Source organism: Megascapheus bottae, chromosome 13, assembly GCF_031878675.1.
Source record: "Megascapheus bottae isolate mThoBot1 chromosome 13, mThoBot2.hap1, whole genome shotgun sequence".
Classification (NCBI taxonomy): Eukaryota; Metazoa; Chordata; class Mammalia; order Rodentia; family Geomyidae; genus Megascapheus; species Megascapheus bottae.
In genome coordinates, this window is record NC_143521.1 from 52,024,291 (window position 1) to 52,166,641 (window position 142,351).

The following is a 142,351-nucleotide window of genomic DNA, read 5'->3' on the forward strand; positions in this document are numbered from 1 at the left end:
CCTAGCCGAGCATGGATGGCTCACGTCTGTAATGCTAGCTACTCAGGAGGCTGAGATCTGAGGACTGTGGTCCAAAGCCAGCCTCAGTAGGAAAGTTGGTGAGACTTTTTCTCTAATTAACTGCCAAAATGAAGCTGTGGCTCAAGTGGCAGAATGCTACTCAGGGACAATGGCCAGGCTTTGAGTTCAAGTTCCAGGACTGGTAAAAGAAAGAAAGAGGGAGGGAAAGAAGGAAAGAAAGAGAAGGAAGGAAAGAAAGAAAGAAAGAAAGAAAGAAAGAAAGAAAGAAAGAAAGAAAGAAAGAGAGAGGGAGGGATTGAGGGAGGGAGGGAGGGAGGGGAGGGGAAGGGAGGGAAGGGAAGGGAAGGAAGAAAGGAAGGAAAGAAGGAAGGAAGGAAGAAAGGAAGGAAGGAAGGAAGGAAAGGAAAGGAAGAATAGTCTAGTCCTCAGAATGCCTCCCCGCAGGTCTCTCAACTGCAGCGGGCTCTGGAGCAGTGTGCCAACGAACACCGTGAAGACCTGCAGGCACTCAAGCAGCTGTCGGACCACGAAAGGGAGAAGCTGCAGCGTGAGCTCCAGGATAACCTGCGGCAGAGCCAGGCCACTAAGACACAACTGGAAGCTGCCCACCAGCGAGCCCTGCGCATGCTTGAGAAGGCCAAAGCCCAGGAACTCAAGGTATGGGTACAACCCAAAGTTGGGGTTTGCTGGGCACACACTCCCTTCATGGAGATATTTTTCTTTCTTTTTTAAAATCTGCAGTCCTCACAATAACTGCACAAGGTTCTCATTATGCTTCTACCTTTTGCCACAAAAAGAAAGAAGCGCCGAGAATCTAGTGCCTTGCTGACGGTCACACATGCTCTTCATAACAGATGGGTGACTTGATTTCATCACGTGAGGCATGGGAAGAGGGAGGCCTCGGAGCAGCAAATTAAGAAAACCCAGCTCAGCAGCAGATACCTTCCAAACTGTGCTTGACCACTGTTGTAAAGTTTTGGTATTATCACTCAGCCACAGAGACTTTGGGTTTGAGGTGATCTGATAAAGGGACTTGTGACATGGACATCTGCTGTTGTTTTGTAACTATTTGGGGACATTCTTTTAAAAAAATTGTTTTGTACCAGGTCTATTTTTTTTAAGTTCATACTCATCTGGGGTAAGATTGGGGATACTATCCATATTATATATTCTACTTACTCAGAAAATGGAGAGGGACAGGCAGGGGTTGGTGGGGAAAGAAGAACATGCATATTTCCTTGACTGAATACAGTGTTCAATCTTGTAGGATATCACACCCCCTGGGTTTTTTGTTTGTTTGTTTTCTGGGAGCTTTTTCCTTCTGGGTTGTACATCCCTGTCCATTATAGGGTGGTAGAGGAAGCCCTGAGGTTCCTAGCTTGAGGAAAGGAGGGGGTCCTTGAAGAATCTGTAACCAAGTTTAGCAGGTCTTCATCATCCTGTCTCAAGGGGATGGTTGCTAAATGGGACCAAAGAAATTATGATGGACAGTAGCAGACATTCGATCACTGCTAGTACAGCACTGTGATTAAGACTGAACTGCCAGAGCTGGGCCCCAGTGGTTCACACCTGAAATCCTAGCTACCCAGGAGGCTGCGAGCTAAGGATCGCGGTTTGAGGCCCGCCCAGACAAGAAAGTCGGTGAGACTCTTATCTCCAATTAACCGTCAGGAAACCAGAAGTGGTACTGAGGCTTAAAATAGTAGAGCACTGGCCTTGAGCAAAAGAGCTTAGAGACAGTGCCCGGGTATTGAGTTCAAGCCCACAACTGACAGACAGACAGAGAGAGAGAGAGAGAGAGAGAGAGAGAGAGAGAGAGAGAGAGAGAGACCTGCTAGAGTTCCTGTCCTGAATCTGCCCCTTCAGAGGAAGTGTGAGAGCTCAGATAAGCCACCTATCTCCAGTGTGCCTCAGTTTCCTCACTTATAAAATGACAAATAATAGTGTGAATCTTATTGTATGGTAGCAATCAAGAAATAATACACATGAAGAGCTCAGGCTAGGAGATGGCTCTGGTCTGCTCCTTACTTGTTTATTCTGAGGGTATGTATAAGCAGTTGTTGGGAGCTACCCAGTGTTAAGCAGCCAGTCTCTGTCCTCAAGAGGCACAGTTCCATGTGCCACTTGCACTGCTGCTATAATTCTGTGTGTTGGACCCATGAGTCAATTGTCCAGGGTCACTGGGGCCACGGGAAAAGAGACAATACAGTATGGAGCATGGAGAGAGATGTGGAACCCTTACAGCCATGAGACTAGAGGATCTGATGAGGATACAACTGCAGCCCATTGTGAAACCCCAACTGTGGTGCCCTGGGTATTTTCTTAGCCAGGGACTTCTGTACAAGCACGGTGGCAGCTAGACTGATCTTTGGCCATTCTTAGATACACAAATACAAAGCTACATGCCTAGAGAGATTTTGCAAACTTTCATAATCCTTCACTTCCATTTCTTCATATCTATTTTACTGGGGATGAAAATGTCACCCATCAGAGTTGTCTAAGCCAGGTAAGTACAAAGAAGCGTGGGGAGTTTGACATGCAATAGCTGAGTTTCCTGTGGGCACAGTAAACCCACACGTGTACAGCCAATAAGGATAGGTGGCCAGCAAACAAGTTGAGCCAGAGGAGCCTGGCTTGGCTTCAGGGCTGTTGAGTGCCCCCTGGTGGGCTTGTGAAGCTCTATTGTCAAGGGAAGGTAAAGGGAATGGAGGGGAAGGACAGAGAGGGAGGGGAGGGGATGGAAAGAGAGGGAATGGGTAAGGAAGACAAGGGGAGAAGAGAGGGGAGAAGAGCAGAGGGACTGCATTAGTTTGATATTGTTTCAGCAATAAGTCACCATGAACTTAAGTGTCTTAACAGTACAAATTAACTAGCTGACAGTTCTAGAGATTCAAAATTCTAAAGTCAAGGTCCTTGGCAGGACTCAGTTTCTCCCAAAGGCTCTCAGGAAGAATTTCTTTCCTTGACTTTTCCAATTTTAAGAGGCAGTCCAAATTTCTTGGCTCCTGGCCCCTTCCATATTTCAAAGCCAACAGTAGAGCAACTCTTCCTCTTCTGCTCTCTCCTCTGCTTCCACTATCAGACTGTCTGCAACTAAACTCCGTGTCCCTCTTAGAATGAATTTTGTGTCTGACGTTGACCCAGATAATTCAGAGTAATCTCAACATCCTGTCGTATCTGCATTCTTTTTTTTGAAAGGCAACATGTTTGGTTTCCAGAAATTTGGACATGAACATCCTACTGGTTATTTTTTAACTTTCTAGCAGATAGTCCTGTCCCCCCCCCGCCCCCCCTCCACACACACTTGTCTTGGAGAAGATGTAAGATGCTCACTTCAGGGCTCCTGAGGACATTAAATCTGCACTGGCAGATTTAATCTATATCTTTCTTTCTTACACCAAATTCCCAATGAGAGAATTCTGACTGGCCCATCTTAGCACATGTGTCCACTCTGGACCATCAGCTGTGGATGAGAGTGAGTTTATTATGGTATAAAATGACTGCTGCAGAGGCCAGCAGTTTGGCCTAGTGGTAGAGTGCTTGCCTAGCATTTAGGAAACCCTGGGTTCAATTCCTTGGTTATCACATACAAAGAAAAAGGTGGAAATGGTGCTGGGGCTCAAGTGTTAGAGCACTAGTCTTGAGAAACCTCAAGGATAGTGCCCAGGCCCTGAGTTCAAGCCCCAGAACTAGGGGGAAAAAGGATAGCATGGCTGCTATGGGAAGGCCCTTGCTAGACCATCCCCTGTAGCCTGATAAGCCTGATAAGGAAATGACAAAGGCCTCCTTTTAAGCCTGCTTTCTGCTGCTTCTGCTCACAGGCCACAGAGGAACGCTTGAAGAAGGAATCCAGTCACAGCCTCCAGATCCAACACCAGACCCACCGGCTAGAGCTAAAGGCCTTGGAGGACAAGGCCAGGCAAGAGCTGCAGGAGGAGCGGGAGAGGATGCAAGCCCAGCAGGCCCTGCTGCTGGGTAAAACTCCCCCTGTACACCTGGGGGCCTGGGTTCCTGCAGGGCCCACCGATGGTACCCGTTAGCAAGGGGCGTAGGGCCCAGGGCTCTGGAGGCCAGAGTAAGAGTTCTGGCTCTGTTCCCAACTAGCTGTGAGACTAGCTGAACCTCCTGTTTCTGTTCTATCAAATGGAGCTGCCATTGTTTCCACCTTGTAGGGTTATAGTGTAGGTGTAGTAGGATACTAGCATGCAGCATTAGCCCAGTGTCTACATATGCAATAACTATTGTTCTTACTCCATCTAGCACAAGTCTGAGCCTTCCTAAGAGCCTCATGGGATTGCATCAACTTACTGTCTTCTGCCAACTAGGGAAACTGAGACCACCAAGCACCTACTTCTTGCTTTTTCCTCTGCCCACTCCATTTTTCCCTAACATGAAACTCAGTACCTCTTGCATTTCCACATCAAAAAATAACTTGCACAAAGCATTCTGGAACCTAAGTGAGCCAGTTAAAATCTCTCAAGTTAGACTGCCTGGGTTCCAAGCCTATGCGGCCTTGGACAAATGTGCCAAACAAGCATGATAAAAGCGTTGACTGCTTAGGGCTCTGATGAGGATTCCCCTGAGTAAATTTCTCCTGCAAGGCTCTGGATATAGTCCAGATCCCCTCGAGTTAACACTCTCATATCTGCAAGTCGAAGGATTTGGCCCTCTATGAGGTAGGGCTCAGGTCAGACCCCACAACCACCCTAACCAACTAGTAGTGTCCCAGGAGGTGATTCAGAGACACTTTGAATCCCCATGTCACCAGTAAATAGCTGTGAGACTGAGCAACTGACCTCTCAGATGCTTGTTGTAAAATAGAGCTGCAATGGAGGATAACACCCACCAGATTAGATGGTTGCAGGGCTCAAATGAGAACATTTAACTTGGAAGTTTGGATACAACTGTGCCTTCTTGGAATACATTTAGCAAACTCATTCCCTAGCCTTCAGCAGCTGCCAACCATACCCCAGGGTGACCTGCAGGGCAGACTTCTACCTTGACTACGGCCTTGGTCTTTCTTTTCCAGAGTCCCTAAGGCAAGAACTGTCAGAGCAGCGAGCTGCCTGCTCGGAGCACCAGAAAGACCTGGAGGTACTGCAGGCTGAGCTAAGGGCTCTGGGCAGCCTCAGGAGACAGCAGGTTATCAACCTGTGTCCAGAAAACAGCGAGGATGGCTCTGAGATCACAAAGGTAAGTGCCCCGTCCCTACCCTCACCACCCTCCTCCGGACTAGCACTAGGACCGCAGTGAGCGGTCACATAACAGATGAGCTCCAATGGCCTGAGTTGTAGGACCCGGGGACTCCCCGGGCATCCTTGCTGCTTCCGCCCAGGCAGTGCGTGGTAGGACAGGAAGACGAGTCCTGAGCGGGATGGGCACTCCTGGTGCGGGGGAGAGCAGATGGGAGACCCCCCCCTCGGGGGCCTGGCTCCACTGCATGCCATCTCTGTCCCCTTGTGCCGTGTCTGCCCCGGCTGTTCCTGAAAGGACGCAGAAGGCCTGGACCTGACCGGCTCCTCACCGGACACCACCCCAGGCCAGGGGCGCAGCGGGGCACATCAGCTCCGCCAGGAGAACGCCCAGCTCCAGGAGTTGCTGCTGCGGCTGCGCGCCGAGGCGGAGGCGCACCGGCAGGAGGCGCTGCAGCTCCGCGACCAGCGCAGGTGCCGGAGGGAGGGGTGGGGGGGCTGGGGCGGAGGCGGCCCAGGCTCCTCCTGCTGTGTCCTTGACTGTCCTTGACACTCCCCCCGCCACACTGTGGCTCAGGAATATTGAGGCGGATGGAGAGCATGCGGGATGGTTGGCAGGAGACGTGCTGCCGGCTCACCGTGGGCATCGAATTCCCTATGGTTCCTCCCTGTTGGAAGATTTATTTCTTTTGGTGGATCCTGGGGCTTGAACAAGGCCTGGGCGCTGCCTCTGAGCTCTTCAGCTCAAGGCTACCACCCTACCCTGGAGCCAAGCCCCACTTGCCGTTTTCTAGAGGTTAACTGGAGATAAGAGTCTGGGGTCTTTTTGTTCCCCGGGCTGGCTTTGCACCTTGATCCTCAGATCTCAGCCTCCTGGATAACCAGGATTATAGGTGTGAGCCACCGTGCGGCTCTGTTGGAAGATTTTTTTTTTTTTTGGCCAGTCCTGGGCTTGAGCTCAGGGCCTGAGCACTGTCCTTGGACTTTCTCAAGGCTAGAGTTCTACCACTTGAGCCTTAGCACCATTTCTGGCTTTTTTCTATGTATGTGGGTGGTACTGAGGAATCAAACCCAAGTCTTTGTGTATGCTAAGCAAGCACTCTACCACTAGGCCCAACTCCCGATCCTGTTGGAAGATTTTTAATGTCAATACAAGCACTTTAATACCTGTAAGACTTCTTAGGGTATCTGTTGCTTCTGTAACAAGCTTTGGCAGTTTCTCTTTTTCAAGGGATTCCTGGACGTTTAACTTTCTGAAGGGTCCTGATCTCAAGAATGAAGTTGATTCTTGTTTTTTGTCATTTTAATGTCTGGAAGATCCTGGATTGTGTCCCCCCCCCACACACACTCAGCCCATACTTGTTAGCTATGTGTGTTGAATCCCATTGCATGCGCCCAAAACTGCATATGGGCTTTGGCTATGCCAGTTCATTTATTTCCCCTGTGTAACACTCTATTGAAGAGAAGGAAGCTTTTCGGGAGGACTCACACACTAGCTTCCCATCACCAGTTAGGTGTAGGACAACTGGGTTTTAAATTCTGCCTCTTAAGCGTACCCTTGGGCATGTTTCTTAACCTCCCCTGGCCTAGGGAAGAGCATTGTGTAGCACACAGATTGTTCAGATCATTGAAAGCAAGGGTTTCCTATGGCATGAACCCCTGGTGACCCAAACTCCCAGGCTGAGATGCCCCATTAGAGCTTTGTTAAAAATCGGAACTCTAGTGCTCTAGATATTCTCACACAGCAAGACTGAACGATGGTCGTAGGGGAGGAGCACAAAGGTGCAATGCTTCTGTGCAGCTAATAAAATTCTTTAAGATGAGCTGAACTCAAGGCCCCACCCTGGTTGCAGGAGTCTGAGGGACCCAGGACTCAGTGTGAGGGAATGTCCAAGGTTCTAGTAGCAAGCAGGAGTAGACAGAAACACTGCCATGGGAATACCACTGTTCTGAGTTCTAGGCCCCAGCTGGGGAGAAGGCCCTATCAGCATCGTGTCACTAGAAATAACTCAAGCCCCATTTCGGCTTAGGTCACAGGGCTTCCTCTGAGGGGAGCTGCTGACCTGAGCTCACTGAGAGGAGCAGAATATGGTAGATTCAGTTAATGACGTGATCCAGGCTGAGCCCTTGGAGTCCGGGCCAGTCTGACTGTGTGTCTGTCCACCACAGGTTGCTGGAGGAGGACCAGCAAGCCCAGCGGGCCAGGGAGGCAGAAGCGCTTCGCCAAGAGCACCGGAAGGAGATGCAGGCCATGGTGGCCGATTTTAGTGGTGCGCAGGCCCGACTGCAGGCGCGGCTGGCTGCCCTGGAGGCCGAGTGAGTAAGACCTTGGGCCCTGGGCTGGGATAGATCCTCAGATTTGCCATTTGTGGAGCTATTAACTTGCTCCAGGGTCCGTAGATGTTTCTGGTTTGAAATCCACAAGTTCTGAGTTCCAGGAAGTCCTTTGTTTCTAGGCATGCAAGAACAATTGTATGAGGCTGCAGAGCACTGGGAATCTGGAAGAATGGATTCTTTGGGACACATTCACCCCTTACACTACAAAGCAATCACCAGGACCGGGGATACTTCTAAAAGTCAAGATTCTGTCCATTTGAACATGTATTATCGCCCCGAACCTTCACTATTTTTCAAGATGGAAATCGTTATCCTTCAGCAAAGAAAAGAAGTTCCCCGTGCAAGTGTGCAAGCATTTATCTGTTCATTCAACACATATCTTTTAAGAGCCCACTGTGTGCCATGCAGTATTTTTAGGCTCTAGAGTTATAGCAAAACACAAAGACCTTGCTTTTATAATGCTCATAAATTTTAAATGTTAGATTCGGATAATAAGGAGACAAATGAATGCTACCTCCGCAGCATGTGCTGAAAGTGCTAAAAGAAAAGCAGGACCTGGGTATAGAGGGGCACAAAGGTACATAGGAAGACCTCTCTGAGGAGGTGACATGTCTAAGTGCAAAGAGGTGAAGAAACTGAGTGTCTGTGAGAGCCAGATAAAGGAACAGCAAGTGCAAGGGTCCTGGAACACATAGCTGAAAACACCTAGAAGGCTCATGCAACCAGATGGAGTGAGTGCGCTGTGAGTGATAGGAAGTGAGAATGATGAGGGGAATCCTGCCCTAAAAGGAAAGGCATTCCAATGAGTCCTGAGTGTCTGGGAAGCTGCAAGGCTTTGGGCTGGAACGACTTACCTTTAGCAGGATCACTTCTGGTTACTAAGCAACGATAAAGCTAAGGGAATAGGATGATTGACAGGGAGACTGCTTACAAAGTGATAGCAGTGATCCAGATCCAGACAGGTGAAACCACTTGCCAAGTTATGTAGCCTTAAGTGAACTTGAGAACACATGTCTGACCCATATTGGCTTGTATGCTCACTACTTTTGAGTGCAAAACGAATCAGCCAAAAGCTGCCGTGGAAAGGGTTTACCAGACTGCATGCAGTGTGTGCCCGCTCTGTGCCAGCCAGCCATGGCCGCACTGAGTCCTCTCAACGAGCCATTTTACATCCATTTTAAAAAGGAAGGACTGAAGCTCTTGGGTCAAATGCTATGCCCAAGGTCTCTCCAATAGAAAAATGCACAGCCAGGAATGGAGCCGGAAATCTCATCCCAAACCCTAGCTCCATCGTCGTCGTCGTCGTCATCATCATCATCATCATCTAGTTGTACAAAGCAGGTTACAATTCCATAGGTCAGGTTATGAGCACCATGCTTCTTGGTCAGTTTCACCCCCGTTTCCCTCTCTCATCTCTCAAATGTAGTCCATTTCTCACATAATGTAAATTAAATTGAAATGATCTTTTCTTACCCTTCCTCCCTCCATTCCTGTGTCCTTCCTCCATTCCTCACTCCCCCCCCAAAAAAAATCCACATGTTTTTACTTTCAGGTATTCATTTTAATAAACAGTATATTAGTTGTTTTGAGGAGTTATGCCTTTGGATTCCTCCCCTAAATATGTTATCATTTACTCAGCTTGTGTCTAAATGCACTGAGTCATATGTATATATATATGTATATATATCTATATTATGCCTATTTGTATTTTAGATCTAGCTTCACAAATGAGAGAAAATGTATGGTTTATCTCTCTGAGCCTGGCTTCACTTAACAGGATTTCTTCTAGGTCCATTCATTTCCCTGAAAATGGCATAGTATTATTCTTTCTAATTGATCAGAAAATTCCATATGTTACTACATTTTCTTGATCTTACCCGTTGTAAGGCATCTGGGCTGTTTGTATATCATTGCTATTGTGAGTAGTAGAGGGGAATGAAGACCAGCTCATATTGCACCCTGTGTGCCCAGTAGATGGCGCCAGAAGCCCCCGACTTGGTGGAGAGGGGAACGCTGCTGTTGTACAGCAGGTGGTTGCATTTTCTGCCCAGGTCTTCCAGCAACGTCCTTGGCTCTTGTATCCTTGGTGACATGCAACATCTATGAGCACACATGAGTCACCATTCTAGTGCCAGATATCATTGAGACCTGGTACTTTGCATTTTGCCTCAGCAGCAGCCTAGAGCAGGATGGCTGGACGGAGCAAACACAGCATCCTAGGTTGAGCACTTGGCTTCCCTTTGCCTTGTTGAGTAGCTGCTGTAGTAATTGCCTACCTGCCTGCCCTGAACAGACTGAAAGACTGTGGAGAGAAGCCAGGAAAAGCAGCGTCGAGGCCCGAGGACCTGCAGCTCATAGGCCGTCTTCAGAATCTCCTGAAGGAGAGAGAGGAGATCATCAAGCAGCTCACGGTAAGGCCACAGAATGAGGTAGAGAATGTGCCTACCTGCAAGCTTCTCACTAGATAGCTCATTCCCCGGGCTCAAAGCCTGAAACTTGTCCTTACAGAGAAATTTTCCTTCTGTTCTTTTCCAGCACTATAAAATATTCTAAAATACTCCTTGAAAACTGATATAAGAAAATCAAAGTCGGGCCGGGAGTTTGGCCTAGTGGTTAAAGTGCTTGCCTAGCATGCATGAAGACCTGGGTTCGATTCCTCGGTACCACATACATAGAAAAAAGCCGGAAGTGGTGCTGAGGCTCAAGTGGTAGAGCTCTAGCCTTGAGAAAGTGCAAGGACAGGGCTCAGGCCCTGAGCTCAGGCCCAGGACTGGCAAAAAAAAAAAAAAAAAATCAAAGCCTTTTCTTGATGTTGATACTGGGACTTTTTTTTGCCAGTCGGGGCTTGAGCTCAGGGCCTGAGCACTGTCCTTGGACTTTCTCAAGGCTAGAGCTCTACCACTTGAGGCTCAGCACCACTTCTGGCTTTTTTCTATGTATATGGTACTGAGATATCAAACCTGGGTCTTCGTGCATGCAAGGCAAGCACTCTACCATTAGGCCAAACTCCCAGCCCATTTTGTTTTGTTTTTGGTCATGGGCTTGAATTCAGGGCCTGGGCACCATCCCTGAGCTCTTCAGCTCAAGGCTAGTACTCTACCACATTGAGCCACAGCACCACTTCTGGTTTTCTAGTGATTAATTGGAGATAAGAGTCTCACAGGTTTTCATGCTAGAATGGCTTCTGCACTAGACTTGTGACTTCAGAGGCTAAGCCTGCTTTGCTTTTTCTCTCGCTGAGGAATTTGCTCCCCCTTTCCTACAGAAGAAGAGGTAGGAAGTGAAAGTACTTCCAGCTTCAGAGGCTGGCAGCTTGGTTGGTGGACTTTCTCTCCCTCCCCTGGTTTTGTTACCTTCTGCCTCCTTAGCTTAGCCATCTCCCTTCAAGTCAAACCCATTTCCAGACTTGCTTTAGGAAGAACCGATTCCTCAGGATACGATTGACTCTTCTGACCCGGAAGCATGACCAGTGTTCATGGCTTCCAGTGCCCTGCAGCTAGGCTCAGTTAGATTCTGCTCTTTGGTTCCCAGGAAGAGAGAAGATTTCACTATGCTGCCTTCCCCAGCACAATGTCACACCGGAATCGGTCCTTCTCTTTCAACCCGCATCCAGGGTATTTGACCCCTTCCATGAAGGTAAGTTATTGGATCTCCCCCCATCACACACACACACACACACACACACACACACACACACACACACACACACACACACACACTTTGGTTTCAATGCAGGACACAGATCTATTGATTTCTTTTTGCTTCAAGATATCAGTAGCATACTGATGGACATTCAAATGAATCATCATTGGAAAGGCCCACAGGAAATAAGTAGTCCAAAGTACTAACCAATGGTGGGTGGATTTTGTGTGGTCTGTTCAATGTTTGTTACTATTCTTTTACTATTATCTTCTAGGAATCTTTCTGCTGTCCAGATTATGCAGCACTGTTAGTAATACCTCTGTCGGGGTGATGGGAGATTAGGGAAGTAGTTGGAATCTTCCATTTCCCTTTTTGGAACAGGTTGGTCCTGGCTTTGAAATCTCTTGCTGGAGCCACACTACTCCTTTCTTGGATTTTGGTTTTGTTTTGATTTGGATAAGGTCATGAGTCTGCCTGGGCTGGCTCACACCAGGATTTTCTTACCTATGCCTACCAGTAGCTCATTACCTGAGTGTACCACCACGCACAGCCTTTCTTCTTCTTCTTCTTCTTCTTCTTCTTCTTCTTCTTCTTCTTCTTCTTCTTCTTCTTCTTCTTCTTCTTCTAATGGTACTGGGAAATATACTTACTCTGCAAATGGTAACGTGTTTTGCTGTTGTTTTGAGACTACAGTACCCCAGATTGGTGCTCGTGATCCACAGTCTATCCCTCTTTGTGTAGACAATGTTAACTTTACAAAATGGGTTAGTTACATCCTTCTCAGGATATGACAGAGTCTTCTACATTCTTTAAAACAAAAGTTTTGGATGAAGAGACTGTGAACATATGCTTTTATAAAGACTGAAATACATTCAAAGGGCTAAGGATGTGGCTCAGTGTAGAGTAGTTATTTAGCATGCTTTTGAAGTACTGGGTACTGAAAGCGAAAGATCACTTTTTTCTTTTTTTTTCCTTTTTTTTTTTTTGCCAGTTCTGGGGCTTGAAGTCAGGGCCTGAGCACTGTCCTTGGGCTTTCTCAAGGTTAGAGCTCTACCACTTGAACCACAGCACCACTTCCGGCTTTTTTTCTATGTATGTGGTACCAAGGAATCAATCCTGGGTCTTCGTGCATGCTAGGCAAGCATTCTACCACTAGGCCAAACTCCCAGCCTGGAAGATAACTTTTACAATAGTATGGTTTTAAATTTGGGCTGGGTGGGCCTCATTTATTTTTCAGCCATGTAGTTTGGGAGAAATATTCGCAGACTTTCCCTTGTAATACACAGAAGAAGAAGATGGAGGAGGCGCCCAACAGAGTGGTCAGTGTGCCAAACCTGGCCTCCTATGCAAAGAACTTCCTGAGCGGAGATCTGAGCTCCAGGATCAATGCCCCTCCCATCACTAAGTCTCCCAGCTTGGACCCCAGCCCCAGCTGTAGCCGGCCTTACAAAGCTGCTCAGGCACCAGATGCAAAAACTACTCCAAGGTAAGTGGGGATCCGTGGGTATCATTCCATTTCTCCAAGGGGCTGTGAACGGGCACCCTTCCTGGCACCTGCTGAATGCCTGGCATTTTGGCAGATGGAAAGAATCACAAAAGGAGTCCTGCCTGGCAAAAATGATACTCTAGTAAGACCAATAGATTGGATCAGAAAAGGGAATCTCTTTTTAAAGAAAAAGTGATTATTATAGGAGTGATATGCAGCGAGGTTACAGTTTCACAAGTCAGGTATTGAGTTCACTTCCTTTTGGACAATGTCACCCCTTCCCCCACTCTTGATATTTCCCTCCATCCCCACCTACAAGTTGTACCGTCCATTTTCAACACAGAGTCCAGTGAGTGCCACTGTTGAACTGGGGGAATCTCTTTTCAATATATTACTATGAAGTTTTATTAAAAAGAAAGCAAATCTCAGTATTCTTTGGAAGAGATACTGTCTTGTACCAAATTCTAGAAGGTCTTTCTGTTGTGGAACCATTCAGCCAAGTTCAGTGTAGATGTGACAGAAAGGACTTTGTTTGCCTGGCAGACTATATTCAAATCCATTTTCTCCTGTGTGGCCTTTTTTAGGTTACTTGACCACTATGGTTCTCTGTATATCTCACATTGTAAATGTGGTGTTAAAGTGAAAGAATTAGGCCTGGGAGTTTGGCCTAGTGGTTAAAGTGCTTGCCTAGCATGCATGAAGACCCGGGTTCGATTCCGGAAAGTGGTTCTGAGGCTCAAGTGGTAGAGCTCTACCCTTGAGAAAGTCCAAGGACAGTGCTCAGGCCCTGAGCTCAAGCCCAAGACTGGCAAAAAAAAAAAAAAAAAGTGAAAGAATTAATATTCAGGGCATACTACCAAAAGACCAAGCAAATAAGTGTTCACATAGTCTCACTATCATTTCTGAGGCTATTTCTCTTATTCTGTTCTATTATTTGGAATGTTATGTTTGTTACCTGTGAGTGTTACTGTGCATTCTTAGGCCATTTTCATGACAGGGGAACAGTTTAAATTCTGGATTTTTCGTTTTTCATTTCAAAAAAGTCTCCTTCTAGGGCTGGAAGTTTGGCCTAGTGGTAGAGTGCTTGCCTAGCATGCACAAAGACCCGGGTTCAATTCCTCAGTACCCCACATACATAGCAAAAAGCCGGAAGTGGTGCTGAAGCTCAAGTGGTAGAGCTCTAGCCTTGAGAAAGTCCAAGGACAGTGCTGAGGCCCTGAGCTCAAGCCCAGGACTGGCAAAAAAAAAAAAAAAAAAGGCTCCTTCTAGCTGGATGTGATGGCTCATGCCTGTAATCCTAGCTACTTAGAAGTGAGGCTGAGATCTGAGGATCAAGGTTCCAAGCCAGCCCAGACACAAAAGGACCTGACTCTTAGCTCCAATTAACCTCTAGAAAAACAGGAAGTGAGGTTTGGCTCAAGGGTAGGGCAGTAGCCTTGAGCTGAAGAGCTCAGGGACAGTGCCCAGGCCAAGTTCAAGCCCCAGGACCCACAAAAAAAAAAAAAAAAAAAAAAAAAAAAAAAAAAAAAAAAAAGGCTCCTTCTTGTAAAAATGCTCTTGTTCCCAAGGTCCCAATCTCCACCCACCCGCCCATGACCCTTTGGCATCAGAGACCACTGTGTCAGCTTTTTGCTCTCAGATGAGCCCGCCTTATTGAAAGCTGTGGAAACTGAGGCCTGGAGGCCTTGCACACCCCTCTGTTAGCTCCTGACTCACACTGGTTGAATTATAACAACAACAAATGCTGGCAGAGATGGGGAGGGGGGAGGAACCCTGCTCTACTGCTGGTGGGAATGGAAACTAGTATGACCACTTTGGCCAGCAGTCTGGAGGTTCCTCAGATCTTCCCTAAGAGACAGCCATACTGTTCCTGGGCATCTATCCTGAGCATCATGACCAGGATGTGATAAGGACCCCTGCACAGCCACGTTCATCACTGCACTTTTCACAATAGCCAAAATATGTAAACGACCCAGGCATCCCGCAATAGGTGAGTGGATCAAAAAATGTGGTGCCTATATACAATGGAAGTTTACACAACCACTAGAAAGAATAAAATAATGTCACTTGCAGGTAAATGAATGGAACTAGAACAAATCATGTTAAGTGAGGTAAGCCATTCGTCAAGAGAGACAAATGGTGCATATTCTCCCTGATATACCGGTTAGATTTAAAACACACTGGAATATGACAAATTATGCAGAATTCTGTCTGAATATTCACATACAGTGAAGCCAAAAGAGGATGCATCTTGGAGATAATCACAAAAGTGCAATACCCAAGTACCCCTTCATATGTATATAAAATAATATACACATTGAACTCCAAAGATAGGGAGACAAAGGACTTTTTCTTACTTTGTTTTTTTTTTCAGATGACTTTGTATTTACCTTATATATGGTGTATTCCCATACACATCTGTGGGAGGGCGGGAGGAGAGCACGGAACCAGAGGGAAAGCGTAGCAGGGAAGTGCACTGGACACTGATGAACTCAGGGGTGGAGATGGGAGGGAGGAATGGGAGAAAATGAGAGAACAGATGACACTATATGAAAGGAAATGTACTTACTACCAGACGTATGTAAATGTAACCTGCTGTGGATCACAGCTACAACAACAATACAGGGAATTAGAAAACAAAACTTAAAGACCTTTTTTTTTTTTTTTTTTTTTTTTTTTTTTGCCAGTCCTAGGCTTGAGCTCAGGGCCTGAGCACTGTCCTTGGACTTTCTCAAGGCTAGAGCTCTACCACTTGAGCCTCAGCACCACTTCTGGCTTTTTTTTTCTATGTATGTGGTACCGAGGAATCGAACCTGGGTCTTTATGCATGCTAGGCAAGCACTTTAACCACTAGGCCAAACTCCCGGCCCCTTAAAGACCTTTTAAAATATTTTTATTGTGGGCCGGGAGTTTGGCCTAGTGGTTAAAGTGCTTGCCTAGCATGCATGAAGATCCGGGTTCGATTCCTCAGTATCACATACATAGAAAAAAGCCGGAAGTGGTGCTAAGGCTCAAGTGGTAGAGCTCTAGCCTTGAGAAAGTCCAAGGACAGTGCTCAGGCCCTGAGCTCAAGCCCAGGACTGGCAAAACAAAGCAAAAAAAATATTTTTATTGTAATTAATAGAAGGGTCACATTATATTCGTCAGATAAAGACTTTTTATGGAACTATAACCAAAAAAAAAGGTTGTTTCTTTCCCTGGAAGAATGAATACTCTTCAAAACCACATAAGGAACTTCTTTTTGTTTGTAGGCCACAAGAGGGGGAAACGGCCCAAGCCAAGGAGGCCCAGCAGAAGCAGGGCTCTGTGCACCAGGAATGGTTTACCAAGTACTTTTCTTTCTAAGCCAATCTGTGGCATACATTACTGGATGATAGGAAAGCATTTAAAATGTTGGAATGAAGGAAAACCAACCAACCAAATAACTCACTCATAATCATTTCTATATGATAGCTAAAACAAAGTTTTGGCACTAACACTTCAAGTTCATTGTGATACACGTTCACGTAAGTATTGCTATTAGAGACAAGACACCCAGAGGACAATGTTACTAACTTCACAAATGGCTTCCATGTTGTATTGCTAAGTGTCTGTAACGCTGCACTCCATCCACTTTGTGGTATACTAGCCTTAGTGATTCCCAGTCTGCTTTAAAAGTGGTTTCCATTTTCCTTAGGATACTAGTCATCTCTACTTGAAAGCTGTTTCTACATAAAATAACGTACTTCCAATATGCACATCTAACCTCAACAGAAAGAGGAGTAGAACAAAATTCAGAAAAACCCTGAAAAGCCAGTCCAAATAAAAATGCAGACCTGATAGGAATGTTCTCTAGCTTGCATAGATGGCAGGTCTTGACCTTCAAGGTGTAGGGCAGGCAGAGATTTCAGCAAGATAACACCTACCTCACAGGGGGCTCTGCAAGGACTAAGCAAGATGGTACAACAGGAATTTTCTGCGAACAGTGTTTCCTTGCTCTGCAATGTATCTCAGCCGCAATGACCATTGTGCCAATGTGGGCCTTTCGAAGGTTCCTGCACTGTCTGTTCTTCAGTGAACTGTACCTGTGGCCTCTGGGTTTGGACCACTTGCCTCTCGCTGCGTTGTGTCCCCAGTGCATGGACTCAGATCAGACTAAAGGGGCCTGGAACTGAACTGCTCACGGTGCCGACCTTGCAACCCACGGGGACTTTTCTAACCCTCTGCCAAAACAACACAATCAGGTGAGATTGGTGCAATTCCCAGTGGGAAAAATGTCTTCGCAATCCTTTGGTGCTGGTCCAGCAAGTGACCTATAAACACATGTGATTCTATGCACTGTTGAAGCTTTGCTCTCTGAATAAAAGTAATAACTGGACAATAACAAAATGGCTGTGACTTGGACCACTTGTCCATAAAGTGATAGAAATAAAAGAGAAAGTACACATTAAGTTCAATCATATCTGCAAATACAGAACTGATTACATACTTAACATCTTTTTGTGAGAAATATAATTAAGCTTGAAACTCACAAACTGAAGGCAAACATATTATCTAAACAAGACGCCAGTAAGAGTTTTGACATTTTCTTCTCTTTCATTTTTTATTATTGAGGTAATGTGCAGAGAGGGGTTACCGTTTTTGTCCCTATTTCCTTCCCCTGAGTTTTGACATTTTTTTTGTCCTTTGGTAGTACTAGGAACTAAATCCAGAGCTTTGTCCATGCCAGGATTGCACATCCTTAGCCCTGAGGTAATTTTTAAAAACACAACTCTTTCTCACCCTAATAATTTTTTCCTTCTTTCTTTCTTTTTTTTTTTTTTGCTTGAGCTCAGGGCCTGAGCACTGTCCTTGGACTTTGTCAAGGCTAGAGCTCTCTCTCACTTGCGCCTTAGCACCACTTCTGGCTTTTTTCTATGTATATGGTACTGAGGAATCGAACCTGGGTCTTCGTGTATGCTAGGCAAGCACTCTACCACTAGGCCAAACTCCCGGCCCCATGATGTATATTGTTTTACTACCAATTTTTATGTCCTATTTCTTAGGGTAATATCCAGTATAGCCTAAAGACAGTAGGTTACCAGATTGCCGTGGAGAAATACCTTAAGTAGGATAACTAAGAAACAAAAGAAATGCACTGCACACAGTGGTGGAGGATGAGAAGCTCCAAGTACCATATGCATATATATACCTCAGCTTTTTTTTTGGGGGGGGGGGTCATGAGGCAAGCCTCGTGGGCCTGAGTGCTATTCTTGAACTGTTCAGCTCAAGGCTACCAACCTACCCTTGAGCCACAGCCCCACTTCCTGAAATAAGTCTCTCAGCTTTGTAGTACCCGGACTGGCTTTGAATCACGATCCTCAGATCTCAGCCTCCTGAGTAGCTAGGATTACAGACAGATGTGAGCTAGTCGCCCAGGTCTGCTTCATCTTTTTGTTAGGTATTAGAGTGAGAATAAAGCTGTAATTGCTTAGAAAAGGGACTGTCTCTTATCTTAGCCAGCAGGATAGCTGGCATTTGTAGCCATCATAAGAACCTTGATTTCAGTTTCTGCTTACACAAAATTACTAAATGGTGTGTTTGAAGTGTCATGTTTTATCGTAAGGTTGGTGTTCAGAGATGGCTTATATCCAGCAGAATGACACAGCCCAGCATGGTTACATCAGCTTCTGGCCCTGTCTCCACCCCACACCTGCTAAGGTAAGGGAGGACTAAGTGGAAGACAGGAAGAGCCTTTGGGTTGTAGTGCTGTCACAGGGTCCCAAGGGAGAGCATTTCTGAGAAGGCAGCTCCAGAGCTGATTGTCTGTCACAGGAAAGGGTCCTCGTGTGCCACCATGCTAGGCAGAATTACCACAACCAATGGCCGTTGAAACTGTCCTATAGGAGCAGCTCTCTGAGGGACCCGAATCTGCTCCTCCATAGCTGAAGACCAAATGCTCAGGACTGTTAGCAGTCAGAGATGACATGGACAAAGAAGGGGTGTAAGGAGGTAGGGATGTACTCCTGAGATCCCACAGTAATGAACAGGAAGAGATAGGGCAGCCAGCAGCCAGGGGAAGGGCAGGGGAGGAGACTTGAACAAGGGGCTGGGAATAGGGTGAGACCAGCTCTGAAGACAGAACGAGTCTTGTGTGAGTTCGATCCAGAGACAGATGGTAAAAGGGGCAGAAATCATATGGGTCTGAAGCCCTAGGACTGCAACTGGCCTGAGACCCAGAACACGTAGAATGTCTCTAACAGGACAGGCACTCGAAATGAGACAGCAGCTGGAGAGGAGGGGAAGGAGTGGGAAGATAAGCAAAATCATCGAAAGCCTAGCAGCTGTTTTTTTTTTCTGTATATTTTTTGTTGTCATTAATAGAAGGGTTGCATTATATTCACCAGAGAGAAGGTGCATTGCTTCACAAACATTGATACCCTTTCTCATGTCTTGGTCCCCATTTGTTTTCAACAGCAAGACCATCATTAAAATAGAAAGATGTTCGGGAGGAGGCTGAGATCTGAGGATCAAGGTTCAAAGCCAGCCCAGGCACAAAAGGACCTGAGATTCTTATCTTCAGTTAACCTCTAGAAAACGGGAAGTGGAGCTTGGCTCAAGGGTAGGGCGGTAGCCTTGAGCTGAAGAGCACTGGGACAGCACCCAGGCCTTGTTCAAGCCCCATGACCCACAAAAAAGAAAGAAAGATGTTTACAAACTAACAAGATTGAAAATTTATTTGACAGATAACTTCTGAAGAAATGGCAAATACTTGTATATACACTAATTCAAAACATCTTTTTTAAAAAAATAAAAAATAATTTTTTTTTTTTTGCGTTTGAGCTCGGGGCCTGAGCACTATCCTTGGTCTTTTGCAAGGCTAATGCTCTACCACTGCAGCTACAGCACCCTTTTCTATGTACATGGTACCAAGGAATTGAACCTGAGTCTTCATGCATGCTAGGCATGCACTCTACCACTATGCCAAATTCCCAGCCCTGAGAACATCTTCACTAAGCAGAAAGTACAAAAGTTTGCAATCTTTTCAAGAACTCCATTATTGGCTGGGGATGTGGCTTAGTGGTAGAGTTCTTGGCTGGCATGCATGAAGCCCTGGGTTCACATACACAGGAAAGGCTGGAAGAGTTGCTGTGGCTCAAGTGGTAGAGTACTAGCCTTAAGTAACAGCTCAGGAACAATGCTGAGGCCCTGAGTTCAAGCCCCAGGACTACCTCCCCGTCAAAAAAAAGAATTCCCGATTGAAAGTCTTTTTCTAAATGTACTATATTTAAGGTTTTTTTGTTGGTGGTGGTGGTCATGGGGCGACTCTGGGCCTGGATGTTGACCCTGAGCTCTTCGCTCAAGACTAGCACTCTACCACTGGAGCCACAGTACCGCTTCTGGTTTTCTGGTGGTTAATCAGAGATAAAGAGTCTCACGGACTTTCCTACCAGGGCTGGCTTTGAACCACAATCCTCAGATCTCAGCCTCTCCTGAGTAGCCAGGATTATAGGCGTGAGGCACCGGTGCCTGGCTCATATTTTTTATTTTTGTCAGTCCTGGGGTTTGAACTAAGGTCCTGAGCATTGTCCTTGGGCTTTCCTCAAGGCTAGTATCTATCACTTGAGCCACAGCGCCACTTTGAACTTTTCTATGTATGTGGTACTGAGGAATCTAACCCTGGGCCTTCCAGCATGCTAGGCAAGCACTCTATCATTAAGCCAAACTCCCAGCCTTCATATTTAAGTTTTTAACTAAGGAATCTAAAGCTGCCAATCAAAGCTTGTAATCAGCACGAGAACTAAATTGAAACCTTGTAAGAAAAAACAACTTTAAAAAATTTTGCTTAAGCAGGCATGGTGGCTTATTCCCGTAAACACCGTTACTTGAGAGGCAGTGACCAAGAGAATCATGGTTCAAGGCCAGCTTGGGCAAAAATGATTCGATTACAACCAATCTGGCTTGTATGATAGCTTGTGCTTATGACACCAGTGATGTGAGAGACATAGGTGGGAAAACTGTAAGGTTCCATCTAGTCTCTAGAAAAAAAATGGGAGACCCTATTTATTTGAAAAATAAGAGCAAAAGGTTTGGAGTATGTCTTAGCAAGTAGTATACCAGTGCTTAACAAACATAAGACCTTGAGTTCAACTCTAGTACTACTTAAGGGAATTTTTTGTATGTGCCAGACCCAAGGCTTGAATTAAGGTCCTATCTCTGTATTTTTTTTTTTTTTTTTTTTGCCAGTCCTGGGCTTGGGCTCAGGGCCTGAGCACTGTCCTTGGACTTTCTCAAGGCTAGAGTTCTACCACCTGAGCCTCAGCACCACTTCCAGCTTTTTTCTATGTATGTGGTACTGAGGAATCGAACCCGGGTCTTCGTGCATGCTAGGCAAGCACTCTACCACTAGGCCAAACTCCCGGCCCTATCTCTGTATTTTTGCTCAAGGCTAGCACTCTACTACTTGAGCCACAGCTCTACTTACACTTTTTGGATGTTAATTGGAGATACGTCTCATATATTTTCCTGTCCAGGTTGGCTTTGAACTGTGATCCTCAGATTTTTAGCGTCCTGAGTAACTACTGGCATAAGCCACTAACACCTAATTAAGGAAATTGGTTGGTCTGATAATTATAGGCCCATGTGCCAAACACACATACAAACACACCACAAAAAACGAGCCTGTCATATGTAAGAGCTAAATAAGCTAATTTCTATTGGCTCACACCAGTAATCACAGAGGAAGATCACAGTTACATGCCATCCTGGGCAAGAAAGTTCATGTTGAACCCCTTCTCAAACTGCAGCAGCAAAGCAGGAATGCATCTGAGAGGGGGTTTCAGGCCCCCCGGCCCCTCTGTGCCAGGGCACAGAGCCAGGGACACATTATGCAGAAGACTGTGGAGTGCTTTGGTAAAGGGATGTAATAAACAGACTGCCCCGCTCAGGCTCCATGTGCTCGCAAGCAAAGGTGAGGTCTGAGGGGTGGTGAGGAATGTTCTGCAGGTTACCCCAAGCCCCAGGCCTTTGGGATCAAAACCCATGCACAAGAACCTTCCTTAAGGAAACTGAGTCTGCTCCCCAGAAGTGAAACAGAGCGAGCACAAGCAAACAAACCTCACAATGAAAAGAGTCAGAGTGACCTTTAGCCCGTCCACGTCCACCAGTGTCCCAGCTGTCCCGCTACTGGTCCTCACACTGACACATCAATGCCGAGCACTGCAGCACTGACATATCCTGCTCCTCTGACCCCCCCTTAAAATGACTACGTAGCCAGATGCGGTGGCTCAAGCCTGGAATCCTACTCAGGAGGCTGAGATCTGAGGCTCAAGGTTCAAAGCCAGCCCAGACACAAAAGAACCTAAGACTCTTATCTCCAATTAACCTTTAGAAAATGGGAACCGGGGCTTGACTCAAAGGGTAGGGCAGTAGCCTTGAGCTGAAGAGCTCAGGGACACGCCCAGGCCCAGTTCAAGCTCCATGACCCACAAAAAAAAAAAAAAAAAAAAGACTTCACTTACTCAATAAAAGCCAGCATGCAGTTGTTCCAGCTGCACTATTCTTCTAAACTCAGCATACTCTGACCCTCTCTGACCTAGTCACAAATGTATCTCTAACACATCAATGCACTGGAATGTTGCATTAGATTCCTTTTCCTGACGTAGTTTAAAGTCTTCAAACAACAAATTTACCTACCTTTGTACACTACGGTGGATGGATAGTTACAACAGGCCTATAACCAAATTCCTTTTTCCCCAATCTTCATATTACTTTCCCCTCAGAACAGAATTAATCTGACAAATGTGAAGAAAGACTAAATTGTTGTTGTTTTTAATTTAGTAAGCTGGTGGTACACTTGTAATCTTAGCTACTCAGGAGGCTGAGATCTGAGGATGGATGCTCAAAGCCAGCCCAGAAAATAGTCTATGAGACTTTTTTTTTTTTTGCCAGTCCTGGGCTTGAGCTCAGGGCCTGAGCACTGTCCTTGGACTTTCTCAAGGCTAGAGCTCTACCACTTGAGCCTGAGCACCACTTCCGGCTTTTTTGTATGTATGTGGTACCAAGGAATCGAACCCGGGTCTTCGTGCATGCTAGGCAAGCACTTTAACCACTAGGCCAAACTCCAGGCCCAGTCTATGAGACTCTTATCTCCAATTAACCACCAGAAAAACAGAAGTGGGGCTATAGGCTCAAAGTAGTAGAGTGCTTGAGCAAAAGAGCTCAGAGACAGACCCTAACCCCTGAGTTCAAGCCCCATTACTGATATAAAAATATTAAATTCAATAAGTAAAAACGTCCTTAAAATTTCAGGACTGTTTCCATACTGATTGTGTGAACTTAAATACAAGAAACAAAACACACAAGCTTCTTTTATTTATCAAAATCATAAGCATTTTATAAAATACCAAAGAAATCAAGCTTAGTAGTGGGTGAGACTCAAGACCAGTGGGCTACAAACCAGAGTCTCATGAGAAAGAGAGAGGCAGACAGAGACAGAGACAGAGACAGATTCGAATAGCTCATGACAATATGGGGGAAATTCTATGGGAACATAAACCTGGCATCTTCTAAAATGCTGTGTCCATAAGAGGGACGTTAGGCAAAAGTGTCCGTGCAGAGCTATTAGGTCTGCTTCAGCGGAGCAGGGATACTGGCGGACGCCTGCTCGAGGTAGGCCAGGGAGCCCTGAGGGATGTCAGCGGGCTTCCTGTGCTGCAGGTTGAGGTCCTCGAGCACCTGCTGCCAGTGCCTCAGCTTTGTCAGGTGCTTCTGCACCAGAGTATCCTTCCGCTGCAATTCATTCCTTAGTTCTGAGACATCCTACAGACAACAGTGATGGAATCAGCCAGAGCAAACAAACGAGGTCCTCACTGACTAGGGACACTGGGCAGAAAGCAAATGCAAAGTCAAGGGTCCATGGGGCTTGAGTCCAACGTGTGAGAACCCAAAGCAACTCTTCCACTGAATGATATCTATCGAATATTGTCTTCATTTTTAACTTCTGTTAAATAATAACAAAGTTATACGCCTCAACAACACGTGAGGACAGTCAAGACAAATGAACTTTTGAGCAGTGTGGCAGCATACTGCACAGCCCTTCAAGGCTACATTCTGAGTCCAAGGCCCACCGGGCTTCATGGCAAGACTGTCTCAAAATCAAGTCCTAAAGCAGGACCCAGTTCCTCTGAATAAGCTTTCACCTATGTGAACGACTCCAGGTGTTTTTTGGTTTTGTTTTGGGTTTTTTTTTTGGTTATTCCTGGGGCTTAAACTCAGGGCTCAAGCACTGTCCCTGAGCTGCTTTTCCCCAAGACCAGCACTCTATGATATGAGCCACAGTGCCACTTCTGGCTTTTCCTGTATATGTGGTACCAAGGAATCGAACCCTTAGTGCTATATGCATGTCAGGCGAGCATTCTACCACTAAGCAGACCTTCTCAGCCTTTTTAAAGAAAGCTTTTCCAGGCAAGTTCTCCTCTTCTGCCTGCTGCTCTACCTGAGGCTCTTCTTTCCAACCCAACTGCCTGGCTCTCTACTTACCCAGGGTCATAAACACTGACAACCAGCAGTGCTACAGTACTCACGGGAAAAGGTGTAACCCATCAAAGCATAATCAAAATCCTGACAGCCTTGGTCTTCTTACACGTGGAAGAACAAAGGAAGTTTGTACCTCTTTGATAACTTGCTCTGGTTTCTGGACAGACAGCTGCAATCTTTTTTGTAAGAAAAAGCATTCGGTCTGTCTTGCAATGTCTAGAAATTTCTGGATACATTGATCAACACCTTAAAAAAAAATCAAGAAATTTAATCAAGAAAACAAAACATACAGATCTCACATGAAGCAGCATCTTCTCACAGACATAATCTGGGATTTTTAATCTTTGCTATAGCAATGACTCCTCAACTTCCCATTATAGCTAACAGATAATTCATGCTTCCACTGACGACATGAGATCTGTTGGAGAAAGACAACTTAGGCTTGGCCTCATGAACAAGGGGAGTGGAAACACAACGCACTTCCCTCTATGGTTCCCTCACAGCTGTTCAAGAGCACAACTTGTGGATTTTTTTTAAAGCAGTTCACACTGTTACTTTTTAAAGAATATCTAGGACCCATGTGAAAAGGGGAGTACAAGTGCCTCATGACTGACACAGTATGTCAGAAGTGTATGTACCCCACCTGCTAAAAAGGTTCTCAGCATACACACCACAACGCTGAAAAACACTAAGTACAAAGTCAGCACCAGGAGTGTTACTGAGGGCAAAAGCCTTACCTAAAGAAAGGAGCTTCTTCAAAAGCTAGGTGCATATGGCCACAGAGGATGAGGCTAAAGGTATCCCAGGATAGGGAAACAAGAGGTTTATCTTCGTGACTGTTGTTCTTAATGTACTATGCAAAGCTATTTCTTTTCTTTTTTTTTCCCCTTATGGTTAATCTCATGTGGTTACTGTATCTGACTTTGGTACCTGGTATATTGTATATATGTTTATTTGAAATAGGGAAGGGAAGGAGAAAAACAAGAAGACTGGGAGGGGGACAGGAGAGGGAAACTCGGAGAAATACATGGGAAGGGTATCAGTGTTCTAGAAGTAGTGTATCCACTACCTGATGAAAGTAACTGTAACCCCTCTATACATCACCCCAACAATAAAATACAACAGAGGAAAGAAAGAAAGAGAGAGAGAGAGGAAAAGAAAGAAGGTTCTTACCAGTTCGAATTTCTTCCTGATCGGTTCCATTGACATAGTCCTGACTCACGAGAGAGGCAAAGCAAGCCTGTGTGATCAAGGCATTAAAAGAACATTGTCATCTGTACATCAAAAACTTTACTTGCCAATGAAGGTGTTTGGTAAGCTAAGTTCCAGTCAGCCTCACAAATGAGATAATGACATTTGCAGGCATCAAAACCTAGTCTCCCTCCTACCACCTGCAACTTCCTTACTATTTCATTTCAAATCAGGGCACCATTCAGGCCCTGACACAGACAGGATGCTCTTCCAGGGCTCCCTCCTGCTCCTGCTCTATCCACCTTACTTTTCACACAATGAAATGACATTAGGATCCCTTATTATCGTCCCTTACTAGTGGGGTAAAAATTCTGCATGGTTTGCCACCATATTAAGTACTCGGAAAACTCTAGTTAAGGAGTAACATAAGTTACCAAGCCTGATAGAGGATGTTCTCTCTCAAAGAGTAATGACTGAGATACATATCAGAGTTCAATATGGAGTTCCACGTGCAGGCCACGCTCAGGAAATGCATCTCGGTGGCCCACTGCAGGGCAGTTGGCTGTCAGGGATCAAGGTTTCAAGAGAGCAGAACTCCATCAGCACCGTGTAAACTACACTTGGTGGGCATCAGGCAATTTCAGGTCATCAACCAGATGGCCCTGGAAAGTAACAAATTCTCCAGCAGTCAGTTTCCCTGTTTGACTTAGAAAGACAATCTGAGAAATTCCTCTATCTTTATAACTGCTCAACAAGACTACCATTCTGTGTACAACTTTCCAAAGCATGGGAAACTTATGGCTAACCAAAAGCATCCCCTTCAGAATACCAACCAACATACAAGCCCACAGGCTGAGTAGTTCCCCAGAGATATCAGAGCTATGAAAAAAAGAGAGGAATCCTAATGAGGAATTTTAGTCCCCCTTACTCTTACCAAAACAAAACAAAAAGCAACAACAAAAAACAAAGTACACAGACCTTTATACACAGCTGGACATCCATATGAAGAAATAACATGGCAGTTTACTTAAAAAAAAAAAAAAAAAAGTGTCAGCCATGCACCAGCAGCTCAAGCCTGAAGTCCTAGCTACTCAGGAGGCTGAGATCTGAGGATCTTGGTTCAAACCCACACTGGGCAGGAAATCCAGTGAGATTCTTCAATTGATCACCAGAAAGCCAGAAGTAGCACTGTGGTTCAAGACCCACAGCCAAACAAATCAATCAATCAAGCAACCTGTCTTTATTGTTTTTTTCTGCTAGTCCTGGGGCTTGAATTCAGGGCCTGGACACTGTCCTCGGACACTTTGCTCAATACTAACATTCTGCCACTTGAGCCACAGTGCCACTTCCGGCTTTTTCTGTTTATGTGGTACCAAGAATCGAACCCAGGGCCTTATGAATGCTAGGCCAGCATTCTACGATTAGGTCACACTTCTGGCCTGCCTATATCTATATGTCTGTCTATTTGTCTGTCTATTTGTCTGTCTGTCTATCTATCTATTAATCATCTTTTTTTTTTTTTGCCAGTTATGGGGTTTGAACTCAGGGGGCCTGAGCACTGTCCATGAACTTTTCTCATGGCTACAGCACTACCACTTGAGCCACAGCACTACTTCCAGGTTTTTTCTATTTATGTGGTACCGAGGAATCAAACCTGGGTCTCTGTGCATGCTAAGCAAGCACTCTACCACTAGGCCAAACTACCAGCGGAGCCTCTATCATCTTTTTCTTTTGTGGGTCATGGGGCTTGAACTTGGCCTGAGCACTGTTCCTGAGCTCTTCAGCTCAAGGCTACCACCCTACCCCTGAGCCTGGGCACTGTCCCTGAGCTCTACAACTCAAGGCTACTGCCCTACCCTTGAGCCAAGCCCCACTTTCCGTTTTCTAGAGGTTAGAGATAAGAATCTCAGATTATTTTGTGTCTGAGCTGGCTTTGAACCTTGATCCTCAGATCTCAGTCTCCTGAGCAGCTAGGATTACAGGTGTGAGCCACCAGGCCTGGCCCCCCATCATCTTTTTTAGAAGCATAGATACCTTTTTCTTAAGAGTTTAAAGGCCTGGGTGTTAATCCTAGTTTACACAAACCTAAGTTCTGGCTTTGGTGAAGTTTCTTCTGCTCTGAGGCTCAGTTACTGCAGCCATACAAGGAGACGGGACGAAATATTTCCAATTTTCTTCTCTGTGGCAAGGCTGCAAACATGTCAACAAATTCGTCCCATCAAAGGGCATTTATAGAACATCCAGAAGGAGAAAGCCAGAGAAGGGGTGTCACCCGAATAGAAATGAGTAGATAAGCCGCTGCCAGCGGCCACTGGGAGGTCTTCCTAGACAGGAAAGAGGGCAAAAGCCGGTCCTCCGAGAAAAGCCGTGTGTGAGCGTGGAGCTCGGCACGCAGGGACCAAGGACAGCGGGCTGCGAACCCCCAGGGCTGAGAACGAGGCCAAGTCCAAGTCCACAGGTCTCCAGAGCGTGCAGATCTGGGCAGCGCACGACCTCGGTCCTCCCGGGCCGCCCACAGGCGGCCGGCCAGGACCCCGGAGGGGTCGGCGCACGCGCAGCTCTAGTTTAAGGGATGGCGGCGAACTCCCCCATTTCAGCTTACCTCAAACGAGGACTCCAATTCGTCCACCAACGTCGTGTTAGAGCTTCTCGGAGCCCCCGGTGCTGCCTGAAGAAGCGAGGGCTGGCCCGGGAGGCCTGGTGGGGGTGGCGGGGGTCCGGGTGGCTGTCCGGAGAACATCCCTCCCAGTGGAGCCGCCATAGGTGGTGGTGGGCGGAGGCTGGAAGGAGCTCGCTGCGCCTGCGCAGGGCGGCGCGGGCGTGACGTCGCCACGGCGCCAGGCCACGTGACGCCGCGGTGCAGGCGTGGCGCCTGTTAGGCTCCCGGAAGCCGGAAGCTCAGGATCTCCGTCCCGCCAAGTGTCCCTGGATCGGCGAGCGCAGACTCGGTTCCCCAGGCCCCGGCAGTCGCTGCCGCTGAGCCCGGCTTGGAAACTGGCGAAGAGTAAGTCGTTGTGTTCATCTTTTAACAGCTCCAGCGAAACCATTGCCTGTCACTCCCTTCCGAGTCCACACGCGGGTTTTCTTCAAGACACCTGTCATAATAAGAAAAATGTTCGCTGGGTTTCAGTGGCTCACACCTGTAGGAAGAGGCTGAGACCTGGAAGAGTTCAGTGTAAAGCCACTCAGGAGAGAGAAATCTGAGAGACTCCCACCTCCAATGTGGAGATACTAACGAAGTGCCGGCCCGGAGCTGGGTGGCCCAAGTGTCAGAGCACCAGTTGTGAGCAAGAAAGCCAAGCCAAAGCTCCAGGTCTCGAATTCAAGTCCCAGTACTGACACAAATGAAACCCAAAAGACCAGGAAGGATCTTGCCTATAAGCGGTTTAGATTTCAGCACTACTGTACATTCCTAAAACTCACTGAAGATCCCAGTTTTAGTTCATACAGGTTACAATGCATGTTAATACTTACCCAGTAACATAGATTTTATAAATCAGGTCATAAAAACAGTAATACTCCTGTTAATATATTTTTATTAACACCATAATTTCTGCAACAAAAAGTAGATAAGAATGTTATTGTGAAGGGCTGGGAGTTTGGCCTAGTGGTTAAAGTGCTTGCCTCGCGTGCACGAAGACCCGGGTTCGATTCCTAGGTACCACATACATAGCAAAAAGCTGGAAGTGGTGCTGAGGCTCAAGAAAGTCCAAGGACAGTGCTCAAGCTCTGAGCCCAAGCCCAGCACTGGCAAAAAAAAAAATGTTATTGTGCAAATTAATACCTAATCTAACACTGATATGGGTTGCTTAAGTACACAGTCAGTGGCATTTCTCTTGGATTCTCTCCAGAGAGCACAGATAAAGAGCTTGCTGTATTTTACTATAAAAGAAAAAAAAATCATTTCCTCATTCATGAAGTGGGAAAGAACTGTCTTGAAAAGTTTACCCAGTATGAAAAAAAAAGTTTACCCAGGCAATACACATAGGGATCTAATACAGTAAGGCATGCACTGGGAAGCTTTGCAGTGACACCCCATGATTTGTGTTTAAACACCTGTGATTGTTGTTTCTCCATTCATGGAAAACAACAATTGGAGGCTAGAGCAGTCAGGCAGTCATCCAGGGGTTCAGTTATAGTAAGGTAGAGTATGGGTACAGGTAGACCTAGTGGTGAAATGTAGCCTGATAAATTCTAGTTATAGCTCAGGAAAAGACCAACTGATTGAGAGTTAGTATGTGGTCTGTTGACTGTGACCTTTCTGAAGGTAGGGTGTACACAAATTTCTTTAGGGTTATGATGAAGGGAGCTGTAACCCACAGCTAGAGGCACAAAGGAGCAGCTCCTCTCTCCAAAATAGGCCAGTGGTGTTGGCCTAATATACCACCAACTGATAGAGTATGGTTCTAAAAGTGGGGGGGGGGGGAGCACGCGCAAGCACCATAGCACACTGGTACTTGGACTTGAATTCAGGGTCTTACCCTTGCTTTTTTTTTTTTTCTTTCTTTTTCTCCTAAGGATAGTGCTTTACCTCTTAAGCCCCATCTCCCTTCTGGCTTCTTGCTGGTTAGCTGAGTCTCAAGGATTTTCCTGCCTGGGTTGGCATAAAAATGTGAACCTCACATCAGGATTACAGGCATGAGCCACAAGCAACTGGCTGATCTGATTTCTTTGGGAATTTGTGGATTACTTCTTACTTTGCCTTCCCAAGCATAACTTATGGCGCAGAATAGGCATGGGATGTTTGCTGAATAAATGAGTAGCAAAACATTCCCTACATTTTTCACCTTGGAGGGCAGAAAGCATCTTTGGATTTACTCTGCAGTAATCCTAAAACTTCCTTTAATGGCTAAGCATTCCCAAGATTTCAAGTTGCCCTCAGCCACACTGTGTCCTTTCTCATTTAACCAGTAGGTGAGCAGATACAGTGAACTCCAGAGATGGGCACCTGTCTTTGTGGCACTGGCCATGCACAGCGACCTTTTCTAGCCAGGGTACTGTTCGTCTCTACTTGTTTCCTGTGCTCAGGGCCATGTGCTGGGGGACACAGGTGCTGGACTAGAGTGTATTTCATATTTTAGAGTCCATGAACTGCCATCTTTCCTCTTCTCTTCTGAGGAACAGGGCACCCACTGACATTTCCCCAAATCCCCATAGTGTATTTTGGTTGATGATAGGAGTTAACACATATGGAACTTGAGTGAAAACTTAAAATGTGCCGAACTGTAGCTATACCCATGGCTCTTCCTTCCACTTGTGTTGTCTTCAATGCCAGCAGCTCCCTGGAACTGAGAGGCCTGGGGGCCATACTGGAGATGGACAGTGCAGAGCCTGGGGTTTCAGATGGCTAACCTGGAGCCATCTGTGTACCTAACCACCACCTATTAAAACTACTATGCTCTATGTCACTGTGGGCTTGGATCTGCTGTTGTCAGCCAGACACATGTTCCAGCTGATACACACATGGAGAACAGGCAGAGGGTGAGGGGGTACTGGCAACCAGATATATGACAAATAACAACTGTTTAATCTCAAATCAGATTTGATAAGTACATGATTCAATAAACTATGCTTTTGTATCCCCCACACACGAATAAACAAGGAGCTCTCTTCTTTTATCCCTAAGAGGTCTTTCACAAAGCTTTCTACCAAAGGGCTGGTAAGCCCTTCTGAACTACGTAGGATTCTGGATTTAGTTTCCTTTCTACATTAGTAGTTACACCTGACTCCACTCATTATTTTATTTTATTTTGGCCAGTCCTAGGGCTTGAACTCAGGGCCTGAGCACCATCCTTGGGCTTTCCTCAAAAATCAGTGCTCTATCACTTGGGCCACAGCACCATTTCCAGCTTTTTTCAGTGTATGCAGTACCGAGGAATCAAACCCAGAGCGCTGTGCATGCTAGGCAAGCACCCTACCACTAGGCCAAACTCCTGGACCTTGACTCCATTCATTTTTATGACATAATCTACAACAGGTATCCATGCATGCTCACTACTGGCTTGATTTTCTCTAAGACTAGAAAATATCACAAATAGACATGCCCACTTACATTCCCTCTGCAAATAAGTTTAGATAAAATGTCATTACACATCAAATTTCTGGAAGTTAAAAGTAATTACAATAAGCCTTTTTTTTTATTTTTATTTTTGTGGGTAATGGAGTTGGAACTCGGCCTGGGTGTTGTCCTTGAGCTCTTCAACTCTACGCTACCACCCTACCCTTCCCGTTTTCTGGAGGTTATTTGGAGATAAGAGTCTTAGGTTCTTTTGTGTCTAGGCTGGCTTTGAACCTCAGATCTCAGCCTCCCGAATAGCTAGGATTACAGACGTGAGCCACTGCGCCTGGCTAATAAGCCTCCTTTTCATTTTATCCAATGTTTTGGTCTTTAAAAGAGCACAGATTCTATTCATAAATAATTTGACCCATCTGATACAAAGTAAGCAAGATCTTTGTAATAAATTTTGAATTCTGTTGATTGGCTATAATCTCAGGAAGTTAACGAATATACCTTTTATGGTCTTGTTTCTTACTTGGTTTTTCACTAAATCCTATGTACCAGTTATTGGAAGGAAAGAAAGCACTGCAGTAAATTAGCTCACAAGGCTGCTGGCTGTGCAGACCATGTGGTTTAGCTAAACTCAGCTCTATGCTTTCTGATTCTGTGAACACAACTTCTAACCATGCTCATGCCTCGTTTTCTTCATCTACCACAGGAACTACCGCATCGTGCTGCGGGAAGGATGCGATAGTGTAATGTATGAGAACATGGAGACCAGTGCCTGGCTAGTGTTAAACAGTTAATCATTGTTCTGTGACTTGATTCATTTTGGAAGCCACGTGCCAGGCCACTGTTTTACACATTAGTAAACTCAATCACTGAGTGCCCCCCAAGTAATAATTAGCGTTGAGAAAGTCCTCTATTTCCATACCACAATTTAATTGCGTAGTTCATGTAACAAGACCAAAAGACACATATTATGGTAAAGTTACTCAGTTTGTCATAAAATGTAACTATCAACCAAACTAGACAGCACAAAAAATGCAACTATTGATTACAACTGCATAGTTACTTTTAATTCACTCCTTCATAGCACCACAAATCATGAAGTACATTGTTTTCCCTCAATTAGAAACCTACACTCGGAAAAAGAATCAGGAAGTGATTTTGAAAATGGCCACGTGGAGAGATAGTAGCTTTACTTTCATCACCCTCTGCACAAAATGAAAACAATCACATCAAGGCACACACATCTTTCGTTGTGCTGCACACGTTAGAAATAAGTATCGTTGGTTGCCTTGAAAAGACCTTCATGCAGCTGAAGGCGTTCTCGAGCCCCGTGCTGAAGACGCTCGGGGGGCTGACTCCGCAGGAGCTAATGGCTGTCCTGACTGAAGCGATGCAGGAACTCGATGAGCGTGCGCGTGGGCCTGCCGGTCATGCCCTTGCGCAGGTATGGCACCTCGTCCTTGTTGGTCATCACACCTGCGATGTCCAGATGCGCCCACTTGGGGTGGGTCACGAACTCCTTCAGAAACGCCGCCGCAGTGCAGGCACCTGCAGATCTGGCAAGAAAGGCACACGGCATTGCACTGCTTCCCCCGAGGCCACATGCACCGAGCATGTCAGTGAGATCCTATGTTCTTGCTAGATAGGTTCTGAGACCACAGTACAAAGGGCTTATAAGACCATGTAAGGAGTTAGCCCAGAAGTCAGGGAATTTCTTTTACATGTGGCTTTAAGCCAAACATGAAATAAATTCCCCTATTTTACTTTTCCCTACTTTGTATTTCTCATCACCTCCTTTCTTTTTCCTTCAGGTTTTAATTCAGAGCACTGAGCCACACTCTAGCCCTTTCTGCTTTCATTATTTTTCAAATACCATCTTGTACACTGGGCCTGGACCCCAATCCTCTTGCTTAAGCCTCCCACAGTTTAGCAGACATGCCACCATGCCTAGATTTAATTGGCTAAGATGAAGTCATGTCATCTGTTTGCTGAAATAGCCTCAAACATCAATCCTCCCCATCTTTGCCTCCTAAATGGATAGGAAAACAGGTGTGAGCCACTGAACTTGTTTCTTTGCCTCTTCATTTGCTATGACCTTTAAAATGCAACATTTTTAGAGTCTGCTGGGGAAATACTTTGAGCATTCAACACATCAAAAAGTGTATAAGCTCTGCATCAAAAAGAAACTATAGGCCGGGAGTTTGGCCTAGTGGTAAAGTGCTTGCCTAGCGTGCACGAAGAGCCAGGTTCAATTCCTCGGTAACACATATATAGGGGAAAAAAAAAAAAAACTACAGTCAAATCTTTGTAAAGACTAAAAACAGTCATTTTTGCAACCATGGATGGTTACAAAAACAAAATTTGGCTCTCTTACCTATATTTCCCAATGTTATTAACATCAGCAAGCTGGCAATCCACAACTTGTCTTGTGTAATGCTCAAATAGGGGCATCCTCCACACACGGTCTCCTGTGTCGATGCTGGCCTAAAGAAGACATTGGGTGACAGTTAAAACTAGATGAAGCCTGGCACGGTGGCTCACTCCTGTAATCCTAACTACTCAGGAGACTCAGATCTGAGGATCATGGTTCAAAGCCAGCCCAAAGCCAGCGTGGGCACTGAAATACGTGAGACTCCTATCTCCAATTAACCACCAAAAAACAAAGTGGCGCTGTGGCTCCAGGGGTAGGGCGGTAGCCTTGAGCTGAAGAGCTCAGGGACAACACACAGACTCAGAGTTCAAGCCCCACAACCAAAATAACAACAATAAAAGACTGGATGAAACAGGTTGTGGAAAATTCAGAGTGCTTGAGCTATGAAGGAACGGATCAACTTGTTATACCAATGCATTAGTCTATAAAACAGGCATTATGACTTTCTAATCATAACAAGACATTTCTTATTAGCTGTAAACCATTTGCTAAAGTCTGTTTCAGCTATATAAACAGGTAACCTGTTCTGGAGACAGGTTTTAGGGGCTGGCCCTGCATCACTGAAAACCAGGTCCTGACATAAAATGATTTCATTCATTCATTCATTCACTTACATACCTAATCATTCTATTTTTGTGCACTGAATTTTTAAGCATCTCCAAATAAGCTGAGCTATCAAAAGTCCTGTAGACTATAAGGATAAACACATACATAAACAGATTGTTATTTATACGTCATGGGGCTTGAACTTTGGGCCTGGGTGCTATTCCTGAGCCCTTCAGCTCAAGGCTAGCACTCTACCACTTGAGCCACAGCACAGCTTCCTGGAGATAAGTCTCACAGACTTTTGTGTTCAGGCTGGCCTTGAACCCCAATCTTTAGGTCTCAGCCTCCTGAGTAGCTAGGATTACAGGCATGAGCCGCTGGTGCCCAGCTGAACAGATTTTTTTAACACACTGTGTAGAGTTAAGGTGCCAAAGGTCAGAGGCAAAGTAAAAGGGAAGAAGCAACAATACAAGATGTTTGGCCCTTAAGTCCCTATGAGGTACATTAGTCAAAGGATGTAAGAGACTGCCTTCAGGAAAAGACTGTAAGCTATTAGTTACTGAGGTGCTTTTATATGCACTGAACTTTAATTTCTTTTTATTAAAGTCAAAACAGTGTGGGTGCCATGATGATAGTGGGGAACTGGGTGGTTGGAAGACCAGAGAGGCTCCTGGCCCACCCTGGAAGGAAACGACTGAGTTGTTAGAGGTTTAGAGGGTAAGCTCACCAGTGACAAGAAAGTAGAGATGCAGGGGAAGCCATGGAGGCTAAAAAACTAACTTAACGACCTTAGCCCAGTCTCACAAGTGGATTCATGGATTTTGTTTACTTCCCATAAGAATCTCTGGGTAAGTGGAGGCTGAAAGGAGGAAGGAGCTGGCAGATGGGCAGCCATGTGGGGCCATCACTATAGCCACTGGAGGAAGCCATGGGGACTAAGGTGCAAGAGCATGTATCAGCAACTGAATGCCAGCCCAAGGAGGGCACAAAACCAACAGCCTGCAAGCTGGGAATGAAGCAGGACAGTGAGCGAAGACAAGAGCTGGCTGTCGTTAAGAGGTCAGAGTCACAAACTGCTGTAGGGTGAGGGGGAGGGATGAATTTGGAAGGGCTGGTGTGGAAGGGCTTGAGGGAGGCTCAGAGCTCAGTGGTCTGATGAGTCACTGGACTGGTCGGGCAGGCAAGCTGCATGTACTCTATGTGACTCACAAGACGCTCCCTCACAGCGCCATCCACATACCCTGGGGATTCTCAGCCACAGCCATGTTATTTGTAAGTTGATTCATTTGTAAGGAAACCCAAAGCTCCCTAGAATTAAGATCATTGCTGTGGTCTATTTCCAGCTCAAAGGCAAAGCCACAGCATGACAATTACTTTTAACGCAGGGGATGAACAAGTATATGACTGGAAGACCATAATAACTCATCGTGGGAATTTAGGCTCCACCTGTGATCCTTACCTCAAATAGCTTCTTCCACAGCCAGGATGAATTGGTAAAGACCCCAGTGGCGCCTGACCCCAGGGCTATGTCCATGGCACCTGTAAGACACAAGCCCCTCAGGTCACCATCTGTCTCTGCAGACCAGAAACTATGACCTCTAACCCTGTGTAAGGAATCCCTCATTTTCAAAAACACAAACTTCAGAAATCTCCATTTTTAAGGAAAATCTAAACACACACACACACACACACACACACACACAAAACCAACCAAACAGTATCAAAGCAAGTATTACCCTGTAATCTCATCCCAGGGTAACTACTGTCAACTACTGATATTTCATCCTAGACTTTTAAACATCTTATAGAGAAATAGTTAAGTGGGCATTCTTCCTTTTATGCTCTAAACACATTCCTCTATTCTAGACAAATGTCTGAAAGATGTCTAATGATGAGAACAGAGGGAGGCATGGATCACAATTGTCCTCAGTGATGGCACCGAGGCCTCTCAGTCTGCAGCACTTCTAATCACCCCTATCTGCTACACAGCTTTGATTCCTTTAAGAAAAAAAAGTCTTCCTCTACACTTTCATCTCCAACAAACTACAAAATCATTTCAAAACTCATATTTCTAGGTTGTCTCAAGTTCTTTATTAGGTACCACAACTCAGTAAGCAGCCTTCCTGATTTTGGTATTGGTGCAGAGAAAATGAATGACGGGCCTGGCTCAGTAGTCCCATAAGTCTATCTAGTTCATTCTACCACTGTGCAGACACTGCAGTCTACCACGGGAACACAGTAATGCTCAGGAAGAAAAGAAAGAAACCCTACAAGTTTCCAAATAAAAGAACAGCTTATTTTAAAACTAGTTACAGATACTGTAACAGTCATCTTTAAAACACATACACACACACTCCCACACACACAGCCGGGCGCGGTGGCTCACGCCTGTAATCCTAGCTACTCAGGCGGCCGAGATTTGAGAATCAAGGTTCAAAACCACGAAAGGACCCAAGGCTCATCTCTAAATTAACCCCTAGAAAATGGGAAGTGGGGCTTGGCTCAAAACTAGGGTGGTAGCCTTGAGCTGAAAAGCTCTGGGATCGCGCCCAGGCAGAGTTCAAGCCCCATGACCCACAAACACACACACACACACACACATACCCTCAAAACTCAACTGCCCCAGCAGGTCTCTTCACTGGACTGCCTGTGTCTATCCATCCGATCTTTCTCTGGACCACTGTCCACACTGTGTGCTTGGTGACCACTCCAAGGCACATACTGGACCTCAGCTCTTCGGTGCTTAGCATGCTTCAGTAGCTTCCAGCTGCATCTGGCTCAGTGCAAAACCCCACAACATATCACCAACCACAAGAAGATGGAAAGTGTGTGCTGTGACCTGTTAAGGTGGCGGCGTTGATGATGAGCTTGGGATTAAAGGTGTGAGCGTAGCAGAGAGCATCGGCAAGGATGAGCCTCCCCTCGGCGTCCGTGTTATCCACCTGCAAAGAGGACGAGCAAAGAGAAAGGTAAAGGGTTTCGAAATGAGACCTTAAAATGATGTACTTTACAAATGGGAAACGGGAGAGAGAGGAAAAATTGCCACCAAGTATTAGATACATACTTGACTGGAAAGTAAATGGAATTACCCCCTCCCCTCCAGACCCGAGAACTCTGAACCTGAAGTAAATGAGTTTAGGACTGCGAATGTGGTTTAGGGGTACAGTGCTTGCCCAGTATACATGAAATCTTGGGTTCAACTGCTTGGTATCACATTAACAGAAAAAGCTGGAAATGGTGCTGTGGCTCAAGAGATAAGAAGAGTGCTAGCCTTGAGCCAAAGAAGCTCAAGGACAGTGCCCAGGCCTGGAATGGCCAAAAAAAAAAAAAAAATGTTTTGATTTATTTTCTCTTCTTCTTTTTTTTTTGTCAGTACTGGGGCTTAAACTCGGGGCCTGGGCACTGTCCTTGGACACTCTTTGCTGAGGGCTCGTGCTCTGCCACCAGAGCCATGGCACCACTTCTACCTTTTTCTGTGTATATGGTACCAAGGAATTGAAGCCAGGGCTTCATGCATGCTAGATGAGCACGCTATCACTAGGCTACGCTCCCGGTCCCTACTGGATTTTTTACTGAAAGGATCTAACAAGAAGAGGGAAATGCATAGATTCCTGGAAATAATTAGAGAAAAGAGCTTAAGAAAGATATGTGGCAGCACAAATCCCCAGACTAGAGAACTCTTGCCAACTCCTGCAATCCTTTGTCAATATGCTGCTTTCTTAGTAGAGAGCATGTTCCTAGCAGTCTTCATACAAGTACATGCTGCCCCATGCTCAATTTGTGGAGCAGTGTTTTCCATGGAACATCAACACAGATGAAAGCTAGTTGTGCTACAAGCATATCCAGGCACTAGCCCCTGCTATTCACAGACATGAACCCATGTTTACTGCTACACCATGCTCTACAGGACTGGCTGCAATTTCAGGGTCATTTGTGTATACAGATAGATGGTCATTGGAAAGAACATGACTACAATAGTGAGTGTGAAAAATAATCTTACGTATGCTCATCAAGGAATTCCTACAGGGCTGGGATACAGCTCAAGCAGTAGAGCATTGGCTTATTAAGTTCAAACCCCTGGATCACTGATTTCAAAAACAAAACAAAGTAACAAGAAGGACTTGTGACTCTGCTCAGCCCTGAAGACAGCCCCAGCACAGAGCCGGGGCCATGGCGGAGGTCCCTGAGGAACTTGGGTGCTCTGGATGGAGGGGCCACCACAAACCTGGATGGTCTTCCCGTTCTTGGCTCTCACCACATCCCCAGGCTTGTTGGCCTTGCCACTGGGCATGTTTTCACAAAGAGGGGCCAAACCTATGAAAAAGAACATAAAAGCTCTTCTGAATGAACGCTGGTTAAAACCTGTCTCTAGACCTTTTGTGAGTGGGAGGACAGCACCTCTGCTGTGTGCTAGAAGCCCCAACACGCCATGCCTCCCTCCCCTCTTACCTACGATGTTGATGGGCAAATCAAGCTTTGCAGCAGACACAATGGCCGAGCACACGGTCGCAGCTCCTCCCATGTCGGCCCTCATGAGGTCCATGTTTGCGGAGGGCTTTATGGAGATACCGCCACTGTGGGGGAAAAGCCGTGAGCAAGACCAAGGCCAAAACCACTGCCTTAAAAAGAGCATGCGTTGCCAAGTGTGGAGGGCTTCCCTGAGACTCTTCTGTCTCTGCCTCTCTTTGGCTGAAGTAATGGGAGATGCTTTTCAGTTGTAAGAAACTCTGATGGTTTGGTAAGACTAATGACTGCTAACCGCTCAGCTAAGGGAAGTAACACTTGCCAAGGGAAGACAGTACTAGCTTAGCAACCCACAGCTGTATCCATGTGAACAGGTTCTCCACTAAGGAAAATCAAAGTGTGTGGAGGGCAAATTTCCAGACACTTTAAAGACAGATCTAATTTTGACTCCTGACTCTACTTCTTAGGTGTGAGACAGAATAAATTACTTCATCTTTTTGAATTATGGCTTCCTTACAGTAGAATGGCCATAAGACCCAATGCATACAAAACTTACCTAGTCTCAGCCATTGCCAGTGGCTCATGCCTGTAATTCTAGCTAATGAGGAGGCTGAGAGCTAGGGCTCTCTGTTCCAAGCCCATCCTAGGCAGGAAAGACCAACCAACCATTGAGAACCTAGAAGTGAAACTGAGCTCAAGTGGAAGATGAATGCTAGCCTGGAGGGAAAAAGCCAGGGACAGCACCTAAGGCCCTAAGTTTAAACTGCAGTAACACACACACACACACACACACACACACACACACACACACCTCTGACATGTTACACAAGCATTTTGTAAATGGTAGCCTGATACACTTTAAACTCTGCAAATAAGAGGTGGTTCATTGTAACATTTCTACATGTATACAATGTAGTTTTGGGGTTTTTTTTTTTTGTTTTGTGGCTTGTGGAGCTTGAACTCTGGGACCTTGGCACTGTTCCTAAGCTCTTTAGCTCAAGGGTAGCTCTCTACCACTTGAGCCACAGCACCACTTCTGGTTTTCTGGCGGTTAACTGGAAATAAAAGTTTCACACACTTTCCTGCCTGGGCGGGTTCTGAACCATGATCCTCAGATCTCAGCCTCCTGAGGAGCTAGGATTACAAGCATGAGCCACCAGCACCCAGTTTTACAGTATGCCTTAATCAAACTTCTTTTATCATTCTCCCTTAATGCTTCCCCCTTCTTAAAATAGTTTCCACAGGTTTCATCATTCTAATTTATTTTGTGCAAATAAACTACTTAACCTATAAAAATTTGTAAGACTCAAGACCACAGTGATGATTCAGACTGGGCACCAAGTAACACGTACACACCAAGCGGTCACTGGAATGCACAACACACGCCCTGTGCTGTCAGCAGTAGTTACCTGTCAAAGGTAATGCCCTTCCCGACAAAGACCACAGGCGCATCACCAGTGTTGGGGCTGCCCGTGTAGTGGATTTCCAGGAACACCGGAGGCTCTTCAGACCCTTTGGCTACGCTTAGAAACGAGCCCATCTGCTGTTCCTCAATCCAAGGTTTGGGTCTGCAGGACAGAAAGAGAGGAAAAGAAGATATACTATTACATTTTAGAATTACCTAGGAAAAGCTTATGAGCATTTTTAAAAAGTTTTGTTTTAAACCTTATTAGGCTGGGGGACTGGCAGTTCATGTCTGTAATCTTTGCTCCCAAGGCTAAGATCTGAGGACTGAGGTTCAAAGCCAACTCAGGCAAGAAAGTTCATGAGACTCTTTATTCCAGTTAACCACCCAAAAGCCAAACGTGGAGCTGTGGCCCAAGTGGCAGAGCGCTAGCCTTGAGCAAAACAGCTCAGGAACATCACCCAGGCGAACTCCACGACCAGCTCATTAGTAATATTACTTGTATAAAAATATACTTCTGTATTTTATGGTTTTTAATGGGTTCATTATGTAAAAGCTCTTAAAAATATCACACTGAGCAAGAACTACGGCTCAGTGCTTGCCTAGAATGCACAAGGCTGAGGTGACTCTCAGCCCAGGGGTGGGAACAAGGGAGGGCGTGCAGGCAGGCCACTGTCACTCTGTAACACCCTACTACTTTGTGCATATTCTGGGGCAAGTCACTTACTTATGAGCCTAATTCTTCAACTATGAAAAGTTTGTACATAATAATGCATACAATGTTAGAAAGTAGTGTATAGTCAGTTTTAACAAAGCTATACTACACTGCCTAGAATACCATACCCTATTCCTCCGCTTTCTTAGAACTGATGGAATTTCAGTTTCCAATATTGTCACGCTATTACTCTCAGTTTAACTGCAGTTTGAGATGTCTCTGAAGTGTCTAATGTGGGAAAACAAATTCGTTCTTACTTAACACAGAAGCATTGTGGAGCACAGAATGGAAGCAGTCATTAAGGCAAACCAGAAGTCACTATTCTGTTCTCCTACAAGGTTCGAGGGAGCTTTGTGTTGATTTCTGGGCCATGGTACCTAGGTCTGTGCTCCCAGACCAGCAGCACCAGGTCTCAGGAAGTCTCCACACTTGCCTATCGATTGGTCTTCAGGATTAAACCAGGACTGCCACCAAACTTCAAAGGGACAAAGAATGCACAGAAAAAGTCAAAAGAAACGGGGAGTACTATGAAAGCCACTGCACACAAAGCCAGTCCTCGATGTTTTATAAAGACTTCCGTTCTGAAGAGCCGTCTGCACTTCTTTGATGGAAACTCCCCTACGCTGGCCAGGGTTTTGTGCAGCTACACCTCAGCTTCCTGAGTCATCTTCTTCTCTGCCTAAGCTCTTTTTCCCTCTGATCTTGTCCAAAAGCCTTGTGGTTTCCTTGGAGATCAAAGCACACCTGCCTCCAAACCCAAAGTGCCCTGTACACCTTTTATCTGGGCAAGTGTAAGCTCTGCTCCATAGCCTTTTAACATCTACGTTGGCCCCTGCTCCTGCATAATACTTGCAAAGGAGAAAATGTTCCTTGCTGAAGATCTTCATTGAGGAAAGAGACCAGGGCTTTGTACCTGACTGCTAAGCTCTCAGGAGCTCTAGAAGCGCTATGCCTGCTATAAGTGCACCACCATTGCTTGGCGACACAAAGTACCTGGCATCTCACATAAGCCAAAGCAATGTCTACCAGGACACCTCAATTAAACCTACACGCCACTATCAACTGGACACCTGAGCCATCCAGAGACTTTAACAAGCTCTAGGCCCCATGTTTTGTACACATTACAAACTTTCCTTCTCTCAGCTAGTTCATGCTTCCCTAAGAAAGATGAACCCTAATTACAACTACCGAAGAAGGATTTCAAATGAAGAAGTTACTTTGGCAATGAATAATCCTTTAGGTAAAGCAATTATCTGCTGATTCGTTTTAAGCATAAGCCCCTAAATGGTGAAAACTGGGTTGCCTAGAGGGCTACAAAGACAGCAAGGGAACTTGGAAGGACAGGACCTGAGGCCCACCAGCCCTGCCCCGCTCCCTCACAAGGCCATCCTGCAATCCAGCGAAGGGAATTCCCTTTCCATGCCTTTAGGCATGTGTTACTACTCTTCAATGCACTGCAAGCAAAAAGACAGGAAGAACTGACTGAAATGGCCCATGTGCTTTCCTTACCAAGCTCTTCTGTTACCATATGTAATAAATATATATATATCCTAAATACAAAACTAAAAGGAATAGAAACAAGTCCACACAAAACTCATATTCAATTGCTCCCAGCATTGTATGTACAATACAACTCTGACAGAAGAGATCAGAGAAACAATGAGAAGGTGTGTGCATCACCCAAGCCTGGGGAAGGGAAACGGAAGTGGGCAGGAAAACCTCTCGATGGGTACAAGGTTTCTTCTCAAGTAATCAACATGGTCTTAAAATTGAGTGTTGTCATGGTAGCACAACCATGTCAACACACTAAATATGAGTTTGGTATGCGAATTACATCTCAACAAGAGAACACATACACACATGTACACACACACACGTCATAGCACATTCTCAAAGATAAGGAAAGACACAAAGAACCTCAGGGCCCTATCTCAGCCCGTGGGTAGTTGCTGATGCATCATCTCACCTATCTGGGTTCAAGTTACTGTTCCGAACAAGACAAGGGGCTGCAATTTAGAATCTGAAAGGCTCCTTCTGTCTCTAATATCCTGTTGAGTCTGAGGTAATTTTGAATTACCTGATGTAGACCTCTGTTTTAGGACTAGCATTTCTGAGTTTCTCCTGAATAATTTCAGCAAATTTTGTCGGTGTCATCTCATTGGCTGGAGTCTCCATCAACCGGCGAGCCAAGTTCTGCCCCAAGGCAAAGAGGACGCCTCGCTGCCAGGCTTCATGATCCCCACTGCAGAAGCAAAGAGAGTTACTGTGAACCAGGATGAAAAACCCCAGTCATTCTGCAGCCAGAAGAGGCTCATAACACAGTAACAGCCACAAAGACCCGAGAAGACAAAGACGGCAAGTAACAACTCAGGTGGAAGGAAGAATGCAACGAGCTTGAAAACAGGCCTATTTGTCAGGCCGAGCAGTCGACTTTGGAGTCTTCTGCTGTATACACCAGGGGCTGTGCTGACATGGATGGGCAGGCTCCTGTAAAAAAGGTTTATTTTGTACTCTGCCACAGCAGAGGGATGACACAGGCCAGAGGCTAAGCACTAAAATGAGTGGTCCACAACCAGACATCAAGTTGGAGACTTTCCCGCCTTCTTCTGTCTGGGTCAGAGCTCTAAATCCTAACTCCTAAATGGCAAGATTAGCTTTAGAATAGCAGCATGTGGCCATGTGTTGTATGGTCCTGGCTCTTCTTGTCCACATCAGGAGTTAGTACAGGCAGCTCAGAGATGGATAAAACAACAGCTGGATTAGCTCAAAAGAGTCACTATGTGTCACACACGTGTTCCAGTCTGTCTTTGGATCATCCCAGAAACAATGGTGCTGAGAGTACAATGCTAGAGGTTTTACTCACTGAACTAAGGTCACCCCAAGAAAGTGGAACCAAGGTTCAAAGTCAGCTTACTGCATCCCCAGCTACACCCTCACAGCTGCTCAGCACCACGGGCCACGGGCCACCCACAGCCTCCACAACACGGGAGGTCTAGAGGTGTCATATTATATTTTCAGACAGCAGGGATCTCGCCCCTCAGAGTCCAGTGCAGGGCTGGAATGTACCCGTGCTCAGTGGCCTGCTAAAGAATCTTCCAGCACATTCACAAAGATCCGTGCAGGCATGAGCACGAGGCCCACAGGTGCCCGTTCAGTGGACAGGATTTGGACCAAAACTTGTTCAGATGCGTCTGTCATCATCTCTCCCTCTCTGGTACCAGAGTGGGCCATATGGATGCCATGGGGGAAACATGCATGAGACAGAGCCAGGAGCAGAGCCCTGGACGGTGAGCAGTATCCCGTGGGTAAGGAATTAACTAGGAAGGCTACAGACAGGCCACTCTGTGACACCCCCATCTTAGCTTCTTTCCATCACCTTCCATAGAGCTCTGCCAACACAGATGTCTTCTTCTTCTGCTTAAGCTCGTCATATTCATAGAGACCAAGCACAGCTCCTTCAGCAGCGGCCTGGGCGTCTCCGCAGGGATCCACCTCCACGTGAGATAGCTCCAGGTCTTGAACCTGCCTGCACCCAGCTTCATAAGGACCAAGGAAGCAGAAAACGTTGTCAGTCAAACCGAAGACGAGCAACAGGAAGCAGGGGCAAAGATGATGCCTGGGGTTCAAATCCTAGCTCAGACACTATTCTGAACAGCCTTTTCCTCATCTGTAGAATGAGGATGGGTGTACAAATCATAGGCAGACCTGAGTCAACACACACACGGAGTGAACATCAGCAAACTGCAGAGCAGGAGAGGCCACAGTGAGAGGTAGCTCTTACTATGATCATTTCTGAAACAATGGGGTCTTAGATGAAGCTTCTCAATCATCAAGAGGTGCCCAGGTTAAAAGGGACAGGGAGGGCTGGGAGTTTGGCCTAGTGGTAGAGTGCTTGCCTGCACAAATACCCAGGTTCGATTCTTCTGTGCCATATACATAGAAAAAAGCCGGAAGTGGTGCTGTGGCTCAAGTGGTAGAGCTGTAGCCTTGAGAAAGTCCAAGGTCAGTGCTTATACCCTGAGCTCAAGCCCAGAACTGGCAAATAACAACAACAACAAAAAAAAGCAATCACATTGTAAATTTGTCCATAATACTGAGTAAAACCCAGTAACCTTTATGGTTTACATTCATAAGTTACATTTATAAGTTACAAAATAACAGCTTAGTATGAACTTTCAAAGTAAAATTCACAAGCATCAAGGACTAGTCAAGTTAATTACTGGTGCTCCAGAATGCTTCTTAAAGAACCTTTGGTCAGTCTCTCCTTGGCACTCAGCAGTAAGGGACTCAACTGTGTCCCCTTGATTCCTCCAGGCTAACTGCCTGACAAACAGGAACAGACACAGACCTTTTCATTAGGGGTAAACAAGCACCCCATTCTCTGTTCCTCTTTTATCTGACTGTAAATATGATGACTCCATTTTGCCCAAGTCTGACACACCAAAAACAAAAATAATTCCCACAGCAGTTTCTGGTAGAATATAGCTCTTAACATACATGACTAAGGCTTTATAGGAACTACTGAAGTATTCAAAGTAAAAATCTTACTTTTTATTATAAGGCCAAGCACCTTCCTAAAGAGAAACTGACTTTGCTAAAAATGGGTTATTGCATGAGAACATTCAGGAGGGGTGATGGTGGAGGGCAGACAGAAAAGAAAAGTCTTAAAGTGAGGATCCCCTGGAGCTTTGATCAACATAGATATCAAAAGCAAATAACCAGCCAGGCCTGGTGGCTCACGCCTGGAATCCTAGCTACTCAGAAGGCTGAGATCTGAAGATTGGGGTTCAAAGGCAGCATGGACTGCCTTTGTACTAAAGTCTGTGGGATTCTCATCTCCAGTTAACCACCAGAAAACTGGACTCAAGTGGTAGAGAGCTTTGTCTTGAGCTGACGAGCTCAGGGACACAGTCCAGTCCCAAAGTTCAAGCTCCACGACTAACAAGAGGGGGAAAAAAAAAGCAAATAACCTGCCACAGCAGCTCTGATGTTTTCTTTGCCTTCATCCCAGTTCTCCTGGTCATGGACTCCAGGGGCCCTTTTGCCGAGGCCGACCACCACAACGCTGGGGAAGTCCTGGCGTACAAACACACTGCATGAGCCCCTGAAGTTTGTTAAAGCACTCCTTCCCAGCAGGGGACTGTACATGGTCAGTCACGGAGCCCCCCATGACACTTTACGCTCCACACAGGGGAAAAGTAAGGATAACTCTGTAAATGATTCTACATAACACTGGGCCTTGACCCAAGGAATGTTCAGAGTGAAAAACAGACAACCAGGTTCCTCATCCCAATCTCAAATACTTATGCTTAATGCGGAAATGAAACTCTATGATCTTATACATCCTTCCTAGCCTGACAGGGCAGCCAGTACTGAGCCCACAGGGGGTTTACTAAATAACCATGATCTTCATCTCATACCTGATGCAGACCATAAAAGATTCGGGTTTTGCCTGTCTTCAGAGGTGGCCCAGATCTAGAGCAAGGAGAAATGATGGTTCTACAAATGATAGTTATACAATTCGCTTATACAATACTCTAATAACTGCTTCTGTAGATTTGTTTCTACAGAAAGCTCTCAGGCCAGACTTCTCAGAGACAGCACTTCTCACTGTAACTCAAAACCTTGTAGACTAGATAACATGAGTGTATTCTAAAACAAGGGAAAGCAATGCTATGAATGAGCATCATGTGCTAGCTGAACTGATTACTTTTTTTTTTTTTTCCAGTCCTGAGTATTAAACTTAGGGCCTGGATACCATCTTTGGGCTTTCCTCAAGGCTAGTGCGCTACCACATGAGCCACAGCACCACTTCTGGCTTTTTCTGTGTACATGGTACTGAGAAATCAACCCAGAACTTTTTGTATGCCAGGTAAGCCCCAGGCCACATTCCCAGCCCCTGAACTAATGACTTTTAAATCTTTTCCTTAAAAAAACGCAAACAGAGTAACAACTACAAAGTGGAAGATTTGACAGCAGTGGAGGTTATAATAGGGGCTAATCTGCATGAGAACAGGCAATGCTCCTGTCAAAAGAAGGAACTCCATGTGCCAGTGAGCTAGCAGGAAAGTCCAAGTCTGGATCCATGACTTGTGAAGGCTCTACTGGTGAAGGACTGTTGCAAGAGAGAGGATGTACAATTCTGTCATCCCCCATCAGGTAAATCATTATAATTATTAGACCTCTCGTAGAGTCTGTCTACTAGATTATCAGCCATTTGTAGTGGCTCATGCTAATACTTCTATTTTTAAAAATACAGCCTGAAATCCCATTGTTTCCTACTTTTTATAGACCCCAACTACTCCTAGAGTGGTCAGATCGGCCCTTACCAAATTAGTTTGCATTCTTGCTACATCAGCAGGTGAGCCACTTGTACTTTAACATTTATAAAGCCTTCAAATTCCAAGCAGGCAATAAATGGTAGAACGCTGACTGTTTTTAAACTATTAAGTTACAGGAGACAGACAAGCTGGTGGGAAGGTAGGAGGAACGGATTAGGGAAAAAGAATTTGAGCTGAGCTGAACAACTGTGATACTTCCAAAATCCTATGTCACATTATAATACGTTTGAGATCTATCTGTAAACCATGTGACTTCCCAGAATTGTAGACCTACCCACACTGAAACAGAAAGAGCCTTCTAAAGAATTCTAGTTCACTTTCACTATGGCATCCTGGACAGGGGATTTCCCAGCATCTTACCTACTGACAAGCATTAATAATAATAAAAAAATCTCTTTTGATTTGGGTCCTTTAGGAACCAGAACTCCCAGGTAACACTTACATGTCCAAAGTTTTTCTCAGCTTTCCAGCAACCAATTTATCAAAATTCTCTCCTGCACTTGTGAACTGTGGCACATCATCTTCTTTGTCTTTGGAATAGATTCCTAAAATAAGGCCCTGAGGACAATAGGGAAACATGGGGGTAATCAGAGTTGAGTCCTTAGTGGTCCCAATACTCCAGAAGGAGCAAAGAATTCCACCAAGCTTGGTCTTTCCCACTGAAAGAACAGAGGCCGCACTGGCCATGCTGCCAGCTGGGCTATCTCCCCCAGCTGCGCTTTCAATTCCTCACTAACTATGACCATTTCACACCTTAGCTTGGGTTTTATGTCTGGGAGCTGATGATGTCAAATGGACCTGTCCAAACAAACCTGCTGTAATAAGCCTTCTTTCTCACCTGAGTCCCACGACTACTGCCCTGGTCCCAGCCCTTGTTTTCTTTTTCCTTTTGTCCACTCCCATGTGCATGTGAAATAGCAAGCTCTATTCATATGCTTTTGTCCGGTTAATACATGCAAGTGAATTTGATTCTTAGACATAGCCACAGAACCTAGAGTGATGGAAGTTTTCTTTACTTCTTTGTCACACAACAAAGCTAACACTTATACTGACACTATAGGTTGAGCATCTCTTATCTGAAATGTTCCGGATTTTTCTCAGATTTCAGAATGTGTGAGTTGACACGGAAATGGAGCCCAAGCCAAAAGCATAAAATTCACTTGCTCATGAGAGGTATTATGCAATATTTTACATGTTTTGTGCTTCTTCACTGTGACTTGTCCAAAAAAGGTCACAGAACTTTCCATTGAGCAACATCAAATGAGTGTTCTAAAATTTTGATTTTTCAATCTTTTCAGATTTGCAGACTTGTATTGTTAACCAAGTACCCCCACCAACCTGTAGGCATGGGAGGGAGAGAAGCAGAACATTCCCCCAGATGGGAGAGTACCCCTTTATCTGTTACACAAGCCCAGGACCCTCACATCAAATCAAAAAAATAAACTCTGAGCTCATCGTGTGCTTTTGCAAGGCCATTTACGGCTTTTTTTTATATTTTTTTTTGCCAGTCCTGGGCTTGAGCTCAGGGCCTGAGCACAGTCCTTGGACTTTCTCAAGGCTAGAGCTCTAGCTCTTGAGCCTCAGCACCATTCCGGCTTTTCTGTATGAATGTGGTACGGAGGAATTGAACCCGGGTCTTCGTGCATGCTAGGCAAGCACTTTAACCACCAGGCCAAACTCCCGGCCCCCATTTGCGGCTTTTTAAAAACACTGTCTGCCGTATGTCCACTCGGTGAGGTGGAAAGAACAGGCAATCTTTCCCCCATGTGCCAGATACGGAACCCGAAAGCTAGTGGGGGCAGAGTAGCCCCTTCCCTGGGTGCGGATCCAGCTGTTTGTGTTTTCTGTCGATTCCTGATCCCTCTGCAAAGCCACAAGTACTTACAGACCCAATGCTCGCTCTTTTCCATCCTTCCCACCAAAGACGAGCGAGCTCTGGAGCACCGGTTCACGGCCAGGTTCTCCTGGTGAGGTCCCCCCCCCATCACCCCGGGGCCCGCGGGCAGGGCTGGCGGCGGCGGGCGGCCTCCGGGGAGAGGCCCGGGCCCGCGGCGCCCGCCCCCCGACCCGCGCGGCGCTGCCCGGGCCGCCCCGATCCCCCTGCAAACCGAGCCAACTTGGGTGTCTTTCCGGGGGGACTTGTGTGTTTGCGTCCCCGCCCCACCGCTCCCGGCCGGCCCCGCGGAGCCCCGAGGCCCCCACACTCAGGACTCCCGACGAGGCTCGGGAGCCCCCGCCCCCTCTCACCTTCGTCATGTCTGCGGAGGAGAGACCCCGGCTCCAGAGACGCCGCACGCCCAGACGTCTGACGACGACTCGCCCCGCAGCGGAAAGAGGTTGCCAGATCATCGTCCCTCACACCGCCCTCCGGGAGCACGTGGCGCCCTGGAGGGGGCGGGCGCCCGCCTGGGGGCGGGGCCACGGGGCCGCCACGCCGCACCGCGCATGCCCGGGGACGGAGACAGGTGCGAGGGGGCGTGGCAAGCGGGCACGTGGGGGCGTGGCCGTCGGCGGACCCGCCCCCCCTATGGGCTAGCGTACTGACGTAAGGGGGCGGGACGCGCGTGCTGCTCTCTGCGCGTGCGTCGCGAGTGACTCCTTGAGCGCGCCTAGGGGCGGGGTGGTTAGAAAGCCCGGTCGGCCCCAGGGCGGTGTTGAGGTGAGCCGGAGTCCGGGTTCGAGTCCCGGCACAAGAGGGCAGAGACGTCCAGCAAGCGGGGCGGGGCGGCCTGCGAAGCCCCCGACCCGAGGCGGGAGCCCGGAGGAGCCGCGCGCGTGGTCAGGGTCACTGAACTCACCGGGGGCCGCGCTGCGGCCTCGCGGTTGCTTTTATGCTTTGATTCCTGCGCTCCCCCCCCCCCGCCCCAGTCAAGTAAACCAAACACGGTGTGTGTGTTTTAAAAAAGGATTCTCCGAAAAAGTTGGGTTTTTTTTCTTGTTTTAAATGTTCCCCTGCAAAAAGTTTCAGGCTGAATATAATTCAAGGAAGTCTTCCCAAACCCCTCTTTAATACTACTAGTATATGATCATGATTGTAGCTGGGTCTTTGCTTGTAGAACTCTGCAAAACCCTTTTCGACGTTGAATTCAGGAGCCTGGGAACCACAGAGCCCGTGGGCACTGAGCTGAGGGCTATTCCCGCCCCATTCCTTCCCCCACAGCAGACAAAGGACAGTCCTCTCTGGACAGTAAGTATATAAGGAAGCTAAAGACGCCCAGGAATACATTTTATGTGGATAATTTTATCCTGCCTCCACTCATCTCTCTGGAGTGAAAGAATTCTTTGCCTCCTTCTATGGCAACTGCTGCATTCACATGAGGGTCTGATCTACATTCTGGCAGAAGGTGGGGGGGGAGGGCAGATGTTTTCCAAGGGTCTGTAGCTCAAAGGAACTTAATGCCAAAGAGGTATCTTTTGGGAATTGTATATTCTGCTAGATGTCACGATCTTGTAGAGATGAGAAAAACTATCATTGTAAAATGTTTAAAAAATATTCTTGTCTGGTTTTATGTAGATATGCGTTATTGTTTGGAGTTGGAATATGTCCCAAAAGGCATCAGTAGTGACAACCTTTTTTGTTCTCCACCCCTGTCAGGCAGTATAAGGCCCAGGAAATCCTTTGGCACAAGATGTGACTGATTATGTATCAAATTGGCTGCCCAAGGCCCTGCTGCCTGTAATGATTGATCATTTAGTGTGGCCTTGGACTGATGTTATAAATACCCTAATGATCCTTGGCAGATAGATGTTTCCCCACTGCTTTGCAAGAGGATTGGTTGCCAGATTTTGGAGCTAATTGGAAATGGTGGAAGGAACCCTTAGGAGGTGGGGCCTAGTGGAAGGAAGTTTTCCTCGAGCATATGACTTGGTAAGGAATATTGAGACCTTTTCCACTTCCTGTCTGTTTTCACTTCCTGGTCACCACCAGGTACTCTTGCTGCAATGTACTCCGTGACCACAAGTCCAAAATGAGGGTAAGTGACTATGGACTTTTAGAACTGTGGAATAATGACATCTAGAAATAATCTTTCCATCAATTGATTTTTCTCAAGTGTTTTTGTCACAGTGTTACTGGAGTGTTAGAGCAAAGGTCCCTATTCCAAGTCCTAACAGCCTAGCCCTGTTCCTCTGTCCCAGCATTTTAATTAGAGAGATGAATGAGATGGGCTGTGGTAAAAGGCAGAGAGGAAGGAGAATTAACCAGTGTGGAGGAACAAAAAGGAGTTAAGTGACCACAAGTCTGTCATCAAGGAACTAACAGGAATTTTGAGATTTTGCTGAAAAAGAAATCAGAGGACAGGATTCAGGTTGCCTGGATGACCTAGCCTATAATTTTGGTCAGACCACTGATCTGATTGATCCCTGTCTGGTTGGGGTTTTGCAGAAGAAGTTGTGTGGTCATCACTTGAAAGTCACAATTTGAAATGATTACTTTTCAGGTAATGCCTCATTATCATATATAATTGCTCTCATTTCCAGATTGATCTGTCCTGCAAGGCTCCAGAGAATCAGAGGCAAAACATACAGAGAGAGAGAGAACAAAACAAGTCAGGACAGAATGCTATACTCTTCCAATATGGCAGAAGCATTATTAACACCATATGCTCACACACACACACACACACACACACACACCCCATCCCATTCTCCCTTCTTTACTTGATCAGTTTCCCTTTTCCCCATGGGCTTACCTTCTCTGTGTGTCTGTGGGGGGGGAGGGTAGGTGGGACGTGCATGCCTGCATACTTCCAAAGCAGCTTATCTCAATATGCTAGTCACCTATGTTCTTTTTCCCCCAGGCATCCTGGGAGTGTGGCTTTTGCCCCTGGGTGATCTACACAAAGTGCTCATAAAACATTTGCAGGAACACAAGATTAAGCTGAGTAGCACCGATAATTAAAGAACAGGATTGTGCTAACTTGTGACTTGTAGATAATTAATAGCAGAATGTAATGATTAAGGGTGTGGGACCTCAGGACCAGGAAGAGTGGGTGGCAGAGTGTTGGCTTGGCTTGGTGTGGGTGGGTGGAAGGATTGGGACTGCCTGAAAGGAAAAGTGCATATAAAGAGAGTGATGCTGGATTAAAGAGGATCTTGAAAGGTTGGAAGCGAAGTTTCCTGTGTATGTGGGAGTCGACAGAGAGTCAATGTGGTACTTTGTAGAAGCTAGGAGAAGGAAAAGCTATGTTGTACATCTGGCTGGGATTAGTGTTTAAAGCAGGGAAGGGAAAAGCTAAGCTTCTAGATTAGCTGGTTCTGGTTCTGTAGGAGCTCTTTCACAGCTACATAAACTGCAGATAGTTCTGAGTTGCCGTTCTGCCTTGTTTAATGTGAACATTTTGTCCTGTCTTTGCTAATGAGCATGTTTAAAGTATCCAGGGAGGCAACAGGGCTTTTATGAGGAGGGAAGAAGGGTAGAGGGTTAATAGGAAGGTGGCAAGCTGGGGTGTCACACTACTGCTCATTAGCCATTCAGGGGATGTTTTCCTTCTCTTCAGTCCCAACATCCCTGCAATTACAAATGACCTTCATCTCCTGAGTCTGTCCTGTGATCCTTTAAACACATCCTTTCCACACAGGTTAAATAGTATTCTTTTAATTAAAGAATAAGATTAGTAAAGTCCTTCACCCACATCTTGGTTATTTAAATGCCACTGACTTAGATTCTAAGTCTTCTTTTCCCAGAAGAGTTTTTTTTCTAGTAGTAAATACCTCAGCCATTTAAGATTGATTTTTCTAAAGTTACAATGCAGTGAAATAAAGAATAACATTCAAAGTGCAATTTTGTAAAGTGCAGCTAACCTCCGGTAGGTTGCATACAGCAGAAAGATGTAGCCATTCCTGCCGGCGGCCAGCGGGAGGTGAGGTCAGCAGCACTGGGGGTGGCTTCCTGTGGGCAACATATGCCCCAGCCCATTCCACAGTGGGGTTTGCAAAGCGCAGCTTGGGGCCCAGAGGGAAGATCTGAGGCACAGCTTCCTGCAGCCATGCCCACAGGGCTTCAGCACTGACCTCAGGCTCTCTACTCACATCCAGCCCTCCACACTGCAAAACCCATCTGGAGAGCACTGTTGACTGCGTATTAGGAATCCTCCTTCTGCCCCCTCCAGGAGCTCTGGTTCCAGGAATCCTTCCCACTCCGCTGCACTTCCTTTTTTCTTTTTGCCAGTCCTGGAGCTTGAACTCAGGGCCTGAGCACTGTCCTTGGGCTTTCTCAAGGCTAGAGCACTGCCAGTTGAGCCACAACACCACTTCTGGCTTTTTCTATGTATGTGGTACCAAGGAATCGAACCTGGGTCTTAATGCAGGCTAGGCAAGCACTTTAACCACTAGGCCAAACTCCTGGCCCTCAGCTGTACTTTCAAAATCCAACTAAGGATCCACTGAGCAGCAGAGAAGGCCTCAGGCCTGCCTCCACCTCCCGGTGCAGAAACTGTCCTGTTCCCTGGAGAGCTGGGCCTTCCCAGCTGGGATGATAAATAAAAAAAAGGATGCAAGCCAAGGGCTGGTAGCTCACATGTGTAATCCTAGCTACGCAGGAGGCTGAGATCTGAGGATCACAGTTCAAAGCCAGCCCTGGGCATGAGAGTCCATGAGACTCTGAGCTCCACTTAATCACCAGAAAACCAGAAGTGGCACTGTGGCTCAAGTGGTGGAGTACTAGCCTTGAGCTGAAGTGCTCAGGGATAGGGACCAGGCCCAGAGTTCAAACCCTACTATCGACAAAAAGAATAATGAGGGTACAAGAAGTCCCAGGAAGCCAGCAAATCAGGGAGGTGCCCATGGGCCTTTGCTTCTTGATAAGGAATTGGGCAGCCTCACAAAGGAAACAAATGGGAGGTAGCTGAGGGCAGCCAGAGGAGCAACTGGTATTTCTTAATGGCTAGAAATTATTTTGATGTGTGATTGCATATGTTCGATGAGTAATTACAAGGTACATGCTATTTATGGAGCACACTGATAAATCAGATACCTGTCAGCCCAGTTCTTACAAGTCAAGACAGGCAATTACCGCTGCCGTTGAAGTTACTGCTGCATTTCCTTCTCTCCCCCTTTCTCAACTTCATCAATGTTGAGGCAGAAGGGTGCATTAGGGAAAATGAGACCTAGTGAAGGCCACTCAGAAACAAGGTAGTTAGAAACAAGTGCCATCTTTGCTTCTAAGAGAGGTAACAGGATACATTCCTTACCTCAAGAATTAGCGTCTGGCAGGGAAACGGTGGCTCTCCCCTGCAATCCCAGCTACTCAGGAGGCTACAGGAGTCTGCCCAGCTTAATTCAGTATTGCAATGACTTTAATTTGCAGTTCTAGCCTTAGGCAGTACATCATTCTGGAAAACCGAATGAATGTTCCCATCTCTTGAACAGAAGACACTGATTTTAGACACAGCAAAGAACTAAGGGAAACAGAAGGAAACAGAAAGGTGGTCTGTTGTTTCGAGACAGTTTCCTCCTGAAGATCCAAGAGGGATGTACCTTCCTCATGACAGCTCACACTGGCCCAGGAGGACTTGCTGTGGCTCCCTCTGCCTTTCTTGGAAGGATGTATACACTTAGGATTTGTACCTTTAAGCCTTTAAGAGGCAGAACTGCTAGAAATCCCAGCCCAAAGCCAGGGAACGAAATGCAAACATTGTGTTGACAAAGCATTAAAAACTGAACTTTGTGCTTGCCACAAATAGAGTAGATCACCTAATTTAATGATCACCAGTTCAGAGCAAGGCTTAGCACTGGTGTCCACATTCTTTTCTGCCCTGTTTTATTGAAAGTATTGGCCGTCTAATTCTCCTGGAGAAGTAAATGACCACGATGCGCGTGTGCTTGATTTTATTTGTTCCATTCTTTTGGTTAGTCTGCAATGTTTCTTTCCAATTTAAACATGAGGATTAAATGTTCCCTTTTGCTGGGCACCAGGGCTCACACCTGTAATGCTAACTACCCAGAAAGCTGAGCTCTCAGGGTTGTGGTTCAAGGCCAGCCTGAGCAGAAAAGTCCCCAAGAGACTCATTTCTAATTAACACTCAAAAACCAGAAGTGGAATTGTGCTTCAGTGTCGTAGAGCACTAACCTTGAGCAAAAAGAGCTCAGGGACAGCACCCTGGCCCTGAGTTCAAGTCCCAGAACTGACAAAAAAATGTTTGACTCTGTCCCTGAGCTTCTTTTGATCAAGACGAACACACTCTACCACCTGACCCATAGCTGCACTTCTGGCTTTTTGGGGTGACTTATTGAAGATAAAAGTCTTGTGAACTTTGCTGCCAAGGGTGGCTTCTGATGGTAATTCACAGATCAACTATAAACACACACACACACACACACACACACGCACACACACGCACACACTCATTTCCTTTCTTTTCTTTCCCCCAATAGCTTCCGACTTAGTTTTAAGATGCACTCCAGGACGTCTGAGGTGTGTCTTAGTGGGAAAATGTTTTCCTAGGGTTTGGTCCTCTATGCTACTATTTCACTCGCTAAAAAAAAGACAGACTCCTGTAATTTTTACCATTAGCCAGGTATTGCTACAGTAACTTAAGAAATCAACCAGTTAAAGAAATAAATAAAAATGCCACTAATGTTTTCATCTTAATTATTCAAATTGCTTTGATTTGAATGATTAAATAACATTTTTAAGAAAACAAAGCTTTATTGGGGGTGAAATTGAGTCTAGTCACGTGTGAGGGATTTGATGCCTGAATACTATTGTAGATTTGATGAGTTACCAATTGATAAGTAGTTTAATTTTTAGGACCCTTTGTGGCCACTGTCCATGGGTGTGACTCTGATGATTACTGGTAAGATGCAAGACCCCCAAAACTCCTAAGTTTCTATTCCCCTCCATCCCGCCTGAAAGACAACGATATAAAACACACAGGGAGGGCCCTCCTTATCCAGTTCCACCTTGTGTATTAAAAAATCATAGAATGACTGAATTACAAGAATCCTTCAGAGTCCACTGGTCCATTCAACCTCCAGGAACGTTTATTGCCTGTGGACTGCTGCCCCCTTGTGGTCAAAGCCGTCCATACGACTTCATTTTTCAAATGTTTCATTTCGGATAAAGTTTATTCCCTGGATTGCTTTGTCTATGATTTTTACAACACATGCGTCTGAGGTACTGTCATGTCATGACAATGCTGAAACAGTTAGCTTGTGAATGGAATGACAGCCACAATGTCTCATTGCTTTCCTAGTTTCTGCCTCAAACAACTTATTGCTGATTTCCAATACTCCCATTGTTAAGTGATCTTAAAGAGATGCATGCAATTGCATTATGTACAAACCAGCCCCTTTTCACACCATATGTACACAAAACTTAGAAGCCAATGTGATTAAGTTTCCAGAAATAACAGTCTTCCACCAGTAATACACCTTTGGTAAAAGAACAAAACAAAAAGAAAGGGTTTATGTATTTTTTTTTACTGTTGTACTAAACAGAGTATTCCTACAAGAAGTTTGTCATTTTGAGACAAGAGCTTCATTTGAGCCAAATGTTGTAAAATCACCTTTTGGTATTCCAAAAAGGCATATATGATACAGGCATGATGATAATAATGTATTATATTATACTGTATATGATAAATATACAATACATAATATATTTTATGTAGTGCCATTAGTAGGGCTTGAACTTGAGGCCTTAAACTTGAGCCATGCCTCCAATTCCAGATTTTCACTGGTTAATTGGAGGGAAGAGTCTTACAGATGTGTGTGCTTGGATTGATTGTCTTCAAATTGAGATCCTCATATGTCAGTTTCCTGCATAGTGAGGATGGAATACATGCATGACCCACTAACATATGGCATATACATGTGTGCATATATACATATATGAATGTTACTTTCAAACACTTCAAAGACTTCTGCATATAAAATATTATTTTCATTTAATCCCTCAACGCCTCTGCTAGTGAACAGTGGAGATATTATCATACTGTTTTTATGGTTCATGAAACTGAAACTCAGAATAGCATGGCCATTCCCAGAAGGGGACGAGAACCCTGGTTGCGTCAGTGAAGTGGCTGTCTGTGTACTTTTACTTTGGTGCCCTGCCCGGGAGCACTGGATCCAGAGCATCTCTTAATCCTAATGGTGTCATTGCCTTCTACCCAGTCGTCAAGGCGGAAACCCAGCGGGTCTCCTGGATGCTGCTTCTTCCAGCCCCATTTGGAATCAGTGAGTCCTGCTGACTCCTCTGAGCTTCACATCTGAGCTCTAGGGCCACCACCACCGAGAATTTCCACACCAACACCTTCAGTGACCCTCTCACGACCTATGAGACCTGGTATGGGCAGGTTTGCTGTCCTCCGAACCCTCCCTCACCCCCTCTCACCCCCTTTGGCTGTGGACAGCTGTCTTCTCCCACTGTTCCTAACTGGGACAACATTTTCTCCACTGGCCATAAGGTATTAAGACAGCCCATCTTTATACTCCAGCTTCTAATTCCCCACAGGTGCCCAAGCTCCCTCCCGGCCTGGCCTCTGCCTCCACCTGCCTCTGTCCCTTTACATTTTCTTTTCTTTTGTCTTGTCCTTGACCCCGGGATACTGAACTTATGTCGCCTGGTCTTGTGGTTTCTGTTCTCAAAGCTCTTAAATAGGTTATTCCTTCACCCCCAAGACCATTTTATTCATCCCCTCCCCTGCATCGTCAGAGCAGATAGCTGGAGACTCCTCTCTGGTCCCTCAGGTGACTCATAAGCTCTGACTTCCTGCCAGGCCGGATCTAACTGGCTGCACATGAACCCTAGCACAGAAGCTGGGCGAGTGTGGCCTTTGGGGACATTCTGTTTGAGAGTAACTGAGCCCCAGGGGCCCTGGGTGAGCCATTCTTTCCTGAGGGTGTTATACAGACAGCTGGATCCCTTCCCACTGGTAGCTAGTGATCCTGCGTTTCTGTAGTTGTATATATTTTGACTTGGACTCACACTTGTGAGGCGGCCACTCACCTCCCCCGCTGTTCCTCTGCATTCAAGCCAGTGTGAGGCCTTCACTGAGGGAGGGAGTGCCAGTGTGGAGCTGGTTCTGGTGTGGCTGTGGTGACTTAGGAGACCCCTCCCCCCCAACTGACAACTCATCCCCGAACACCTAGCCAAGCTGACAGAAGTGGCCACACCAGCAGCCGTGGGAAGTTGCCCTGGTCCCGGCCCAGGACTACTGGCGAGTGCTTTTCTGTAAGGAATCCTGCACTGCCCACTGCCCCCTAAGGCTGGGCTGGCAGGGCTTGGCCCGGCCTCCTGGTACACCATTCCAGTGAATGTTTGCGTTTCTAGCCCCAACTAATATCATCTTCATCTTTGTATTCCCCGAGGATCCAGCACCAGCCTGAGGTAGAGTCATACTCCCCAGGCATCTGCTGAAGAGAATGGTGATGTGATCACCAGGAAAAGGAAGCCATTAAATATGGGGCGATGTTTATACTAAGAGGCCTTTGCCAGAGGAGCAAGACGAGGAAATGGTATAGCTCAAGTAAAGATTAGCCCAAGGGGATACTTGCAGGAGCTGAGTAAGACCTTACACTACATTATTGTAGTGATATGTGTATGTACATATATACATATGTGTATCTCCATATATGTGTATATATTTGAGATTTTCTCTAACACAAACTGTGATATGAACTATATGAACTAGGTTGTCATTTCTGTTGGGCAGACTTGTTAGGGGGCGTGTTTGGTTTTTTTTTTTGTCAGGAATTCTATGGGGAGCAATGACACTAATTCCATCCCTTCAGGGAGCCATTCCAAGAGCATGTGAGCTCGAGGCCCGTCTTCCCTTGGCATGAGCCACATTTTCCTGGGGATGAAAACCTTCATTTAGTTGGAGAGGGAACAGTAGGGTAATGACGTGATTGTCCCCTGTTACCCTTTGACTCCAATTCTGCAAAAAGACTCATCTGTAATGATAGCATTGTCTAGAAGAACAAGCCTGGAAATTTCCACTGCAGGGGGCTGGGTTTCATGAGACTCAATGCTCTATGGCTACTGAAACATTGTCTGTTTTGCTTTGTTTTCTTGGGGTACTGGGGATCAGATTGTGCTTGGCAACTGCTTTACCACTGAGCTGTATTTTCAGCATATAGTCATCACAATTTATAAAGTGGAAGACGGGGCCTCACGCCTGTAATCCTAGCTACCCAGAAGGCTGAGATCTGAGGATCATGGTTTGAAGCCAGCCTGGGCAAGAAAGTCCATGAGATTCTTATCTCTAATGAACCACCAAAAATCTAGAAGGGGTGCTGTGGCTCAAGTGGTAGAGCCCTAGCGTTGAGCAAAAACAGCTCAGAGATGGCCTCCACGCACCAAGTTCAAGCCGCAGAAAAAGTCAAGATCAGAGTCCAGCTTTAAATAATTGCAGTGCTGCTTATTGGACATTTTCTAGAATTAAGAAAACATCTCAAACCTACCTCTCAGTGAAGCATATTGAAAGTACCAAACATTGTTTAATTCAGTCATTATGATGCTTCATATTACTTCTAAGAAAGAGGAGTGTCACCTAAGTACCCTGATTTGACATGAGTCCTAGCTGTACAGCAGTTTTGACTTGTTGTATATTCTATTCTATTTTAATTAGAGAAGAATCACATATTAGTCACATTGTGTGGAGGAGACAGAGAATTTATTTTTTATTGATACCTCATTACTTGTGTTAATGATGCTTGAACTCACAGCTACTGGAGAATATAATTTCAGTGTTCATGTCATCAAAAATTATCTTCAGAGAAAAATCTAAAATAGCATCTGATCAACTTTCTGGGCATTGTGACTTAATTGAGTTCACACATAAAGTTAATAAATACATAGAAGCCACAGTCCTAGTCAAAAGACAGCAACACAAAGAGCTGGGTGTCCCCGGCAGGTCAATCAGAGGGAAGCGGTCATTCTGCCTGGGGTTCAAATGTCTTCCCAAGGCTTCCAGGCCTTATGCCAACTCCCCATGCTGGCTCACTGCAGATGGCCCTTCTCTTACATCCTTCACTGGAAACGAGCTACTCATCTTCCACAGTTCCAGTAGAATGTGAGCTATGTCGTCCTTGCTTTAGTACCACATGGCATCCTAAAGATTTAATTCCTCCGTCAGTCCTGTGTGCCTGTGCGATTCTGGCATTTCTCCACTCTGGTGCAGTTGCTTGTATCTCATCAAACAGCGGCCTGGGTGTGCGGTGCCAAGTATGGATTCTGGTTTCAGACATCCCAGACTTCTTTCCTCGTGTCAGTGAGTTCTCCAACTTGCACGCGCCTTAAGGTTTCATCTGTCAAATGGACCTGGGTAGCACTGTGGGGGGGAGTGAGGGTCTCACTCACTGATATATGGAAACGGCAAGCAGAACCCCCCTCACCTGCCACTCGACACTGCCCGGTATTTTCATCCTTGGACTATTCACTGCTCCATGGTTCCTGTGGCATGTAGAAACAGTAGCTGTTTCTCAAATCCATGACTGTCCTCTCAGCCGTGTGGACAGGCCCACAGCCTGTGGACTCTCCCTGAGTATGTGGTGCCTTGTATTAAGAGAGTTCTCTTCTGCACCTCTGAAAACAAGCTTGCAAAGTCATTAGAGCATCCCTTTTCTGCAGATGAGGAAACGAAGAAGCTCACAGTGAGGAGAGACCCACCCGAGGTCCATGCTTACACTGCAGACTGATTCAGGATGGTAGGGGGAAGAATGGCCTTCAGTCCTGGACATCCACTCACACTATAGTCTGATTTAGGGCAGGGTGTGGGAGGAGGGGCTCTCAGTACAGGATATCCTCTGCTGTGACTGTGGCCTCTTCCATTTTGGTCTTGATCTCGGGGAGGGGAATTTGACTGATGGCCACTGCAACCAAGTTAGCTGCATGGGCCGAAGCGCTGGCCACACAGATCCAAAAGGACTCTTCGAAATGTTCTTCCACCATGACGAACTGGAAGAGCTTCTCCTGGAAGTTGGCGATTCGCTCGGTCAGGTCGTAAAATTTTACCTCGGCCATGAAGCTGGCAATGGCTAATGTCACAGCTCCACCTGAGCCAAAAGAGACAGCTGTCCCTCAAGCTGGTGGCCTTCCTGAGGGCTCTAGACAGTGGCTTTGGTTTATTGTTTTCCTAGGGCAGCACAGGTGTGTGTGAGTGTGCGCATGTGTGCATGTGAGTCTGTGTGCATAAGCGTGCGTGTGTGTGTTCCAGTCCTGGGGCTTGGGCTCAGGGCCTGTGCACTGTCACTGGCTTTTTGCTTAAGGTTAGCAGTCTACCATTTGAGTCACAGCTCTACTTCCGCTTGCTGTGATTCACTGGAGATAAGAGTCTCATGGACTTTTCTACCCAGGCTGGCTTCGAGCTGTGATCCTCAGCTCTCAGCCTCCTGAGTAGCTAGGATTATAGACGTGAACCACCAATGCCTGTTTTAATTGCTTTTAAAAAGCGTGTTGCTGTGGATTGTAGAGGGTTTTGTTATTTTAATATAGATGGTTTGTTATGTGTGTAAATATAAATTAATTTATGTGTATCAGAAGTTGTTTTTTTGCCAGTTCTGGGGCTTGAACTCAGGGCCTGGGCACTGTCCTTGGGCTTTCTCAAGGCTAGAGCTCTACCACTTGAGCCACAGCACCATTTCCAGCTTTTCCTGTGCATGTGGTACTGTGGAATCGAACCCCAGGGCTTTGTTTATGCTAGGCATGCACTCTATCACTAGGCCATATTCCTAGTCCCTGGGAAAGTTTTGGGCTTGGAAATAGAGCTCCAGGGCTACAAACAAGACCCACGACCGTAGATGGGCTCACACCTGTAACTCCAGCTTCCCAGGAGGCTGAGATCTGAGGATTATGGTTCAAAGTCAGCTCAGGCAAGAAAGTCCATGAACCTCTTGCCTTCAATTAACCACCAGAAAACAAGAAGTGGCATTGTGGCTCAAAGTGGTAGAGCGTTAGCCTTGAGCGGAAGAGCTCAGGGACAGCGGCCTGAGTTCAAGCTCTGGACCAATCAAGAACAAAAAACACCCCCTAAAAAGGAAGAGGTTCCAGCCAGGGAAGTAAAGGGTGGGGGAGGGGCTTCCACTCAGACCCTTGGTGATTCTGTGGACAGGCCTTTCTGTCCCTTGGGGCTTCTTACCTGACAGGACATTCCATAGGCAGATGCCTCCGGGGCCGTTGACTGCCCGGTAAGGGACCTGGATCATGTTGAGAATGGCAAAGCCCATACTGACCAGAGACAGCGCCAAGGCCACGAGCAGAAGCAGCAGAATGGTCATGTGGAGGCCCGTGTTGAGCTCTTTCACCAGCTGGGGGAAGACTGGGGAGAGAAGACGCCAAGTTCAGGCCCTGAGTGTGCTTCCTGGGCAGGCCTTGGAGAGGAGGACAAGACGGCAAGTCCTGGGTTCTCCAAAATTAGGAGATTCCTTGAGGTGAACCCACTGCCCCTGCAATGGCTGCTGATCAGTCAAGCAGACCGAGCCCGTGGTCACTGGCCTCTCCGCTGTAGGATCCAGTGTGAATGGGGCACATAAACCAGGCACTGGCTGGCCTGGTAGGCCTGTGCCCTAAGAACAAATGGCACCCAGTTCTCAGGGAAATGCAACTTTCCCTGGCAATGTGGACAAACAGATGAGTGAAATGTTCATTTGTGTTTTCTTTTTCTTTCTTTTTATCCCTCCCTCCCTTCCTCTTTCCCTCCCTCTCCCTCTCTCTCTTTCCTTTTTTCCAGTCCTAGGGCTTGAATTCAGGGCCTATGCACTCTCCTTGAGCTTTCTCAAGGCTAGCACTCTACCACTTAAGCCACAGCACCACTTCCAGCTTTTTCTATGTATGTAGTACCTCGGAATCTAACTCAGGGCTTCTAGACAAGCACTCTACCACTAGGCCATACTCCTGGCCCTGCGTTTTGTTTTCTTTTATATTTGGCACTGGTACTAGTTGTAAAAGTCAAATGATACTCTAGAGTACTTCAAGGACTGCGTGGAATAGCCTGTTCTCAGAAAAGGCAGTTGTCTCGGTGCAGTGTAATCCCAGCTCCTCATGAGGCTGAGATGGGAGGATCGCAGTTCAGGCAGAAAAGTCTGTGAGACTCTCATCACCAGTGAACCACTAAAAGCCAGAAGTAAGACTATTGCCCAAGTGATAAGGCACCAGCCTTGAGCACAAAAGCTCAGGGATAGTGCTCAGGCCCAGGACGAGAACACACACACACACACACACACACACACACACACACACACACACACGCACGTACACCCTTATCTCCAAGTTAAACCTAGCCCCTCTTGTGACCCTTGACCTCCTGTCCTGAGTTCAATTGCACTGCTAGCCCATCACTGTCACTCCCCCACACCCCATCTCTTTCCAAGGGCCAAGACTTGATGCTACCGGGCTACCGGGCTCACCCTCTCATCCTCTCCTCTTCCTGTCCTCCCCTGCCCACCATCTTGAAAGGCCAGCATCTCCTGAGCCTGAGAGCTGAGGGTTTTGTTTTTGTTCTTCTCCCTACACGGTATTCCTTCTGCTCCAGACAGCCTGTGTTCACACCCCGAGTTCTGATTTAACTTCCCTTCCAGTTCTGTTTCCATCTGTTATTATCTCCACGTGGTCATCTCAGCGGCTGTGGAAACTGTAGCCGGGAAGATGAGCTTCTTTCCATGGACTAGGGCTTTCTAAGGTATCTTTCTTCCCCTTGCTTCCATTCCACCCCCCCCCCTTAGAGTTTGTTTTTCCTTCTTCCAAATCCTCATGCTCTTCTTATTCCAGCCATGGAAACTTATGCCCCATTTCCTAATTGTCTCCTTATTTCGTCTTGATCCGATCATGTTCTCCTTACTTATGACCAGCAGAGGAATCCTTGCCAAACCCTTGAACCTAGCACGGTTCAAAATGTTTGTGAACACACCTTGTAGGGGGCAGTGTTCGAGGAAGGTATTCTCCAATCTCGTGGTGATATTAAATTCTACAATTGTGTTAGAAGGAAATTTGGAGACATCTGTCAAATAAGCTTACTTCTTGGCATTTATCCAAACATACTCTTATACATGCTCAGGGCTTATTATAAGAGCAAAAGATTAGAGAAACTGCCATATGTGAACCAGTGGGAACCTACTTGAATAAACGTCGGCACAATTACACAGGCAGGTTTTAAAAAAGAGGTAATCATATATCCATGATGATAAGTCTGGGTGTTCCTATCCATAGCTGATGAATAAATAATGGAGAAATAACAATATTAGGGTCATAGAGGAGAGGGATTGGGGAATATCAACAGTGATATGGGGGGGAGAGTACCAAATTCTTAGCCTTCATAGCAGGAAATGTACTGATTATGTATCTATTTTTTCTGATTATATTTTTAATTTTTTTGGTAAAGCAAAGGGTAAATCTCAGCTAATGCTCCAGCTCAGGCTCTCTCAGTTATTTGTCATAAGCATCACTATTTAGAGATTGAAGTCTTTCTTTGGGAGATTCTCAGCATCAATTAATCCCTTTTATTTATGAGGCTGACTCCAGGACAGGCTGACTCCCAGAGCTGCCTTTCACATATGCACCATTTCCAGGAGTTTTGGGGTGCCTATGACTTAGTGGATTTCAGGTGGGAAACTTGAAATCTAGACCGCAGTTTCTCTCCAGCACGGGGTGTGCACAGCAGGTCCTTTCCTTCACTGTGGATGCCATCACACTTACAGATGAGGAAACTGAGACTCGGACATGTTATCTTTCTTGGCGCAGGTCAACTTGAGCTCAGAACTACTGCCTTAACTACTCTGCTACAGGGCTTTTTTACAATTTCATTTTGAAGTGAATTTGACCTCAAGAACTTATTGTCTTCATAACAAAAGATAGAACTGAAGACTTCATGGTGGTACTGTCTTCATAATACAAGTTGCAACTTAGAACTGGATCACCTGCTCCTTCTCCACCCACTTTAAAATGTTTGCATCTCTTAATAGTTAGCTTTCTCTTAGATCTGCTTAATACATTCAAGTCTCAGTATATCTTCTTTGTAGTCTTAGCTTTTTTCTGGAAAATTGGCTTAGTCTGGCCACCATAGCCACTCTGTTTTCTGTCATAATGACATTTTCCCTGGGCATAAAGAGAATCCTTGCCTTTTTGTACTGAGTTATTTTGTGAGACTGGTGCTTGCCACACTTCTTACAAAAAGTCCGGCGGGTTTGGGGAATGTTAACCGTGATAGTGTGAAGCCTGCAGCAGCCCCAAAAGAAAGAGGCCAGCTACAGGACTTTTAAGAGAAAAAAAAATCAGAAAAGCTAATTTAGTAAAGGTTAAAAATTTAAGGACAAATGTGGAATCAGGGAACAGAAAAAAAATCACAACACATCTATAGTATTAGTTGCTTTCGCTGAAATTTTTTTCATGCTTCGACTTCTCTTTTTCAATTTCTTCCTCAGTAAAATGGGCATAATAAGCTGAGTACTGGTACCTCATGCCTATAATTCTAGATGCTTCGAAGGCTGAGATCTGAGGATCAAGGGTCAAAACCAGCCGTAGACTGTTATCTCAGATTAACCAGCAAAAGGCCAGTAGTGGAGGTATCACTCATGTGGGAGTGCGCCAGGTGTGAGCAAAACTAAAAGCAAAGCAAAAGCATGAAGCCTTAAGTTCAAACTGCAGCATGTGAGTGCGTGCATGCGCACGCATGCACACATACACACACACACACACACACGTATAATAAGATCTTCAAGCAATATGAACCACAGGAGATGCTCTGAGGTTTGACCCTGTCACATGCTCAGCTCCTCCTCCACCTACCTCTCTCGATGACCTGCTTCTCTGGGCAGATGTATGTTCTTCTGCTTTACTTGATTTTATTTCGGAAGTTGTAGGTGTAAGAAAAGACCAGAGCCACTTTTAACAACCAGCCCTTGGGTTTTCCCTGGGGTTATGGGTAGAGATTCCTTTGGGACTCTAGGAGGCCTTGGTGATGATAAGAAAGCCTGTTACTGAGGTCATCAAGACTCCTGGCTTGGTTTTAGGGTTTACAAAGCCTGTCGATGCCCTTCTCCGCTGATCTGCACCTCACCCTGTGGGCAGGGTATTTTCTACAGATAAGCAGTGATGGACAGAAGTGGGCAGATCCGTCTCCAGCTTAGGGCAAGAGCCTCCGCTATGTCCCATGGCTGTCCTGCGTTGGCACTGCATGGGAATGAGGGACTTGGTGCTGGCAAATAGAATACTATCATTTCAAGGATGATTCCTTCCAAGATACTATGAGGGGACAGGCTGAGCGCAGCAAGAAACAAAACATGCTCCAACTTCATCTACTGCTAGGGTCATCACCAGAGTCCTTTCATTTCTTTCCCAGTTCTGATGCCTGAGGTTCCAGAGGGTAGGAGGAAGGGTGCTTCTGAGAAGGAAGGGGCAGGAGGTCAAGGGCCATACACTAGCTTTCTCCAGAAAGGCAGACAGCAATCATTCCTTTGCTATGGCTTCTGACTACAGGCAGCTTACATTTCTGGCAGCTGGTGAGAAGGGGGTCTTACCATCATGGGATGCTGTGACCCTGGCACCATTCAGTTTTCACCAGGGGATCTGAACTAGAATCAAGTCTTACATACAACTGTCACGCTCTGTTGGAAAGAGTCGCCCCATACTGTTCTTGCCATTCATCTGACACACACCATCGTCTAGGTTGTGTTTTCCTTTCTGGAAGGCTCACCCTTCCTCCACCCTTTGCCAACTGCTCTGTTTACATCCTGAGTAGCTCTGAACCAACGCTTGAATGCCAGCCAAGGCCAGTGCCCGCTCACGTTCCCCAGTGGTCAGGTGACATGCCCGTGGTCTCCCAGCCAGTAAACGCCCAGGTGCCCCTCACACCCCAGCACCCCGACTCCAGCCTGTTTGCCCTTCCTCAGTGTCCCTGTCTTCTGCAGGTGGTCTGCCCCTGGAAGGCTGGTTGTGGTTGTACCAGTGTCATGTGGCATGGGTTGGCACTGCTGTTTCCTACCTGAGTGATGGCAGATGATTTACAACCCCTTCCCCCCAAAACACCCCTGTGCACCCTCAGAAGAAACGAGAGCACGCGTGCACTACACCCCACGGTGTGTCCCGTGCATGCCCGCCTGGACCGGACTCACCTGAGAACTGGGACTGGCGCCCCCCGAGCCCGCACTGCCGGACCTTACACCCCCGGAACAGCCCGTAGTAAATGTCCCCGAGGAACTTGACGAGCTCCGGGTCGGTGGCGTTGACCAGGTCCACTCCGGTCTGGCAGAGGATCTTCCCGCTGAGCCAGCGGGGCGCGGCCAGCGCCGCCACGAGCAGGACGGAGGAGGAGAAGCTGAGGAAAGACGCCAGCCCGTACCACGCTTGTTTGAACCATCCAGGCATGCTAGGGATTGTGGACCATCCCCCTGGCAATCCGAGGGGTTGGTGAGCTCCCCGCGGGCCTTCTGGATTCTCAGCAATGCCCTGCTCCAAGGCCAGGTCTCCCCAGCACACCAAGGTCTGGAGCCCCTCCGTGCGTCCTGCCCCGGAGCCTGCCTGGGGAGCCTGCGTTCCCTCCACTCCCGCCCGGGCCTGGGCAGAGAGCTCTCCCCGGACTCCCGTGTGTTCTGAAGACAGTAACCCTATATCTCCCACCAGACTAGGGTTTCAGCGGCGGGCCTAATTAGGCTGCAAGTATTTGAATAACCCTAGCGTAGTAGGCTGCGTTAGGCTGTTATGGGCAAGCAAAACCAGGTAGATCTGATGATAAGATGCCATGCACCAGAGAACGCACCAGAGAGAAGGACCCCCCCCCCCCACACACGGGGTGACCAGCACCTGCCAATAGGGCTCAGTATCAAATGACCCTCTCTTCAGAGCGTGCCCTGGCCTTTCTCTCTCTGAAATGTCACTGCTGTCAGAATCCCCAGGGCTATTATTATGAATGACAAATAGGACCCCAGTTCTTTAGGCTTTCATTGAAATGTGTAAACTGGGGCTTTGTGGATGGATCCCTGGCGGAGCCTGCAACATTTGTCTATTTTGTGGTTGCTGGGTCAGCCTGGACCCCCTAAACATTTGCTTCATTTCCCCCCCCCCCCAAAAGTCTTCCATCAGAAAACAGAAGAGCTTTGTTTTCTTGTTTTTCTTTTGAATGTGTTATCAAGTATTAAGTAGTCACAGTAGTCAACAGATCCGGCCTTCCTCCCTCTCTCTCTCCTGAAGGGCCTTCTTCCCTCCCCTCCCCTCCCCTCCCCTCCCCTCCCCTCCCCTCCCCTCCCCTTCCCTTCCCTTCCCTTCCCTTCCCTTCCCTTTCCATCAGTACTGCTGGCACTAAAACCAAAAAAAAGCCCAAAGCAGGGCACCAGTGACACATCTGTAATTCTAGCTACTTAGGAGGTTGAGATGTGAGGAAAGTCATTCCTGTAAAAAACACAAACAAGGGGCTGAGAGTTTGGCCTAGTGGTAGAGTGCCTGCCTAGCATGCACAAAGATCCGGGTTCAATTCCTCGGTACCACATACACATAAAAAAGCTGGAACTGGTGCTGAGGCTCAAGTGGTAGAGCTCTAGTCTTGAGAAAGCCCAAGGACAGTTCTCAGTCCCTGAGCTCAAGCCCAGGACTGGCAAAACAAACAAACAACAACAAAAAACCCCAACAACAACAACAACAAAAAACTGGTTGGAAGGTGTGACTCAAGTGATAGACTGTCACCATGATTGAAAAAGCCCAGCCAGAGCATAAGGCCCTGAGATCAAGTCCAGTACTATGAAGATGAACACACACACACAGAGGAAAACCTCTATGTTAGGTAGAGTTGACATCTCTACCTGGGAGGACTGGATGTGCAGGCATCAAGGCTCCACTTGTGGCTTTGAAGGCAGATCCTGCATGTTCTCAACAGGTGAGGGCTGACAGGTCTAAGACTTCACAGAAATGCATGCCTCTGCAAGACCCCAGCCTGTCGTGCCTTAAGAAACATTGTCTGGCCGGGAGTTTGGCCTAGTGGTTAAAGTGCTTGCCTAGCATGCATGAAGACCCGGGTTCGATTCCTTGGTACCACATACATAGAAAAAAGCCGGAAGTGGTGCTGAGGCTCAAGTGGTAGAGCTCTAGCCTTGAGAAAATCCAAGGACAGTGCTCAGGCCCTGAGCTCAAACCCAGGACTGGCAAAAAAAAAAAAAAGAAAAAAAAAAGAAAAAAAAAAAAGAAACCTTGTCATACTTTTTCGTGGTATTGTTTGAATGGCATCAGTTCATGAAGTATATAACTCGTGAAGTGTATATAGTATACATTTATATCACTGTTTTGGGAACTGTTTTAGTTTTAAAATAATACCCTAGGTTAATTTCCTTCCCCCCACACATAAGAAACCTGAACTTACAATTTCTTTATATGTTCAGTGGTCTCCAAGAGTTAGAAATAGTGATAAAAGCAATCATATAATGGTCAATTTGACGACCAGCTGGCATTTATTGAAATCTTTACTACTTAGCCATACACTACTGATGTACCTTAGTATTACCAGTAAATAATTCTTCCCTAGGGGACAGACGATTATTCTCGTCTTCAGAGCGAGGAAACGGAGGCACGGAGCAGTCCAGGGAGTCGGTAGGCCACGCAGGTATTAAACGGCGTGTCCAGGCTCAGCCCTCCGTCCTCCTTACGGAAAACACACGTTTCCGGCGGTTAGTCCAGTGTCAGCGGTGGACTTTGAGCTCGGGTCACAGCCCAGCCCTGGAGCGCAAACTCGCCCTGTCCAGGTCCCAACTCCTATTGGCTGGATGGCAGGCGGGGCGGGTCTTGTCAGGCGACCCCGCCCACAGAGGGTGTGGCATCGGGCCAGGAGCTCCCTTGGCCGAGTATGGGGCGGGGCCTTGCCGGTGTTCCCGCCCACAGAAGGGCGTGGCATCTGGGAGTGGCAGGGAGCACGCGCGTGCAGGGTATGGGGTGGGGCGGGGCCTCGCCGGTGTTCCCGCCTACAGAGGGGCGTGGCATCCGGGCGTGGCCGGGAGCACGCGTGTGCGGGCCGGCGGGGTGGGGCGCAGCCGTGCTCTGGGGGTCAGGGGCAGGCGCGGCGCTCGGCGAGGTGTTCGGAGCCGAGCGGGATGGCGGCGGCGGCGGGCGAGGCGCGCCGGGTGCTGGTGTACGGCGGCCGGGGCGCGCTGGGCTCGCGTTGCGTGCAGGCCTTCCGGGCCCGCAACTGGGTAAAGCGGCGGGCCGGGCGGCGGCGGGGCCTGGGCCCGGGGGACGGCGAGGAGGGGAGCGCTGGAGGGGGGCAGGTTATGTCACGGGGACGCGGGGGCCTGGCGTCCGGGGAGGAGGGGCTGGCACGGGCGTGCGCCACCCACCCGCGCGGGCTGCGCCCGGCCCGCGGAGCCGGGACGCGGGGTGGATAGAAAGTTCCAGACGGGAGGAAGAGGCCGTGGCGCGCTGGGGTGGTGGAGGCGGTGATCGGGGCCGGGCCGACCCCGCGGCCTGGGGGAGAAGATTCCCTCAAAGCCAGAGAGAAGAGTCTAGAGTTGGCGTTTGGCTCAAGCTCTTGCGCCATCACCCGCCTCGGAGAAGATGAGTGGGGGGGGGATCGCAGGTGGGGGGCCGGGGCGGCACGGGAGGAGTGCCCCACCCCGGACCCCACCACCACCACCGCCCCCGGCTCGGAGCTTCGTTCAGCCCTTCCAGCGCCCCTCACCCGCTGTGGGCAGGCGGGGGTCGGGGTGATGTGGGGACACCAGGGGTTTGTCCTTGACTTGGGCACAGTCTGGTGACCTCTTTGTCCTTTGTTCCCCTGGGGGGTGGGCGGGGAGAGCTGTGCTGAGGACTTGTTTGTTCGTTGTCCTTCCCCAGGCTTGTTGTAAAGGACCCTGAGATGACTGGTTAGAGCATCACCCGAGCCAGGAGCATTTCCAGTCCTGCTCACTGGATTCTGTCTAACCAACCCTATTCATTTTCTTTCCTTTTTGTGTGTGTGTGTGTTTTTTTTTTCCGGTTGAACTCTGTGGGCCTGGACACTGCCCCTGAGCTTGTCAGTTCAAGGCTGCCTCCCTACCCCTTGAGCCACAGCCCCACGTCAGGTTTTCTGGAGGTTCATTGGAGATAAGAGTCTCATGGTCTTTGGTGCCTGGGCTGGCTTTGAACCTTGATCCTCAGATCTCAGCCTCCTGAGTAGCTAGGCTGACAGGCGTGAGCCACCGCACCCAGCTCCCCCTTATTCATTTTTTTTATAACATGCTTTTTGGTGAGGGTGCTACCAACTGAAGAAAAGGAGCACACACACACACACACACACACACACACACACACACACACACACACACACACACAAATAAAGCCATTTTGTTGTCAGCATTCAGACCCCAAACCTGAAACCCTTCTCTCTCTAATATGGGGCAAGGGTTCTCTCATGTGGCCCTGTGGGAGAGGAATCCGGACAGCTACTTGTTTGTATACAGCCCCCAAACTAAGGAGAGTTTTCCATTTTCAAATGGATTAAAATATATATATATATATATGGAAAGCTGAATTGCGGTGCTTGGGTGACTTTAGAAGGGGGTTTGTCCTGAAGAAGTGTTGGCATTGGGGGCGGAAGGGAGGTGTTTGGAGGCAGGTTGGGGTGTGGGGTGTGTAAGAAGTCCAGTGCTGCTGCTGTTGCTGTTCGTATTTGTATCTTGAGCGTCCCTGAAACAAACTTTTTTTCCCCCCCAAACGAGCTTTTTTTTTTTTTTTAAAGTCTTATTTTCTAGTGTTAGGGATGGAGCGTGAGCCTGTGAGGCAAGCTCTGCAGCTGAACTACATGCTTAGCCCCTGTGGCGGAGCTTTTCTGAGAGCCCAAATGATCCCGAACTGGAAAATCCTGTGCCGTGAAACTATTTTCAACAATTGTCAGAAGGAAAAACGGGGAGAGAGCAAAGGAAGGGGTGATGTCCAAAAGGAACATACTCATTACCTGACTTACGAAATGATCACCCCCTCTGTTCATTAGACGTGAATTGTGTCCCTGAGATAGCGTATGTGTCCACATTTATATGTATGCATGCAAATACTCCAAATTAAAAAAAAATCTGAAATATGAAACATTTCTAGTCCCAAGCATTTCTGATAGGGATACCTATAAGCCCTGACCTATCTCCACTCAATCTACTTTCAGATACATGTTTTTAAAGAAATTAGAGCTCCCTGTTTATTCACTAAAACTATTTTCTCCTTTGCTCAGTGGGTTGCCAGTATCGACGTGGTGGAGAATGAAGAAGCCAGTGCCAGTGTCATTGTTAAAATGACAGACTCGTTCACGGAGCAGGCTGATCAGGTAGGTCCAGAAAGGTCTCCAAATGCTGTACCTGGAGACCCTGGGGAGGGTTTGGGCTGGCTGTGTCACTTTTTTTTTTTCTTGAGTTTCTTTTGTCATTGTTAGAGTAGAGCCCAGGGCCTTGTGCATGTAGGGAATGTGCTCTACCACACAACCACAGCCTTGACTTCCCATTGTGGCCTCTCTCGTTGTAAAAGCTATTTCTATCTGTGGTGGAAAAGTTGGAGAATGGTAAAAAAAATTAGTCTGATGCCAGTGGTTTATGCCTATAATCCTTGATACTCAGGAGGCTGAGATCTGAGGATCCCTGTTTGAAGCCAGCCCAGCCAGGAAAGCCTGTGAGATTTTTTTTCTTCTTCTTCTTTTTTTTTTTTTTCTGTGAGATGCTTAACCACCAAAAGCTGGAAGTAGAGCTATATTCAATTAGTAGAGTGCTAGCCTTGAGCAAGAGAAGCTCACAGACAGTGCCCAGGCCCCGAGTTCAAACTCTAGGATCGCACAATCAAAAGGAAATTACAAAGATAAATGATATAATCTTACTTTCTTGTGTTTCTTATGCATACTGAGTATTATTACTTTTGCAAGTAGAGATAATTTTGTATTTTTATTTTATGGTTAGACTTTTAAAATTTTATTCTTTAAGGTCAGAAGTTTGGCATAGTGGTAGAGTGCTTGCCTAGCATGCAGAAGCCCTGGGTTCGAGTCCTCTGTTCCACATACACAAAAACATCGCAAGTGGTGCTGTGGCTCAAGTGGTAGAGTGCTAGCTTTGGTAAAGCTCAAGGACAGTGCACAGGCCCTCAGTTCAAGCCCCAGGACTAGCAAAAAATAAATTAAAATTTATTCTTAAATAAAATCTTAAAGGTAAATATATCTTCAATTTGTGTATGTAAATATATGTCTGATTTAAGATATGTCACTTAATAAAAGCCTCTTTGTTGATGGCGCGCTTTTCATTTTGTGGATCAGCCACGGTCTCCTTCTGCCTCAGTGGTTTGTGTTTGTCTTGTCTTGTTTTATTGTTTTATTATTTATCAAGCATGGTGCAATGCCTGCCTGTGTCTCTGTTTCTGATGGTTTGGGATCTGTTCTAAAAAGTTCAAAGCATAAGCACTAACTGAACATGTTTTATATGATAACTTTCCCATCTTGTAAAAACAAGAAGCCCATCGGAATGAGACAGATGTGGAGGGAGACTGCTAACCATTCCCTTTTCCCCCCAGGATCACTGGTGCTGACCGGTGTCCTCATGTAAAGTTCCTAGCTGCTCTTACTCAGAGGCATCTCCCACGAGCGCCCACACGACTCTGTTTAGTGTGTGCGTGCTGTGCTCCAGCCCTCGTTCCCAGAGAAGTCTGGACCGCCTTCTTTGTATGATGCCCACATTTTTCTACATTTTGAGATTTTTTTTTTCTGGTGCCAGTACTGGGGCTTCAACTTGGAGCCTGGGTCTTGTCCCTTAGCTCCTTTGCGCATGCCTGGTGCTCTCAGAGCCACAGCTCCACTTCTAGCTTTTCCTTGGGTGGTTGGGGGGCGGGGAAGGGGTAGGAATTGGGGTGGCGGTAGAATTTTGGGGATAAGAGTCTCACGGACTTCCTGCCCATGCTGATTTTGAACTGTGATCCCCAGACTTGAGGCTTCTGAGTAGCTAAGGTGACAGGCATGAGCCACCAGCACCAGGCTTGATGGGCCATCTTTTCACCACCGTTCTGTGAGGCTGGTGATGGGCAATCTTCGTCCTGAAAGCACAGATGCTAAGTGACATGGCCAACCAGCCAGTGAGTGCCCAGTGCTCTCACATGAGCGTGGTGCTGAGGGTCGACTTCACATTTGGTTGTGTTTCCCTGGTGATCTGAACACTGAGATTCTATGACCGCCGGCTATCCTGAATTGTAAATGTGGGTTCCAAACCCAACAGATGCTCAGCTGTCTTATACAAATAGCGTAGTGTTTGTACACAATCTGTATATCCTCCGCTGCACTTTAAACCATCTCTCGAGTACAGTAGTTACATTATTCAATATGTCAATACCATGTTAATAGTTGTTAAGCTGCGTTATTTAGTAAATAATGGTAAGAAAAAAAAGTCCTTAATGTGTTTAATACATGGATGGTTTCCCCCACCTCCTGCATGTTTCCAGTTTGAGGTGAGTTGAAATCTTCAATGTGCAGCCCTCATTAGGGCCCACATAGCCCCCCCTAATGCTTACCACGACCTTACATGATGCAGATTGGCCTTATGGGGTTTCATGGAAGTTGACATGCCAGCCGCCATTCTGTTTACATGAGTGCTCTATTTACATGAAGGCACCTGGCCTCCCTACAGTGCTTACCACCTGTTTGCCATGTTATCTTCCTTGTAGAAATGGGGAGGCAGAAGCCCAGAAAGACACTTGTCTTCACTTAGGGTCAAAAGGCAGAGGGTGGCTTAGTGGGATATGAGCTGGCAATGGTGGCAGTGGGTTGATAGCTGAGCTCTTAGCATTAAGCCAAGGCAAACTAGCATCATGTGAGCAGAATAGTGAAAGACTGGACTGAGTGGGGGCCCAGTGCCTTCTAAGAATGGGCTTCTGCAGGCTGGATAGCCGTCATTCACAGTGGATATTCACAAGGCTGCAGTGTGTAACAGTTGTCCCTCTCTGTCTAAGATTTGAATATGAGATATATTAGGAAGATAGATGCCCGAGGACTGGGAGAACGAACACAAAAACTCTTGTGATGCACTCTGTATTTACCAATATTTTGCCATTGATGGCCTTATCTTGCTCTTGATTTTTCTTTTTTGACATTTTCTTAGGTTATGGTTCTCTGACTTGTGAAGGAAGTCTAGAAAGGAATATACCAGAACATATTAGTACTTTATTTTTATTAGTGCTGTACTTTTTTTATTAGAGAATTTATTAACGTTGATTTTTACATCATATTTTAAATGACAAGTTTAACAAACAAGTGTTCAAGGAGGGAATCTCTATTTACAATCACTGGGACTTAGTATTTAGAACTTAATCAAAATTAGGCTAAGGGTTTGTATGTCATAGAAACATATTAATTTATGAAATAAAACATTATGTCTATAGAGTCATAGGTTTTTTTGTCTATATAGTTATGTTTGTATTTCCATTACCATGTCCATAGCTTTGGGTATGCAGGTATTGAGTCCTCGCTCTTGTACTCTTTGGATTTAATAGCCACATATTAAGGATACCATGCGCCTTGACTTGTCTCACTCAACATGATTCGCTCTAGATTCATCCGCTTCCCTGTGAATGCCATTATTTTATCTTGTCTGTTGGCTATGTAGAATTCCATTGTGTATATATTATTAGTGCTGTACTTTTTTTTTTTTTTTTGCCAGTCCTGGGCTTGAGCTCAGGGCCTGAGCACTGTCCTTGGACTTTCTCAAGGCTAGAGCTCTATCACTTGAGCCTCAGCACCACTTCTGGCTTTTTTCTATGTATGTGGTACCGAGGAATCGAACCTGGGTCTTCATGCATGCTAGGCAAGCACTTTAACCACTAGGCCAAACTCCTAGCCTAGTGCTGTACTTTTTAAAACCCTCCCCTCTCTTGCTTGCTTGCTTGCTTGCCAGTTCAAGGGCTTGAACTCAGGGCCTGGACACTGTGCTTGGACACTTTTTGGTCAAGGCTGGTGCTCTGCCACTTGAGCCATAATACCATTTCCAGCTTTTTCTGTATATGTGGTACCAAGAAGTTGAACCTAGGGCTTTGTGCATGCGAGGCAAGCACTCTACCACTAGGCTACACTCCTGCCCCCCTCTGTTTCTTTATTGTTTTTCTTCAAGGAGTGCTTGTCTCTTTTGCCTTTTTTTTTTTTGGTATTGGAGTTCGAACCCAGGATGTTTACACATGGTAGGCAAGTGTTTTGCCTCTGCATTATACCTCAGCTCATGTTTGATTTTTAAAATGTCTATAAGGAATACTTGCATACCCAATGCTATGGACGTGGTACTGGAAATATAAAATGGCTACATAGACATAAAAACTTATGACTCTGTAGACATAATGTCTTATTACATAGATTATGTATCTATGACATACAAACCCTCAGCCTAATTTTGATTATGTTCTAAAATGTAAGTGCTAGTAATTGTATATAGAGATTCCCTTCTTGAATACTTGTTTGTTAAATATGTCATTTGAAATATGATGTAAAAATCAATGTTAATAAATTTTTTAATAAAAAATTAAAAAAAAATGTCTATAAGGAGACTCAAGACTGCTTTAGGAAAATTACCCTGAGATGTAGTTGCCCCTTAGCAGAGCGTGATCTGCAGTCTAGTTCCCTGTACAGATTGTTACCCAGCTTTAAGAGAAGAGAGGAGGAAACTGAGGAACCTGTCAGGGCCCATCTCAATTTGCCTTACAACTCATACAGCTTTGTGTTCTGTGTTCAAGGTGACTGCTGAGGTTGGAAAGCTCTTGGGTGATCAGAAGGTGGACGCCATTCTTTGTGTGGCTGGCGGATGGGCTGGGGGCAATGCCAAATCGAAGTGTAAGTTGTTTTCTGCGTTAATCATTCATTCTGCTCTGTTCTTTGCCCTGCTGACAGTGGATTTGTCACTGCCCCTGGGTGCCAGGCCAGCTGTTTTGCTGTTTGTCCCAGAATCTTTACAGTAGTACAGTAGTTCAGTCCATGTCTTAAGTCTGTTTGACTGATATATCTCAATTCCTTGTCTGGCCTGTCTGTAAAGAGCAGATTATCTCTCACAGTTCATGCAGTGTCTAGGGCCTCAGATAGCAACATCCCACCATAGAGAGCATGAGGTATAGGGTGGGGCAGGAGGTGGAACCCATTATTTTGCCAATAACTTGCATTCCTGCAGTAGTGGCCTTACCCAGTTGGTAAGTGCAGAGCTCTTGGCTTTACTCATTAAAAAATTGGCAGTACTGTGGTTTGAACTCGGGGCCTTCCTTGCTCTTACTAGCGGGGCATGTTGTGATTTGAAGTGTACCTTTAGCCCTGCTTATTTTGCTGGTTTATTTTGGAGATGAAGTCCAATGAACTTTGCTACCGAGGCTGGCTTCTAGCAGTGACTGTCCAGATCTCAGCTCCTGAGCAGCTAGGATTCCGGCTCAGACACCTGCATTGGGCCTGGCCTCCAGTGTAAGGGTCTCTCCAGCAGCACTGCTGCCACGGGGAGACCTAGGGTGCCTCATGCCATAGGGCCCTGCAGGGTAGAGGCAACACCACACATGTCGTAGTCTCTTGAGATTTTTATCATGAGCAAAAGCTGACATAGACATATATGTTCTTATTATAAATCTAGTGCCCTTTGTTAAACGTGTGTGTGTGTGTGTGTGTGTGTGTGTGTGTGTGTTCGTTTGTTCATTCGTTCATTCGTTCATTCTCTTATCGGGCTTGACCTCAGGACCTGGATGCTGTCCCTGAGCTTTTTCACTTAGAGCTACTGCTCTTCCTTTTGGATCACAGCTCCACTTTCTGGTTTTTTGCTTATTAATTGGAAAAGAGTCTCTCAGATTGATCTGCCAGGCTGGTTTCAAACCTTGATCCTCAGATCTCAGTATCATGCATAGCTAGGATTACAGATATGAGCTACCAGTGCCTAGGTGGTTAAGGTTTTGAGCAACACCAGTCTAGAAATTAACCCCAGATTTGGCTGTTTAAACTTACTGGCTCACACTTCACCAAGTAGCAGGTAGGGAAGCTGGGACTTGATTGGATCATCAGAACTGTGCCTCTGCCGTTGAACCGGAAGTTTTTGTATTAGATCTTGTTTCAAAGGGGGATGCAGAGGAGGTGAGGACACAGAAGACCTTGGAGGTGTCTTTTTTGAGTGATGGGTTGTGTGCATTGAGCTTGACTTGTGATTTCTTCTCTGGGAATGATGAGTCCATGTTTTCCCTCCTTCCCTCCTTCTTCTCAGCTCTCTTTAGAAACTGTGACCTGATGTGGAAGCAGAGTGTGTGGACATCGACCATCTCCAGCCACCTGGCTACCAAGCACCTGAAGGAAGGGGGCCTCCTGACGTTGGCCGGTGCCAAGGCTGCCCTGGACGGGACTCCCGGTACGCCTGCGTTCCCTCCCCCGTGACATGAGCTTGTTTCCGTGCTCTGGGGCTGCTGAAAGGGTTGCTCTGAACTATTTTTGGTTGTAAGTTCTTTTAACTTCTGCTCATACTTCCCCCAATTCTGGGGAAATCTATATATAATTTAGAATAAATTATGAGCCAGACTTAATAAAGCCCTTTAGCCCAAGAAGACTTGTTCAAAAAAAAAAAAAAACCCAAAACATTTTTAAAAAACTGCCCCTCGGAAAGTTGCTGAATAAGTGCTTGCCCTCCCTTTTCTCAGATTGCACTTGTGGACTGTCAGGTAAACTCTCCTGAAATGGTGGAGCCAACTAAGAATGCGTGCTGGGACGGAAACCACGTCTTAGGGATCACACATCATCTTATAATTGGGAATACAGTGTTTTCTTAGTTATGGATGCTTCATTTTGTATCGTGCACATGCTCTCTCACCTGGATTGGTACCCAGAGAAGGGGTTGTGGCACAGAGTGAAGCCATGTAGGTAGCTGGTTGCTTGGGTTTTACCCCTGCTCTTGTGCTATGTCAGTGGATTGGGAAGGGAGCCCAGGGGCTTTGCGGAGGTTCATGGGTTTGTGGTGTTTTGATTTTCTGATTTAGAGTTTGAACTCAGGGCCTCATGCCAGGCTTGCTTGTGCAACTGACGCTCTACCACGTGAGCCACATCTCCAGCCTGGCTTTATTTTGGAGCTGAAGTCTAGCAAACTTTTCTGCTCAGGCTGGCTTTGAACCACAGTCTTCTATATCTCAGCCTTCTGTGTAGTCACAATTAACAGCGTGAGTCACTGGCAGTGGTGCCTGGCTTGAGCTTCTATTTTTATGCCACTGTTGGCCTCCTGCTTCCTGGTAAAGCAAGGAAGCCAAGAATGGAGAAATAGCCACTGGTGCTTCTAAATGACTTTTTGAGGCCTTGAGCCTCATTGCAGTTCAAAGTTATTGTCAAAGTGGGTTAGGGATTGGTTCCTGGCTGGGCCAGGCCCTCGCATGTCCCCTGGGACATCTCCTTAGCTCCTGCACCCCACAGCACGTGTGGCTGTCAGCTAAGGAGGCTGCTGGTTTTCTGAAGCTGGTGAGGTGTTCACAGTGAATGCCCACTGTGGTGGTAGTGGTGGTGGTGGTGGTAGCTGCAGTGGGAGCCCAGACAGGAGAGGGCCCCTGCCCCTACCCCATGTCTCTGGGGCAGCTTCTCACTGAGGAGTGGGAGGAGAGGAGTTTGTGTAACACTGTATGTGTGTGTGTGTGTGGGGGGGGAGGTGGGATCAGGTGATTTGCTTGTGCATTTGTTTTGAAAAAGCCTAAGTTATTTCAGGCCTGAGCCTCCCAGGCCGCTTGGGCCAAGCCCTCTGCAAGTTCCACCTCATTTCCTCACCATCCATCTTGGACTGCAGGTTCCCTGCTGTCAGGAAGCGCAGTGACTTGTGTGCTGGCATTGCATTTAGCTGGGGCGACAGTTGGCTTTGGGGGCAGCAGAGCAACGGCAGGTGGTAGGAGAGGAAGAGTCAAGGCCAGGGCAGTGGCCATGTCACAGGCTGCCGCTCCTGTCTCTGGTCAGGAATGTGGCAGCAGAGCGCCACTGCGTGGTAGTGAGGGCATTGTAGCTCTGTGCATGATGGCTGGGAGGGTGAGGGACCCTCACATGTGTGCCCGCTGGGTGCCCTTTCTTTCAGTCCTCAGTGCACCTCTGTTGTCATCTCTACATGAGAAACTGGGGTGAAGTGGGGAGAGCCCCACTTTCCATTCCCACCCACAACCTTCCCCCACTCACTGCTGCGGGGCACAAGAGTGACCCCTGGTGGCCCCTGAGGCCTGTGTTCTTACACATGGCCCAGGCCCCATCCCTCCTCCTTGGCCAGAGTCCCTTTAGGTGGGAGTGGCCAGGGACCCCGGGCCAAGGACACTGCTGTCAGGGCAGTTCTGGGAACGGAGGGAGGAGATGACGGCTATCGAGGTGTTTTCTCTTGTTTCACAGGCATGATTGGCTACGGAATGGCCAAGGGTGCCGTCCACCAGCTGTGCCAGAGCCTGGCGGGGAAGAACAGTGGCATGCCACCTGGGGCCGCCGCAATCGCCGTGCTCCCGTGAGTCCTGCTGCCCCCTGCCCTCCACCCTCACCCAAGCTGGCACTGCAGCCAGGGACCCCAGGGACGTGCGTGCACATCACCTTAAGCTCTTAAACTCACCAAAGGCCCCCGACATCCTTCTTGATTGGTTCCTGCTGCTGAAAGGTCCGAGACTGCTCACGTAAAAGCAACAGAAACTTGTAGGCTGCAGTTCTGGGAAGTTCAAGTTCAAGGCTCCAGCAGACTTTGGTGTCTGATGAGCGCTTGTTCCCGTGTCCCGTGTGCCTTGCTGTCGTTGGTCAGGGAGAGGGTGGAGGGTCCATGGCCCCTCTGTAAGTGCAGGAAGTCTCATCCATGCCTGTGGTGCCCACAGACCAGGGCAGTGCTTCTTGGGGTTTTGGATTATGCTGGGCTGTCTGGATTGGTTGACTTGCTAGCTGGGTTTGTCTGTTTTTCCTCTTATTTTCTTTCTCTTTTCCTTTGTCTTTCCTCTCTCATTCCTTCTTTAGAATTAGTCTTTACACTTTATTTTACTAGACTACTTCTGTGTTTCACACTCTGTGTGTGTGTATGCGGGAGGGGGGTGGGCTATGCTGGGATGGGTTGGGGAGCACATGGGAAACAATGGGGACCTTTCTGTGAGCAGGAAGCCATCCCAGTCTGCTGTCCCAGGCAGAGGCCACTACCTTGGAGGTGTCTTGTTGCTTCTCTGCGGCTTGATCCTTGCCTCTCTTCTAGGCAAGCACTCTACCACTAGGCCATGCTTGCAGCCCGTTGCCTGGTTCCTTTCTGTTCTGTCCTCTGCCTCCACCTTGGTCCCACCCCACCCCCAACTGTGCCTGAGGCCTGAATGTTTTGGAGACATTCCTGAAGGTCTGAACTCTATTTTCTCTTGCCAAATACCTTAATATTTTAATTCTCCTATTTAAGGAATGTTATTCCACTTAAATCCTTGGAGATGAGCGTGCTACATTTTGCTGCAATGCCAAAGTGCTACAAAGCACTTTTCTTCAGTAGAGACTATACTTAAATAAAAGCACAATGGAATTCTGTCCATTTTGTTCTAGTCTGCCATCAGGGTGAGTGATGAAGAGCCTTATTAAATTACCCTGAAAAGTAGTGTGTGTGTGTGTGTGTGTGTGTGTGTGCACGTGTGTGTGTGCACGCGAGTGCACGCACATGCATGTGCACCTGCCAGTCCTGGAGCTGGAACTCAGGGCCTAGGCACTGTCCCTGAGCTTCTTTTGCTCAGGGCTAGCACTCTACCAATTGAGCCACAGCGCCACTTGTGTTTTTTTTCTGTGTGTGCAGCACTGAGGAATGGAACCCAGGGTTCACTCGTTGCTGGGCTAGCCCTCTACCACTAGGCCACATTTCCAGCCCAGGAGGTAATTTTTGTGCCAGGACCGCTCCCTGGTCTCAGTGGCGCTGCCCCCATGGAAATGTCACATCTGCTGCCCAGCACTCACTGTGGTGGTGCTGGCGGTTGTGTTTTTGGTTAATGTGAAGGATGCCCTCTGTTTGCACTGCAGGGTCACCCTGGACACCGCCATGAACAGGAAGTCGATGCCGGAGGCTGACTTCAGCTCCTGGACGCCCTTAGAATTCCTGGTCGAGTGAGTATCAGCATGGCTGCGGCTGCCCGAGCAGCTTCTGGTCCTTGAGGGTGAAAGGAGAAGCCCACCTGTTCATGGGTCCCGGAGACCCCAGCATCGATCCCTGGGAGTCAGTGACCACGGGACAGGATCAGGGAGCAGCAGGGGCCCAGAAGGCTTCGTGGAGCTGGAACAGACCCTGGCTCTCTCCCTCAGTCCCCAGCCAGACTGAGCATGCTCGTTACCTGCCCCAGGCCTGAGCTTGCCAGTGTGTGTGAAGTGGTTAATGGTAAGGGGTGGGAGGATAAAATGTGGCAGTGATAGGCCCTTGGTACAAGGCCCAGCCATGAGCAAGTGCCCAGGAAACTCAGCTGTGGCGGTGAGGCTGAGTGGAAGGCCTGTGTCTCACATCTCACCAGGGTGGGGCACTCACTAACAGAAAGTGGCCATTGCCAAAACTAGAGGCCACTGTGGAAGCTCCCTGGAGAGCCACTGTGCTCCTGTTTTCCTGCACCACCTCTTCCTGGCTGCCTGTGGCAAGCCCCACCTGCTCCAACCACCTGCCATGGCACCACTCTGTCCTCAGCGGGAGATGACCCCGCTGTGCCAGCTGCCCGAGGGCTGCCCACCGTGTTGCTGGAGTCCGGGGTGCACTCCTGGCTTAACGTGCCAATTCACTGGAGTCAAACTGGGTAGACTTTGGGACTTGATTATTTACATTTCACGCTGGAAGGAAGTGACATGCTAGAATGATTTTGGTTCTGAGCAGCCTGCTGAGCTTGTCCTCGGGGTTACCTGTAACACAGATTCCTTTTGTGAGACATGGGGGCACCTTAGGTTCCATGGCAGAAGCAGAATCGGACCCAGGCAGTGTGGGCTTCTCTAACAGAGCTGCTGTGATTCTGTGCCACCTGAGCTGGGACCACAGCACTCGTTTTGTAATAAAGTCAAAACTGAGAGAGACTAAGCTTTGAATCCCAATTACATTTGAATTTCTTTTCTTCCTTTTTTTTTTTTGGTGGTGATAAGTAGGTGTTCTACCATTGAGCTAAGTTCCTCCCCCACTGTCCTCCCGACTGCAGGAAGCTTAAATAGGGTTGTGATTCAGGACAGCCTAAGCTGTTTCTTATCTTTCACATTTCTGTGAAGCTCTAAAGTACAGTTGGCCATTGTATCTGTGTGTTCTGCACCCACGAAATCTATGGCTTTTGTACTGAACGTGTGCAGAAACATTTTCACGTGTCAATATTTCCTAAACAATAAAGCTGTTTACTCTGTGGTTACTGTTAATGTCCAGATGACTTAGGTACAGGAGAGTGTGTGTAGGTTTTGTGCAGGCCATGCTGTTTTCTATAAGGGATTGAGCTGCTTACATTTTCTGTCCTCTAGTCCTGCAAATATCAAAGGACTTGTGTCCTGTGCCTCTGTCCATCCATTAGAATTAACCAACTAAAGTCTTTTAAAACTAAAAAATTATATGACAGTGTTCGTTGTAAAGAATTTCAACCATGCAAAACAATGCAGAAGTAAAAGCTAAGAGCACACGAACCGATGCCCAGGCCTGTGGCAGTTTGAGTCAGAGCCCCTGGCCCTGTGCAGGGATTTCCTGGCTTCTCCTCTCATCACCCCCTCCCCCGCCACCAGTGTACAAACGTAAGCATGAGCCTTAAGAGTGCTTTGAAAACGTTGTGTCTGTTCTTTGTTCTAGAACCTTCCATGACTGGATCACAGGGAAAAACCGACCCAGCTCAGGAAGCCTAATGCAGGTGGTAACCACAGAGGGAAGGACGGAGATCACCCCGGCGTATTTTTAAGCTTCATCTCAGTACCTGAGAGGGACCTGCCAGAAAAACCACTAACCTATCTCAGTGTGGCCACGCCGGCCACTTGTTTTCCACATTCCTGTTTGTGGCACGAGATGTGTTCATGTGAAATGACTGGAGAGAGCAGTCAGGTTGGATCTGCAGACAGTGGCTGCGTCTTGGTAGTTCGGGGGTGCACTGGTATGAAGCGACATGTATTTTTGAGGGCCAAGTTGTTTTTGAGTGCTGTTGATGTCATAGCTGTAGTTTTGTGGCCTCAAGTTAAACTGCCTTAAAACTCTGTGTGGTAGAAGCAAAGTCACCGACTCTGCCCTGTGTCCCTTTCCTGAGCAGTTGCCATGCGTCCCCTCGTCAAGGCCTGGAGTTCAAGAGAAATACTTGCGAGTGTTCTTCCTAATAAACACGCCTCACCTATCGAGTGGTCTTCTCTAACCAAGCCCCGCTTTCATGCAGAGCCCAGCACAGTGGAGACAGGCTGCCGCTGGAGACGCTTCTCCTGGCTGCAAGCCCTGGAGTATGTATTGCACACAGCAGCACAGGCCAGCGCGTGTCCTGGACATAGCCAGCTCTCGGGGGTCCGGGGTCTCCTCTGTCTACAAGCAGCCCTCATATGACTGGCACAGCTCTTCTCACACCCCGCCCACTCAGCGTACAGACAAGAAATGGGGGCCGAGCACCCCACTGTCTTTGCCTGCCAGCGCCAGGAGTAAGCCCACAACCTCTGCTTTGAGATGGGATTTCTGGTCTCATACATTTTGCACATGTGTTGTACAACCATCACACTAGTTCTAAAATATTATAAAGGCTCCAAAATAAGATGCAGTGCCCCTTAATAGCCTTGGTGTCCCCTGCCCCTCTGGCTGCCCTCTGTCTCCGTCTTGCATGCTGTCCACGCATGACGACGTCCACCCTGGCTGTTGCGTAGAAATGCAGTTAGTGTGTTTCCAGACTGGGTGGATTTCCCAAGCATGTGGTCAGGGTTCTGTGCTGCAGCAGGAGCGACAGGCACTTTCTTCCTGTGACATGCCAATGCATGTGTGCTCTGCAGTGCTGCTCATCCCGAGTCCATGTGTACACACTTGCACTGTTCCTAACCTCGTTGTGAATAGTGCTGCTGTGGGCCTTCGTGTACAAGCAGGGTTTGGTTCCTTTGGATATAGACAGGTGTGACTTCGCGTGATCTTAGGATCATTTCTGTATTTAACTTTCTATGGCGTCCTTTGATTCTTGTCATGGTACTTCATGGTGTGTGTGTGTGTGTGTGTGTGTGTGTGTGTGTGTGTGTGTGTGTGCTGGTCTTGGGGCTTAAACTCTGCTTGGGTACCATCTCTGAGCATTTTTGCTTAAGGCTAGCACTCTACCACTTGAACTGTAGCTCTACTTCTGTCTTTTCCTCGGTGGTTACTTGGAGATAAGAATCTCAGACTTTCTTGCCTAGACTGACTTTGAACACAGTTGTCTGATCTCAGCTTCCTGAGTTGTTGGGGTATCTGGTGTGAGCTCCTGGCACTTAGCCCTTTGCGGTGATTTTATCCAAGTATCAGAGGAATGGGGGTGGAAGTGCCCTCTTGGTAGGATCGTAACATTGCTCAGTTAGAGAGTAGTACATTGGGGCCAGGAGTTTGGCCTAGTGCCTAGCATGCACCAAGACCCGGGTTCAATTCCTCGGTACCACATACATAGAAAAAAGCCAGAAGTGGTGCTGTGGCTCAAGTGGTAGAGTGCTAGCCTTGACAAAGCTCTAGGACAATGCTCAGGCCCTGAGTTCAAGCCCCAGGACTGGCAGTTAGAAAAAAAAGCAGCACATTGTCTCTGGGGCCTTGGCACTGGACTGCACGAGTGTCCACGTCAGCCTCGTGGGAACACAGCATGGACAGTGCCCAGTTTTCAAGTGAATAAGCTGAGCCCTAAGTTCCTCGCTGATGGGGAGAACTGGTTTTAGGAAGACTGGTAGCTTTTATTTTGTTTAAAAACCAGACTAGTAATTGCTTATTGTTTGTGTGTTTCTCTTTTTCTGCAAAATTGAGCATCATATCAGCTTTGCAGGGAAAATATTTCCCAGGTCTTTCTTGGTTCTTGGAACAGTGATGAGATAAACTGACAGCTAGCAATATACTAAGTATGTGCCGAGAAGAGAAGATTAAGAACTGAGTTTGACAAAATGTAGGAAGAGGAGGAAGATTGTCAGGAAGCTGTACAAGTCTACATTGTGCTACTGTAGTGAAACACCTGAGTTTGGTCAACTATGAAGACAAGAGGCTTAAGCTGGACACTGGGGGCTCACATCTGTAATCCTAGAGACCCAGGAGGCTGAGATCTGAGGATCACATTTTGAACCCAGCCCAGACAGGAAAGTCCTTCAGTCTCTTATCTCCAGTGAGTCACCGAAGTCTTGAGTGGCTCTGTGTCTCAAGAAGTTAAGCATTAGCCTTAAGCACAAAAACTCAGAGATAGCTCCTAGGCCTTCATTCCAACTCCTGGAACTGGCACGTGTAGGTGCACACATATACATACACGTGTGTGTGCTCACGTACACGCACATGCAAAGAAGTTTATTTAGTTCACAGCTCAAGTGATAGAGAATGAAGCTTCAACACAGGAGTCCTATGGAGACACTCTGATTGTGTCCAAACACTGAAGAGGTGGCAAGGTAAGAGCACACCCTGCAGAAGCAACATCAGAAAAGTGAAGAAAGTCTTAGCATGGAAGGGGAAGGAACTCAGAGTGCCAGACACCCAAATCCTTCATCTCATTGTTTTAAGACCAGTGAGAGCTTCACAGCACCCGTGTGGAGCTCGTTGGCCGCTGGTTTGGCAGTTTCAGTGGAGCAGTGGCCTCTGGAGCTTGGGGTAAGACTTTGACTCATTTCAGGTACTTTGTGAAGTCTCATGAACTTTTAACTAGAGTCTAGAAACCTCTGCCGGACTTTGGGTCAGCTTTGCTCTGCTGGGTAGGCTTTGTTGCTGAAATGATTTCTCGAGGAGTTGCTCATGTACCTGGCATTTGAAGCCTGACCTGCTGAATTTTCATTTCTTTTGACATGAGCTTGCCAAGAGAGTGCTTTCCTCTGGGTGCTGTGCTCACTTCTCATGGCCTGTCACGGGCTCGGAGGGCTGCTTGGGACCTCTGGGGTGCCCTGGCAAGCATCAGGACTGCAGCTCCCTTCCCTCCACCACGGTGGCTTTGCTTCCAAATTTCCACCTCGAGTCTAACCTTCCCCTCACAACTGTGGAAACAGAACTGTGAGGAAGGCGTTCTTCACTGTGCTGCGAATCCATCGGTGTCTCAGATGAAGTTCTGACCAAGTGCAGTTAAGAAACTATTTTTGAAAATCAATTTCAGAAACAAGCTTTTTAAATTCCCAGGCCGGTGTTAATTTGCTCAGTTGATGTGAAGCTCTCGAGCAGTTCTTCGCATTTCCACCAGGGGGCAGGCATTAGCAACAGATAAACCCATGGAAGTGGGGAGGTCAGCCCCAGAAACTTGCTTCAATTTTCTTTCCCTGTCCCTGCTCAGGCTCTGCACAGAGCTAGAATCAATAAATCACCAGCAGCTGTCCTGCTGCTGGACCTGCTGCCTTTTCCCTGCTCTGATGTTCTGTTTTCTTTCTTTCCTGTACCCCATTTTTCTAGTTGGCTTTCTTTATTGAAGTAGAAGCAGGATATATATTTATGGGGGGATCACGAAGACCTTACTGGAGTAGCTAAAGATTGGGCTGGTTTGGGGAATGATTCTCACTTTTTAGGATCTGTATGGCAGAAGAAATCTTGGATATTTTGAGAGCAGGATTCCCTTCCTTGAGGGCAGATCCAGAATTAAACTAAGGAGCTGGAACTGGAAAGAGCTTGGCTTACAGGCGTGAGCCACTGGTGCCTGGCTGAAGATGTGTGAAGATTTATTTTTGTTTCTGTTCTTCCATAAGTGAAGACAATTTGATCATGGTGAGAAGTTATCTGTTAGATATCAAAGGTTTTCATTGACTTTACCGCAGTCCAGTTAGCTTTATGGTAATGATACTTCCTGTCAAGGTAATTGACACACTTTTTTCAGGTCTTTGCTTATTACAGGAGATCAGTATCACAAACACATAGTAGTGGGTCTTTCTGTGCTGTTTGAGTGACTGGTGAGCATTGTGTTATTTGATGGTGGGCTGGGAATGTATTTCTGGACCATATAATTAGAGTGCATTCTGTTAAGTTACTAGAAAAGGAAGTCAAAACAGTGGGAAGGGTCAGGAAGGCACCAGGAATAGTATGTAGAAGAATAGCATTTCCCCAAATTTCAGCTAACTCAAATTAAACTGCCATCAATTATTCCAACAAATAACCTCATGATTTTACTTTTCAAGTAATCCAAAGTCTAAAAAGGACTGTGAGTCAGTACTTCCTAAGTTTCAATTTACTCTGAGTAAATAAGTGGAATCTCCTTCATATAAGCTAGATGCAGACTATTATTATTAACTATGACAGTGGACGAAATTGCCCTTTGAGCCTTAAGTTTTCTTGTTGATAAGATGGGAGCGGCATCTGGGCGCGTGGCTCATGCCTATAAAGCCTAGCTACTTAGGAGGCTGAGATCTGAGGATTGAGGTTCAAAGCCAGCACGGGCAATAAAGAATGTGAGACTCTTACCTCCATTAATCACTAGAAAATTGGAAGTGGCACTGTGGCACAAGGGTAGGGTGGTAGCCTTGAGCTGGAGAGCTCAGGGACAGCACCCAGGCCCAGAGTTCAAGCCTCACGACTGACAAAAAAAAAAAAATGGATGGGAGTGGTAAAAAATGAGCTCAGAATTTATAAAAAAAAAAAAAGGATAAAATAGTTTATTCCTGGCAAAGAGGATTTCATCTGAAACTGAGCACCATAGCTAACCCCTGCATATTGGGTCTGTTTATTCCGAGGATTCAGTGAATATTTGTTGGGGGTGTATAATTATGACAGTAATCATGCAATGGGATATATGCTATATAAATTAGTTACTGGAAAGAAGTTTGAAACTTCTCAAATGTTCTTTCACATTTTTCTTTGTTTCCTGGCTGAGACAGTCTCGAAAGCAGGGATGTACTCATGTAGCCAGTTCTTTGCCTAAATAGTGTGGTGGTTTCTTTCCTAGCCATTTGGACTAGCACACTGATGTTCAACAAATATGCACCTGGGTCAGTAAGACTCCAGGTGAGGGGCTGCGGGGTGGGAGGGGAGGCGTTTGTATGTGGGGAGGTCCTGTCCTGAGTGGGGGTTTGGTTAAAAGCTTAGGATCATGCTTCTTCGTTGATAGTTCACTAGATGTCCAGGAGGAGTGTTGAGCGGGTGAACGGGGCGAGGGAATGTTGCTCTTTGTAGGTCAGATGATCCGCCCTGATCCTTGGAGCTGTGGAGGGTTTCCTGAGTGCTGGCTGCAGTGCGGGAGGCACCGTGTGAATGAGCAGGTGCCACCCCTGATCTCACCTTGACGTTGCTTGGGCTGTTCCCTTGTGGGCGCTCTCTCCTTCCCTCTTAATTCTCATTCTTCATTGTCCTGCGGGGCTGCCCGTGACTGTGTATTATTGCACTGCTTGGCAATCCTCTTCTGTGTCGCAATCAGCTTTCCATAAAAAATCTCTTCATTCGTCTAGGGAGTTGATGGCAAAGATGGACAGGACGTGAAAGCACAGCACAAGCACGTGTAGAAGGCTCACCTGCACGGGATCTGAACCTCCTCCACATGTTCGTCTAACAATGCCGACTTAGCAGTAATTCTACAGATCACTCTATAGAAGCTGCCTCTTGTAAATTTTTTTTTATATTTGTTTATTGTTGGGGTAATGTATAGAGGGGTTACAGTTACATTTGTCAGGTAATGGATGTATTACTTCTCAAACAGTGACCCCCCTTCTCATGGTTTTGTCCCCATTTCCCTCTCTCCACACCCTCCCAGTCGTCTTGTTCCTTCCTCCCCATTCCCTTCTCTATTTCAAATAAACAAACGTATATACAATACACCAGGTAACAAAGTCAGCTACAGTAACCACATGAGATTAACCATTAGGGGAAAAAGGAGAGAAAAGAAATAACATAGTGCCTTAAGAACAGCAATCACAAAGATAAACCTCTTGTTTCCATATCCTAGAGTTCATTTAGTCTCATCCTATATGACCTTATGTACATAGCTTTTGCGCTATTGTAATCCTCTGCTAGGAGAGTCCTAGATGTGTACTAATTATTACAAGTGAGGGAAACCATTAAGCCTGTGTTCCTTTGAGTCTGGCTTACTTCACTTAATATGATTTTTTCCAAGTCTTTTCCTTATGAATGGGGCGATGTCATTCTTTCTGATGGCAGCATAGAATTCCATTGTGTATAGGTGTCACATCTTGTTGATCCACTCATCAACTGAGGGACATCTGGGTTGGTTCCATATCTTTGCTATGGTAAATAGTGCTGCAATGAGCATCATTGTGCTAGTGGATTTAGTATGTCCATGTTTCTGGACATTTGGGTAAAAGCCCAGGAATGGGCTTGCTGGATCATAAGGGAACTCTATGTTTAGTCTTTTGAGGAATCACCATACTGCTTTCCAGAGTGTTTGCACCAGTTGACATTCTACTTCACTCCAGTTAGAATGGCCATTTCTAGAACCTGGCTCTTGAGACCCCCCTACTTCTCTTCCAAATGGATGCTATGCCTTGCCTACATAAATTTATGTGCAATGCAAAAAAAAAGCTTTTAAAATATTAACTCCCTTAAGAACTTGTAAGTAGTTAAATACTGCTAGCAATATAAACATATTCTGAGATGCTTAGAAAAGTTAATTTCTATTATGGTTTAAATCTTTCATCCTGTGGACTAGAAACAAACCAAATCTGAAAACTCATTGTACAGAAGGTGGAACATTTGGGATGATTGTGAATTTTGTCATAGATTAAGAAGTCCACCATTAAAGTTAAAATTATTTGATTTAAAAGGTTGTCATGCAGATACAGTGTTTGGTGCAACACAATTTTAAGGTAAGGCAATCATTTTTACCAAATGAGTACATCTCTAAAGCAAAATTGTATTTGGAGATTAGCTGTAGTGTAGGCATGATTCACAGGTACATCCATAATATCACAATTGTGATAGACTACTGACCAAAATAGATTATTTCCTGTCATACATACATTATATGTATATATATTTGAATATTCACAGGTTAAGTGATTAAGTCTCAACATTTTGGTGATGTAAAAGGGCAGTGAAAAACCTTTCTTAATAAGTTGCTTCTTAGCAATCATATTCAAAATGTTTGGCTTTACAGACAAAAGTCAATTAATGCTTTGAAAAGGTCCAAGTTTATTTAACTTAAAATTCCAAAAGACAGTACAAGAAAACTTATGACAATATTAAAAATGATCAATGTTAATTCCTTACAATTATCATTATTATCATTGTATTATCGACATATATGGCCACGAAACTGGTTGAAGTACTTAATTAAATATAAGTAATAATTCTGCCTGTTATTTTTAATGTGCAGAAAATCAATATGGAGACAGCCTTTTCCTCCCTCCTCCCCGATTTCCCCATTTTGCTCTACTGTTGGTGTATCTGTTTTTAGAAACATTGTGTGTGTATGTGTGTATATGTGTGCACATGTATGCTGCTGTGTGTGTGTGCGTGTATGTGTGTGCACGCACTCATGTGCTAATTTTGAGGATCAAATTCAGAGCCTGGGCTCTGTTCTTGAACTTTTCTGCTCTACTGCTTGGGCCACAGCCCCACTTCTGTCTTTTTGATAGTTAATTGTAGATAGGAATCACAGACTTTACTGCCTACGCTGACTTTGAACCATGATCCTCAGATCTCAGCTTCCTGAGTAGTGAGGATTGTAGGCCTGAGCCCCTGGAGGCTGCCTTGAAAACTCTTATTTTTGGAAAACAAGATTGAACAGAACTATTTTATAGGCCTATCCACTTCATCAAATCATTGTATGCATGTCAAAAATTTTGTAATCCTAATTGTCTGTCACAGTCCTTTCTGCTCTGAAGGTAAATACTGTGGTTCATAGGCTGGTCATTATCCGTCTGCTTACTGGAAGTTCATGAGCTGTGTGAGAGGCATGAGGGCTTTGCAGAGGGAAGTAGGGAAGATGTTGTTTGTCAAAACCAACTGGGCCTATTGCCTTCAAATAGCAGACCAGGATGCAAGTTCTCTGAGGCTCCAGCGCTTCCATTCTTCCTGGCTTCTTAGTTACAATGCTCCCTTCTCTTTGCCCCTAAGCTTGCTCCATTGTGAAATTCCAAGATAGTACCTCAAATGCAGAGCATTTTCTTTAAACATTTCTAAAACCTACAACAACAAGCTCATGTCTCAGCTCCCTCCCAAACAAATTCATGAAGCTTAAATCCCTGTTCTCAGCAGAGTAACCGGAAAGGGAGCAAGACAGAAGCTTTCAAACAAAACCTTCAGTGAAAAATGAGAAGAGACTGTAAAATATTGAATATGCAAGTAGTAGCACTTTACCAGCATCTCTTATCCCTCTACTCTGTGGACTTTTTTTTTTGTCAAAGTAAGTTACAGTTGCCAAAGCAGAGCAGTCACTCCATTAATTATAGAGTAATGGGAAAAAAATGAGTATTGATTTTAAGTAGTTGCCTTCTACTTGTTCAGTATTAATTGAAAGTTACTCCTCTGATGCCATTTGAGAGAAATCCTCTGAGGCAGTATAAAAAATAATGCTTAAAGTATTTATTCTGGGTTAAGTGAACTCCAGGTTGAGCTTTTATAAACATAGTATCTAAAAAATCCAAGCTGCATTGTATATGAGTGAGACAGTGATTTCAGAGTTTCCCTTCAACCTCAAGGTTCAAGAGTGCACCTGCTGAGGAGTGTCCTGGGTGGTGAGATTTCATCCAAGTGCACAGAGGTGGTGTCCAGCCACCATCCAGGAATGGTCCCTGTGAAATAGTCCGCGTCAGCGCATTTATTGGCTTCTTCAAGCACCAAGACCTTGAGTCTATCGTCTGGTAGGACACCAACCTAGCTATGGGAGCCTATATGAAATACATTGATCTGAATGCTGGGTGTGCAGGAATGCCTCTGATCCTCACCGCAGCATCTGAGGGGGAACGGGTGGCCATTGCCACCTGTGTTTACAGAAGAAATGGAGACGCTAGGAACAGAAGGTGTCCCAGCTCACACGTGTGGTAAACAGCATGGCCGAGGCTGAGACTTGAACCCAGCATCCTGGTTTCCCTACCTGGGCTCTTTAGCACTGTCTCACTGCCACTACCTGAAATACCTCTAGTGTACAGTAATGCTTGGGGCGTCCTTTGGTGACTTCAGAACGCTCCAGTTGAGATGATCTTCATCCACATTCTGGATCGGGACTGAGTAGAGCTATGTAAGTGTACTTACGTAGATTAAGCATGAAAAGAATTGGTTAAAAATCCTCCATGCAGAAATGGGTGAATCTTTATTCAAACCAGTCTGGTTACATTGTTTTATTGTTTCTCGTGGGATACTTATGGGAGAGAAAGAGTAAATTTGCCGCTCAAGTTTTCTCCCAAGTAAAATGTGTGTTATGCTTGCAGGGGATGTGGACTAAAAGAGGAGGTGGTTTTGTAACTTCAGAGGTAGCCACTATCCTCGTTTATGTTTTGGTGGTGAGTGTTGGACCCATAACCTCATATAGGGGAATCACCCATTTTATCATGAGCTACACCTTTGATCCCTATCATGTTTATTGTAATTTAGTGCATTATTTAAAGTCTGTCATATCACAGGGGTAGATTAAATATACATTGAGTGATGAGTGAAAGTGCATGACACACGTCGTACTTCACTGGCTCTTGGGTACTTTTTCACACTTTACTTCTCCCGCATGGAGACATTTCTACACTTGAGAAATATTACAACAGATGCCAGCCAGATGTAGTGAGATGAGATATAGTGATTTTGCTCAAATAGCTGTAGACTTTGGTTTTTTGTGTGTCTGCCCTGGGGCTTGAGTTCAGGGCCTGGACACTGTCCCTGAGCTGCTATGTGCTCAAGGCTGGCACTCTGTCACTTGAGCCACAGCATCACTTTGCTTTTTCTGTGATTAATTGCGGATGAAGAGTCTCCTGGGATTTCCTGCTGTGCTGCCTTTGAACTGTGACCCTCAGGCTCCTGAGTAGCTAGGTTTATCTGTGTGAGCCGCTGACATGGCCTATTTTTTCTTTTGTATATAATGTCTCTGTCCTCAAGCTGCTTTTACAAATTCAATCTGCTTTTAACAAATTCTATCATTGATGTCATTTTGGGGTCTGTTTCTATAGGCTAATTTCTCTCTTCATCATGGGTTATGTATTTCTGCTTCATTCCATGCGTGGTAAGTTTTGGTTAGATATCAGGCACTGTAGATTGTTCCTTTGTAGATATTTCTGTATCCTTATTTGAGCCTTGTTCTGGGCTGTAGTTTTTAGAAACATGTCAATATTTTCAAAAGATTTTAAGAGAGATAGTTGTGGGCCCTGTGGCAGAAACAGGATCCTTTCGGTTAGTAGCTGCTGCTTTACATGTGGTCAGATGGTTGGAGCATGAGATGATATGTCTGTTCCTTTCTTTGGTTATTTCTCTGATATCTGCTAATTTTCTTGTATGTTCCAGCACTCGGGTGAAGATTTCATGTGTGCCTATGTAGATCTTCAGAGCGATTCTCTCTCTCTCTCTCTCTCTCTCTCTCTCTCTCTCTCTCTCTCTCTCTCTCTCTCTCTCTTTGTGTGGCATTTTTTTTCCACTGAAAATTGCAGCTTTCTTTTTCTGACTGAACCCACCTCCTAACCTCGAGAGTTCTTCAGACTCTATATTTCTGCTTTCTGTATGCCAGCCTCACTCTCCCTGTTTTTAGGAATCACTGTGTTCCTTTCCTGTTTCTTGGGGCTCACTCTTCTTCCTATACTGATGCCAAGAAATCTGATGCTTCATATAAGGTATCAGTTTGTTTTAATTCAAGGCTTGGGATTTAGATAAAGCCGAATTTGATTTCTGGCTTCCTGCTTGTTATCAGTGTGGCACAAGCTAATTTACTTCTAATTTCTTCCATTGAACGAGTTTCTTCTTCATCTGAAAAAATGGGAGTGGTGAGGGGGATTCACTAAGATCACAAATGTAAAGTTCACAAAATAGCTCAGAGGTACTAAGCCCTTGCCAGGTTTTATTGTTTTAATAGGAATCAGACAACCTAATCTTTCTAACCATCTCATGAGATAGATAGTAACATTTCTTTTTTCAAAGCAGGAATCAGGTGTCAGGAGCCAGCTTTCAGATGCAGGACGTGTTCCCACATAAAGCCAGGCATGGTGGCACACACTGTAGTCCTGGTGCTGAGGACGAATGTCAGGTCAATTCTAGCTTGAGCTTCCCAGAATGGCCTGTCTCAAAAATAAAAGCATCTCTAGATTACTTATAATAACAAAGGCAATATAAATACTGTGCAAATAGTTGTTATGCTGTATAAATATATTCATATTCTGGAATAACGACACAAGTATACGTGTTCAAAGGATGCAACATTCCTTGAACATTTTTAATCTGCTGTTGGTTGAATCCCTAGACACAGAACCAGTGAAGAGACGGGGCCATCTGTATTATCACGACCTGTCTTGGATACCCAGCTTTCAAGTGGAATTGTGCCATGCTGATCAGAAATGTGAATTGGCATTGTGATGCATAAAAATATATTTAAAAAAACTGTGACTTAAATATCACATGGGGATTTAAATATTTCAACACGAGAGTGCCTCGGTATACTTTCTGTGTGTGCACTTCTCACTTGTGGTGTGGGTCTGTGTTAAGATAGGCACATGTGAATGTTTAATTAACATGAAGTTCAGCTCCTCAGTCTCATCAGTCATGTTCAGTAGCTGCATATTCATGTAGCTACATTCAGTCAGTAGCTAGGACCCTGAACAATGCACATAACATGAAGTTTCTATGGGGAGCACTGGACTGGGATTTTTTTTTTTTGTATGTATGTGCCAGTTCTGAGGCCTGAACTCAGGGCATGGGTGCTATCCCTGAGCTTCTGTGCTCAAGGCTAGTGCTTTTCCTTTTGAGCCACAGATCCAGTTCTGGCTTTTTATTGATTAGTTGGAGATAAGAGTCTCTCTGACTTTCCTGTCTGGGCTAGCTTTGAACTGTGATCCTCAGATCTCAGATTTGTTGAGTAACTGTAATCACACATGTAAGTCACCAGCGCCCGATTTGTGTGGGTTTTTAATATTTCTCCTCAACATGAAAATCTCATAATCTTTTGGTTCTTTAATCTACCTTCTTTATTCATCTGATCAACGTCTACTCAAAGTCTTCCCTCTGTTAGGCCTTGATGGATAGGACTACAGGCAGAATTAAGCTAAAGTCATCTTTAAAATGCACACTGTCTATAGGACTCGAGGAATTCACACACAGTGAGACCAAGAGAAGATAATCTTAGGGGAGAAACACAAAGGCATGATGTCTCTGTGCCTCTGCTCATATACAACAATTACCAAAAATGAAAAACATTCTTGTTCTCTTCTACCAACCAGCTTCAACCACTTTCCTACATTCTGTGCTCTATTGGCTTCCCAATTATTTTGGAATGGAAGTCTGGGTATGTTTTGTCCTGGGACCCTTTAGTATGTGTTCTGTAGCCACCCACCAACCTCACTGCTCCATAGCACGGCCGGGAGCTCTCTGGGCTGTGGTGACTTCAAGCCTCGCATCAGGGAGCCTCATCCTGCATCTCGTATCCTCCTCATTCTTGCCCTCTCAGGCACTGGGAGATGGGAGATGGTTCCACAGCTGTCCTGGGGCAGCATCCTCAGGAATCCACCAGCTAGGAAATTCCCATTCAGTGTGATCCCCCCCCACAAGTACAATTAACTTGAATCAAACCAAATTATTATTAATTGTAGGTAATTGTATTAAGGGGTTTCAAGTCAGCCTATCACTGCGTGAGTACAACGCCTCTTCGTTAATGTCAGACCTCTCCTCATTCTCCAACCCTACCCATCTCAGTTTTCTAAAGTTCTGTTGATCACAAACGTACCTTGAATATCCTGGCTGTGTTCTCCTACCCTTTCTCGCTCTAATCACCTGCCTCCCTCCCCTGGTCCCCCCCTCAGCTCCCCAACACCTCAGGCCCCACTTCCTGATATTTATCTTGTCAGACTATAAAGCAGTTGTTTAAAATGAGTGACACCACTGAAATCCTCCCCTGCATGTGCTATGCATTCGTTAATACCCTCGAGTATACGCACACAGGGCACTGTATATGTTTAAATATATATATTTATAATTTAAAGCTAACTTTTACATATGAAAGATAATATGCATCTTTGGGCCAGGCCTACATATTTTTTACAGGACCATCCATTTTTCTGCAAATGATGTAATATCATTCTTCCTAATGGATTGATGAGGAAAATTCCATTGTGTGTGTGTGTGTGTGTGCATTTTCTTAATCCATACACCCACCAAAGGGCATTGGGGCTATTTGTAATTCCCCCTATTGTCCCTCTGTTAAAAACCATGTATGAGCTCCCTGGTCTTTGTATCAGTGCTCCAGTAGCCCATGTGGGAGCTTGTGTTACAGGGCCTTAAAGAACGGTAGTCCAAGTGCTGTTTGCAAACGTCCTGTGTGCCATGCACCATGATTACGTGTGGAGATGCAAAGCCAAGAGGGCCTCTGTTGTCTAGGGACCCAGCATTTAACATAAAACATAACAGACTGTGACATACATGTTGGAAGACGGAGGGACCAGCTGGGAGAGATGTTTGGTGAGCCATGCAGGCCTGCCTGTGCACAGTAGACTTCCCATAGATACTGGTGGATAAGCATGTATGTATGAATATGCATCCTGATGAATATGCATGCACACTGCAATATGAATATGATAATGATGCATAATAACAACGATCAGTAAGCCTTGAGTACATCTTACATGCCTAACTCTCCCTGAGGCAAGTAGCTTTATGTACATCTTTTCATTTTATTTCTCTTTTTTTCCCTATATATTTTTCATTTTATTTCTCACAACTACCTGTGAATGTTTTCAAAGGAGGAGAATGGGGATAAAATTACTTGCCTGTAGTCAGCCTTGCAAGATTTGAGCCCAGGACTTTTAAATGCTTATTTAAAAAAAAATTGTTCTTAGGGCTTGAACTCAGGGCTTGGGTGTTGTCCTTGAGCCTCTTTGTGTTCAAGTCTAGGATTCTACCACTTGAGCCACAGCATCATTCCTTGTTTATCTTATCATTATATACAGATACCTACTTATTCTGAATGTAGAAGGGTTTTTAAGAATGAATAGGAGTTTTTCATGTAGATAGCATCATGTAGGGGGGCATTCAAAGTAGAGGGGAAAGCAAACATTTTCTAAAATGAGGCTCAGAGAGGTTAATCAATTTGTTTAAAGTCACTCAGCGGGGTTGGAGAGTTTGAATATGTTTCAGAGCATTCATTAAAATTAATTAAACTCAAGCCAAGGAGATGAAGAAATGAGAAACAGAAGGTTAAAAAACTTTTTTCTTTGGTTATCCCCTCCCCACTTCTCTCCAACTTGCTATGTAAAAATGAAAAGGTTATTGATTGGTAAAGCAGAATGTGCACTTAATGAGATTCTGTCTGAAAATCCTTTAAAGTCTCCATAATTAATTTATTTGGGAGGTGAACCAGTCTGTGCATGTGACATGAATTAAAATTATGCACAGCCTTGCCCGGGCCGGCGCTAGGAGGCTGCAGGATGGGATGAAGGCCACACACTGCTGGTCTATCACCTGCACTATCGCACTCTCCAAATCCATTCTCATCACACCGGGCGCCTGACTGCACATAGCTCAACCCAGCTCAGCCCTGAAGAGGCCCTGAACTTCCCTGTCCCAGCCTCACCCAGCCAGGTGCCAGGAGGCTGGAGAGGACACTGGGTCCCAGCCCTCTTTCCTTTCCTTTCCTTTCCCTTTCCTTTCCTTTCCTTTCCTTTCCTTTCCTTTCCTTTCCCCCTTTCTCTCTCTCTCTCTCTCTCTCTCTCTCTCTCTCTCTCTCTCTCTCTCTCTCTCTCTCTTTCTCCTTCCTTCCTTCCTTCCTTCCTTCCTTCCTTCCTTCCTTCCTTCCTTCCTTTCTCTTTCTTTCTTTCTCTTTCTTTCTTTCTTTCTTTCTTTCTTTCTTTCTTTCTTTCTTTCTTTCTTTCTTTCTTTCTTTCTTTCTTTCTTGCCAGGCCTGGGCTTAAATTCAGGGCCTGGGCCACAGCACCACTCCTGGCTTTTTACTATGGATGTGGTACTGAGGAATGGAACCGGGGTCTTGGTGCATGCTAGGTGAGCACTCTACCACTAGGCCAAACTCCTCCCCCCACCCCCACTTACTTTTCTGAATCCACCCAGCAGACCCAGCCCTGGGGAGGGCTCACAATGGTGAAGCTGGTTTGGAAATGAATGCTGCACTGTGTTCAAGAAGAGGCAAAGTCCGTGGGTGTGGCTGCAAGTGAGACAGCCGGCGTCCTGGGAAGAGGCAGGATGGGCTGCACCTTCCTCTGGGAGATTGCTTCTAGCATGGTGGTTAAGGTTGGTGCTTTTTTTTTTTCTTCTGGTACTGGGCTTTGAACTCTTGGACCTCTTGTCTGGTAGGCTCTACCACCTAAAGCCTTGCTCTCCCCAGACCTTCTTGTTTTTGCTGGGTGTCACATCTTTAGCTAGGTCAGCCTGGACCTCAATCCCCCTATTTATAATTCCTATATTATCTGAGAGGCAGATGTGTACCACTCTGCACAGCTATTAGTAGAGATGAGGTCTTATTAACTGGCCTGCGTGGCTTCCAGCCATGATCACACCGACTCCTGCCTTCTGACAAGCTGTGATTACAGGTGGGAGCCACTGTGCTCAGCCAAGATTTGTGCATTCTATTGCACGTATCTTGAGGGAAAATAAAAGAGAGAAAAAGAAGCACTGTATTGTGTTTTATCACCTTTCTTCTCCTTGACTACAGAAGTGCTAATTAAAAAGGATGGCCGTGACTAACGCTGAGGACAAACTTCATTTCAGAGCTGGATCCAAGCATTTTTCAGTCTTTCTAATGTTCCTAACAACTCTGTGTGGCGGGTACCAGGATGGAACCCTTGTCTTCATGTCAAGACTCGGAGCAGTTAAATATAATTTGCCTGAGGGTGCAGAGCAGCACAGCCAGGACTGGAGCCCTCTGCTACGGCTCCCCACGCGTCCTGGGGCACTTCTAGGTCAGGGTTTTGTGCATTGTTCAGCTCTTTGGTTCTGAGGGTAAGCAGCAGCGCCAGCTGCGTCCCGGGGCTCCTGGAGCTGTGCAGAGGTGCTTCTGAATGTTTTGGCTCTAAGTTCCACACCTAGGCAGGGTTTCCAGTTCAGTGAAGGCTTGGAGGCCTGGGGACCAAACACCCAGGGTGCAATCTTCCTTTAACCTTCCCTGATACCAATGGAGCAAAGACTGTGAGTGCCACTTTGAGGCCTGGCCTGATGCCCTGGACCTTCCCTATGTCTGTGAGAGGGTAAGCCTGCCCTAGAAAAAACGGATTAGTCATTTCTATCAAGGCAGAGCAGTGAATTAACAGACATTTTATGTGACTGTCATGGAAAATGCCATGCAGGTTACCCCTGGATTTGCCTTTTTTTTTTTTTTACAAATGTCATCATTTAATCTTCACAGCATTTTGTGACAGAGGGATTTCCACACACGTTTGTGGGATCTAGAGAAAATGGGAGCATGAAAAGGTTAGCAGCCAAGGCTGATTTGAAAATCCAGGAAGCCTAACTGCAAATGTGAGACTGTGTCCAGGGTGGCTTCTGATGGAGGAGATTTGTCCCAGGAATCCCACGGGAAATTATCTAGAGACTATTCAAACCTCACAGTCTGCTAGAACAAAACTCACCTAACAGGAAAGCCCAAAGACCAAGTGAAGATGTTTGAATCTCATGGTTTTCTGTATAATGTTCAAACTAGCGTGATGCATGAGGCACAGAGTATGTGGTTCATGCACTGAGGAGTGAGTACAAGCAGGAGACAAGGCCCCCATGGCCCAATCTCTGGTGTGTGCAGAGCCCTGAGCTAATCAATCCCTGTTCCACAAACCTTCCCTACTTACAAGGGTGAGGGTTGAACTGGGGTGCAAGACTGGTAGCTGAAAGTTGCCCGGGACCAATACTTGCTTTATCAAAGATGAAAGTTGGGGAGGGGGGGTGTTATGTAATAATGTCTGACCCACTGCAGTAATTTCCAGAATCTTCTCATGAGCAGCTGTAGAAGATGGATGACTTGGGGGTCAGAATAGATGCTAGTTATGCGTGTCTGATTTAAGAGCTCATCTATACCGAGAGCCCGGGAGGAGGTAACTCATACTCATTTAGTGACTCACAATTACTTGATACTCATTGGCTTTTCTATCTCTTTCCATATTTGGTGCACACAAGCTCTATTAATCTATGTTAATGCCTTCCAGAAGTTACTGCTTCTATATACTTAACACATCTAATGAATATTGTCTGTGTGACATTCGTTTCTATTTGTTTCTGTCCTTAGTTTGATTATTCTTGTGCTCTTCCCATTCCTGGTTTTTCTCTGGAAGAACTGGAGAGCTTAACATCAAACACCAAACCTATTCCAAGTGGATACTGTGTTGGAGTGTCTCTGCAGGCATCTTTGAGGCAACAGGAGAAAAAGTGGGATGTTTTTGTACTAATGGATGTTTAGAGGCAATGGATGGATATTTAGTGGTGTCTGCATGTTTGCTGTGGACTTGCCTTTGAACCCAGCTCTCCTGCTGACTGCTGGAGACAGGTTGCCAGCTTCTGTGACCCTTTTCCCTTGTGTAAAATAAGCGTATTACACACTTATCCTCTAGCTTGCTGATGATTTTATAAGATATTATCTTCAGCATGAGTGTAATCTCTTTCTTACAGAAACGTAGTTTTCCATCTTGATGAGGGTTTTATCTCCCTCCTATTCTTTATAAATCCCACTTCCATTTGCCCCGAAGACTGGCACTGCAGGTTCTCAAGCCATGTTTCCAAACAGCAGATCTCATAGAAGGGAATTTGTAAGTGTTGAGTGCAGGGCAGCTGTTCTGGAGGTTTGAGCTCTTTATCGTGCCTTTATGATTGCCACCATAGAAGGAGGCACAGATGACAGGGACATGACTGTGGAGACACAATTTTCCCAGTTGGCCACAGAGGGGAGACAGCAGAGTAGCTTTTCCTTGAGTTGAGGTTTCTAGAACTGAGTAAGCCTCAAAACTGGTTTGCCCCCCTCACCTCTGAACATCCCTTCCTTGCCTTAGAATATCCATTAATACAGTACATCCCTGAGTACCTGCCCCGTCCTCAACGTACTAAAGACACAATGGCAGAGTAGAGTGCAGTCACTAATCTGGGTCTTTTTAAGCCCGAAAGAGTAAGAACTGAGTCAGGCACTGGTGGCTCATGCCTGTAATCCTAGCTACTCAGGAGGCTGAGATGTGAGGATCACGTACAAAGCCAGCCTGGGCACAAAAGTCTGTGACTCTTACCTCCGATTAACCATTAGAAAATAGGAAGTGGCGCTGTGGCTCATAGTGGTAGAGCACTAGCCTTGAGGTGAAGGGCTCAGGGACAGCATCCAGAGTTCAAGCCCCATGACTGACCAGAAAAAAAAAGTAGGAAGTGAAGGGAAATGAGGGAAGAGGAAGAGGAAGAGGAAGAGGGAGGCACGGGATATTTTTATCATTAGAAAAATGTGTGTTATGCTTCTGGACTCCAATTTGTAATATCAATTGAAGGAAATTTAACATTGTGCCAGAAGGGGTGGGAACAGTGTCTCAGCTTCAGCTTCCAGGATATCCCAGTTAATATGCATGAGGCTGCCAGCATGCAGACTCAGACTTCTCAAACTTGGCTATAGCAGCATTTAAGCAGCAGCTTTGCGCCCCTGCCCCACTCTGTCCCTCTCAACGTCCCCCTTCCCCCCACCCCCCACTTTGTGGAAAGGGAGAAAGGTGGAAGGTTTGGCATCAGCCAAATGCATTCTGATTTCTTCCTGTTGAAATGTATCTCCATCTTCAGGGTCAACTTCAAAAGGAAGAGAGTCTGAAGAGGTGGAGTGGAGGATATTTTTTAAAAAATTGAACTTGAAGAAATCTTTCCAGGAAGTCAAGCTTGGGCCAATCTCAGATAGGTCTGAAGTTTTTTTGTTTTTTGTTTTTTTTAATTGCATTTAGTGGATCTTCCCGGGACAAGGCAAAGGGGCCTGGCCACCTCTCACCTTGACATAAGCTTCTTCAGGAAGGGACATAAAACTTCATTAGGGTAAGTTGAAGGCCTAGTACAACTCACTTTAATGTAACTTTTATTTAGTTGGCCATTTGCTAATTTAATAACAATTGCAATATTCCTAGAGGCTGATATTCAGGAATTTGAGAAGTCACTTTCTGCAGGGGTTGGCAGAGGAAAGCAAAAGAAAAAAGCTGGCTTCCCAGTTTCTAGAGCGGGAGGCAGACCTGCCTTTTGGAAGAAAATGGCCAATGAGAAAAGTACAGTGCAGCAAACAAGTCATTGGCCTGCCCCTGAGTTGAGCTGGCTATGTGATGTCTCTGTTTTATTTTCCTGATTGATTCAGTGAGTTATAACCACATCTATCTTCTAGAACTGTGAACACTGACCAAGCAAAAGGACATCTAATTTGATGAACATAATCTATTACTATCGCTATGTATTTGACATTCAAAACTTCCCAGATTTGGTTTGTGGAACCCTCGAAATCCGGCTCTTAATATCCTCTGTCATGTCTTATCATTGCTGGAGCCATTCCTTACATAATTCAGAGCAACTGGATATTTCAGGTGCACTTTGTACTTTTCTTGTTTTGATCCTGGTCTCGGTTGCTTAAGGAGTCCTGATTCCTTTACTGAAAAGCAATGCCTAGAATCTTCCTCGAGGACATTGGTGCCATGGCTACGGTGATGCTGTTGTTTGCAGGCATGATGACCCCTGCAGCATGAAATGCTGGTGCCACATAAAGTTCAGCATTGTAAATACGTTAGACGTGTCATTCAGTGACATTAAATACGTTCACATCGGTGTGCAACCACCACTGCCACTCATCTCCCAGAACTTTTCATTTCCCCAAATCGAAACTTCCTACCACTAATTGCTAACTTCTAGTTCCTTCTTCGCCCAGCTCCCGACAGCTTTTGTTCTCTGTTCCTCATGGAGTGTGCATATTCGAAATACTTCATCTTGGAAGGAGAACCATATAGTATTTTTCCTTTCGTATCTGGTTTATGTCACTTAACATCATCGTTTCAGAATTCTTACATGTAGCACACGTTAGAATTATATTCCACTTTAAGGCTGAGTAATATTCCAGTAGATATCTGTATTATGTTTATGTTTGGGGTGGTTTTCTTTTTTATTTATTGCAAACAGCGTTGTTATGAACAGTTTATACCTAGAAGTAGAAGTGCTAAATTGTATGGGAATTTGTTTATAACACTTGGTACAACTCTCTTACTGTTTTCCATAGTGTGTGCATCAATGGATTTCAGTTTCTCCACATGGTTGACAAGTAGTTATTGTTAGCATCTCCTTTTCTGCATTTCCTTAATAGTTGTGCCGAGTTCTATTCATGTGTTTCATGACCAAGTGTAAATCTTTGGACAATTATTTGCTTAATTAATAATTGAAAAGTTGGAGGTTTACAGTTACACAAGTAAGGTTCACATCCAGTGTAGTGTCAGTTGAGTATTAATGTTCCGTTGGTTCATCATTTGTTCTGCTGTCACTGGAATTCCCTTTTCCTTCCACATATTGAATAATCTTATATACAAGATACAAGATACAGAAAACTAAGAGAAACTAAAAACAAAACAAAACAAAGCCTACATACAGGACATAATAAGAGCCTTTGTTTCCATATCCTGGAGTTTGTGCTGATACACTTCATTATCTATGGTCCTATACTGACTAATTGGGTTGTTAAGATCCCCTATTAAGAATATCATAGATACATTCTAGTTCTTACAAATGAGGGAAGCCGTACAGCCTGCTTTTCTTTGCGTCTGGCTTACTTCACTTAAAATAGTTTTTTCTAAGTCTTTCCATTTCCTTATGAATGGGGCAATCTCATTCTTTCTGATAGAAGCACAGAATTCTATTGTGTATAAGTACCACATCTTCTTGATCCATTCCTCTACTGAGGGGCATCTGGATTGGTTCCATATCTTAGCAATGGTAAATGATGTTACAATGAACACAGTTGTGGTGGTAGCTTTAGTATGGCCTTGTTTGTGGACACTTGGGTAATTGCCCAGGAGTGGGACTGCTGGCTCGTAGGGGAACTTTCTAATGCTTGCACTGCTGTGGTAAGGATGAGAGACAGTGTGGCTAGTCTGGTGATGCAAGAGCGGAAATCTGGAGGTTCCCATCCTAATTATTAATGCCCCATGGAATTGTGTTCTCCCATGGTATTTTTTTAAAAAAAATTTATTGTTGGGACAATGTATAGAGGGGTTCTCCCATGGTATTTTTGTCCTGTCAGGCAGGTCTTTGACATTCTAGATTGAGCCAGTGGTTCTCTTGAGCCCAGGAGGGTCAAGCTCACTCAGTAGTGGCTCACTCAACAGTAGCATCAAGATCACTTCACTCAATAGGAGCAATCTTTTGAGCAGGGCGAGAACCATTTCTCAGAAGGAAATGGTATTCATTATGTTCCCTGCAACCTTGGCCAGTGTTTTTTTTTCCCCCCAAAGATATTTTCCAATCCAAGTATATAAGGAAGTCCAGTTGTGGCTGCTTGCCATTCTGTCATTGATTTTAAACAGGAAGAAAACAATTAGTAGAGAAACTCATGGATAATTGGACTATTGCCCTGTTAGAACTCAGATGATCTTGGAGATTTAGATTGTTGCATTTTAAACATCTTAAGGACTTAAAAAAAACATTTAAAGGCAATCAATCATATGACCAATCCTAATAAATAAATAAAAACTTTGTAGAAAACAATTATCTCAAATTTCTCTCTTGTTTCTGTTCAGAAACTCTCTAGTAAACACCTTTAAGCATATGCCCACTTGGCTTGTGATTGGGTGGGGCCCAGCTTTTCGCTCAAGGCTCCTTAAAGTAGGCAAGAGGTGGCATGCGCCGGATCTTTTGTTTGTTCTTTTCCAGAGACCACGAGAAGATTTCCCTTCTACCTCAGCACGTAGGTGACACAGGAAGAGGCCTGCTGTGCTTTTTTGATGGAAGCAGAATCTGGATCCAGAAAGGAGTGAAGACAGTGCTTTCCATGGTAAAACAGAAACAGATCACATTACAGTAAGAAATAGGAGTAGAATTGGAAGCAATCATCAAAAATGATAATGAAGAATAATACCAATAGCTAACATTTACAGAATAGTCACTCAGTTCTATCACTGTTGAAGTCCCTTTACATATACCTTGTTGAATTGCCACAATTGTGTGCGATGGTCATTTCCAAGAAAGATGGAAAGGCTGGGAGAGTGTAGAGTACTTGCCTAACATATAGGAAGCCCTGGGTCTGATTCCTCGGTACCACATACATTGAAAAAGCCCGAAGTGGTGCTGTGGCTCAAGTGGTAGAGTGCTAGCCTTGAGAAAGCTCAAGGACATTGCCGAGGCCCTGAGTTCAAGTCCCAGACTGGCAAAAAAAGACAGAATATACAAATTGGAAAGAAGTGGGAAATATATTTTGCTTAAGAGATGAAGTCTGTCACTAAAGAGTAGTGGAGAAAACCATTCATGCAATATGCAGCATGCATTTATTGAGCTCTCATTAGTTCCCAAGCAATGTACTGCTTTCTTTTATAAAAATTTTAAAAACTCTTGGAAACTGTTTCTGGCAATGCTAGCCTTTAATTTCCTGTATTGGTCAGGATAAGATAAGCAATGTTGCATTAATAAACCTTGCCTTCTATCCCCCACACCAATCTCAACAAACCGGTTTATTTCTTACTCACTCATGTCTCGAGTTGAATTTCCTGGCAAGTCTCTGGGATGAAATGGTGATGGTGTGTCGTTTCCCCCCCATCATAGGGCTCTGATGCCTGTGTGACTGACCAGCAGGACAAGACCATGGCAGGGTACAAAGCAAACTTGTCCAAGTTTCCCACCCAATGACATGGATGGTGATGCCATGCAGGATCCTTCTTTATGCCAGGAGAGGAAACCTGCTTCTGAGCACACTACAGGCCTTCACCTTGTTTTCCAAGTAAGAACTTTCATTGTCCCCTTCCTTCCTCCTTCCCTCCCCTCTTCTTTCCTTCCTTCCTTTTCTCTCTTTCTCCTCTCCCTCCTTCCTCCCGCCTCTCCTCTCTCCTTCCCTCTTCTCTTCCCCCTCCCTATTCTGTATCATTTGTCTTCATGATTTGTTCCAGACTTAGGCTGTAAGCCTGGAACCTGATTTCCAGAGACCACTGAGTGGTAGCTGACCTTTGTTTTAATTCCACAACTCTGAATGCAGAAAGTGTAACAACTCGCTTGGGCTGCATTTGCTTGGGGAGGCAGAGGGTGATTAATGATTGTGCTCACATTTGACTACACCGTATTGCACTGTATTTTCAATCACACTGTGCATCGTGGAACTTGAAGATTGATGAGGCGTACCCGCTCCTGGTGCAGTGGTTTCCAGGAGACATGCAGATCTGCTCCAGGCTGGGGCAGGGGCAGCTGAGATGCCAGCAGGTCAGACTTCCTTAGCAACAGATCACTTAGCAACAGGGAGCTGGCTGGTAAGGCTTGGGCTCTGGGAAGCAAGCACCTTCCTCAGCAAGTCTTGATGGAGCTGCTGCCTTTCTTCTGTATTTTTAGATAAGACATTTTGTTTGGGATATCCAAGTCATTTCAAGTGTGAGTGTGTGTGAGTGTGTGTGTGTGTGTGTGTGTGTGTGTGTGTATTATGAAGGCTTATATTTTGGCTAACTCAGTGCTTTCCTATACTTTCTTTTTTTTCTCTCCCTTTATTCTCTTCCTTTCCTGTCTTCTTAGTTTTTATTTTTTGTTTTTGCTCATTGCGGCGCTTGAGCTCAGGATCTGGGCGCTATCCTTGAGCAGTTTTCCTCCAGGGCAAACACTTTATCATTTTGAGCCACAGTTCCACTTCTGGTTTTCTTGTGGTTAACTGGAAATGGGAGTCTCCAGGGCTTTCCTGCCAGGGCTGGCTTTGAATTGTGATCCTCAGATCTCAGCTTCTTGAATATGTAAGATTACAGGTGTGACACACACACACACACACACGCACACACGCACACACACACACACACACCTATCCAACATGTATCTCTAAGGCAAAGACTTTTTGAAGAATGTATCGTAAATCAGAGACTTAGAAAAAAGTTTCTAAATTAGTCTAGTGGTAGAGTGTTTGCCTAGCATACACGAAGCCCTGGGTTCATTTCCTTGGTACCATATATACAGAAAAAGCTAGAAATGGTGCTGTAGCTTAAGTCACAGAGCAGTAGCCTTCAGCAAAAAATGTCCAAGGACTAAAAACAAAAACCACTCAGTTCTTAATGTACTTGATTTATAACAATTACATAAACCTGTCTGTCCAAAATAATACATTTCCATGACCCAGAAAGTTCCAATATGCCCCTTTATAGACAAAACTTCCTTCTATTTTCACAGATCAATTTTGCCTGTTCACAGATTTTAATGAGTGATTGTTGTCCTTAATGTACTATGTTATCTCTCATCTCTTTTGCTGTCCCTTGGTTATCTCATATTGTTACAGTATTTCACCTTGTTATCTGATATATTGGATATATGCATATTTGGTTATTTGAAATTGAATAGGGAAGGGGGGAAAACAAGATGAGGGGCAGGGGTGGGGGGAGGGAAATGGGGACCAAGAAATGAGAAAGGGTATCAATGTATGTGAAGTAATGTATCCTCTATCTAGTGAATATAATGTAACCCTTCTATTAATTACAATAAAAATATATGGAAAAAATTTTAAAAAAAAGATTACAGGTGTGAGCCACCAGTGCCTGGCCTCCTTTCCTCCTTTTTAAAAAAATTTATTTATTTTTATTATTTATTTATTTATTTTTGTTTTTTTGTTTTTTGCCAGTCCTGGGCCATGAACTCAGGGCCTGAGCACTGTCCTTGGACTTTCTCAAGGCTAGAGCTCTACCACTTGAGCCTCAGCACCATTTCTGCCTTTTTTTCTGTGTATGTGGTACCAAGGAATTGAACCCGGGTCCTCGTGAATGCTAGGCAAACACTCTACCACTAGGCCAAACTCCCAGCCCTATTTATTTATTTTTATTAAAGAATTAATTAACATTGATTTTTACATCATATTTCAAATGACATGTTTAACAAACAAGTGCTCAAGAAGGGAATCTCTATATACAATCACTGGCACTTAGTTTTTAGAACATAATCAAAATTAGGCTAAGGGTTTGTATATCATATTAAGATACATACTAATTTATGAGATAAAACATTATATCTATAGAGTCATAGGTTTTTATGTCTATGTAGTTATGTTTATATTTCCAATACCATGTCCATAGCATTGGGTATGCAACTATTGAGTCCCCTCTCTTGTTCCTTTCCTCCTTTTAACCACTGAGTTATATAGATAGGCACGGTGCCAAGGCATGAGTGCTAGGATGTCAAAGGAAAAGGGGATGCAGATGCTCCCTTGAAAAAGTGACAGAGCCCAGGCGATCTCACATAAGCTGTTCCTCTTTTGCAGGCAGGAAAGCTGCCCAGTGTGTAAAGAAAATCTGCTTTCTCCTAGGACAAGGGAAGAAATGAAGGGCTGTGTGAAAACATGCAGTGGCCCAAAGCCTAAGATCACTTGTTGAGGAGAAGAAAAGGGAAGGTGAGATAACAGTCTGGTGTAGGTAAGATTGATTGACAGCGACAGAGCAGAGCCATCTCAAGAAAGGCCAAAAATAGGCCTTGCTGGTCCCAGTGAAGCACAGGGAGGGATTGGGGAGAAGAGGACTACATGGGTATTGAGATCGTTGTTCAGTTCTGAGAGTCAAGCCATCTGGAAGGTCTCCAGGAAGTGTATTTCCTTTTCAAAACTTGCTGGGCATGGCTAGACTCCGGGAGATATGCCTCCCAGTTAAGTATTCATTTTTCTTTGCTTTGACGTGATCATTTCCCCAAGAATCCTGGTGAAGTTTTTATCTGATAGGAAAGAATCCGTGTGTATTCCTGTATTGCTTGGATTATTTCAAAATTAACTCCTGGATAGTCTTTTTAGGGTAATCAAAGAAATGGAAGCGAAGAACTATATTATTCTAACCACCTCACAGAAACGCTCTCATCTATACCTGGTCACACAAACATGTGGTATTGTTTCCTTTTGCTAGGATTCTACTGGCAGGATAACATAATGGTGAAAAGTTTGGTTCAGACCTAGGTTTGTACTATAATTTGATGTCTTGATATCTGTGTAGGCTTATGGATGCAACTCCTTGACTCTTGATTTTCTTCATCTATAAAGTCAAGTACCATTTTTTTTTTTTGGTCAATTGTGGGGCTTGAACTCAGAGTAAGTACCAGTTTTGGTCTCACAGAAGTACTGTGAAAATCTACTAACTTAATGCATATAAAATATGTAGTATAGTCTAGTATTTAATAAATGCTAAAATTGTACTGATTTTTTTATTATTAATAAGCTCTATCTTATGATGCTTGTGGAGAGGACTGGTTCTAGTTTGTGTCTTGGTCTGATGAAACTTTGGAAAAGGCTAGGTGGTATATATCTTTAGCTCCTTGGGAGGCAGAGAGAGAAGAGAGAGAGAAGGCTTGTGATCTGAGTCTAGCACAGCTAGAGCTCGCTCTTTCCTTCCTTCCTTCTTTCTTTCTTTCTTTTTTTTTTGTGGGTCCTGGGGCTTGAATTGGGCCTGGGCACTGTCCCTGAGCTCTTCAGCTCAAGGCTACTGCCCTACCCTTGAGCCAAGCCCCACTTCCTTGTTTTCTAGAGGTTAATTGGAGATAAAAGTCTCAGGTCCTTTTGTGCCTGCTGTCTTTGAACCTTGGGATCTTCAGATCTCAGCCTCCTGAGTAGCCAGGATTACAGGCGTGAGCCACCTCACCCAGCTACAGCTAGATCTTATATGAAAAAATAAACTAAAAGCACAAATGAAGACTAGGGGTGTGGTGCAAGAGATAGGCTTGTCTAGCTAGGAGAAAGCCCTGAGTTTTAACCTCTATATTGTCCAAACAATATCTGACATAAATCATTAGTAAACTAACACCATTTATTTATCCCTTTAAAAATGTTAAAACAGAAAGGCAAAGTAGCAGAAGGTATCATGGAACTGTATGAGGAAATAAAGACTTCCTAGGAAGGTGGCGGCCGGCACAGGCGTTTTCCCTGCTCAAAGCAGTGTTTGTCTTGTATTCAACCCGATTTAACTGCTAACACTTAGGAATCAAGAGATTTTCACATAAAAGCAAGTATCTCCTTCTGGGCCCAGTCTGGGCTGCTTTACTCTTTTATATTAGCTGCTGTAGTAGTTGGAATAACGATTCCTCCAAGACAGCCTGGTCTTGATTCCAAGAGCAGAGGAAAATGAAGAAGGTAGCTGAGATTAGGTTGCAGAGGACGTCAACGTGGATGACCACCCTCCTTCACCCTAGTGGGCCACCCCATGTAACCCAGCGGGGAGAAAAACACTGGGAAGAATGGTGAGCGTGACACATGGCTGCTGGCTTTGAGGACACCGGAAGAAGCCATGTGGGAAGGAATGCTGGTGGTCTAGATAGAAGCTGGAAGAGCAAGTGCACAGGCTATTGTAGGAGATCTCCTCGAGTAAAGAGCAGCTGTTTCAGCCTGTGAGACCCACACTGGATTTCTAACCTTCAGGACTATGAGATAATACATGCAAATTGCTTGTCATTAATTGTGGTAATTTGTGATATTTGCAATAAAATCTAAATACTTTTCATTATCCCTATAGGATAAGATTGTTTGCCTCACAGGCTCAGTGGCTCAGGCTTGTAATCCTAGCTACACAGGAGGCTGAGATCTGAGGATCATGGTTCAAGGTTCAAAGTCAACCCAGGCACTAAAAAGACCATCAGACTCTTATCTCCAATTAATCACTAAAAAACAGGAAGTGGGGCTATGACTCAAGGGTAGGGCAGTAGCCTAGGGCTGAAGAGCTCTGGAACAGTGCCCAGACCCAGGCATCTGAGTTGGTTCCATATCTTCCCTATGGTAAATAATGCTGCAGTGAACATGGTTGTGTTACAGGCTTTAGTATGTCTTTGTTTCTGGACATTTGGGTAAATGCCAAGGAATGTGCCTCTTCTTAATCTTATTATTTTATAGTTTATTCTTTTTTTTTTTTTGTGAGTCTTGGGGCTTGCACTGGTCCCTGAGCTCTTCAGCTCAAGGCTACCACCCTACCCTTGAGCCAAGCCCTACTTCCCTTTTCTAGAGTTAATTGGAGATAAAAGTCTCAGTTCCTTTTGTGCTGGGGCTGGCTTTGAACCTTGATCCTCTTATCTCAGCCTCCTGAGTAGCTAGGATTACAGGCATGAGCTACCATGCCCCCTTTGATTCTTTTTAATTTAAAATAATTTTCTTCCAGTCTTGGGGTTTGAACTCAGGGCCTAGGCACTCTGAACTCTCAAGGCTAGTGTGGTACCATGTGAACCACAGCTCTTAATGGTCAACTGGAGTCTCATGGATTTTTCTCTCAGGCTAGCTTTGAACTGTGATCCTCAGATCCCAGCCTCCTGAGAAGTTAGGAGTACTGGTGTGAACCACTGATGCCCAGTTTAACTCTTTGAGGAGCTTTTAAATCTTAGCAAAAGGTGCTTGATTTCCTTACTGGTAAAGACAGTACGTGCACACACTGCCTCTGATGTGATGCTTTTGTTGGCGTTTGTAAAGAGATTTTCAACTACATGTTAGATGATACTTCTGGTTAAAGAAAAGATTAGGTGAGGGGATGGTAGTTTTGCCTAGAGGTACAGTGCTTATCTAGCCTGCATAAAGATCCAGGTTCAATTCCTCAGTACCACATAAATAGAAAAAAGTCAGAAGTGGTGCTGAGGCTCAAGTGGTAGAGCTCTAGCTTTGAGAAAGTCCAAGGACAGTGCTCAGGACCTGAGCTCAAGCCCAGGACTGGCAAAAAAAAAAAAAAGAAAGAAAGAAAGAAAGAAAAGAAAAGAAAAGATTAGGTAATAATGTTCCCTTCTCTTGGAATTTTAGCAGTAGGTTCTTTTTCCTTCCTTCCTTCCTTCCTTCCTTCCTTCCTTCCTTCCTTCCTTCCATTCTTTTTTTCCAGTCCTGTGCCTTGAACTAGGCCAAACTCCTGGCTCCTCTTTTTTTTTTTTTGGTAGGTCATAGGGCTTGAACTCAGCCTGGGCGCTGTCTCTGAGCTCTTCAGCCCAAGGCTACCCTTGAGCCAAGCCCCACTTCCCTGTTTTCTAGATGTTTATTGGAGATAAGAGTCTTGGGTCCTTTTGTTCCTGGGTTGGTTTTGAACCTTGATCCTCAGATCTCAGCCTCCTGAGTAGCTAGGATTATAAACCATGTCTGGCAGTAGGTTCTTTTTCTTTCATGTGTTTAGAGCATTTTCCTTCAAGCCTAGCTGTATGGGATGCAGAGCACTCGATCACAAAGCAGTTGGGGTGAGTGGTAAGACTTCTTCATCGGAAGAAGCATAGTGTCCTTGGTTCAATTTCAGGAGCACAAGGACAGCACTAGAATGAAGCATGGAAATACTATGCTATATGATACATGTCTGTCACAGAGGGATTGGCCCTGTGTGATCCTGTCTAAACGAGGTACCTGGAGCAGGAAAATGGAAGGTACAGCAAGTAGAATGGTAGTTGCTAGAGGGTGGGGATAGGGGGTAATAGGGGATTATTGTATAATGGGCACAGAGTTTCAGTTCAGGAAAATGGAAAGTTCTGGAAATGCAAGGTATGATGCTTTGTATGACAAGGTGCAAAAATCACTTAATGCCACAGAAGAAATGGTTAGCATGATGCATTTTATTTGATGTATATTTTACCAAGTTCAATAGAAGTAATTAAAACAAGAAAGATGGCACACATTTGCACCTTTATTTTTCCCTAGTTAAATTTGAACTGGCTATTGCACTGTGCACATCCAGCATCTCATATTTAAATGATTTGATTGGTATCAATCCTTAACTTGAGAAATTAAAAAAATATTGTTATTATAAAGGTGGTATACAGGGCTTGTAATGTGGCATAGTGGTAGAGTGATTGCCTGGCATGCACAAAGCCCTGGGTAGCACATACACAGAAAAAGGTAGAAGTGGTGCTGTGGCTCCATTGGTAGAGTGCTAGCCTTAAGAAAGTTCAAGGACATGACCCTTGTATCAAATACTGTCTGTATTAAGTAATCTAGGCTTGGCATGTGACTTGCATTGCCAATTGATCCTCCGATATATATATATATATATATATATATGTGTTTATAAATAAATGTGTTAGATGGTTTTCTTCTTAAATTTTGCTTCAGTATAAGATCAGGGTAGTTTTCATGAATTGAGTGACTGTTTAGGGAAGAAAGGTGCAGTCATCCCAACAACTCAGTTTAAAAATTCACTTGCTTATAGCATTTCTACTCTATGAAAACAGTCCAATAACTACATCTTTGGTTCACAGATTAAATTTTATAGCATTTTGGTATGCTGCAGTAAGTGATGGGGTTTAATATTTTTCATATGGACAATAAATCAAAATCAGAGTCTTCATTTTATTTATTTAGTGATTGGGTCTTCAACATAATAAGAATAGAATTCATAATTATAGGCACTGGTAGACATGGAGAATGACTCAAAACCCAGGTGAGTAGAAAATATAAAAATCTTTGCCTAGGTTCAGATAACAATGAATATTATTCTTGGGAAGGATTTAAAAATTTTATTCTATTTATATTAAAATTTTTATTATCTTTAAGTAGTTGTACAAAGAAATTGCATTCCAAAAACACATCTTATGAGTCCAATGTATCTTGATCAATGTTATTGCTTTTAACATTCTCATTTATCCAGCTTATTTCATGCCTTCCCTCACGTTACTTAGTTTTGTAACGTGTACATTGAATTCTCAATAGATACTTTTGGCTTTTGTTCTTAAAAAAAAAAAAAGAAAGAAAGCTCAAGACAGTGTTCAGGCCCTGAGTTCAAGCACCAGGACCTCCAAAAAAAAAAAAGGTGATATACATAGTGGTTATAGTAATTTAAGTCAGGTAGTGATTCCATTCCTTTTTTTGTACAATGTCACACCTTCCCTTCCCCTCTCTAGTTCATCCCTCCTGTCTGTACCCAGAAGTTGTGTGGTTCAGTTTCAGCTAGTGTATAGTTAATACCACTGCTGCATTTGCTCACCTTTTGTCCCTCCATTTCTGTGCCCCCCCTTATCCTCCCGAATACAGAAAAACAAGACAAAATGAAAAGAAAACAGAAACAACAATGAAGGACAAAAAAAATCCCCTCTTGTTTCCATTTTCTGGAGTTCATTCTATATGTATTATTTAATATGATCAGAGGCACATAGTTAACTTGAAAACTGACGGCAAAGCATAACCAAACTTGCTACTAAAAGGCGTATTGATAATTTGTCTATATTTTTAGAAAGCTTATGACTTAAAAACAATGTCCTCTCTCCAGCATTTGTATTATGAACTGAGCTTCCCTTTGACACTTTCAATCCCTTCCTTCTGCACGGAAAATTTTGAATGGATCTTTCTAGATGCACAGATACATCAGCAGGATCTTCCAGTGAAACTGTAAAGCCAGCTTGATGGAGGAGTCCAGCTTACTAGCTTGGACATGGCTTTAGCAGTGGCTTTCGAAGACCGTGACAGAGCCCAGGTTCAAATCTGATGTGTGTGGGAGAGAGCTGGAAATAAATGTCACTCACCAATAGATCTCAGAAGCACAAAGCCCCTGACCCAAACACGCATCTGCCCTTCTTCCTGTGGTGGGTAGAAATGTAAAGACTGTGGGGGTTGGTACTAAATAGAAAAAGGAAAAAGAAGAAAAGAGAAAAGCAGAGGAAGGGAGGAATCTGATAATAATTACCTTTTGCACAGACATTATTGGTCTGAGATCTCTAGGCAGGGAGAGGGCTTCCCAGCTCAGAGAGGAAGCTGCCAAAATGAGATTTGGAAAGCAAATCTGAGAGCTGGGCTTGATGCAATGGATTTATGCATGCTGTCAGCTTCTAAAGCAATTTAATTATTGTCATTTCTGCTTGGAGCTAGTGCCCCTGGTTTCTGGGAACAGGCCTAGAGTATTTCCCCTAATCTTAGCTTGGTGACATTTATTACCGCTGCACCCCCCTCCCCTTACCTCCCCAGCAAAGTTTTGCCTTCAATTCCCCTGGCCCTCCCTCCATAAGTACCACATTTAACATGTATCCCCAGTCCCCTTTCCAATTGTTAGCTTGAATAATGGATCAGGTGACAGGGACTCATTTGTGCAATACCATATTGAGGTAGCTTTCTGTGTCTCAGGCAGCTGAAACATTGCTGACAGCTTTAGATTCCAGGAAGCATCTGGGATGATGGAGGCTCAGACATGTGGACAGGTCTGGAAAGTGAGCTCATGGCTGGTGCTTCATCCTGGAAAGGCAACTGCCTCGAGATGACTGACTTCCCAGATGGAAGGTTCCCTCTGTCTCACCTCCTTCCTTCCATCTTCTCTCTTCTCTCTGTCTTTGGCCCAGGCTTGGTGTTGGTTTGGTACTCAGGGGTTCTTTTCTAATTCTGAGTTGAAAGTGGGAATCACTTCTCAACTCTCAGAGATGATAAACAGTGGATTATGGGTAGGTATGCAGTACTGGCCTTTATCCCCTTCAGTCATTATCGTCATCATCATCTTCATTACCACTGTAATCACTATCATCATCATCATCATCACCCTCATTATCTTTATCCTTATCCTATTATCATTATGACCACCGCCTCTAACATTTATCATAAACGTTTATTCTGTGCTTGGCACATCAGAAGGACATTTCATTTATAGATCTTATATAACTCTTGCTATTATTATAGCCATAGCAAGCCAAACATAGCTCAGTGGACCGAATACCTTACACGAGGATGCAAAGCGAGAGACGGGTTATGAGATTCGCATATAACACTGTTGGATTGCGAAGTCTACATCCTGCATACTACACTGCCTCTTTTAAAGACTGAGTTAACTTTGGTTTTATAATATTCTGAATCAATGGGATTGGCATAACTGGATTAAATTTAAAAAATTTCTTAAAGGCAAGTACTGGAATGGATCAGTTGGTTCATCTCCCTCATTGTAAATTTGTATCTTGCATTTTAATTAGGGTTTGCTTTGTTTTATTTTATAGCCATATTTATATTTTTATAAATATTTTAGAATCAGACTTTACTGTTTGCTGTTTCTTTGATTATAAAAGTTTCCTGCAAGGTCCTTCAAGGGACATGTTTGCAATGAAGTTTTCTTCCTCATCAAGGACTATCCTGTTTATAATATACCTGACTATTTTATTCAGGAAAGGAGGCATTGGTAAGACTCCCAGCTCTAAAACATCATAGAAATCAATGGCTATGGGCAGAGAGTTTGGCCTAGTGGTAGAGTGCTTGCCTAGCATGAATGAAGACCCAGGTTCGATTCCTCGGTACCACATACATAGAAAAAAGCTGGAAGTGGCTCAAGTGGTAGTGCTCTAGCCTTGAGAAAGTCCAAGGACAGTGCTCAGGCCCTGAGTTCAAGCCCAGCACCGGCCCCCCCAAAAAATCAATGGCCAGAAAAGTAAACAAATAAGCAAACAAATGCAAAACGGCCAGTGCTCCCTGATTCTACCTCAGTTCTATCCCTGAGTGGCATGTTGTGGTGGCATCTGTAGGTATCGCAAAGCAGATTCTCTTGTGGGATAAAATCTAATATTCATGGCCCATAAACTTTTTTTGGGGGGGGTGTCTTGGGGCTTGAACTCAGCCTGGGGAATTGTCTCTGAGCTCTTCAAGCTCAAGGTTAACACCCTACCCTTGAGCCAAGCCCCACTTCCCGTTTTCTAGAAGTTAATTGGAGATAAGAGTTTTAGGTCCTATTGTGCCTGGGGTTGGCTTTGAACCTTGATCCTCAGATCTCAGCATCCTGAGTAGCTAGGATAAACTTTTTATATGAGCCATTTCCCACCAAACTCTGTGTCTGCGTGTTGGCACTGTGAGGAGCTCTGGTCTCATTCATGTGCTCTATAATTGAATCTTGGCAGAAGGTAGATGCAAAAGTCATACTGGTGATTGCCTGGAAAGAGAAGTAGAGGTCTGATCAGGAAAGCATTTAGGAGAAACATATAAACTGTTGTTTGCATTTTTTTTAAGGATAGGAATTATTGTCAATGAAAAGGCCCTGCCTCCATAGAGCGTTCTTCCTTTTAGGGTCAGCTTGCATTCAGTGACTAGCAAATAGCTGGGCAGAGAAACAATCATTTACCTCAATCCCAACAATTCTCAGCTCCTGTGAGATTTGTTACTGTGCGTTGGCTGAAGCCAGTGTGTGTTATGGTACCACGTACCTCACTCTGTACGCCTTCAGGCATCCTAGACTATTTTGTGCTACTATAACAGAATACCTGACACTGATTATTTACGATGGTTATAAATTCATTGGCTCATGGTTCTGGAGGCTGTGAGATCCAAGAACAAGGAGCCTGATCTGGTGAGGGCTTTCTTATTGTTATGGGAAAGATGGAGATCTAATTCATCATTTTGTAAGGAATTCAGTCCTATACTAATTGCCTTTGCAGTAGCCCCATCTCTTATCCCTATTTCATTGGCTATTAAGTTTCCGGCACATGCTTTTCAGAAGATGTTATTCAAATCATAACACTAAAATACTTTTTTAAAGTAAGCATCCCAGTGACAACTTAGGATGCTAGGATATTTTTGTTTTTATTTGGAAAATGTAGGAATTATGGCTTAAGGGAGGGCTGTGTGACTTATGCCAGATCACAGAGCCCATCAATGGTGTGGTTGGAGCCCATCGTTCCTCCCTGACTGACTTCTGCTCATGTTCTAAGCACCTTCCTACCTTACCCCAAGGTGGCAGGTAAACTGAGGCTTAAGGGAAGATCAAGCACTGGGCAAGCTTGGATTTCTCTGAGGACAATTTCTCTTCACTCTAAGAGTTAATCTGGATTTGACTTGTCTCTGGTAAGAATCAAGTCATTTATTATTGATCTTAAAAAATGCCACTGTCCTTTATTTTTCTTCTGCTAAAGTGTCTGTAAATGCAGCCTATTGATTTCTGAAAGAAAATGTAAACCATTTTTTCAGAACTATGGAAATATAGATTTTGTTAAAAACTCAAATCCATATAGCCATTTGGACTGCTTAATGACTGACCTAATCATTGACTTCCATCAAAGAGCAAAAGCTATTGAAGGACAGGAAGGGCTATTGAAATTCTTTATCCACGTGGAGCTGGTGCTCTTGACTAAAACACTGAGTTTCTTCAGTGCCCTCTTGTATTTAAGTATGTCATAGCAGCAGCATAGTTTTCTATTCACTGTCTCACCGTTGAATCTCATGAAGCTGATGCTAGGTTTGAGTAACTCTCAATTTCAGGTAAGCAACCTGGGAGTTTAAAGGATTCCAGGTTACATAGCTAGAGAGAGGGAAAAGAACACGGCTCAAAAATGAATGTTTCTGTCTTAACTTCCAGCTTCTGAGAGGTCATGTGACAAGTCAGCTGACTTTTGCCACAGCTCAACTCACTGTTTTTGTTTGCTTGATTTAGTTTGGGTTTCATGACTATTACTTGAGTTCCTGTGTGATGGTTACAACCCAGAGATATTTGCTGCGATTAATGACATGTTTGAACTTACTCCTGTTATTGTGTGTCATGATTTCTCTCCCTTCCCCTCCCTTCCCCTCCCCTCCCCTCTCCTTTCCTCTCTCCTCCCCTCCCCTCCCTGTCTTTCCCCTCTCTTCTCTTCCCCTCCCCTCCCATTCCCTCCTGCCTTCCTTCCAGCCTGCCTTCCTTCCTTCCTTCCTTCCTTCCTTCCTTCCTTCCTTCCTTCCTTCCTTCCTTCCGTCCCTCAGCTGGCACTGGATAGGCTTTTTGGCAATATTTGGCTTTTAGTCACTTTTTCTGGTCTCATTTTCTCCTTGTCTTTCCCACTGTGTCTTGTATCTTGAATATCCCAAATATCCTTCCTTTTTTCTTGCTTTCTGTTTTTTTTTCCCTTTCTCTCCTCATAATTCTTTCCTGCTTGTATGGAGTTGCAAATAAGATCATTGTTGAACAAAGGCTTCCCCCCCTTTCTTCCGCAGGGATTATAGTTAATATGAGGAATAAGAATTTGCATAATTTAAAATGAACATAATTAAGATTAATTTCCTTGCAGATCTGACAAAAGTATTTCTGGTAGTGTATATTTTTGTTTACCAGCTCAAGTAGAAGCTGTGTAAATACTGCCTACAACCCACTTTGCATAACAGCATGGAAAACAAACAGCTCCTGATGAATTCAACAATGTTTTGGAAATTACATCACCTTGAATTTTGTGCATAAGTTATGATGTTATTAATATTTTTGTAGCATAGGCTTTCAAATCAACTCAGTGTTGTATAATATGCAATTGCCCTTCATTATCCTGTCTCGGATTTCGCATTAGTGCTTGATTATATCTGGGATAATAATTGCAATCGTGCAGTCAGGGAGCTTCCTACATTCTCAGGGAGGCAGTGCTGCTCAGGGTGCAGCCTGAGCACCCTAGGCCAGGAGTGTGAGGGGTGTCACAGGGCCTGGGTGGACGTTCACTCTGTGCTTGGCTTTCCCAGGGTGGCCTTTGTTATTACATTACTCTCTACATTGTCTCCTGTCTCCTGAGTCAGGTCTGCTCAGAGGCAGGATCCTTCTGCTACATCAGATTGCAGATCCAGTATTCCTGGATCTGACTTATCAACCAGCTCTCCTCTTTTTCTTGCTTCTTTTCTCTTGCAAAGCCCTGTCTTCCTGGGTCTCAACTGGAATTCACTTGACAAAGACGTGGTCCCTGGGGTTCAGGTCTTCATGGGGTATCCAATATTTTCTTCAGGTTCTCATCTTCATTTCCATTAAGGTTTTCTTTTTTTTTTTCTCTGAATCATTTTAATTTATGAACTAGAAGAGATTTCAGAACTCACCAAGCCCAACCCTTTCATTTTGTAAAAGCATGAATGAAAGGGCAGTGAATTACTCTGAGACATAGTTAATTAAATTAGAGCAAAACTGTGGCCTTCTATCTCCTTATTTGTCTTCTGGTTGTCTTCTCATTTAACCAACTTGCATAAAATATTGTTGCTTAAAGTCACCCAACCAACCAACCGATTTTTCTGTCAAAGTCAGACAGGACTGAGCTAACTAAATGTGAATAGCTTACTTTGTTTTAAGATTCCTTTGAGTCTTTAAGATGACAATGAGAAATGAGATACTTTGAGGTGAGTGAAAGTATACTATGTTCAGTAATTTCCAACTTATTTAAAGTGGAATTCCATATTCTCCCAGAATTGTGTAAAGCTATCATTTTTTTCAAGGTGAGAGGTCCCAGCATATTTCCATGTATACTAAATACCCTAAATACTCTTAAAAGACAGACAGATATATATATTTCTTTTACTTAATGAAAATTCTTCTTTTAATAATAGACTGACCTGACTCTTGGGCCATCTTTACTCAATGAGTTCAAAAGGCCAGGTATTTAAAGAAGATATTCTTACTAAAAATATTTTCCTCTAGAGTAACACACATAGGGTTTGAGGATAGTTTTGCTTTGGGTTGAAGATGGGTTCCTATTATTTATCAAGCGTTCCGGTTTGCTTTGTAAATGTCAAGGTTAAGTGTAGGTGAAATCCAGCAGTTCTAGGGAAGCCAAAAGGAAGTAAGTGCTCATGGTTAATCCTTGTCTGTTCTCAGGCACTTGGCTTTCCCCACCATTAGCATGCAAACACTGTTATTAGCATGTAGACAGCCAATCACATCCTGTACATTAGCCAAATTAGATGTGTTGATTAACGATACAAATTATGTGACATGTGTTTATATATCAAAATAAGATAGTTTTAGCTTGACAGGAGGATGTTGCTTTGCTTTGCAGTGTGTATAATATGTGTATGTGCATGCATGCATATGTGTGATCCGCGTGTGTGCACACACACATGTTGTGTGTGTGTGTATGAAAAAGAGAGAAGACTGATGAGTTAGGAAAATATTCATTTTGCGAAGTTAAAAAATAGTCATGGCAAAAAATTATTTTCCCCTCTTTATCATGGTATCACAAGGAGGTTCAAAAAATATTAGTGTGACTGTAGTGTGAGATTTCTAGTAAGTGTGAAATCAGCTGAGACATCAAATAAATTAAATATTACAGTAGCCAAGTGAGACTTTGAAGTGTACCGATGAATATGATAACCCGTAGTTTCTGGTAAAAAGTGTGATTCTGGCTGGAACCTTGCCAGTTTAAGGAACAGTTCTATTTGGTAGAGCATAGCCTCTAATAGAACAAATTAACTGCATGTCACCTTCACAATGCAGCCATTCATTCACTCAGGTGGCCATTAGGCAGAGGAAGGGGTTAGCTAGAAAATGCTCTGTAGGACAGATGAGCTCTCTCTCTGTGTGTGTGTGTGTGTGTGTGTGTGTGTGTGTGTGTGTGTGTTGTGTTTAAATCTTTTATATTTGTAAACAGGATGGAAAACATGTAAGATGATCTGTATTAGGAAATGATAAAAATGATAGTGGAGAATGATCCTGAATGTGACCACAATAGGGGCAGCCTCTGCTTGTCTCCCGAGCTCCATGCTGTGAAAATGGCATTGTGCACAGGTCATTCCAGGCCCAGGACAGCAGAAATTCCCTTTAAGGTCTTTACAACCCCTCACATTCAATTCCTCACTATGGAACAGGCACAACCTCCTGACCTCTAGCCCGAACAGTTTCTGATATTTCCTTTAAGGAAGAAATGCATACACAAGAATCCGTTTCCTTTGGCGTTTATATCATCAAAACTGGAATACCTTGCATATTGTGTGCAAAGATTGAGTACCTAATTTCCATTTCCCAAGTTGATGTTGGAGCTGGCTACTTCTAGGTCAGGACAGTGCCTCCTCCTCCTCCTCCTCCTCCTCCTCATCCTCCTCCTCATCATTATCATCATTTATTTTTTTCCTTCTTCCTTCTCTTCCTCCTCCTTCTATTCTTTCTTCCTCCTCCTCCTTCTTCTCTCTTCCTCCTCCTTCTATTCTTTCTTCCTCCTCCTCCTTCTTCTCTCTTGCTCCTCCTTCTATTCTTTCTTCCTCCTCCTCCTTCTTCTCTCTTGCTCCTCCTTCTATTCTTTCTTCCTCCTCCTCCTTCTTCTCTCTTGCTCCTCTTCTTCTTCCTCCTCCCTTTTCTTCTTCCCCTTCTCCTCCTCTTCTTTTTCTTTCTTCTGTATTTTTTTTTTTTTTGCCAGTCCTGGCCTTGAGCTCAGGGCCTGAGCACTGTCCTTGGACTTTCTCAAGGCTAGAGCTCTACCACTTGAGCCTCAGCACCAATTCCGGCTTTTTTCTATGTATGTGGTACTGAGGAATCGAACACGGGTCTTCGTGCATGCTAGGCAAGCACTTTAACCATTAGGCCAAACTCCCGGCCTCTTCTGTATTCTTTTAAAAATTATCTTGAAGCTGGGAATGTGGCTTAATGGTAGAGTTCTTGCCTGGCATGTATGCGTCTATCCTATTTCAGTCATTACATTTGTATACACTTGCATATCACTGAACATATTTGTTTAGAAGTCATAAGCTAAATCTAGCTTACACGCGTAAAGCAATGCTTCTGTTTTAGTGCCATTGTATTGGGATCTATGATGGAAATATTTGCACCAAGGATATTGGCAAATGCTTTACCTCAGGCTTTCTGCATCTCACTCTTTTGGATTATTGATTTTTTTCTGGTTTAAAAAAATGTGGGAAGAAGTTTTTTTTCAACAATACACATTATAAACTTGTATTAAACCCCTAGAAAATGCAAAACTCAAAGTGAATGTTGGGAACAATAATTTGCATTGTGATACTTGAGTCTTTCTTCTGATGCTGATACAACTGTAATACTGGGTGGGTGACTGAATGGACCATTTGGGCGTTCATTTTCCATAGACTCTCTATCCAAAGTTGAAGCAAACTGATCCACTAGACAGGTTGTTTATTTTGTCCTCAGACCAGAGTGGGCTTTCCACACTCAGTCAGTTTTCAGTCATGGCTTCTGGCCCTAGGGTCTCCTTTGCCACAGGCTCTGTAAGACATCCAGTGATTGAATTCTCTGTGTATCTTCACATGTTCAGACAGAGTCTTGGGAGCCTCTTTCCTTGCTTACCTGGGCAGAGTCTGAGATGTCAGGTAGGAGAAACTAGAGCATTGTTTACAGAACATAAAATCTTCTGTCAGCTTCACAGAGTCAACATTTTCTACCCACTTCTGCCCTGAGGGAACCTGGAAGAAGTGTTTCTGTCAGCTCTGTTTCTTGGCTGTGAAGCACTGCTTTGAGCCTTAATTTTGTGGGAATCTCAGAGGCCAGAGGCCCACGATAGAGCGGAAAACCAGCCCAGCCCTGAAAACAGCTCAAATCTCGTCCTGTTGATGTCAGTGGATTGCTCATTCTGTGGCTCGCGGGGTTTCTGACCCCAAATTGTGCACCATGCACTTGGTATGGATCTTTTCCTCCCTCCTCCTGCTTCTTGCTCTTCCACTGCTGAGCACTCCTCCTCTTTGTCTTTTGAGGGAAGTCAGTGTGAAGAAAACGGCCGCAGGGCTTCTAGAAAAGCAAAGATCTGATGTAAGACAGAGCTGTGTGGCTCCCCTCACCAGCTGTGGGATCCAGGACCAGTTGCTCTCCACGCTTCACTCTTTCAAACACAACCAGCCATACCTGATCACCAATGTGAGTTTTGTTGGAAGGATTGAATGGAATTTAAATGTAAAATGATGAGCCATGGACCTGGCACACCGCAGGGACTGTAGGAATGGCAGCTCCCTCTAGTGGCTAACCCTTTGAATAGCAGTAACAAACACGCATAGTATGCTTTCACTATGTGTAGATAGTCATGATACTCGGCATGTTACATGCACTGATTTCACCTTATATCCTGTAGAGTTTAGGTGATCAAATTTTATCTCTTCAATAAGACTTGTTTTCTATATAGATTCATAAAACTGTTTTGAGACAAAGCCTTTTGTTTTTGGTGTTGGTCTTGGGGCTTAAGTTCAGGGCCTATCCATGAACTTCTTTTGCTTAAGATTAGCAATCTACCACTCAAACACAAACCAGACCATGACTTGGGGGTCATAGAATAACAGAGCCCCAATAAAAATCCCTTCGTGGAAGTTATGTTAACACAGAGCTGCAACACTAAGAAAACAGAGATTCTAGACTTCTAAACTTGAAAACTAGACACTGAACATTTTACCTCATAAGGTAGGTTTTACCAGGGAAAGCCAGTGAGCTGATGCCTAGGTCGAATGTTGACTTTGTGTCTTTTTATTTTATTTTATTTTTTTTGACTTTGTGTCTTTTGTTCAAACTTTCAGCACTTTCAGTGGAAACAATTTGTGCATCAGAAAGAGGAGTGGAGTCCGTGAGAGAAGGAAGCGAAACCGGACCTTTTAAGCAATGGTACCAGACAATGATTTGTAGTAGTTAAACTGCTTGGAAACTGCAAGTGGTGGCAGCCGCAGCTAGTGACAGCGACAGTGCCATATTAATGAGTGCCAATTGTGATTTTAGGGCATTTGGCAGTGGGATGCAATAGTATCCCCAAATTCATTTAGACAGGAGAAGCATAATGACATAATTTGGCCCCAAATCCTCAGCAAACCACAATAACAGTTTAGGAGCATGTATCAAATCTCAGATCTTATTACATGCAATAATTTCTCCACATCTTCTTGTCCAATCCAATGAAACTTCATCAGGGCTTTGGAAATCCATAGAGATGTAAAATGATGAGCAAAACTGAAGCCTTTTAGAGATTCTACTACTCTGTGATCCCTAACGTTTTCCATAGCTCCATGATTTTTCCACTCTTGATCCCTCTCTGACATTCTTCATGCTCTTTCCATCGCCACATTAGAACTTTTATTTGAGGCTGCTTTATAATTTATTCTTTTAGATGCCTATGTCTTCTACTAGATCAAAGGCAGGCTGGCAAAATATATATTTATATATTATACATTATATCACTCTATTATATAATGCATAATATATTGTTATATAATGTTTAATATAAGATACAATATATAATTTTATGTGATGTATTTATATATTTTGTATAATATTAAGATATAATAAATATTCATATTTGGCTGGAAAAACTTACATTGTGATTTGTTTTTTATTTACTTGTGTCCTGCAAGGGTCCACATGTTTGAAGGGCGATTCTCAGTGCCGGTCCTGTTAAAAGGAAATGAGGTCTTTAAATGGTTGGAAGTCCTAGAGAGTAGGTATGTAGGCTTTGTGATCCTTTCCTAACTATTTTACTGTGTTGTATAGTCCATTCACAGCTGTAGACAATGCATCATGAATGCATGTAGATGTTTCCCAACAAAACTTTATTATAGAGACTGAAATTTGTATTTCAAACTCTGCCTTAAGTTTTGTAGCCATTTTATGTGAAAGTCATTTTTCACTTGTAGGCCACACAAAAACAGGTGCCATGCCAGATCTGGCCATGGGCTGTCATTTGGCTATTATGTTACATTTCTTATGACTGAGGAACAAAAACCACTTCAAATTCCACAGCTGAAGGCAATACAAGCTTATTGTCTCATAGTTTCTCTGCATCTGTAGATTAACTTGCTTCTCTGTCCAGTGTTTTATAAGGGCATAATCTGAGTTTTGGCCAGGCTGGGTTTTTTTTTTTTGCCTGGGATTTAACTAGGGAAGAACTTAGTCACAAGCTCATTTAGGTTGTGGGCACAATTTACTTCCATATGATTGTGTAACTGAAGATCCTGACTTGGTGCTGTCTGTCCTCCCTTGCTGTGTGGGTGTCCTCAATTTAATGTCTTACTATGTTAAATGATAGAGGAGTTGTGTACAATTTAATCTAATAGCAATGGCATCTCATCTTTTTTGCCATGTTCTGTTGATTAGAAGCTAATTCTGTATTCTACATGCACTCAAGGTTGGGGACTAGACAAAGTCATGGGAAGAATTGTGGAAAATGATTTATCTCTGATCCCAATCCCTGACTTAGATGATAGTTCTGGAGATAGGGCCTGGGGGAAGGAATATGAATGATTTTCATGTCTTTAGCATTTAATAAAGCATAAGGAACAGCTTACAATTTCAGCAAATGTTGATTGAAAGAATGCATGGATTGTCATTAACACTCAGTCCTAACAGTAGAATACATTCCTTTAATACATGAGTAAAATTTAGTCATAATGTTGCTGGTATTAGTAGTCCTGATGAAAGGATGTTGGTGACATTAAGATATATCTGTGAGAATATGATTTTAAGCAAATACCTGTGTTTAGCCTACATACTCTTCTTGGAATTAGGTTCATAGTTGTTGGAATTCACAGGTTTTGAGAGCACTTTACATGTGGGGAATAATGAATGATTCAAAGTACATTTGAGCCAATCCAAATGAAAGTAAATTGAAATAGGGAAATCTATCCAGCTCCAACCAAGATGCTGATAATTACAAAAGCAGGTTTTGAAAATGTGATAAATGAAGCTTTAATGGCTTTCATTGCTATGAGTGAATGAGGGTGAAAACAAGGTAAATTTTAGTTTAAATAAAAGCTAAAGATATTAATGAGCAGTAGGAATGAATAGAGATCCACAATCTGGATTCAGAAGAGCTAAAATAAGAGCTAAAGTAAGTGTCTATGGCGTGAACATGACCATGGTTGTAAGCATTGGACCATTGGACTCCACCCCGAAGTGGTGAGAAGTCACTGAGCATCTTGTGATGGAAACATATGGACTCAGTCTCCACACCTGCTCCATCTGCCAGCCGCCACGAAACACCTACAACTCTTGCCATCGATTGTAATTTCTGCTGTGTTATCCATCTAATTACCTATCTATCTCTTCAGCTCCAGCTTTATAGTCCACCTGATTCATCTCATTTGGAGAGGAATTTGGGGTAAGAGCTCCCTTTCATGTAGTTTACTTTGCATCCCGATTGGAACAGATGGTTTCTCTAAGCGCACATCTGGTTGTGGACTATAAAAGAACTCAAATTGGGCTCTGCCAATCTAAAGTGAGTCTTGGCTTTCCCTTCTTTGAGAGAAATTATCATGTTTTATTGGGATTAGGAAAATTTTTCTTTTAATAAACAGATTGTAAAAGCTATGGACAGAATTTTTATATTCAAATAGACCAATGGTCTAGCATTTTTTTTTCCTGAGTGGTTTTATTGGAGAAAAGTAAGAATCTCCCTGACTTTTCTGCCTGAAGTGGCATCAAGTTGCAATCCTCAGATCTGAGCCTCCTGAGAAGTTAGGATTACAGGAATGAGCCACCAGTGCCTGGCTAATATGTAAAAAGTTTTACAGCACAGGTTGTTGCTTTCAGGAGTGTGTGTGGGGGGAGCAGAGCAGTGTTGCTAGGGATAGAAGTGGAGGGGAATTTCTGTATGTGTTTTTGTGAATCTTCACATTGCTTATTCATAGAAATTAAAATTATCAAGGAAAATTAAATTAAAGCTTAATCAAAATAAAGTTAAACCTGATTGGATAAAAATCAAGGAAGAAATATATAAGATTAAAAACATCTAATTAAAAAAATAAAACCTTTAGACTTTCTAGTGACCTCTTTTAGTCATAACATTAGAGAAAAGATGGACTTTTTTTTTTTGCCAGGCTTGGGGCTTGAGCTCAGAGCCTGAGTACTGACCGTGGGCTTTCTCAAGGCTAGTGCTCTACCACTTTGAGCCACAGCATCACTTCTGGTTTTTTTTTTTTTTAATGTGTGTGATACTGAGGAATTGAACTCGGGGCTTTGTGCATGCTAGGCAAGTACTCTACCACTAAGCCAAGCTCCCGGCCCTGGATTATTTGTTTTTGTGCCAGTCCTGGGACTTTAACTCAGGGCCTGGGCACTGTCTCAAATTTGTTTTTTTTTTCTTGTCAAGACTAAAGCTGTACCACTTGAGTCATAGCTGTACTTCCAGCATTTTTCTGATTATTTGGACATAAGAATGACTTGGACTTTTCTGCCTGGGCTGGCTTTGAACCTAGGTCTTCAGATCTCAGCCTCCTGACTACCTAGGATTACAGACATCATCCACTGGTGTCTGGCTGGGATGGAGCAGTTTTTACTCTATTAAGCTATTCAAATTTCCTTGGGGTAGGCCTTTGAAAGAAGCTGGGCACTGCTGGCAGACACGTGCAATCCTAACCACTCAGAAGGCTGAGATCTGAGGATCACAGCTTGAAGCCAGCCAGGCCGGAAAGGCCCTGAGACTCTTATTTCCAATTAGCCACCAGAAAACCAGAAGTGGTGCTGTGGCTCCAAGTGGTCGTAGAGGGTTAGCCTTCTGTGACAAAGCTCAAGGACAGTGCTCAGGCCCTGACTTCTTCAAGCCCTCTGAGCAAAAACAGTAACAAAAAAGGAATTACATAGGAGCTACATATACATGAGATACATTTATAAACATATTTATTCATAGTCATGCACATCGAATAAGGATACTTTTTGCAGTTGTGTGAATGGGCAGTAGCTATAGATTTTTCACAAACTCAGGCACACAAAAATGGTTATGCTCTGAATCGCCTTCTCATTTTATATGGCTTAAAAAATTGATTTCACTAAGCGCTAATACATTAAAATGGTGCAACATTCAAAGGGAGTAAAATTATGGAGGAAAAAGAAGGCAGTCAAGTAGATGACAGCTTTTAATTTTAAAAATTCCATGCAATTTTGTTTTATTTCACAGTGCATCTGTGCTTATTTTTGAGTAAACATAATATTTATCTCCCCACTTTGTTAGGAAAATTGATGCTCTGGGGAGGTCAATTGTGTCTGTTTCTTCTCTCTCTCCACCTGTCATTGAGGCCCACAATTCAGCAGTTTTGGGCTTTTCACCTCCTCACTGAGAGTTTCCTGTTTTACCTTCAGTAGAAACAAAGTGAATTAATGAAAGTCATTCAGGCCTCCTTGCTTGATTTGAGAGAAACAAAAGTAATTTAAATTTTATTGCAGTTTAAATGATTTACAATAAATCTTTTTATTTTTGGTCAAGTTTTAATAGTTGAGTACTTATTCAGTAAGTTTATTTCCACATTCTAACCATAAACACGAATCTAATTCTGGCTTCAACTAATTACTTCTTAACTACTTGAAGAATGTAATGTGTTTATCTAAGTGCTTAACAACTGTAATGGTGGTGACGGTTTCTGATTTTGCTTTCTATGGGTTAGGATTCTCATTTTCTTTTTGATTAACTGGGTCAAATAAGCCCATAACTTTGATTTTTATTTTAGGATTCTATTTATTTGACAAAATGTGATGACAAACTGAAACAGGTCTATAGGTTGGATTTTCCATAATTCTTACTGATGGGTAAAGGCAATTGATAGATGCTGGGACTAAGTTTTATTCTAGAATATTCACCTTTATTTCTGAATCTTATCCTTACATATTCACCTTAAATTGCCTAGATCCCTTTACTTGTATGTTATAATTCTTTCTTCTAGATAGTGACATCATTTTTGTTTTGGAAAAAATAATTTGTCCATCAATACAGACAGCTCAATGTATACTTTTAGCTCACATTGCACATACAACTATACATTCACTTAGTTTAAAAGTTTGTATAAGTTCTAATGTAAAAATACTTAGAATTTAGAGCTCCCAACAAACTTTTAAAAAATGTGTTCTTTAAGCTTAAAGAATTACAGGCAGTTTCCTTATAAAAGACGAGGAGCTCCTCATAGATTTATTGTAATGCTGAAATGATGTCTATACAACATGCTTAGAGTGTTTCCTGGCACAAACAAAATACCTCTTTCTCTTCTTGCTTCCCTCTCTTTCTTCCTCCTCCCTTTTTCTTTTTCCCTCTCCCTCCTCCTTTTCTTCTTCTCCTCAGGAAAATTTGTAGGGAAAAAATGGAAGAATATCTTTCCTCATATATCACAAGAATTACAGCTGACACTATTAGAGCATAAATATGTTAACATGAGGAAATGTAACAAACTTAAAGTTTTATGTGACATGAGGCCTTTAGGCAGAACATAAGTAAATAGGGGGAAAAGTATTTGATGGTATGCTTATGTCTGATTGTATAGGGACAGCTGTGTAAAAGCAATTGGATGAAAGGGTATATATATATATAGTATATATAGTACATAAATATGGTGGTATATGTCTATATGTGTATCTGTCTATCCATCTATCTATCTATCTATCCATCTATCCATCTATTTATCTATCTACCTATTTATTTATCATCAGCCTGATAGGAAAACCCAGCAAGACTTGTCTGTCCAGATTTTTCTTGACTTCTGCGTGGAGCATTCGTTTCTCCCATTATGGGGCAGGACCCTTCTAGATTGAGGGTCTTAGCTTTCTTTTTAGAGCTGTTCTGTAGAAAGATAGGAGGAAAGTCAGAGTGGCAATATTAGATCTTATAGAAGATTTTTTGGGGAAATATATTGTGGTATCAAAGACCTCCCCTGGGAAAGATGAATTCTGGAGACAGGAGACAGAAAGGAGGTCAGGGAAGGACTTGGCTTTGTGAGGCTAGCTAGGGACTTTTCATCTCTTAGCATTAAGCACTGAGCATGCCATACTCTCATGTATTGTTTTCCAAGCTCCGAACATGACACCGGTGAAGGACAACAATAGAAGTCTTCTGGAAGGTGATGTGTAAGATGGCATGAAATTTCATTGATTGAAAATAACTATCTAAAATAGCTATGGTATGGAATTGTTTTGTAAAATACATGAATACACACACACACACACACACACACACACACACACACGTGGCTGTGCAAGGGAAAGTCTAGAAGGATGTATACCTATGTGGCTATGCAACTTGACCTTTAGACTCAGGCCCAGATCCAGGAGGACATGAGCCCTATAATAAAGGGTCAGGGTAAAGAGCAGAGAAAGAAGATAGAACAAGGCAGTCATGGGAAGACAGCGCTCCAGTGTGTGATCAACCATCTTGGAGGCCTCAGATTAAAAAGGAAGAATTGGAGGTAGGGGGTGAGAAAAGTACACAGAGTTAATACAGGGCCAGCTCACGAGTGTGGCCTGCTTGACCATGAGCGCCATCTTTTTCCTTGGAGAAGTTGTTTTCTCTTTACCAGGTAACAGTAGATGACAGAGGAGGAAGAGCCAGAGCAGCTTGCCTGGTAAGTGGACTCCTCAGCTTTTAAGTCTCCTGTTAGATAATAAGAAGAAAGCATTGCTTGATGAGGGGGAAATTTACCTGTTGTCCTCGTGAAGATCATAATCCTCTTCTTTCTGGGACCTATGCTAGTTATAAAGGGACTGCAGCACGGAGAGCTCCAGTCAAAGAGTGCATATGCTAAGTGCAGCTGAGTGGCCAACTCGTAATAATTCCGAGGGCCAGTAAAAGCATCTTTTAAGTGACCTTGTATTTACAGTAGTTATCTCTTGTTTGGAGAATTCTGGGTAATTTTAATTTCATAATTGTATTTTCCTTATCTGTTAATCAGTAATCTTATAATGCATGTAAATTAATGGTTTGATTAATATAAAAATACCACTGTCATTCCTAAATGAAAGGAAAAGACCTCTTCTATAGGAGAGAGAATAGTTTTAGCGGGGAAAGCAAATTGGAGTGAGTGGGAGGTGAGCAGACAGAGATTTAGAAAGATGGCAGCTGTGGGAGGGACCCCGGGGTAGAAGGAGGATATTCAGAGGTTAGGGAGGAAGAGGGCTTATAGGTTTAGAGTTCACTGCAGTGAAATTTCCTGGAACTACATTTGTCTTTCTCTGCCTCCCTCCCTCCCTCCCTCCCTCCCTCCCTCCCTCCCTCCCCCCCCTCCCTCCCTCCCTCCCCCTCCCCCTCCCCCTCTCTCTCTCTCTCTCTCTCTCTCTCTCTCTCTCTCTCTCTCTCTCTCTCTCCTTCTTTCTCTCTCTCCTTCTTTCTCTCTCTCTCTCCCTGTTGACACTCTGGAAAGCAGTATGGCTGTTCCTCAAAAGACTAAACATAGAGCTCCACTATGACCCAGCAATTCCACTACTTGGCATTTACCCAATTGACCAGAAACAAGGACATACTAAACTTACTAGCACAACTATGTTTATTGCAGCATTTGTACCATAGCTAAGATATGGAACCAACCCAGATGTCCCTCAGTAGATGAATGGATCAAGAAGATGTGGTACCTATACACAATGGAATTCTATGCTGCCATCAGAAAGAATGACATTGCCCCATTTGTAAAGAAATGGAGAGACTTGGAAAATATCATAGTAAGTGAAGTAAGCCAGACCCAAAGGAACATAGGCCCAATGGTTTCCCTCATGTGTCATAATTAGTACACATCTAGGATTCTCCTATCAGAGGATCACAATAGCTCAAAACCTATGCACATAAGGTCATACAGGATGAGACTAAGCAAAATGAACTCTAGGATATGGAAACAAGAGGCTTATCTTTGTGATTGTTGTTCTTAATGTACTATGTGCAGTTATTTTTCTCTTTTTTTCCACCTTATGATTCTAACCTTATGGTTAATCTCATGTGAATACTGTATCTGTCTTTGTTACCTGGTGTATTGTATATAAGTTTATTGGAAATAGGAAAGGGAAGGGGGAAAACAAGATGATTGGAAGGAGGGAGGGGGAGGGAAAGGGGGATAAAAACATAAGAAGGGATACTTGACAAATGTAACTTTAACCCCTCTATATATTACCCCGACAATAAAATAAAATTTAAAAAAATTGCCTGTTGAGACTAATTCTCAGCTTGCCTGCTGCCACATTATCAACCTCCTCAAGTGTACTGACAATTTTTGATTCAAAGTATAAAAATGTATTTTTTTTGCCAGTCCTGGGCTTGGGCTCAGGGGTTGAGTACTGTCCTGGGGCTTTCTCAAGGCTAGAGCTCTACCATTTGAGCCACAGTACCACGTCTGGCTTTTTTTTTTTTCTATGTATGTGGTACCAAGGAATCGAACCCAGGTCTTTGTGCATACTAGGCAGGCACTCTACCACTAGGCCAAACTCCTGGTCCCAAAATATATTTTTGTTATGGCTGTACATCATGGTAAGTCTGGAATATAGAGTGTGTGGCATTCTCATTGGAATAAATTCCAATTCCATAGTACTTTTGAATTTTTTGTACATAAACAACATTATATATGCTTGACTAGAACTATGAAATGCAGGCATAGATTCCATTAGCCTTGCTATGTGACTATGGTCAAATCTATGTGCCACCAGAACTTTGGTTTCACTGTAGAATGAGTATAAGTTAAAACATCTATTGTGTAGACACGTTGAAGTCTAAAGTATATGTGATGGTGCGGAGAAAAATCCCAATTCAAACAAAGATTTCTGGAGCGTATACTTGCTAATGTACTAGATACTGTTCCAAACCAGCATGTCTTCATATAAATTAGTCAATAAGATTTTACATGAAAAGTATCTATTTGAATATGAAGCTTAAGTTACTGACTTGTTGAGATGTTATCATTTATGAACTGTTTAGAGATCAAGTCTTAGAAACTGAGTTAGTGAGAACTTGGTGAATTCCGTGGAATTTTTAAAATTAAAAGCTGTCATCTACTTGACTGCCTTCTTTTTCCTCCATAATTTTACTCCCTTTGAATGTTGCACCATTTTAATGTATTAGTGCTTAGTGAAATCAATTTTTTAAGCCATATAAAATGAGAAGGCGATTCAGAGCATAACCATTTTTGTGTGCCTGAGTTTGTGAAAAATCTATAGCTACTGCCCATTCACACAACTGCAAAGAGTATCCTTATTCGATGTGCATGACTATGAATAAATATGTTTATAAATGTATCTCATGTATATGTAGCTCCTATGTAATTCCTTTTTTGTTACTGTTTTTGCTCAGAGGGCTTGAAGAAGTCAGGGCCTGAGCACTGTCCTTGAGCTTTGTCACAGAAGGCTAATCCTCTACGACCACTTGGAGCCACAGCACCACTTCTGGTTTTCTGGTGGCTAATTGGAAATAAGAGTCTCAGGGCCTTTCCGGCCTGCGCTGGCTTCAAGCTGTGATCCTCAGATCTCAGCCTTCTGAGTGGTTAGGATTGCACGTGTCTGCCAGCAGTGCCCAGCTTCTTTCAAAGGCCTACCCCAAGGAAATTTGAATAGCTTAATAGAGTAAAAACTGCTCCATCCCAGCCAGACACCAGTGGATGATGTCTGTAATCCTAGGTAGTCAGGAGGCTGAGATCTGAAGACCTAGGTTCAAAGCCAGCCCAGGCAGGAAAGTCCATGACTTTCTTTTTTTTTTTTTTTTTTTGCCAGTCCTGGGCTTGAGTTCAGGGCCTGAGCCCTGTCCTTGGACTTTCTCAAGGCTAGAGCTCTACCACTTGAGCCTCAGCACCACTTCCAGCTTTTTTCTATATGTGGTACCGAGGAATCGAACTCGGGTCTTCGTGCATGCTAGGCAAGCACTTTAACCACTAGGCCAAACTCCTGGCCAAGTCCATGACTTTCTGCCCTTGCTGTCTTTGAACTGCTATCCTTAGACCTCAGCCTACTGAGTAGCTAGGATTACAGTTGTGAGCCACTGGCACTGGCTCAGAGTAAGGATTTTTAACTGCTGAAATGTGGTCTTTTGTGATCCAGAGTTTGCATTTCTGCCTATAAGACAGGTGATAAAGAATTGGCTTTGGTGTCCAAAGGGTTATATGTTGAGAACTGTAATTCAAAAGTGATTTAATTACATTATGAGCCTCCAGTCACCATCTCTGTCCTTAGAAATAGCCGAATTTTCTAGCTGAATTAAATTAGCCAATGTTTTGGGGTAACATAAAGCAGAGTGTGGGTTTATAGAACTTTAGCAACATTGTGCGAAGTTTCTGCAATTACAGCTGCTACAGTTTTGACCTAGTAATTGAGCAGGGGATCTTTTGAAGTGCTCTAGAAACAAACTTCAAGGGTTTCCCTATTTGAAGATTCACAGTAAGTGTCTAAGTAAGGTCTATTCCACGCAGCACTAGTACGTTTGAGTGACAGTTTCGGCATTAAAATGTGTTCACATTTATTACTGTTCACATCTATTACTATTACCTATAGATGCACCAACTTTATTACAAACACTATTCGAAGGGAGTATGTATATATTAGCCAACTCAATCTTTTAACAGCCCTAGAACATAGGACATTTACTTTTCCTGGTTTTACAATGGAAAATCTAATATGTATCCAGGTTAAATGAAGAAATAGGTGAATGAAGAATTTGCCCCAGGTTCTGTCTCTAGAAGATAGCGGAAATGGAATTTGAATCCCATTGATCTTGTGCTAGAATTGGAGCTCTTAATCACTATTCTGAACTGCCTCCCACATTTCACCTTTTTTTTTGCCAGTTGTGGGACTTGAACTCAGCACTGTCCTTGGGTTTCCTCAAGGCTAGAGCTCTACTACTTGAGCCACAGCACCACTTCCAGCTTTTTTTCTATGTATGTGGTACCGAGGAATCAAACCCAGGCCTTCGTGCATGCGAGACAAGCACTCTACCACTAGGCCAAACTCCTGGCCCCCCACATTTCATCTTTTTTGTTGTTGTTGTTGTTGTTGTTGCCAGTCCTGGGCTTGAGCTCAGGGCCTGAGCACTGTCCTTGGACTTTCTCAAGGCTAGAACTCTACCACTTGAGCCTCAGCACCACTTCCGGCTTTTTTCTATGTATGTGGTACCGAGGAATCGAACCCGGGTCTTCATGCATGCTAAGCAATCACTTTAACCACTAGGCCAAACTCTCGGCCCCCACATTTCATCTTTATAATGGCCTTTGAAATAAGTCAGAAAAGAATTGCTTGCCTCACATTTTTGGGTAAGGAATTTAAATTTCAGTAGATCTAATTGATTCAACTCAGTGAAGGTACCCGTCAAATGTAGCATAAACTTCTCTTGTTTGCACTAGATCTTAAGTAATTTTTGTTTCCCATAGGTCCGAGGCAGGTCATAATTCATATTTCCCTCTCACATGGGGTAGGGTAGCATCTTCTCACATTAAACGGGTAGTATAGTGAGATGGGAGGATAACAGCAGTAGAAGCGTGTTTGTATCCAGGGTCATGAAGGGAACATTGGTGTCTAGTCCTAAAAAGAGAGAAAAGATCATAAATTATGACCCCATGGTGACAACTGTTTAGATTTAAACTTTTTCCTTTTTGAGTAGTTTAGGAAACAAAATAGATTTCTAAATGAAGAGGCTGTTGGACAGGAAATTTGCGGATGATATTTATTTTCCTCTCTGCTTGTAGCCATACGGCCATTCAGAAAGAGCTGCCAGAACCTTGGCATTCCTTGCTTTCAGGTCAGTGTTCAGTGTCAGTAATCCAAGAAGTGAAATCACAGCCATCTCATGTGTCACTAGGAACCTAGGAAGGATATCTACCAACAATCAAAACAAGTAAGAGCCATTTCTATGACCTTGAAGTACCTCTTTTGATCCTTTCACAGTTTGTTCAGAGTCAAGTCACCTCAGCTAGTTTTCTAGATTGAAGCTTCTCATTTGCTTTACTACATTCAACTCCTTTCGGCCCAAGTTTCCTCTGTCAATTAAAACCTACCTTGAAAGCCAGTGGCTGCCGACTGTGATTCTAGCTACTCAGGGGGCTGAGATCTGAGGACCTGGCTTTGTAGCCAGCTCTGGGGAAAAAAAGTCCTCCTGGAACTGTTATCTTGAATAAACCACTCAAAAAGAAAACAACCCTCAAGTGGAGCTGTGGCTCAAAATGATACAGTTCTAGCCTTGAGGAAAAGAGCTCAGGGGGAGTGCCCTAGCCCTGAGTTCAAGGCCCACGATTGACAAAACCCCTCAAACAGAAAACAAACCTACTTTGAACTTGAGCCATCACTGTACATAAAGTGCATAGAAGGTGTGAAAGAAGGTAGACAGTAGTTATTGCCTTTTGCCATATAGACTCTCTCTTGGACTGTGGTAACCGCTCTTGGAACTTGCTGATATACCTGAAGGATTGTACTTGCTGACAAGGCATTTGCTGAGGGTTATAGAATTGGAGCTTTTTTCTGGAACAGTGATGTGGTCTGAGCTTGTCTGTCTCGCAATGTACCTGGTATAGTGAACTAGGATGGAACTCAAGTAGCTGGACAAAAGAGTTTGAGAAACAAATTTATCCTTTTTGTTGAACTACTTGTGTGACTCATTGAAACTTTTTCTTTAGTGCCATTTTGAGGGTCGTCAAAACCTCTTACTCCCTAAAACAGCATATTCTGTTTTCTGCCGATGCTCCCCAATTGCAATTTTAAGATTACAAATAAGTGTGTGTGTGTGTGTGTGTGTGTGTGTGTGTGTGTGTGTGTTTGTTTTGGCAGGAAAACTGACATTGTGATGGTTAATTACATCAGCTTGCCTGGGCCCAAGAGATGCCCAGATAGCTCGTTATACACTAATGATTATTTCTGTGAAGGTGTTTTTGGAAGGGATTAGTTTTTGAATTGGTGAACTGAGTGAAAAGATTCACTTTCACCAATGGCATCGAACAATCTGCTGAGAGCTTGACTAGGTCTCGGATTTGCTGAATTTTCTCACAGGAGTTGTTGAGACACTGGTCCATTAGTCCTGTCAAGCCGTTGGTCAACACCACTTCTCATCCTCAGGTGTGGATGACAAAGTGTGGTACTTTTAGTCACCATAATCATGTGAGCTAATACCTTGCATGAGATTCACCCCCTCCCCTCACTCTCTTGGCCAGGGGTGGGGCTTGATCTCAGGGCCTGGGCACTGTCCTTGAGCTTTCTCAAGGCTAGAGCTCTACCACTTGAGCCACAGCACCACTTCCAGCTTTTTCTGTATATGTGGTAACCAAGGTTTCGAACCCAGGACTTTGTGCAGGCTAGGCAAGCACTCTATCACTAAGCCAAACTCCTGGCCCCATGAAATCTCTTTTCCTTTCTCTTTATATCCTGTTAGGTTCTGTCTCCCTGGAGAACCCTAATTCTGATATCTTTCATGTATCTTCCTCTCTATGCACTGAATCATATTTATTATATCATGAACTATTTACTTAAAACTACTTGAGGTTGTTACTGAGTTGAAGAATCTGAAATGGACAGTGACAAAGGATGCAAACCATCTTCGGTTTGTTTGGAAGTGCTAGTTGCATGGTTTCCATTTCTTCATGCCTTCCGTAAGTATTTGACTGCTGATCCTATTCCCCAAATTTTACATTTACAACAGTCCTTCAAGGGTGTAAAGATGGAAATAATTCTGATGAAATGGAAGATGACAAACATATCTGAATCATACATTGGGATTCAGAAATATTCCCGGAAGGCCAGTTTAAAATTAAAGTTGTTTTGAATTATTATGTGTTGGGTTTGGTGACTGAGAAGAGCTGTTATTAAAGGGCAGGGTAGGAGAAAAGATGGCGTGAAATAAGAGTTGGTAGGTGACCCGAGGTGAGATGGTTATGAACTCTTCTCTCTTGGATTTCCTTGACATGTGAGACTTTCAGTTTCTGTGCCTTCTTGTGTTTCATGGCTGCTAGGTCAAAAAGCCTTGTTCTTTCCATATCCTGGAGATCCTTTCGTTTAGCCTCATCCTATAGGCCTTATGTACCTAGGTTTTGTGCTATTGTAATCCTCTGCTAAGAGAGTCCTAGGTGTGATTATTACAAATGAGGGAAACCATTGAGCCTATGTTCCTTTGGGTCTGGCTTACTTCACTTAATATGATTTTTTCCCCCAAATCTTTCTATTTCCTTAAAAATGGGCGATGTCATTCTTTCTGATGGCAGCATAGAATTCCATTGTGTCTGTCTTGTGTGATTGTTGTTCTTAATGTACTATGTTATTTCTCTTCTCTTTTGTTGCCCTTTGGTTAATCTCATATTGTTACAGTATCTGACTTTGTTACCTGGCATATTGTATGTATGTTTATTTGTTTATTTGAAATAGGAAAGGGAAGGGGGGAAACAAGATGATTGGGAGGGGGTAGAGGAGGGAAATGGGTACAAAAACATGAGAAGGGGTATCAATGTATGACAGGTAATGCACCTACTATTTGGCAAATATAACTGTAACCCTTCTATACATTACAATAAAATGCAAGAAAGGAAGGAAAGCCACAGTTAACATGCTGTTTTAATTCCAACAAAGAGTCTGTAATGTTTCATTGTACAGTTTTGGGCAAAAATTGTTTTAATCTGCTATACTTTTTAGTAACTCCAATTAAAAAATAATAAAAATAATCCAGTTCCAGAGACTGACATGTGTGATTTTGTATATCATTGTAGGTAAATATGTTTTTAAACAACAGAGAACAAATTTTCTTTCAAGAAATGAAGAGAATTATGAGAGCAGAATGCAATAAAAAGTCAATGTATAGCCTACAAAATAAAAATGAGAGAAGTGATGGTTTGGGGGATGGGTGAGAATTTTGAAAGTGGTGACATTGATCAGGATGCATTGTATTCATAAAATGTTTCAATGAATAGCAACTTCGTACAACTACTTAAAGATAATAAAAAAGAAAAGAAAAAAGGGAAATAAAAGCTTTGTTCTTTGTAATGAGAATGCGATGACATGTGGATGGATTTTTTTTTTTGGCCAGTCATGGGGCTTGAACTCAGGTCCTGAGCACTGTACTTGAGCTTTCCTCAAGGCTAGAACTCTACCACTTGAGCCGCAGCATCACATCTGGCTTTTTCTATGTATGTGGTACCAAGGAGTCGAACCTGGGTCTTCGTGCATGCTAGACAAGCACTCTACCACTAGGCCATACTGCAGGCCCATGGATGGAATTTTATTAGAGACCCTGCCAACTTAGTGGATCCACAGAGTTGACAAGACTGGATTTACCTCCCCAAGTACTTAAGCTGAAGCCATCTAAGTGTGACTTAGGCTCTATGGTGAGAGAGCGGCTGCATGAGGGACTGGCACCTCCAGGGACGTTCTGTCAGGCAGGATCGGTGTGTCTGGTGCTATGACATGTATATCCGTTTGGTCTTCTTTCTCTAGGAGTATTCTCTGGAACAACTCAGCAGCTCTAACCCATTTCTCTTACTTGCAGGTTCTTTACTTTTCAAGTTCTTCACGTACATCTTCTTGAATACCCAGTTTATTTCTTAAATTAGCTCATTCTTCTGCATGCCTCAGTGGGTAAAAGAATACAATTCTATGTAGAACAAATGACCTATTTCTGCTCATTTCTTCAGTGATTCCTCCCCAGACAACACTTTTGGATGCTTTTGTGTAAGCCTGATTGTATCCTGAGCACCAAGGAACTCTCAGATTGTTCCTGGAATGTTGAATGCAACCCAGTGAGAGACCATAAAGGTAAAAAGAGAGTGGACACAGTGTATTATTTGAAGGAAAGGGCCATCAGAAGAGCCTGTGAGGGTCATGAGAGAAAGATCAGTGAGGAATTTAAAGACTCTGAGACTTATCAATGATTGGTACAGAAGAAAAAAGCTGAGTGTTTTCCCACAAAATGGGGTCCTGTAAGTCAATTTGTCCAATGATGATGAGTTTACTTAAAATTAAAACAATTTCCCAACTTCTTCCAAATCTCTCTTTTTTTTTTTTTGCTGGCTGTGGGGCCAGGGTGCTGTCCCTGAGCGCATCAGCTCAAGGCTACCCCCCTACTCCCTGGGCCACAGTAGCACTTCTGGTTTTCTGGGTTAATTGGAAGAGATAAGAGACCCCACGGACTTTAGTGCCTGGGCTGTATTTGAACCGAGATACTCAGATCTTAACTTCCTGAGTCGCTAGGATTACAGGTGTGAGCCACCATGCCCAGCTTTTACTTTGAAAAATGTACTTTTTTTCCCTCTCTCTCACATCCACATATTTTGTTTTTACTGGCAATTTGAGAGTAAATTGATCATGTAGTGACCCCAAGCCCAATATTCTGGTAGGACCCTTCTGTATACTAAGGTGTTCTAATCCACAATCAAAGTACCACTAACACACGTGTTATTATTGTTTGTTGTTCTTATGTGTTTGCCATGATCTTAAAGTACTTTATGTTGTTTAGTCTTTTTGGGCTTAAAAAACCAAAAATAAGGCAAATGAAGCTAATAGATTAAACAATAACAAAATTTACTGGGAAAGGAACTCAAGTGGTTCGGCAGTATTTGAACTAAAGGACTAGATTAAGCAAGCCCTCTGCATTGATGACATGCTCCAAATTGCTATACATGTGTGAGAAATGAGCTGGAAAT

The 142,351-nt window shown here is 44.6% G+C and overlaps 5 protein-coding genes across 5 annotated transcripts in view; 2 read left to right on the top strand and 3 right to left on the bottom strand.

Moving 5' to 3' along the window:
* The window catches only part of Fam184b (family with sequence similarity 184 member B), an 84,708-nt gene extending 67,670 nt beyond the window's left edge, over nucleotides 1-17,038 (top strand). The window contains exons 13-21 of the mRNA XM_090343790.1: nucleotides 466-678; nucleotides 3,843-3,996; nucleotides 5,051-5,214; nucleotides 5,512-5,687; nucleotides 7,383-7,529; nucleotides 9,844-9,961; nucleotides 11,082-11,186; nucleotides 12,479-12,678; nucleotides 15,930-17,038. Coding sequence (XP_090199916.1) covers nucleotides 466-678; nucleotides 3,843-3,996; nucleotides 5,051-5,214; nucleotides 5,512-5,687; nucleotides 7,383-7,529; nucleotides 9,844-9,961; nucleotides 11,082-11,186; nucleotides 12,479-12,678; nucleotides 15,930-16,023 — 1,371 coding nt within the window. The 3' untranslated portion in view covers nucleotides 16,024-17,038. The remainder of the gene's footprint in view (nucleotides 1-465; nucleotides 679-3,842; nucleotides 3,997-5,050; nucleotides 5,215-5,511; nucleotides 5,688-7,382; nucleotides 7,530-9,843; nucleotides 9,962-11,081; nucleotides 11,187-12,478; nucleotides 12,679-15,929) is intronic.
* Nucleotides 17,039-22,979: 5,941 nt separating this feature from the next.
* Nucleotides 22,980-28,151, bottom strand: Med28 (mediator complex subunit 28). Its single transcript, XM_090343792.1, has 4 exons — nucleotides 27,968-28,151; nucleotides 25,348-25,414; nucleotides 24,308-24,420; nucleotides 22,980-23,457 (listed from the first exon to the last, which is right to left on the bottom strand). Exons 1-4 carry the CDS (start codon nucleotides 28,124-28,126, stop codon nucleotides 23,260-23,262), a joined length of 537 nt encoding a protein of 178 aa, XP_090199918.1. The 5' UTR covers nucleotides 28,127-28,151; the 3' UTR covers nucleotides 22,980-23,259.
* Nucleotides 28,152-32,420: 4,269 nt separating this feature from the next.
* On the bottom strand, nucleotides 32,421-49,650 carry Lap3 (leucine aminopeptidase 3). Its single transcript, XM_090343793.1, has 13 exons — nucleotides 49,525-49,650; nucleotides 47,720-47,835; nucleotides 46,357-46,411; nucleotides 45,907-46,012; nucleotides 44,313-44,472; nucleotides 43,014-43,178; nucleotides 40,226-40,384; nucleotides 38,802-38,926; nucleotides 38,578-38,666; nucleotides 37,192-37,294; nucleotides 35,812-35,891; nucleotides 33,750-33,859; nucleotides 32,421-32,931 (listed from the first exon to the last, which is right to left on the bottom strand). The coding sequence occupies exons 1-13, from the start codon at nucleotides 49,624-49,626 to the stop codon at nucleotides 32,742-32,744; spliced, it is 1,560 nt and encodes a 519-aa protein (XP_090199919.1). The 5' UTR covers nucleotides 49,627-49,650; the 3' UTR covers nucleotides 32,421-32,741.
* Nucleotides 49,651-59,887: 10,237 nt separating this feature from the next.
* Nucleotides 59,888-67,621, bottom strand: Clrn2 (clarin 2). The gene is made up of 3 exons (XM_090344097.1): nucleotides 67,324-67,621; nucleotides 62,358-62,537; nucleotides 59,888-61,275 (listed from the first exon to the last, which is right to left on the bottom strand). The coding sequence occupies exons 1-3, from the start codon at nucleotides 67,574-67,576 to the stop codon at nucleotides 61,010-61,012; spliced, it is 699 nt and encodes a 232-aa protein (XP_090200223.1). The 5' UTR covers nucleotides 67,577-67,621; the 3' UTR covers nucleotides 59,888-61,009.
* Nucleotides 67,622-70,210: 2,589 nt separating this feature from the next.
* On the top strand, nucleotides 70,211-84,439 carry Qdpr (quinoid dihydropteridine reductase). The gene is made up of 7 exons (XM_090343794.1): nucleotides 70,211-70,380; nucleotides 72,387-72,479; nucleotides 76,895-76,991; nucleotides 78,385-78,525; nucleotides 80,517-80,625; nucleotides 82,140-82,223; nucleotides 83,911-84,439. Exons 1-7 carry the CDS (start codon nucleotides 70,282-70,284, stop codon nucleotides 84,014-84,016), a joined length of 729 nt encoding a protein of 242 aa, XP_090199920.1. The 5' UTR covers nucleotides 70,211-70,281; the 3' UTR covers nucleotides 84,017-84,439.
* Nucleotides 84,440-142,351: the final 57,912 nt, after the last annotated feature.

Excerpts from the sequence above, each read along its gene's own strand:
- Med28 (XM_090343792.1), bottom strand. The coding sequence starts at position 28,126 with ATGGCGGCTCCACTGGGAGGGATGTTCTCCGGACAGCCACCCGGACCC. Across the intron at positions 25,415-27,967 it reads AATTGGAGTCCTCGTTTGAG|GCTTGCTTTGCCTCTCTCGT; the intron begins GTAAGCTGAAAT and ends TTGATCACACAG. Across the intron at positions 24,421-25,347 it reads TCAGGAAGAAATTCGAACTG|GTGTTGATCAATGTATCCAG; the intron begins GTAAGAACCTTC and ends TTTTTTTTTAAG.
- Lap3 (XM_090343793.1), bottom strand. The coding sequence starts at position 49,626 with ATGATCTGGCAACCTCTTTCCGCTGCGGGGCGAGTCGTCGTCAGACGT. Across the intron at positions 43,179-44,312 it reads TTGGCAGAGCTCTATGGAAG|TGGGGATCATGAAGCCTGGC; the intron begins GTGATGGAAAGA and ends TTGCTTCTGCAG. Across the intron at positions 32,932-33,749 it reads AATAACATTGGGAAATATAG|ATCTGCAGGTGCCTGCACTG; the intron begins GTAAGAGAGCCA and ends CTTTCTTGCCAG.
- Clrn2 (XM_090344097.1), bottom strand. The coding sequence starts at position 67,576 with ATGCCTGGATGGTTCAAACAAGCGTGGTACGGGCTGGCGTCTTTCCTC. Across the intron at positions 62,538-67,323 it reads GCGCCAGTCCCAGTTCTCAG|TCTTCCCCCAGCTGGTGAAA; the intron begins GTGAGTCCGGTC and ends TTCTCTCCCCAG. Across the intron at positions 61,276-62,357 it reads CCTATGGAATGTCCTGTCAG|GTGGAGCTGTGACATTAGCC; the intron begins GTAAGAAGCCCC and ends CTTTTGGCTCAG.
- Qdpr (XM_090343794.1), top strand. The coding sequence starts at position 70,282 with ATGGCGGCGGCGGCGGGCGAGGCGCGCCGGGTGCTGGTGTACGGCGGC. Across the intron at positions 70,381-72,386 it reads CCTTCCGGGCCCGCAACTGG|TGGGTTGCCAGTATCGACGT; the intron begins GTAAAGCGGCGG and ends TCCTTTGCTCAG. Across the intron at positions 78,526-80,516 it reads TGCCCTGGACGGGACTCCCG|GCATGATTGGCTACGGAATG; the intron begins GTACGCCTGCGT and ends CTTGTTTCACAG.